The sequence below is a fragment of the Phaseolus vulgaris genome, chromosome 4 (genome assembly GCF_051622355.1).
Source record: "Phaseolus vulgaris cultivar YP4 chromosome 4, ASM5162235v1, whole genome shotgun sequence".
NCBI classification, from domain to species: domain Eukaryota; kingdom Viridiplantae; phylum Streptophyta; class Magnoliopsida; order Fabales; family Fabaceae; genus Phaseolus; species Phaseolus vulgaris.
The window spans coordinates 2,635,213-2,771,291 of record NC_143501.1 but is presented as its reverse complement, the minus strand read 5'-3'; the positions used below and the strand labels follow the sequence as shown (position 1 = coordinate 2,771,291).

Here is a 136,079-nt window from a genome sequence, read left to right as displayed (position 1 = left end):
TTTTTCAAAGATTTCCTAGAATTATTGGAAATATGGTCAATAAATCATTAAAGGTTAGTGAGGCATGATAATAGAATAACAATCACTGAGAATGACGAATTGCATGGAGGAGAGAATGATTTGAATGAAAAAAGTACCGAGTATGAAAAGTTAGTGAAATACTTGCATTTACAATAAAATCGTCATACGAGCTGTTAGAAAATAGGATTGTAAGGGAGATGGAGGATACATTTTGCTACATCTAGAAAACTAAAACTCTACTTAGTACATAACATTTTAATTTGTGTGTGCTCATCAATAGGGTAGCCACTAAAGACAACCTAGCCAAAAGGGGAGTAATCCAAGGAGACAACTTGTGTCCTATGTTCGAGGAGTACGAAAAAACAATTAATCACTTGTTTTTTTGTAGGCTTAATTACCCCTTTAATCCTTATATTAAGTCCCAAGATTTTTAAAAAGTTCAATATGGTCCCAATTTTTTTTAAAATGATTCAATCGTGTTCCTTTTGTTAGATTATCCTTATTAAAACAGATTTACCTTAGCGATTTTATCACTGCACGTTGAATTATATGTATTGTTACCACATTGAATCATTTAAAAAAAAAATTGGGACAACCACATTGAATTGTTTTAAAAAAATTATGACCACTCTCAATTTTTTGAAAAAAAGTTGGGATCAAATTGAACTTAAAAAAAAATTGGACGACATTGAACTTTTTAAAATTTGGGAGATGAAATTGATTTTTAGGCCTTAATACATATACTTAGAGGGAAATTAAGCCTTTTTTGTATGCAACATAGCTTCTCAAGTGTGGTATGTGTGTAATAGGTGAGTGGACACAATAATGTCTTACATAGTCAAGCAAAGATACATTTTAATCAATTTTGTATTCCACAATAAAGCATGAAAGGTATTTTGATATGGAAATGCATGTGGGTGGTTGTCTTATGGACATAGTAGAATCAAAGAAACCTAATCATCTTTCAAAATGGCAAGGATGACACCAAAGATGTATTTTGTGTGGCACAAATGAAGGTCTAGCTATGTGTAAAATCGTTAGTGTAGACATAAGTTTGATTAGTCGAGTAAATCATATTTAGGAAGGTTGGTTTTAGGTGGGTATATATAAATAATATAATTATGACTAAGTCATATATATGGGATCCTCACTCTAAATAAGGGTAACAAAGTTACACATTTTTAATTTAGAGACAAACAATAATTAGTCATTATATTGACTAAGTTAGATATTATTTGATAAACTAAAAACTATTAGTATCTAGAATAGTTTCTACTACTAATAAAAAGTTATAAAATAGTTTCTAAATATATATCTAATATTAACTACCATGATTTTAAATACTAACTACTTTAGATTATAAATTAGTATTTAATTAAATTAATGACTAATCTGCAATGTAAAGTCGTTAGTTGGTCAAAACATTGGTAGGTAATATTAAAATCAATTTAGAAACTATTTTATAAACTTTTATTACTAATATAAACTACTTTAGATACCAATAATTTTTTAGTTTATAAAATAATATCTAACTTAGTCAATATAATGACTAATTATTTTTTGTCTTTAAATTCGTTACTATTCAATGATTTTCTTATAATGGATATATTTTTCCTATAAAAAAATATGTCAACAAAATGAATTGATGTTTAAATAAAAAATGAAATAATTTATTGTAATATTTGATTTAGAATTAGACAATATAAGTTAAGATTAATTTTGTGATCCAATAAACTACAAAGAAAAAAAAAAGAAATGATAAGAAAGAAAAAGACTAAGAACTTTATATAAGAGTGGTGCTTCTTAAACTTACATTTAATTTTAATTACTACAAATTTAATATCTTAGATATCCTATTATAGACACATTCTATATGAGGAAATTTAATTATTCAAAATGTAAAACCTTCTTACAAACTTATCAATAATAATTATAGTTGAATATTTGAATAAAAGTTTACAAATCACTTGTGTATCCCGTAACCCATGTGAGTGTGGATTTGTGTTTTTGGATAAAATTATAAATGTGAAACTTTTATATCTCACACATACAATGTACAATTTAAACAAAGTTTACTTAAATTATTAAAGGACATACATACAAAATAAAGGTTATACACCTTTAGAAAGAAAAACAATTCAAATTAAAAAAAAATACAATTAATATTAATTTTATTTTAGATGTCTCATATCTATATGCTTTAATATAGATATTGCAATAAAAAAGTCATTAATTAGAAATCAATTTTAAAAACAAAAAATAATTAGTTGTTATATTTACAAAATTAAATACTATTTTAGAGACTAAAAAATTATTAGTATCTAAATTAGTTTTTATTATTGATAAATAGTTTTTAAATTGGTATCTAATTAGATATCAATGTTTTATATACGAACTTTAGAATATAAATAATTGGTATCTAAAACTTAGGTAGTTAATTAAATATCAATTTAGAAACTATTTATCAATAATATAAACTAATTTTGAAACCAATAATTTTTTTTAGTCTCTAAAATAATATCTAATTTAGTCAATATAGAAACTAATAATTTTTTGTTTCTAAAATTATTTTTTAATTAATGATTTTCTAGGAGTGTTGATTCTACATTGTTTAAATGCATTGAGTAAATTATTGTTACACATATGATGCCAAATAATACCAATATATAAAACTTAATATAAAACTTTTTCTTAGCTTAACTTGTGTTTGGATAGAATATCTTACAACTTTTAATAAATTTAAAATACATTTAATTTAAAATGTTTAATTTTTTAAATGTTTTGTTAGGAGGCAATCAAATTTATTGAATTTTTATGTTTTTTTTTATAAAGTATTCCAATTACTACTAGTATAAAAAATACCAAATATGAAAATTACTATTCAATCTTTAGATATCAACAAAAAATAATCATTACAAACTTTAATAAATAAAAATTGGTGAAGACAAACATAAATTGATAAATAAATTTGACTTAAATTCCCAACCTTATCAATTAGAAAATAATTATATCAACGTTGACTTAAAAAAACTCTTACATAAATCATTTGAAAAATAATTTCATTAACGTTGGTAAAAGCTATCCGTTAAATAACCTTTTTAATGTTGGGTGATAAAACTTTTATTGACATTGGTCAAGAAATAATAATGATGTAGATTTTCATCTCCATTAGTTGTCACGGAAAAAATATTATTAATATATATATATATATATATATATAAATATAGGAAACTTAACTAAAACATATATATTAAAAAAAATAAAAAATATATAGGTAGGCTATATTTATCAAAAATAAATATTTTTTATTTGAATTTTTATTACTGTTTTATTATTAAGAATTTATATACATCATTTTAATGGGTAAGAGTAATTTATTTCTAAACCTTTTACCCTTATTTTTGCGAGTTTTATACATACAAATAAAAAATAACTCTTACATAAAAAATATAGTTCATAACAATATGAATCTACTACGTCGTAAAATGTGAATAATAGATTAACACATGAATATATAATAATCCAACAATAATAATGTGAGTACTAAAGTTCTTATTCACCTAGGCATAACATAAGTTTGTATACATTTTTTTTTTAATTTTGGATTTTGAGACCATAACAAATAATATTTGCATTTAAATTATTTTTCCTTAAAATCAGTTGTTACGAAAGTGGACTTTAAGCCTAACTCAACCGCATAAAACCGGCTCATAGGGTTGAGGTATGCACCCATTTATATACAATGAAAGACTCTAATCTCTAGTCGATGTGGGATCTCCAACATCGGTACCTTTTATATTTTTATACGATAAAATAAAATGTTTTGTATTAATAAAATACTTATTTACTTTATATTTATAAATTTTTACATTAAAATGCCCATAATATAAAAAATACTTCACATAAATTTTATTAGTATGTATTTTTTTTCCATTATATTGCTCCATGAATCTATTGATTTTTTAGCAGAAGACCGAATGTACTATGTTAAATGGAGTAAAGGATTTCGATATATTTTTTGTTTTGTCATGATTTTTATGTCTGGTACACATGTCTTGATTTGGTATCGCTCTCGCGGTCCGCATCGAAAGAGTGTTTTATCTCTAGATGTTTAGTCAACCGTTACGTCTTAACGCATTTTGGAGAGAACCAACTAGCTCTGGATTAGAGTGGCATTTCACTCATATACATATAGTCTTTGAGAGTTCATTTCTTTGAATCATGATGAATCTTGTTGGAATTTTATGTAGGAATTTTGCCAGACTACTTCGTGTAGCTTCTCGTAAAGGGCTAAAGTATTCCTTAAATACTTCTATTTATTAATTTTTTACTTGATAAAAAAAATTTCTCCATAAAACTTTATTAAGAAAATACTTTTATTTTGTTTTTAAAAGTATAGAAGGAAATTAAGCAAAATATCAAATAATGCAATTTATAAAATGTGGTTAGGATTGCTTACAGGTAATCCATAGTTTTTTTTAAGTAAGTTTTGGTTTTCTTTTAGTTCTCTATATGCTATTTTGGTCTTTATAATTTCTTTGTAATTTTAGTCTCTTTATTTTTAAAAACCCAAAATTCAACTTAACTTCTTACTTTTGCACATCTTGTTTTTTTATTCAATTGAATTATAGACCTAAATTATTAATTAGGTAAAATACATTTTACATTACTTTAAAAAAAATTAAATATTAAATACATTTCCAAAAAAAACATATTCTTTTACGTCCTCTAAAATTTGAACATATTATTTTAAGTATTTAATAATAATAAATGAAAAACTTACACTGAGATAGTTTTATCATAGTGTAAGTTGTAACTTTAATTAAAATTACTTTTAAAACTTAAATAGCTTTTAAATATCTAATACATAATTAATTTTATTTTAAATGTCTAATAATTTTTTTCTCAGAATTAAATATCTAATCAATTAAAAGAATTCATTTTAAGTATAAGACGTTCCATCAGTTGTACTTCTCATGCACACTTAGTCTCTATTAATAGTTATAAAGTTCACATGTTGTTATCCACCTATTTCATTAAAAAAATTTATTAAATAATAACAACATTTAGAGATAAAAAAAAATAATTAATCACTATACTATTTTAAAGAATACAAAATTTATTGATATTTAAAATGGTTTTTGTTATTAATAAAAATTATAAAGTAATTTCTAAATTGGTATCTAAATTAACCACAAAGATTTTAGTTACTAATATTTTATATTCTAAATTCGTCTTTAAAAGACTAATAAAGACTAATTTAGAATACAAAGGAGTCTGTAACTAATGGTTAAATATCAATTTAGAAACTATTTTATAAACTTTTTATCAATAACAAAAACTACTTTAAATACCAAACAAATTTTAGTTTATAAAATGATCTCTAATTTAGTCATATTAGTAATTAATTAATTTTATCTCTATAATTAATTTCTATTTAATAACTTTTTTAGTGTTTTATCATTATTAATAAAACCATAAAACCACATATATATCTATATATATAATATTTAGAAGGATAAAAAACAATATGATTACATTTCTTCTTTTATGTAGTGGCAGATGATTGGTGGTACTTGAAGTGTCAGCCTAGCTTACACGTCAAGTTTCATAGTGATGTCTAACATGATAAGACTAAATTTTAGATTTACTATGATGCAAAACAATATATTAAGTGACAGGTGATTGTTGGTACTTAAAAGTGTTAACCTAACTGAGATGTCAAGTTTGATAATGATGATGTCTAATATAATAAATACGACTAAATTTTAGGTTTACTTTGATACGAAACACTATATTAATTTAAGCTACATTAAAAAATAATTTAACAAGGGAAAAAAAAACAAAGATATGAAAAATGAAGGATTAGATGAAAGTAAAATAGTGGAGAAAAATGAAAATGATAATATGTCCAATTTAGAGTAGAGGTAGAATAAGTATGTTAGGGTAATAGAAGGAGATTGCATCATGATGGATGGTTTAGACTAAAATAATAGAGTCTTTATTTAAAGTGACCAATTCCTAACTTGAAGGAAGTGAACATTATGTGATCAAATCAATTGGTCTTCTTCCTTAATTTTTTCTCACCAACTAGCATTTTTCAGTTCAGACACTAAGGAAAGTTGCATAAAAGCATTGCTACTTTGGCAAATCATGTTATGGCTTTTCATATATTCACCACACAAAAATTGACATCATTCAACACACTCCACATGCATCATGTTATCCATCTCTTACCATCTTCTTATATAATCAATACTTTTAATTACAAATATATATACACTTTATCTTACAAAAAAAAAATTAACATTATTTATTAAATACACAATTCTGAAAAAAAAAATACCAGTTTTAACAAGAGAAAATCGAGTTTTGCTTATTATGGAAATTACAGAATAAGACTAAAAAAATTAATAATAATAATAATAATAAACTCTCTTGAACAATTTTAATAATTGTATTGTTATTACTACTGTGAAGTGCTCACCAACTTTATTTATGACTAATCATTATAAAAAAAATTATTTGACTGTTTTTAATAGATTTTTTTTATTATCTACAAACTTCGTCTTGGGGTTTTACTTAAAACTAATCTCTATCGAAAAATCTAACTAGCTATTTTTAATTGAAAAAATATGTTTGGATAAGTTTCTCCTATTAAAAAATCATATATATAAACTAATTTATAAAGGTTCTCTTATGTAGTTTTTTTTGTTTTTTTTTTCAACTATACGTAATTTATTAAAAAAATGTTTTGTTTTATTTTGGGTAAAATTTCTTTGATGAAATTTGTTCAACTCTCTTCTATTTTTTAGCTACAAACTCGAGTTCAGATTTAAATAAATTATTATTTTTATTAAATAGATGTTTTAATCCTATTTACATAAATTAAATATTTTTACTTACAAACTCAAACTTAGAAAAATTAATTTTTTTTTTTATCAAAAAGAGTATATAAAATATTTGAGGAATTTTTGAATCTTATTTATTAAAATTATTAAGTAGTTATTGATGATGTTGTGAATGGTCCAAAGTGTGTTGATGTGTGCATTAAGATTCGAATTCCCATAAAAGAAGAAGAGTGTAGGAAGAGTGGTTCCTTTAGTTGGAAATGTTGTTGATTCCTTTCTTAAACGTTAAAGGCTTGAAAAAGAAGAGTATAACATGGAATTAGTGGCTATAAAACTATTGAACTTTGGAGTGTCTACTTTATTTAGGGTTCTTAATTACCACTCACATGTCACATAACTAAACATATCCCAAAACGACACATATTTTGTGGCTAATAACCCACTTAATTACTCATCAATACTAGCTACCTCACATGCTCTCCATTGCAAAACTCTTAGCCTTTTTATGTCTTTTTTATATTCACCTTCACCTTAAATTTACAACAACAAAAAATGTTCAAATTAAAATCATTTTATTTCAAATTTATAAAAAGTTAATGAAACTATATATTTATGATGTGAGTGGTAGTTGAATTATCACTATGAGAAAATCATTAAATAAAAACTAATTTTATAAATAAAAAAGAATTAATTACTATTGACTAAATTAAGTATTATTTTATAGATTAAAAAATTATTAATATAGTAGTTTTTATTATTAATCAAAATTTATAAATTAGTTAAAGTTTTGATAGTATGTAATATTTATTTCATTTAAAGTTATTTTCTATAATGAGGATCTTAAGTGGCAGGGAACCGTGAGAGTGAGAAAATGTAGTGTGAGTCACTTTTGCAAAACTCTAAATTAATTACTATATCATTCTCTTAAAAAATAAAATTTGATATGAATGTTTACTTCTTCCTTGTGGTACTAAATTATTGGAAATTTTTATTTTTGAGTTGTTGTCATAAAAAACTGTATTGTTTCCTTGTTGCTTGAATTTCAACTCTCTCAAAATTCTTCTCAATAAAGAAATTACATGAGTTAACTGTATATTCAAAAATATTATATGTTTTCTTCTTGTCGTGGTATATAGATAATTATTATATTTTTTTAAAATGTTATATGTATCAGTTGGAATTGGACGAGTTCTAGAAGTTTTGATATCTAATTCTGGTCGATCGACATGTTCAAAATGCATTAAGATCAATAGATGATTAACAAGGTTAAGATGTACGGAAAATTAGGTAATACAACCTTAATCATGATCTCTATAAGTTAGTTAATCTTAGCCCAACAATAGCGGGACCCATTACATACATATAAATAAGCAAAACTTCTAAGAAAAAGGTACACGCCATTATTATGCATTTATTGCACTAAATACCAAATACTCACTTGAGTATCAGAGCACATGTTCTAGGTGTTCTCTCGATCGATAGCAATAGAAGGAAAAAAAGCTTGACTGAAGTAAAAGACTGAGAACAAAGGAAGGAAAAGTAAGTCGAACAAGTATGAGAAGTGGAAGAAGGAGTGTGTACCAACCACATGTCTAATAAGATATGGGTAAGAAATATTATAATGAGATTTTATTTTTCAATTAAATTTGAATTTCAAGTGTACTAATAAATTATGTAATTATATATATATATATATATATATATATATATATATATATATATACTTTTTTAAGGTAAATGTAGACACGTGATCACTATTCTAATTTGAAAAATAATATAAAATATTATATATATATATATATAATATTATTATATTTAAATTTTATTATAAAAAAATAAGGTTTAACTAATGCATATAGAATTTGATAAATATTGAAATCTAAACAATCTATGCATTTTAGAAAGATAAAAAAAAATACTATTAAATATTAAAAAATCATTATCAAATTTTGTGAAGGTGTTATGAAATAAGGATTGAGAGTAGTCGTGTCTTTCTTCTTGCACCTCATACATCAAAAAATTACTAAAATTATCCTTTGATATTTTTCATTTTCTTATTTAATTCTAGAATGTAGAATTCAGAGACTTTTTGGGTTATAAAATTTGACTTTCGAATTGTACAATATTTCAAATTGCACAATCCAAAATACAAATTTGAATTTCAGATTATAAAATTTGGAATGGATAATGTTAGAATTTTTTAAAATATGAGACTAAAAAAGACAATATGGGGACACATAAAGAAATTTCTAAATTTTCAAAATATGCAGGTTATGTGAGTAAGTCTGACATACCCTTCACTTGACCCATGTAAATTGCAAATTATGTTGGACAAGCTTAAGCGAGTTAACGGGTTGAAATAGGTAGTATGCCACAAGTTTTTTCTCAGCGGGTTGCATATCGATCCATACAGTCCGTCACACTTTATCATTCCTAATTATTCGACTTGTTCAAAATTTACAAAGTTCACTTACATTTTCAAGATATTTTTTCTCCTATCACAATCTTGATTACACTTTTTTTTTTTTTTCTATTATGTGGTGTCATCAAATAATGTATTGTCTTTCAATAAACACAAACATTAATTTCATGAACCAAATAATTTCTAATTACCAACCAATATGACTATCTTATCATATTTTTCAAATTAGAATTTCCAACAATCATAGAAATTCAAAATAGTTATAATGATAAGAATTGTACATCTTCACTCTGTTTCAGTATTAAAATGAAAATAGACAATAAAATTAAGTCCCCGTACTTAGTACTCAGAATTATTGTGCCTACTATTTTGTATGCTTTCAAAACACATTTGTGTTTCCACAAACTTAAATCCCTACGTTAGGAACATCTCCCTTTAATATGAACCTAAAAGAAAAAAAAAATATGAGTTAAATTCATAACAAAGAACAAAACATTTACTCTAATAAAAAAAAATAATTGGTTATCTTGATTTACACGTTGTCACCTCTTTAATAATAATATTGAAAATTTATTAAATAAAAATTAATTTTAGAGAAAAAAATAATTAATTTTTTACATTGACTAAATAAGATACTATTTTAAAAATACAAAAATTAGTGATATATAAATTAGTTTTTATTATTAATAAATAGTTTTTAAATAACTACTAGACTTTATCAATTATTTAAATTCTAAAATTTGTAGCTAAAATATCAGTAGCTAGTTAAATATCAATTTAGAAACTATTTATCAAATTATAGAAACTAATTTAGATATGATAGTTTTTTCGATCTCTAAAATAATATCAAATTTAGTCAATATAACAACTATTGTTGTCTCTAAAATTTATTTCTATTTGATAGTTTTTTTTAGTGATAATTTATTTATAAAACATATAATTTGGACCTTCTCAATTATAAAAAGAGTTTAGAGATGATGAAGTTTTAAAGAAATAAAATAGTAAAATAAATGTTTATAATTTAAATAAAATTTTTGTATCTATTTTAAAATCTACCCTAAAAAACCCTAAACTTGATATAATTCTTTTTGTAGAACATACATAAAAGTTCAAACTTCACACTCCCATCATAATTCTTGGATCAAAATTTTAATAAAGTAATATGATAATTTAATTTTTATTATTATTGGACCACTTAGATTGTCATATTCTAGGTGGGTAGTCCTAATGTGCAAAGGTCTAAGCCCTCTTAATTGTTGACACCCTTGTTTGATCTACCCTAATTTATGGCTCCATACCCTTTCAATGTAATAGGTGTGAATGGGATAATCTTCCACGTCAATTAGAAAAAGACTTAAAAATACTTTTTATAAGACTAGATAATTCTCCTCTTATTTAAGTCATAAATGATTCTTGTATGTTGATTCTAGATTTGGTATAAAGTATCAATGAACTCCAATAACAAATTGTTTTTTAATTCAAAAATTCAACCCAAATTGTTTTAAAACATTAAAAATTAATAAAATTGGCATATTTGAGTCTTTGTATTATTTAGATTTAAATTGGGCTTAAATGCAATATTAAATCCTTTATTTTGCTTAACCCTAATTATAGTTCCTTTATTTTAAAAAAGGCATTTGCTTTTTAAAAAAATATATATATACAATTTTAATTGAATATTCAATTTTGTTTACATTTATTTCTTATATTTTAGTTAAGTAACTATTTTTAGTGGTCCCTTAGATGAATTTTACTCTTATAAATCAAGAGTTAAATAAGGAAGTATATAAATAAGACTAAATTAAAAATATTTAATTATACAAATCTATAATACCCGATCAAATTAAAAAGTTTTTAGAATTTAGAATATTTAACCTAAAATTTAAAGTAATATCAATAAAAACTTGTTTCATTATTTGATATTCTAATTGAAGAAAAAATTCTACTTGTCTAAAAAAATGTCTTCACGTCAATTTTAAATTAATTATTTAATAACGAACAATAAAAAAATGATTTAAAATGTTATTTCAACATTAGTGTTGATTTAAGGAATTGAGTTAAATTCAAACTCAAAAATTCTAATAACAGTTTTATATTTATTTATCCATGGATTGATAACGAATCTAAAGAATATGACAGTAATTGATATTTAAAAATAAATAAATAAACACACATGAGTCTATATTTTTTTAAAATATAATATTATCCTTAAGATAATATTTGTGCGTTATACGTTAAAATGAAATATAATTACAAAGTTATAATATTAAAAAAGTATATTACTTTATTTACTTACAGGTAAATTAAGATAGAAATAGTTTTCGTCCTAAAGTTTTCTTTAAGAGTTGTATTCTTTTAGATATTGTTTTCTTTTTTTAATTTAAAGAAAAGTGTTGTATATATATTCTCTCTCTTTTTAATGAGCAATTGTGCTAATAGTAAATATTTTCACTTTATATGAATTTCATTTTTTGTTTAATTATTTTTATAAACTCTTTTTAGTGTATATTTAAGTTGAATAAGTTTATACATTTGGCATGTTTAACTTGAATGAATTTATTTTCTTTATAACTTTTTATATTATTTTTTTTATAAGAATTTATGTTAGACATTCTGGTAAAACTTATCCTAATTGTTTTGAATTTTTTTATTTTTTTGAAAACAGAATTCTCATAAATATGATCAAACCTATAAATATGACCAAACTTTATATTATATGGTATTTATATAAGATTTTTTTTTTCATTTTCAAGAAAGTTTTCGAGAAGTTTAATTGATCAATGATTTATGTTTTGTTTTTCGTTTGTTTCGATAGAGAAATTTATCAATTTTGATTTCTTTCTCGATCGAGATGTATAGATTCATGGGTCTACGTGTTTATATAATATCTCAGTTAGGTTCACACATCAAGTACCAATAATTATTTATCACCACATGAAAAAAAGATAAAAAAAAATACAAACAAATATGGAGGATTAAACCAAAACTCATATATATTACTAACTTTTTTTATTTTTCATGGAAATTTCTAGGTTGTTTCCATCATTTTTAACCCATAATAAAAACTTGTTGAAGTAGATTGAAAAGCCTTTCACTTTCCTTCTTGGTATAAGTCACTTTATCATTGCTTTAGAATAGTGTTAAAAGCAAGGTTAGGAAAATTATTAGGCTAAAATTACTCATGAAAGTAATTTAAAATAAAAAGAAGAATTGCAAAAAATGAAACATGTCATGTGCAAGAACACTCTTAAATCTAATCTGAACAAAAGAATAAAGAAGTGTGAGTAGCCTAGGGTCTATAATTTCTTGATCTTAAATTTCTTTGTCAGAATTATGCTTTTGGGGGAAAGAGACAAATCATATTCATCCACAAGAGATTGACTTATCTCTATGGTACTGTTTTCCACTTGGTTGGTCAAAATTATTATGCTCAAAAAATAGCATAACTATTTATGAAAACTTGACAAATTTGACATGACTAAATTTTGTGGTTTATTTTGCAATATAATAATTAAGTTATATTTGGCAAAAAAAAATGGGAAAATATAATTTTAGGCAAAAAGTATAAGTGTTTAAAAAATATAAGTAAAATTAATTAATGCATGGAACATAACAAAAAATACATGATTTTTTAATATGTAATTTTTATTTTATTAATAAAATTTTATAATTTTTTAAATCTATTTTGGGTGTTTTATTTAATTTACAAATCTTGTAATTTTTGTTTAAGTACAAATATTTTATTAAAATTAAAAAATGGCATGAATATTACTAATTAAATAAATAGTGAAATAATAAATGATAATTTTAATAGCAATAATTTAAATGGGATTTCATATTAAGATAATCAGTATTTTGAATGGCTTTTTATTCCATCTTATTCATTTCTATTTGACTTGTATTCCCTTTTTAATGAATTCTGGCGTTTCAAAAAGATAATTTCCATTCGAAATTGCATTATTTTAATAAATAAATTTTATATTAAATTATTTCTATAAAATTGAATGGATACTCCATGTTGAATTAATTAACATTTTAAATGAATTTTTTTATTATTTCCATAAATATATTAACATTTGTTATTTAATTTCATTTTGATTTCCATTTGAAATAGATTTTTTTGCAAGCGATAAATCCTTAAATAGCTTAATATCTCGTTTAGTATTTTATTAATCACTCATTTGGTCTAAATTATTCATTTAAATTTTAGTCTATTAAAATGCGATTAATTCATATCGAATTGTCAGCATTCAAAACTCATATTGATTATAAGTTAATACAAATTATATTATTTATGGAAGATATTATTTCCTTATATTTCACCAGAGTTAATCAAGAATCAAATTAAAATTTCCAATCTTATTAAATTTAATCCAATGATAATTTTTTTTATTTAAAACTATCAAATGTTGTTGCTTATACTCTTTGAGATTTTTTTTTATTTTTTTCATAAATTTCATCTAATGTTCAAGTCCAAATCCAAGGAGCAATTAGGTACCCATTTAGATAATAGATAACATGTAAAACCAATTTTTTACACTATAATGTGTTTTATTATCAAATTTACTACTAAAACTAATTTAGACACAGATCTCCAATTCTTAATCACATTTAACAATTTAAAACCAAATCTATCAAAATTAATTCCATTGTACTCTCAAAAAAAGAACACCAAGACGCTATCTATAACCAAAGTTGGTTCATTCTCCCTGCACCATATTGATTTACCATATCAATTCAAATATTGATATAAAATGTCCATTTTACCTTTAATGATTTAAAAAAAATTACATTTTTAGATAATCATATTCATAAGTCAAATCACAAAGTTTTTAATATTCAAGTCCAAAACTAATATATCAAGATCCATAAACAAAAATAAATAAGTTCTGAATCTCAACCTTCAACACCATTTACAACACATCATACCATATATAAAAATCTAGAACTCATAACTCACTTCCGGATACAGTCATCCAAAAGCTTAAATGAAGTACAAAAATAACCTATCGGATATCGAAATCTGGAGTATATAACAATCTCTTTTAGATTTCTGCATCCGTAAGCAAAAATAAAATCAAAATCAAGAACAATGTTGGGTTTTAAATTTTGTGTTGAGTTTAAATGATAAGGTGCAGGAAGAAATTTCCTACAATTTTCTAATCCTGATTCAATAATATCAGGAGCAGCAATACCCCAGAACAAAATGCAATGAAAATATTCAATCGATAAACAAACTAACAAAATGAACACGAACAAAAGTTCCACTTATTATAGCTAAAAGTATTAGCTAATTTAAGCAATCATACAAACCCAAGTTAACACAAAAGAGAATACTTCTAACAAGTGTTCAGCTATTACAACCTTAACTATATAAAACTTTACCATCTTTCTCCAAGAACTGCCAGACTCGCATAAAATCCCAGACAACGGAAATTTTTTCAAATGTCTCATGCCTAAGAAAACAGAAAAAGTTGGTAAGTTGCCAAATGTAAAATATAAGATAACAGACAGCACGATATTAACGATCAAGGACAGTTTTGTAGCAAAACAGATTTTGCTATTACACACTTTAATTTTACTTGGATCAATATTGTTCGATTTAGTAGTTAATTTTATGTTTCGAACAAATTTAAATCTAAAACCAGTTTTCAGATAGTTTCAAACTGTTTTCAGTACTTAAAAAAAAACATAAAAACTTATAGTTGTTTGGTTTTCTACTCGGTTTGTTTTATTCCTCGTGTTCTTCCTTACACACTCATCTTATCCACTTCTATATATCTAAAATATTATTTTTAAAATCTGTTTTATAAAACAATTCTTAAAAACTAAAAAACTCTTAAATATAGCTAGCAGTGTTTAAAATATGATTTAAAAATTAATTAATGTAACATTTCTTTTCTAGAGGTTTGTATTTCAACACAAAAAATTGAAAACTTAACAATTCGAAATATGTATTAGTTTTTTCCCTTTCAATCATTTACATACTTAAACATCAATAATGTTCTAAAAATAACCACATGAAGGAAGGCAATTACAAAAGAAAAGAAACCAAATCATGCAAATGGTGTCATACCAACAACAGTATTTTAATTAGAGCTACAGCATTGAGACTTACCTTGCTGGCAATGTTGTTAGAAAGCCACTCCAGACCCTCATAGAGACCCTCTCCAGAAGTTGCACAAGTGCTCTGGATATACCTGAAATAAATAAAGCCATTGAATGAAAAGGGGTTGCTCACACATGCAAATCTCTTTGGTCAAAGTAAATATAGCATTGAAGTTACAGACTAATCAACGAATGTTCCTCTCACATATATGCAAGAAAATTCAAATCATCAGTATTATCAATGGAAAGCTTTTAGATAAGGATTATATCTTCATACCAGTGGCGTTGACGGAGTGAATGAAGACCAAGCTTGTCGGTTATTTCTGCAGCATTCATTGCATTGGGAAGATCTTGCTTGTTGGCAAAAACAAGCAAAACAGCTTCTCTAAGTTCATCCTGAAACAAATCAACATAAGATTCAGACACCACCCTAATAAATTTCCAATATACTGCCACGTCATTTAATCCCAAAATCCCTTACTTACATTATCTTCAACTTGGGGTTGGGTCATTCAACCCCTAAAACTAGCTCATAAGGCCTTGCTCAACTTTTTATAAGCTCTACTTCATATCTATAGTTGATGTGGGATCCCAACACCCTCTTCCTCACCTCTAGGATTGGACATCAAGAATGTAGGGATTGTAGGACTGATTTTTTATTTTATGTTATTGCACTGAGAAAGCTGCAGGGCTAGCTTCTTTTATATTGCAATAGAAAAGCAACAGGCCAGGAAATTTTTTTGACAATGGAAGGTTGTTGAGTCATAACCACAAGTAATTTAAGGTCAATAAGTCAGGATGGTAACAAAGCACTCCAATTACATCCATCAAATTTACAGAGTTTCTTTTAAGGTAAAAAATGATAATTAAAAAAATACCAAATCAATGCATAATATAATAAGTAAAACACCTTTCATTCCTTTTCTTTTTTGTGTCTTTTCTCTTTTTGGCATTTAAAAAAACATAAACACTCCTGAAGAAAATTAAAAAATACTATGGTTAGCAAACAAGGAGATGTCACTACAACAAATTGTCAGACTTCACAGAAAAATTTAGAAGAATTGTTAATTTGTAGATGGTAAACACTCAAGAGTCAATACTAAAACACTTTTAATAAGAGGTAGTGTGGTTAATTAGATACAGATTGGAAAAACTTAAAATATTGGAAAACAATCAATAAAAAAAATAAAGAAAACAAAGCATATAAGGGTAGACCAAACCTCAGAAGCTCCCTCGGTACTAGGAACACATTCAAATCCTTATGAATGGGAAGCCACCATTTTGAGAGAGGGACTATATATCACATCGTCAAAGGGGAATTATTCCTATGTACAGCTCACAATGGGCAAAAATTATATCTTAGTCTAACCCCAAAAAAAAATATAGAAAAGTATGGACCAATTTCCAGATAACACACTTAGCAATAAGTCTCCCTCTTCCCCTAAAATGATTACCAAAAAGGCTTAACATCATGAAAGAAAATCTGTAAGAACACAAAATACCAAAACCATAAAAAATAGATAACAAACATGTGATGAAAAAGGGCGTAATAGGGGCATTTATGAGCAGCTATTTTATTTGCTTAATATAGGAGTTGCATGTGATGGGGAAGCTATGTACGTCATAATTCTAAATTCAGGGTAAAGAATAGTATCTGTACAAGTCATGTAACTGGGGGACAACAACAAAAATAGTTATATATCTATGTGATTTAATAAAATTTCAATAAAGTTATCACAGGTGCTCTATCAGGAATCGAGATATGTGAGTGAAACTAGCATGCCCATAAAATATACCTCATTCAGCATCCTGTGCAACTCATCCCTTGCCTCAACCACTCGATCTCTATCATTGCTATCCACCACAAAAATGAGACCCTGAGTGTTCTGGAAATAATGCCTCCATAGTGGACGAATCTGCATATAGCAACCAAAATTATAGCAAAATTGCACAAACCCTTATAATAGAAAAAATTAAACAATTGAATAAACAACATGAGGCACTAACAGAACATCCCACAGATATAAATGATGTTTGAACTTGCTTAGAGAATACTAAATATCAATCAAAAGAAGACAGGTCCATCAGTGATTCCAAAAAAGAATAACATAGCAGTAAATTCATCAAATTAATCAATTGATATAGCAATATACAGAAGAGAGAGGCATAAGCAAAGCTAATCCACTTCCCCAACCAAACCTTCGTAAAAAATATAAAATCCACCTGCAGATTCACATACAGTCCTCAACTTTATAGATCAACCAAACCAGGGGTACAGATCATGCAAATAAAAAACTTGAATAGAGTCAGGAAGCATAACATGAAAGACACTTTAAGAATGAGAGTCATAGCCAAGCATGACTTTACTAGCTCTTGTTACAATTACAATAGGAACAAACAAACAGAAAGAGACAGGAAGAGCAGTTTTACCTTGTCCTGACCACCAACATCCCACACAGTGAAGCTGATGTTCTTGTACTCCACAGTCTCAACATTAAATCCTACAAAGAAAAATGTGGCTCATTAATTTAACAATTTATACTCATACAATCATAAGAGGAAATACTGCTTTAGCAAACCAATTCATAATGTTTAAATTTCCACATTAAAAATATTATTGCACAAGTGCCAGAAATACCAAAGTAAATAAATTAATCAGAGAAAATTAACTCAATAAATTAGGATCTCCAATACCCCCTCACACTGAGAAATAGACATCTAGAGTGTGAAGTTTGCAAGACAGGACATTTGCAAGTGGTCCAATGCCGGCCCAATAAGCCCACTAACAGTTATTAATAGTCTGTTACCACCTTAAACTTTGAGTTTAAAACTACACTTTTTTTTATAAAAGTTTTTACGTTAAGTATCACTATAGAACTACACTTCTTTTTTATAAAAAAATTTATGTTAAGTATTATGCAACGTGACATAGCTATGTCAACTCTGCAATACCGACTTGCAAGGAGAGGGCTATCCCTCCCTTTTATACTTTAATTTAGCCATATCACAAGTCATCCTAGAATCTCCAACAATTCCCATAACAAAAAATAATAACACAAATATCGCCCCCAGGCGATCCATCAGCTTCTGTGAGGATTCAAATTTTCACATACTCAAAAACACGAACAGTGTTCCAATCTGTACAATGAATTTTTGGTGCGTGATGTTCACAATTCTAATTATTTTTCTTTAGTTTTCCACCGCGTTCTCCTTCAGATACAGCCATGTACCATAGACAGAGACAAATCATGTTCCAAACACTAAGTGTGGATATCCATTCAGCACGTATTCAAATCTTGATTCACCATCAATAATAATAATAATAATATCAACAACAACAACAACAACAATAATAATAATAATAATAATAATAAAATAGAAAAATTATTATTCTTATTATTACACAAAAATAGAAAAAAAAGGGGGGAAAAAGCAAAAGAAGCATGTTAGATGGAGCATTTACTAAAAATGGAAAGCTAATATTACCAAAAGTGATAGTGAGGAAAAGTGAAATTACCGATGGTGGGGATAGTGGTGACGATTTCTCCAAGCTTGAGCTTGTACAAGATGGTTGTCTTACCAGCAGCATCAAGACCTACCATCAGAATCCTCATTTCCTTCTTCGCGAACAACCTGCTGAACAGCTTAGTGAACGACAACCCCATCCTCCCTCACTCCAATTCGCTGTTCCAAACCACGCAACCATTTGCGACATCGCAGATCCATCGCCAACACACATACTCGAATCAGATACGGAAATAGCAATTATTATAATCAATTGAAAGCTAACAAATAACGAAACGATAATCTGAATGAAATTGATAGAGAGCTCGAAGGAACTGAATCGGAGAGGGATGAATTCGTTTACCTCTTCTCGATTTTTTGTTCACGATTTCGAAGAGAAGAGCGAATCGCGATTTTTTGTTCTCGGAGAACGACTGAAAGAGAGAGGGTTCAGTTTCTCTTGGCACTGTTATTTCATTACAAGTCTTCAAACAAGTCTTCAACACGGCACCGTGTCGAATCTCTGAAACGTCGTCGTTCAATTCGGGATCTTTTCACCACTTGAGACTCGATTTTTTTTTTCTTGAATGAGTATAATATGTTTAAATTTGGAATTTGTAAATATGTTTCTATCAGAAAAATATTATTTTACATGATTTATAACATATTAATTAAGAAAGTGTTATTGAATTTAGAACATAAAGGTAGTCATTAAATAAAAAGTTCAATCAAAATTTAGGATGAAAGTTTGTGACAATGGAATTTTATTTTGGAAAATATTACTTTTACAAAGAAAAGTAATTCACATATACTTGAGAACCTATTATAATAATATTTTAAATTAAAAAATAAATTAAATATAATTAAAATATTATTTTATTAAATTGTGAAGCGAATATTTTTCATTGTGTGGTGTCTACCTATCACCACCCTTTCAGTTTGATTCATGATTGATCAAACATTGTTAAAGGTTTGACTTCACTTTCTCATACTAATGTAATTCCTCATTTTTTTTTATATGCTATTATTCATGCAATTATTAGTGTTACACTTATGGTGTTTTTGTTTAGTGGATTCTTCTTCTTCACATTATTATTATTCATTAGTTATTTATTTTTTTTAAATAAAGTTACGATGAGAATGTGAAATTTAATTTGTAAAATTAATGTAATTTTGTAAACATTTATTTCTCCCTAAAATCAAATAAAAATATGTGTAAAAACTATTTTAATTAGTTACTTATTTCTTAGAAGGAAAGAAATATTGACAAAATTATCCACAAGATTAATTTTATTCTTACATATTTTCATTCCCATTGGAAAATAAAAAGTTATGTAGTTTATTTTGTAAGAAAAAGGTATTGTTAAAATGTTTATATAAGTCCGACAAAATTTAACTTTGTCTTCTTATGTATTTTCTGATGAAAAATCATACAATCTCGAAACATTTGGCTAAGAATTTGGAAGCATAAGAAGGAGCTCAAAAGACTCTCATCTCAGGAAAAAATAATTGTTATCTTCTCTTCTATTTTTTTCTCTAGTTTTATAAACATTGTATAGAGTAGTATATTGTATTTGGATCATTTGTTTGGGTCATGTTTAGGGCCAATTAGGATAGGGTGTAAATACAAAAAAATAGCTAGAGTTACAATTGGGCCTTCTTGGACCCACTGCAACTCTAGACCATCTAGGGTGCACAAATAAATTACTAGAGTGCAAATAGAAAGCATAGACTGACAAGGAATGCATGAAGGTCCACGTGTCATCCCCTTCATGGAAATGATTCTCACCAATGCCAAAAGACCATTTGTTTTCATGGGAATATGTTGAAGATCTTACATCGTCTAAAGAATGACCAAACTATAATATATAGATGTGATAAATCTCGCTTATCTATATCAGTTTTCTAAAGTTAAATTAAACTTAAAGTTTACTTTCTTAATACTACCAAAAGTAAAACATAAACATAATTGAAAATTTATGTATATAATTGATATATGTCTAAAACATTTTTTCCATCAATCTAAATATATATTGGCTTGTAAATCTTGACCCTAACTTATATATAATACAAGAATTTGAACTATTTTTAAGATATCATGATAATCAACCACTAACAACAACTTTCTATGATGTATTATATTAATCTATATGTAACCCCTACCATAGTATAGTGCTGATAAATTCAGCAAGAATCAATGTTGGAAGCAAATCCTGTTTTTGATGGGTTTCTCTGAAGGCATTCAACAGGAGGGACTGTTTTGGTCTTTAATTCTCCAAATGATTCCCAACAAAAGGGTACACGATCATGATTTTGAGATGATTGTAGTTGAATGGTGTCAAGGGTTATGCCAGTGCATGGTAAGTTATCACTGCATGCAAAGTAAATTGGCTCCTTAGTGTATGTTCCTTTGATGTTCACATAGTGTATGCCTGACACTGCCACTGCTGATGACTCATTCCTGCACTTGCCACCATCACAGTAGTATTGGTCAATGGAGATTGGAGTTTCAACTCCAGAAACTTGAACATTGGAGAACATGATGTTTTGGACTGAGCCAGAGCCACCCTAGGGAAAAAACATGAACAACTTTTAGTTAAACTATGATAAATACAAAATGTTCTTTAGTGTAAAAATGCATATTTGGTTTGACATTGAATAAAAACTATTCAAGTAACTTTGATTTTCCACATTTGAAACCTAGCACAAAACTAAGCCCACACGAAAATAATAGTTAGTGGACTTTAAGTTTATCTCAATGAGGTTTGGAAGTATAGAAACATGGTAGTCTTTAAAGGAGTGTAGTAGATGTATTGAAAGTGTTTGTTTTGGTTCAATTAAAGGCTTTGTCTTGGGTTACATTCAAGTCACATTCTGCACATTTCTCCTTTTTTGATTGGTGTTTTGACCATTTGGTTTGTATGTGGATGATTTCATGATGTACCTTTTTAGGTATATGTTTGATTGCCTTAGGTGATTTTCTTTGGGTTTAGTTAGGAGTGTTTCGTATAAGTATATATGAGACTATGTCTAGTGGTGGAGGTTAAAGATTGTGTTTATGTATAAGGGTTGGACCACCTCTAAAGTGATTCATATTTATTCATTTTTTATTATCGATAAAAAAAAGTTTATCTCAACCCAACAATCGACTGACAGAAAAAAGAAAGGTTACAAAAATACTAGTTAGTAGACTTTAAGTTTAACTCAACTCTATAATTGACAAACATAAAAAGAAGAAAGGTTGAGGATATGTGATGTGAGTGTATACCTGCCATGTTTTGATTCTAACACCAGTGAGGGTATTTTGGATAGTGACATCTCGAACAGTGATGTTTCTAACACAAGCTTTGGTGTTCTCTTTGCCAAGACTTCCAATGCTGATACCATGGCCAGGTCCACAATTCACGTTGTGAACATATACGTCGGAGCAACCAGTTTGTATCGATATGCAATCATCACCTACACAATTTAGCACCACAAATTTTACAAGTTTTAGCCATTAAAATTTTAGTTATTAATATTAAATATTATTTTAGCTACTAATATAGTTAATATAATTTTTTTTTAATATTAGATTTTATTTAATAATTTTTTTATAATGATATTTTGTTTTGACATTAATGAAAAAAATAGTTTTATTGACACTTTAATAATAAAAAACTTTAAACCCTAAATTTTAAACTCAAGATATACTGAATGAAAATGATGGTTTTTTGAGATTTTGATTATAATTTAGAAGTATGCATGATTACCACAAGCAAGAGTGGTGCTGTATATGACCACATTTTGTGAGTTCTGCAGATGAATTCCATCAGTGTTGGGGCTATCACCAGGAGATGAAACATTTATATCAAACACTTGAATGTTTGTGCTTGAGTCAAACTTCAGATGGGTCTGTTGGCTGTTCTGAATTGTTATCCCTGTCACTGTCACTCCATCACTTCCATAGAATCTCAGGGCCTAATTGTAGAGAACCAATAACACAACACATGAGAATTTTAGTTTCAAGACTAAACTATGTGATCTTCTCACATTCTACATGATAAAGTGGAAAACAATACTTCTAATTTGAGTTTTCAAGAAAACTTTATCAACTACATTATGTCCATTATTCTTCTGATACGATGAATATATAGTTTCACATAATTTAAGAGTCAAAATCAATAATAATTTAAATATATATATTTTTTTATAGGTTCAAAAATTTTAAAATAAAATAACAAGTAAAGATGATGAATATTTGAATTTGATACTAATAATTTGGTTAAAAGAAAGAAGAGAATTTGATGTTAGAAAATTATGTGACTTGATATGAAATAGATGTTGGACTTTGAGTCTAAATATAATTTAATAAAATAAAAGACTCATTGGTTAATGTGAGAAGTTATATATATATATATACTAATGAAAATTGAAATATAATAGAAACGAGTTTTGTCTTTGTAAATGAGGTTGTCTAACTGGTTGGTCATCAAGAAAGAATGTGACCAGAATAGGAATTGCAAGAAATAGATTGAGAAAAAAGATATTAAAAAAATTATTTACATTAGGACTCTCGAAGTAAGTGTCTATCTTTATTATAATTAAATTTTAAATATAAAAATATAATTGGTAAGATTTTTAAAATATTGATGTACATTATTATTTATTATTGTAAGCTTTTGAATGATGGAAGAAGGAGTAATCTTACTGTTGGTTTTGTGCTTGGAAGTTTTCCATTGGGTGAGTCATTCCACCAAACAGAACCTTGGCCATCAATCACACCTTTACCTCTTATTGTAATCTTTTTAAGCTTTGAAAATTCAAGCCATTGCAGGGTACCAGAGCCCCAAGCTTCAGAGCTTGTTGGTGCAATGATTTTTCCATCCAACTGCATATGTTTTTATCATCAATATATCATGTAAGATTCTACAGTGTGATAACATTTTAAAGAGTGAATGGGAAGAGAAAGATTAATTCCTTCACCTGAAAAACAATGTTTTGCTCACAGTTAGGACCTGAAAAAGAAACTGGTTTCACCAAAAATACAGAACCAGATGGCACAACCATTGTTGAACCCTCCACCTTACAAGCAGCTTCCCATGCTCCTGCAAAAGCCTGCATAAATTTTAGTGTGATACCAAGTTAATACTCGCAAGTGAAAAATTCAAACCATTATATCACCTATAAATATATAGTCTTACACGAGTGGAAAGATTTTAATATAAGAGAATGTATTGAAAATTTCACATCGATCAAAATTAAAAACATATAAATTGATGAAAACTTCATTTTATAAGTCGATTTTATAAGATTGAGTTAATATTCGAAAAACTCATACTATCCAATCACCATAAATATACAGTTTCACATACAAGTTGAAGGATTTTGATGTAAGAGACGGGTTGAAAATTTCAAATTAATAGAAAATCAGAACATAAAAATTGATACAAACCTCATCTTATAAGTCGATTTTATAAAAGTAAGTTAAACTTAAAAATTATTAAGTAGAAAGCAACAAATACACACAAAAACTAATTAGTTTATTTTTTTTTTCATAAATTTGCTCCTTCATTATTAAATACACATTTTTAACATATTCATGTTTTCAATATTCAATCTTGATGACAAAATCTAACATGGTATTGTGCTGCACCACCATGCCAACACATTCATTGATGCCAGATTTTGTGATCATCTGAAAACTGAAATGGTGGGAAGAAAAAGTAAAGTTGAACCCATTTGGGAAAACAATGAAAAATGACCTGTGTATCATCTGCATGACCATCACCCTTGGCACCATAGTCCAACACATTAAAAGTAGCAGAAGAAGTTGCTTTGAGTTTCCTCCAGTGGCTCACACGTGTGGCAGTGCAGCTTGAAAACCACACAGAAAATGCAATTGCAGTGACTAGTGCAATGATCTTTACATTCATGTTCATGTTCTTCATTTTGAAAGAGAAACAGAGATGCAAAGGAAGAAGGTGAAGAAGAAAATGGTTTCAGGAGAAAAAGAGATTTTGTGGTTTATCATAGCGAGAAATTGAAGCTCTATTTATAGGCAAAAAAGAATTGTGGCACTTGCATTGCACACGAGACAAACAGTATCAAATCGTGACCAGTTCACAGGTTATAGACAATACTACAATTTAATTGCAATAGTTTTTTTATTTTGTAATCTGATTTACATTATTCATTATTTCTTATTTTTTTAAGAATTATTTGAGTTTACAATGTTTTCTTTATAAGAATGTTGTTTTTTATTTGTCTTGATCTTGTCTCAAGATCAAGAGATACGTAGTTCAATCAACGCATTTGAGGTATTATCTCGTTTTAGAAGTCGATGTTTCGTCACGATTTTGTTTTTAAAAATTATCTCAGTGGATTAAAGGAAATGAGTATATAAATTGTTTTTAACCTCGACTCTTAAATATCATGAGACTATATTAAACATACATTTAACATTATTCTTAATCAAAATTTTGATTGTTGGTAGTTATAAAACTCCATGTAAACATAACTTTCATCACTAATATAAAACTAACTTGACTTAATAAAATAAAATTTACAACTTATTTATATCTTATAATTTTATTCTCAAAATTGTTCAACATTTTAATAGATTATAAAATTAAGATTAAAAAAAAAATAAGAAATTGAAATTAGATTTTTTTAAATTAAGTATGAGTATTTTAGTAGAGTCTCTCTGAATTTCATTATACCTACTTCTGATTTAACTATTTGAAATTAAAAAAAGATACTTATTCCAGTATTGCTTATATAGTCTTACATCACTTAGAAGTCGGGTCAACGATAGTTTATATATTCCTTCTACCGAGATGTTTTTTAAGGAAAAAAACTCTAATGAAACATCAACATTTAATATAACAGAAAATATCTCAAATGCGATAATTGATCTAACAATATTATTTCTTAAAATTGAAGTCGGATAATTTGATAAATATTTTGTATAGTTTATTTACACTATTCATGTAAAAGTCGTTAGTAGTTATCAGAATCAATCTTTTGACTTAGGCATATATATATTTACACCCATTAACACGATATGTGGAGGTTCACGAACTTAAGCTTGGAAAATGGAAGAATTTTAACCCTAATATTAGGGTTGAATCTTATAGAACCACGTTGTGGAGGGCCATACCAAAGACTCTAATTTTTCAAAGAAAAATCCTCATTTCTTGTTCTTGTATTTAAAAAATAACACATCAAAAACAGAAGAAGAGAAAAAAAAATGCAAGACAGAAAAAATCTGAATTCAATCCTATGACCTATGATATGACGCAACTTAAGAAATTTAATCAATGATCACTCACGGACTCATCTTACAATTTTTTATTACATATATGTTATTTTTAAGTTTAAATATAGTCATGTTTTTGTTCTCTTTAAAAAATTATTTGATGTTTGTTCCTGTGAAAAAACAACTTTAGTACTTCTTGTTTTATTTAGTTTTTTTTTTTGTAGTCTTACAATATTTTGTATATGTTGAGTCACTAAAAAATAATTAAATAAAATTTAGTTTTAAAAGTTAAAAATAATTAATTGATATATTAATTAAATTATATATTATTTTAAAATCTAAAAAATTATTGATATATAAAATGGTTATTATTATTAATAAAATTTATAAATTATTTTTTACATTAGTATTTAATTAATTATCAATTAATTTAAATTCTAAAGATGGTGACTAAAATTTTAATAGTTAATTAAATAAAAATTTAAAAATTACTTTATAAATTTTATTAAAGTAAAAACTATTTTGAATATTAATAATTCATTTAATCATAATTTAATTAATATAATAATTAATTACATTTTATCTTAAATTCTTTTTAACTAAAAGTTTATTATTGACCTACTATACACACTAAAATAAAAACAAAATATTGTAGGACCAAAAGCTAAGTAGGAAAATCAGAAACAAAATGAAACAATATTTTAGAAAGAAAAACATATTTAAATCTTCTTTTGATTTGATTTTCCTTTTCAAGTATTCACATTTTTGGGTATGAAAAGAAAGACCTAAATAATTAGTTTTACATCCAAAATCTAAATAATAATAATAATAATAATGAGAAGATGATAAAATAATTTTTGTTCCTTATTTGACCTACCAACACTAGGGTTGAAGCAAGCATGTGTTGGCTTTCTCTTATTCTAGTTAATTTAGTTGACAATAACAGAAACTTGTTCTCATCTTATAGTGATTATTATATTGCTTCTTAAATATTATTCATTTTTTTTTGTTGGTTAAATGGGAAGGAACCTTGCTTGCAATGAAAATATGGTTTAGGTCAAAGATTTGCTCTGTTGTGATTAGGCCATTAATTCAACAAATACTTCAATTATTAAACAACATTTCATGCGACAATATCGCTATAAAATGTTCTGCATGCATAAAATCACATTCTAGAATAAAATAAAATGGATATAATGTTTTTTTTTAATGTGTATCTTTAATTTTATTAAAATACATAATCACCTAAATTATTTGTTTTAGAAGTTGAAACATGTTTATAATTCATAAAATTTTAAAAAATGGAGGACCGAATCAAATTAATTAATCATGGTAATTTAGGTGAAGTGTTTATTACATTTAAAGTATTAATTATTGTACTATCTATATCCAAAGGCACAAAGTATTTACTAATTATCTAAAATGGTGTATATTACCCGTTTGTCGTTATTGTATATTAATCCAAAATGATTTTTTTCATAGTGTAAAATTTCTATATTATAAAAAAATTAACTTTTTTATATAGATCTTTCGATAAAAATATTTTCGTATTATTTTATATTAAAAATATACTAATGAAGAGAAAAAAAAAATATCACTACAAGGAAATTATGAAATAAAAACTAATTTTAGAGGCAAAATATAATTAGTGACTAAATTGGATATCATTTTAAAGATCAAAACAATTTTGGTAAATTGTTATCTAATTACAAAGGTTTTAACTACCAATTATTTATATTCTAAATTTAGTAGAAAAACTTTTGTAGTTAATTAGATACCAATTTAAAAACCATTTAACAATAATAGAAACTAATTTAAAAATATATTTTTTAATCTTTAAAGTTCTAAAATAATTTTTAATTTAGTCATTATAGTAACTAATTATTTTTTGTTACTAAAAATTATTTCTATTTAATGATTTCTTGTAGTGTATTTATATTCACATTTTACAAAAGAGATGGTACTGTTTTTTACTTAAAATTTAAAATGCATATATTACATTATTAATCTTAATATGAATGGTTAATCTAAAATAAAAATAAAAATATTAAAATTAAAACCAAAGACTTTTACTCATGTTTTTTTTTAAATATTGAGAAATAAAATAAATTGAAGAGATGAATTTGGAAGAAATTACGCATGAAATTGGTGTTTGGAAAGCCATATAAGGCGGCAACCAAAACGGCGAAGGGAAGTGTGTGAAAGTGACAGCGCATGTGAGTTAATGCTTATTATTTCAATTTTTTTAATCTCAAATATGTTACATTTCTTTTGGGTGTAGATAAAATAAATAATGAGAGAAAAATAAAGTGAGTTGTATAATAAATAAGTAGAAAATTGAATTATTTAGTTTAAAAGAAATAACTTAAGATGTGTATTTTAAAAAACTATTATCAAATTTCAAATCATTTTGAGTATACGAGAACAGTGAATATCTTCTTGAAAATGATTTTATGTTTTTAGACGATAAATATATAAATGTTTGAGATTGTGTTTTGATGGGATTGAGTTGTTTAGTTATTCTCTCATAAGATTAGAGTGAGATAAGTGTCAGGAAAATTATATCAAATTTACAATTTTTATAACTCAAATAATACTTGACTGTTCGAGCGATAGATTATTATTGAGATAGATAGAGTTTGAAAAATCCTTTAATGTAAATAAAGTACAATGTTACTCAAATTTTTCGTTTATACAATATGTGTTAACTTGCTTATAGATCAAGCTAGGATGAGAGCAAAACAATTATCTCTCGTCTAGAAGTATATCACTGAGTGTTAGTGTGATGCTCAAGCAATATGACATATCATTCAAGTGAATTTTTGGTAACTTGAGCAATGGATGTTTAGCAAATTTTCTTGTGTTTTAAATGGTGAAGGTCGCTCAAGCCATGATCATTCACTCAGGTGGCCTGAAAGTGAAACTAATGCATGTTCTTGTTCAATTAATCAATCTACATGTGTGTAATTGTTTTGGTCTGAAAGTGAAACTAATGCATGTTCTTGTTCAATTAATCAGTCTACATGTGTGTAATTTTTATTTTTTTTATATATAAAACTTTCATATTAGACATCATTATGTTACTTGACATCTCAGCTAGACAGACTGACACCTCAAGTAACAACCATCAATGTACATGTGTGTAATTGTTTGACACACCCATAAATATGAGAAAATTAATATCTCATGAAAAACTATTTAGATGAAAGTCTGGAAGTCAAAAGTTAAATATACATTGCAATAAAATTATTAAACAGAAATCAATTTAAAAATAAAAAATAATTAGTTGTTAAATTAACAAAATTATATATTATTTTAGAAACTAAAAAAATATTAGTATCTAAATTAATTTATATTATTGATAAATAATTTTTAAGCTGATATCTAACTAGATACAAAGATTTTAGATACCAATTTTAGAATCTAAATAATTGATAGCTAAAACTTAAATAGTTAATTAGATACTAATTTTAAAAATATATATCAGTAATATAAATTAATTAAAATATTAAATATTTTTTTAATTTTTAAAATAGTATTTAATTTAGTTAATATCAAAAATTAATAATTTTTTATTTTTGAATTAATTTTTATTTAATAATTTTTTTAATAGTGATAATGTTCACGAAAATATTAAAATGAATCTTCCAGATAAAGAAATTCAGTGGAGACACCATGTTTGGAAAAAAAAATAAAAATCATGTTAATTGTAACATCAAATCAATGCCACATGTTTAGGCTTTTTTTATCCATGATATTCTACTAAGTAGGGTTCGTTAATTAACTTACGTCTATTGTTATTACTTTATTATACTAAAATTTGAAATGAATTAGTTTTTGAATTTCTGAATCGTGATTTATATCAAACTACAATAAGATTAAGAGGTATGTTCATAAGATATTTAAACTAAAAATAAAAATAGATCTATAAAATTATAAAAATTATTATTATAAGAAAATTATTAAATACAAATTAATTTTAAAAATAAGAAATAAATATTTATTATATTGACTAGATATTATTTTATATACTAAAATAATTAGTAGTATTTAAACTAATTTATATTATTAATATTTTTTTAAAATTGTTATCTAATTAACTATTAAAATTGTTATTACCAGTTATTTAGATTGTTATTACCAGTTATTTAGATTCTAAAGTTGATAACTAAAATTTTAGTAACTAATTATATACCAATTTATAATATGAATATTTTTTTAATATTTAAAATATTATATAATTTAATTAATATAATTTATTTTTTTTATAATTGATTTTTATTTAATAATTGTGTAATGATGTATGTTTAGGGTATAAAAGAAGTTAAAAGAAAATCAGTGTCTTGAATAAATTATAATAGTGGGTGTTGTTACTTGATTTTGAAGTTATATTATATTTGATGTGGAAGGTTTAAGATATATGTATATAATTTTGATGCTTCAAATGATGGCAAAATGGTGTCTCATTCATCCTTTAAACTAATAGGCTTCAAATTATACATTTTTAAATTTTGAATTTTCATTTAACTTAATCTTATTATTTCATTGGATTAACATCATTAATGTAATAATGGTTGATTTTAAAATTTTGACAGGTTATCCAATTTATAAGTATGGCAAACCAATTTGAGGTAATGTTGAATTAAATTTAAGTTCATTGATTTCTAGAATTGAAAATCTTATATCCTTAAAACTAATCATTTCTCCAAAACATACTCAATCATTTTTATTTAACTATAATATTTAGATTCTAACCCTAAGTATAATTAGAATAAATATTTAGGATTTGGAATAGTAGTGGATTAACATCCACAATTAAAAATTAAAAATTTATTGAATAGAAATTAATGTTAGAAAATTATTAAATAAAAATTAATTAAATAATTATCATGAAAAGGATATACAACATCATTCATATATATATATATCAAATTAAAACTAAACAAATTTATTCATTTTGTAACCCATAAAATTTCATCCTTAAGACTAGATAATGATGATCAATATCTTGCATCATTAATGTAAGAAAAATATCTGTTTAAAAGTGTAGATATGTATTATAATGATTTTGATGTGCATGAATACTCCAGATGTGTTATATTAGTTTTGTAATTTGTTGTTTAAGAGACAAATTAACTTCTAATCAAACTCTACACACTTCTGATAAGAATAAAATCTGGAGATTTGTCTGCTAAGTCAAATTACTCGAGCAGAAGTTTCTAACAAGAAAAAAAAAAGAAGAAAACTAACAATTAAAGTCAAAATAAAAAAAAAACATTTAATCTTAATGTTTACACAACCAATTATAGGGTCGGCTGAAGGACTATTTTGAGACTTAATGTCCTTAATTTTATAACATTATTTAAATATAAGTAGTTGAAAAATATTTTTATAAAATTAGGACACTCCTCTCTTAAATGGTGTGTCGACACTCGTATGACACTTGTAAGATACGTACCTGTAAAGTGTTCAATTCAAAAGTATTTGTTATATTTTTGACAATTTTAGTATGATTCTAAAACAATTTTAGAAAAGAAACATACATTAATTTTTGAAAAATTCAAACTTTATTGTATAAATTGTTACTATGATTATAAAAATAAGAAACAAATTCTTGTAAATCAGTCATGAAAAACATTTTTCTATTCCATAAAATAATTTGAAACATACTTGTGCACATAAATCTTTATTGAATATAATATATAGATTCGTGTCCCCGTATCCTACATTTTAGAGATTTTACGTATCTCCGTGTCTGTGTCCATATCGTATCAGTCTGTGTTACATAAAAAAATACTACAAATTAGTTAATTTTATAAATTAACTATTAATTATTACCTAAAACCAAAATTCTTCCCATCTCTTATTTTGATTTCACACCACTTTATGAAATCAAAGATTTTTTTCTTTTGCAAGAAAATAACACAGTGAATATGCAGGTCCCTTATCATCACTTTTGTCATTTTCTTTTTCTTGACATATCCCACATGAACATGAATTAATAATTTTTTATTTTACTAATTTCCTTGTTAATTGTACCTGCACACACACCACATCAATCTATGCTTCTACGCCACAAGTTTCTGTTTATCAAAAATAAAAAAATGAAAATGATTGTGCAAATTCCAATGTTTACTATCTTAAAAAAATATTAAAAGTTTCCATAGTTCAAATGTTTCTCTTAACTTATATAACATGTGAAGTACATAAGTAAGACAAAGTATAAAATCCAATTACATATGTTTTCACGTGATGAAACTTTATAACAAAGTTTATATTCTTACTTTTTTAAATCAGGGTTATTATATACAATGAAAATTTATTAAAATTAAATATTTCTTTATATACTATTTCAAATATTAATTATTCTTTTATAAAAAATAAAATTCACATAAAAAATCATATTATTAAGGATGTGATGTCAAAAGAATACACATTTGTTTGTTTTTTTTATAATTTTTTTAAAAAAATTAGAATTATATAAATCTTATAATAAAATATCATAAGATTAAACAATTTAAATTCATAATAAGATGTGATAGAAAGAAAAATATTTTAAAAAACAAAAATAATTATATGTATAAATTAGGATTATTTTAATTCGATAAAATTGAAGTTTATGTATAGTTTTTATTGTAATATATAATTTGAACAATATTGCACAAAAAAAAAACGTGTAACTAATGTTATGAAAAAAAAAATACTAAAGATTTGATGAATGTCAAATGGATCAAATGATGATGAAAAATAGTTTTGAGTTGATATCACACTATTTTCCACCTCTTGAGAAAAATTTAACATTGAATTTAAATTATATTTTTATATTGGAGAGTATTTACAAAAAGTTCATTTTTTAATAAAAGAAAATTAGTCAATAGTATTTACATACTTGTTTAACTTTTTGCATTCTTAAATATAGACAAATGTACTTTCAAAACTTTTTTTTGGCAATTTTTTGAATTTTCTAAACTTCATTTGTTTTTACTTAAATTTTTTATTTTTATAATGAATAATTCAATGCAAACAAACTTTGCAAAAATAAAAGTTTGTATTTTCTAATAAAGTTTTTTACATGTCCATATGAATTCCAACAATAATATACAACAAATTTAGAAATAACATATTTATAAGATGTCATCCATGTGTTATGTTTTTGGTTTTTGTTATCTCCTTTTTCTCTTACACACTATTTTTGACATTTTTTTAAAATATGCAAATCTTTACTCCACAACAAAGCAATTTCAACATATTGATTTTAGAATAGCAAACGGTGGATATAAAATTTATTAAAATTTTAAGAGAAATGAAAAACAAAAATAATATTAAAATGATGATATTTTGGTAATCAATATAATATTTTGATAATTATGATCATTATTATAATCTTAAATTCACATAATCACGATAATTATTATAATCTTAAATGCAGAAAACAAAACATTAAATCAATCTACTTCAAATTTATATATATTTAAAAGCAATCTTTATGTTTTTAATTATTGTCATAGAAGTAACAAGTAACATTTATTATATTACTTAAATATCAAATTAAATTAAATACGGGTAAAAATAAGTTCCTTCTCAACCTAAAATTTTACTTTTATCAACATATTCAATATAATTGTAAACTATTTTTGTTCAAATTTTTAACAACTATATACACATAGGTGAAATTGATAAATTTCAACAATAAATCTACAATATTTAATGTAAATATATTTGAAAATAAAGATATAAGACAATTATAGTTGAAAAAAAAATGAATTACTTTTCACATAAGTAAAGAGATAAAAAAAAATACTCATCCATAAGATAAAAATAATATATAAAAGATTAAATATATAAATTATAATTTTCAAAATTTTAATTAATAAAATAAATATTTAATATCATAATTAATGATCATTAATACTTTGCATTAAATAAGTGAAAAAGAAGAGATTCTTCTTTCTCACCTACCCCACTTTCTCGAGTATGATTGTGGAGATCATACTCGCGCATCACACCATTCTCTTTCATCCCACTTTCTAAGTTGGAGACATGTAACCGAATAAAACCAATCTTAAGGTTTGGTGTTGCAATCAAACGGTTCAAAACATGACACGTGTAGTTTTCTTTATAGAAAATTATGTGTCCTCCACCGTTTGATTGCTTGATCATCACCTTTCGAGGGAGAGTGGAATATAGAACAAAAATGCGCGAGTGGGGAAAAGGTTTTCCATGTTGGTGCTGTTGCATTGTTCACGATGATTTTGTATTGCAAGTCTCATTCACAAATCTGACTCAGTCTGTGTTCTTCTTCAGAAAGCTCTCTCTTCCTTTCTCTGTCTCTGTTCTCTCCTTGCATGCACCAGCGGATTTTCTTCTTTCTTTCAAGAAGAATGGTTTTGAAATCCCTCTTTTTCCTTTTCCTTTCTCTGTTTGATTTTGTGTGAGTTGAATTTGTTTTGACGCTTCTTTTTTGTTTGATTGTTTGTTTTGTGCAGAGCTGAACCCGTGGAAGTGCATTCTGGGTTCTGCATTTGCCGACCGGTAGTGATTCTGTAACTGTGTCTTGTGTTCAATCGGTGATGAAATTTGTTTTCTAGGGTTTTACGTGTTTTTTGTGTGTGGGTGTGTTTGGCTTGCTTAGATAAGAGGAGTTATTGATTCATCTGAAAAGTGTGTGTTTTGCATGGGAGAAATGGGTGGAATTCGTTTCCCCTGTTTTTCCAGAGCTATGTTTTTATGTTTTTTGTTTTATGGTGTTGTTTTTGGGGATTTTATGGTACCAAGATCCACCTTCTGGTACCATTAGGAGCATTTGTTCGTAGACCACACAAATCCTCCACTGAAGTAAATTTTTATTTGAGGTGGGTAAGATCATTATCACTATGAGTGACAAAGTGATTAAACTATTAAATGTGGTATAGGAATGAAAAATGTTGTCTTTGGAATATTTAGTGGCTAACATTGCTTTGTGGTTCATGCTATGGCGGGGGCATGGTTTTCTGTGAACATAGTTTCTATCTGAATTATGTAATAAGAAATTGGCTCTTAAAGATGTTGAAATGGGTTTACCCTACTCGAACCTGCGGCTTGTGTGATTTTCAGTTATTGTGGGTCTAAGACCTGGAATTTTTTGGAGGGTGAAATGTACTGAAAGAAATTTCTCTTATCATGTGCAGTTTACTTTTGCCTTTTAAGATATTTAGTCTCACTTTCTGGATCAATTTGAAAACTTCACTTTATGGAAGTCAATTACCGAAATGAAATAACCATTTGAAATCACTATGTGGGAAATGCATTTTTTTCTCCTGAAAGTTTAATTATTTCTTCTTTTATGGTATCATTGAATGTGGCACAAGGTTCATAGTTGTTGTCTTTGACATTCTTAGAGGGTAAGTCCGAGATGGAATGAGGGTGTTCGGTGTTTATTTGCTCTTGACAGCAAGATATTGGTTTTCATTAATGTAGCATTCCTCTTCATTTTGTGGAATATGTATCTTTATGTCCGTAGACTTGATTTTTTCCCCACACCTACACTTGCAAAATACAGTGATGTTGTTCCTTTTATTGTTATGGTCAAAGTTAACACCTTACCTAGGTTAGCCAAAGAGCATTCCGAGAAGGAAATTGCCAAGCTGCAAGGCAGCCAATCAATGCTATTGGACTGTCGTGCAGCAACCCAATTTCCTGAGTAGTGTGAAGAGAGACTTTTTTCTTTTTGTGTAGGTAATGTTTTGTATGAACACGTGTTTCACACGAGGATGTCTATTAGTCAAGTGGATGTTGGTTGGGGTCGGGCGGGATTGAATGTCATAAAAAGGGTTGTCAATAGGAAGCTCATTGGCTGATGTTGTGTTTTGCCTGAGGTTGGCCTATCCAAAATGTTCATAAGTGTTTTCATGTTGCGAATGCAGCATTTTGATATGCCACAAATCCCCACAAGTCTTTGAGCCAAATTACCCCAAATTCCTTTGATGGTCACATCATTTGACTCTTTCAAAGTAAGTAAATTGGATCATTATGATGTTGTCAATTCCCTCCATTGTTGCCATCATCAACACATCTCATGGCTATTTGGTTCTCTCTCATCACTAGCAACCAATGTTGTCTAAATCCTGAGTAAACTTGTAAACTCGCTTGATCTAATGAGTACAAAGGAGGTCTTGAGCTGATGCGAGTGTCGGATTGGGTGAGGCGCGAATAGCTGTAAGATAACGATGTTGCTCGTTGAATTGAGGGATCGTGTGAGAAGCTAGGGTTTGATGAAAGAATGTTGAATCATGGGGTCATACAACATCGCTCACACCTCTTGATGTTGACGGTACTTCTGCCATATTTCTTTTGAGAACAACCATCACTGATGTCGTTGACAACCATAAGAAGACTCACAAAGCTCCCGTTGTCGCTAGCTTTACCGTTGTCAACATTGCAATACTCACGACGATCCATCGTTAGTGTTGCCTTCACAGTTGTTGGCGCTCACTCTTTGTTCTTGTTGCTCTACTATTCTTCTCTTTGGGTATTTTCCTTGCTTGTAGATCCACTGAGCTCACTGGTATTCTCAAATTAATAAAATTATAGCCTATGATATTCCATTGTCTATCAAATTGCTATATATAGTGATCAATGTAAACAATTTAAACTAGAAATAGATGAAAACAACATTAAGCAGAAGTCGTAGAAAACAAAACTAAGTCTTTATTTTAGAAAAATGGAAACAAAACAATAGTTAAATAGAGGCCTAAAGGGGTTAGAAAACAAAAAAAACAAAAAATCATTCTGTGAACCATCGAGGGGTTAGAAAACGATGGATTTTGAACTAGATTAAACTGAAAACCTTGTTCCACTAGGCAAGGTTAGCTACATGGGTTATATGGTGTTGTAATTTGTGTATTGTGTTCTTGGTTATAATTAATGGTCCTTGTATTTTTGCAATGGCTAGTAGTAGTACCTTTTAGAAGTAGCTGTTTGGAGTTTTTGGTGAATCGTTGTTTTCCTGCCACTGTTTTAAGCTATTTAGATAAACTAGTGACGGGCTTGTGGTGGCATGCTGAAGATTTCTACTTCTTGAACACTAGTCCAGTCCAATTTTTTTTCAGTGAATTGAGTTCATGAATCCTGGTAAATAGTTTGCTTTGACCGCTGTTCCTAGATGTAACTAGGTTTGTGTGATACTAATTATTAAGAGATAAAGAGAAACTATAAGGAAAGGAAAATTTTGTATTTTTTTTATGAAAGCTTTCATGTTAGGCATGAAAAATTCTGTATTGATTATACTGAGTTTTGTACAATTTATGACTTCTGTTTACAGCAACTATGTATATAGCAGCACTTCTAACTGACCAAGTCTGACAGACAGATGTAAATAACAAACTAACAGAATACAATTGATAAAGAGTTATTCACTGGCACTAATTCTCTTACTTCTGTGCTTGGGCAGCTAAAATACCTGTACTCTGCAAAGTTGAGAGATTGAAGATGGTATATTTTACTTGTCATTCATTACTACACATTTAGTTTTCTTTGGGAGCATATATGGTTCTAAAAAACTTTTTTTTCTCACTTTTTCTTGCGTCTGAGCTTTTGCTTTTCTTTCTGAACAATTATTGCAGGGAGGAGATGATTCTCCTGTGAAGAGTGATAATTGTGATTGGAACACTGAAGATGAGCTTGAAATTGAGAACTATCAGTCTTCTTCTTCATGTTTAACTGTTCCTAATGGAGATGCTGTTACTGGATCTGGAGAGGTAAGCTTTTTTAGACTTTTCTCATTGCAGATGTTGCTGATTTGATAAACCAAAATGATAAGCTGATCTCGCAGGTCAATGGGGAAAAAATTTCTTTAGTCTGAAACCGTATAAATTATTTTTTCATATATAATATCTATTTTACTGCTTAGATTTTATGGAATTGATACATGTATTAATTTTTCAGTTTTTCCCTATATAACATTTTGTCTTTTGATCTATTGAAGCAACCTCACTTAGTTGGAAACGGCTGTCATTATTGTTTATGTTGCTAATTTCATCGTAACTATTTCTTCATTAATCAGTTTTCTTTTTTTTTCTATTGCTATTACTTGGATTTATTTACTGATTTTTTTTTAATCCCTTCCTTGATTAGGGTAACCTTAGTATATCTGGTTCTACGTTCTAAGGCAACCATGGCATGTGGGATATGGTAATTAGAAGGTTTATAACTTTATTTTCAAATACTCACAAGTTGTTACCTTTCTTTTGGTATCACTTCCTGCACTTTATTGCACACACAAAATTTGTTAGATTCTTTGTATTTTCTATTTTTTATGAGATCTTTGTCTGGTATCATTAAAGGGATTCTGATTGGGACTTGTGGGTATTATGGGGTGCTTAGTCCATTCTTGAGTGGTATGAAATGTTTAATGAAGTATTTAACTGTTCAGTTCTCCTCCTTTAACAGCTAGCTTTAAGGGAGGGTTTCCCATGTGTTTGGGTGCTTATTAGATTCTATTCATTTTCTTTGCTAACTTTATAGTTTTTCCAATTACCGGTTCAATTAAGCATTTTAAACCAATGGAAAAAATACATTCATGAGAACATGCATGAAGAAATAACATTGCGGAAAGGAAATAGAGTTTTTAGCTGCTAATGTGTGTATTCTCTCCCCCTTAAGGCAAGCTCGTCTGCAGTTTCGGCTAACTCCAAGGTATTTAACCACTTCATTGGCATGGGATTTTCTGGAGAAATGGTTTCTAAAGTAATTCAGGAATATGGTAAAAACATTGCTTCACTTTATTGAAATATGGATTTGATTCATAAAGTTCACGAATAATATTGCCTGATGATCTTCCAGGTGAGGAAAACGAAGATAAACTACTTGAAGAACTTCTGTCATACAAGGTGAGTTGATATTTTAACAAGTCCTGAGCATCGTGACCTTGTGTCTTTGAGCTTTTATTGAATTTTAAGCAATTTTTCTACTGTAGTTGTCCCTCCTTATATTTCCTAAATTAATAAACAGTTCCGTTTCCATATTGTGAAGTTGTTAGCATCTTACAGTGTTCATAAATGAATAGTGAATCATTGCTGGCTTTCATTGGTAGTTAATAATGGTAAGCCTTGTAAGTTTGTAACATTGGTAAGCTGGCTGTTTAGTGACTTGGAGGTAACATTCTAATTTTGAAAACAGTTTCTTTGTGAGTAAGGTTGCATCCATCTACCCATAGCAGTCAATAGTGTGTAAAGTGAAGTAGTGGAATGGAAAAACTATGGACTGCTGTGGGATTCAAATGGCGAGTGGTTTTACATAGTGGCCAAAATGGTAGTTTTTCTCGTACTGTTGCATTATACTGGTGCTACTGTTGTATATCCTTCAAAAACCCATTTTTATCCTGAAACACGGTTGTTTGGGGTACTTTGGGGTAAATATCTCATCTGTTTTGAAGTCTGACCCTTCACATTTTATAAGAACTTTCTTCAGGTGTTCTGCTCTTTTAAATTTCCCTGATCCCATTCCATTTTGCTAATTTTACGTAATTGGCTATATGCCTTTTCTTCTAATTTGACCATCATCTTTCTTCGTTTTTCCTTTACATCATTACATTGTTCTTAATGCTTCTAGATTGTTGATGATGACTGTATGTGTAAACTACGATTTATGTTCATCCTGGAATTTCTTTAACAGTATTTTGTTTTTTTGTTTTTAGAGTATTTTAATGTGTAGTATATGCTATTTAGTTTGTATTATAACATTTAAATTATCTATTGTCCCACTTTCCGATATCCATCCATAGTATTTTCTGAATTGGCTGCCACACATTGCTATTTGATATTGATAACTGTGGAAACCTAACTAGAATTCCATGTTTGTAGCAGACATGTCATTGCAATCATATTTTGGTTCATGAAATGAAATAAAATTACTGAGTATCTTATTGTAAAAAAGATTAGCAACTTCAGTTATACGGTATGAAATATAAGCAATATAAAATATAAGCAATATACCGACGGTTATATATTTATTCTTCAAACTTGGTGGAAAATGCTTGCTAAAAAAACTATGCATAAATTTTTGAAACTGATTCCATTTGCTTGTTATTAAGAACATAGACGTGGAGAAAAAGTGACATTAAAACTTCTAGTTAATAAAGATTGGAATAAATTTTTATTAAAAGTTATTCATCTTTCTATGTTAGGCTTCCAATGATCATTCCATTGTTAAAAATTAATTGAAGATTAAAGAGTTTAATCGGATTAATAACCTCTCTCCTCCCATTTATTTTCCTTTATTTCTTATAATAGGATATTTTTTCAAAGAACTTATTTCTTCCTTTTAATACAAGTTTCTTCTGAAACTGGTTATGGGACTTTATGGCCAAGAAACTCTGCAAATGATTGCAATTTTTCTTCTCCTAATTTTGTCTTGGTTTTAGTTGTGTAAGATAGGATGGGGTTTAACGAGTAGCTGAACCACCTTATAAATGACAATGATATTTTACGTCTTCAATGTTTGGTCTATGTTTTTTTGTGCATATAATTGCTCCTTTTTTCACCCTTCACTTCACCTCTTTTATTTTGATTTTTTTTGCTTTGCTGATTTCTTTTAGATTTCTTCCGTACTTTAATATACCGTTTGCATACTATTATATCTTGGCTGTTCATGTTACCGTTGTCTTGATGCTTTTTGCTTTCTTATTTCCAGGCTCTAGAAAGTTCTCCCCGGTCACAGCAGCATATTGAGCGAGATCCTTGTTCTTCAGAAAATGCAGGGAGCTCTTGGGATGATTTGTCAGATACTGATAATTTTTCTGATAATGAAGTAATCTCTGCTCTATGTTTTGACATTTGTTTTTTAGAGTTTGTATGATTTGATTCATTTTATATCTTGCTAATTTTTGCCTTTAGTGTCATCTACTTAGATGGTTTCTTCTAGTTCTATAGGGCATGCAATTAGACATGTAATCATTTTCAAACATGTGGCACCTCAGGGATTTGTATAATTTTATATTTCCACTGAAAATGAATTGTCATCATGCTTCCACTTGATTTTATAAACATTTATGGGGTTGTTCTTCAAGTGCTTATGCTAGGAAAAAATATAGGAACAAGTTTTGTATTATAAGATACAAGTTGCTCATTTTATATTTTTGCAGGAAATTGCAAAAGGTACTTCTGAGAACGATGATACATTACGTACTTTGGTGAAAATGGGGTACAAGTTGGAGGAGGCTTTAATTGCCATTGAAAGATTAGGTCTGTTTTGCTTCCATTTGAATGTTAGTGTGGGTGGGTTATTGGCTTGTTATTCTGCAAAAAATGAGAATTTTGTATTTTTTATATTTGTTGCGTGTATGATTCACTCGTTATCTTCTCTTGATTTTGAGCACATGGGTTTATGTCCCTTGAATTCCGTGGTTTAAGGATTGATATTGGTTGTCAGTTGTTGGATATTTTATATGCACTCTTATCATAAGTTATAGTCATTGGTGGTAAAATGAACCTGTTAAAGGTTTTCTGGTTAACACTTCCTATTGTAATTCCCAAAGTTATATTTGTGTTCATTGCACATGATTGAATGATATTTTTGTTAGAATTATGAGTTTATTATGTTCGAGATACAATTTGATTGCATCAAATAGGGAGATATGATATGATTTGATAGGGAAATATCTTACCAAATATTTTCCATTATTAGATATTAATTTTATTCATTATTATTGTATCCCTTATTATCCAAATAAGAATACTCCCAGCACACGAAATTCATATATTCCTTCTTAGTTTCTCTCTTCTCAACATAGTAGCTACTCAGTACCATCCCTTGTGACTTGATCCTTTCATCATGGTATCAAAGCCTAATGAGAAGGGAAATCAATCCTGATGTTTTCTAACAAATATTGTTTACACTGCCATCCAAAATAAAGGAAAAGAGAAAATAGGGTAAATCACAGTGTCTAAAGAGCACATAGGGGTATGTATATATTGAGAAAAAACACGCCAAAATGTATGGGCTAAGCCCATTAGATAGATAGAAATATCTAACATATTTACAAAATATCTATCAATATCCTTAAAAAAACTAATTTTTTTTTTTTTTTTTTTTGTAATTAGAAAAAGGGCTTGTGGGTAAGCCTGCCCCGTCTTTGACCTACTGGGTTGGCAGGTCAGGTGGCGCATGCCAGCCAGCCAAATTAGTAGTGGGTTGTTGGGCTTGAACACTTTTCGGTAATATACTGCAGTTACTTTTAGCCAAACCAAGAAAAAGTTATGATAGTTTAATTGGTAAATACTATAATGATGATTTACATGGAGAAGTAACATCTATAGGTCTTGTATTATATATAATTGTGTCTAAAGAAGGGCACTAAAACCAAAAGTTGTTTGCACAAGCAGTTTGGCACTTAAGGTGCCTTAACCAACGTCAAGGGTTTCACTCTTGGTCCCCTAACCAAGGTCTAGGGTTGGCTTCCCAGCTTGGGCAGGGAGTCTCAATTGGAGATATCCCTTTACCACAAAAATGGGCTGATCTGTGGGGGGACTATACAAAAAAGGAATGCCACTGTAATATTGGTCAAGTTTGTATAATAAAACAATAGATGATAAATTTTGCTATTCTGCCAAAATTCATAGTAGTAAGTTAGAACTGGACATGGCCTCTTGTTTTTTTTTTTGTTTTCCCAAGTTTACAAAATGTCTGGTTGAATGAACTTTTTCATTGTCTGTTTTTAGTTGTCTCATTTTTTTCTAATGAAATGCTACAGGCCGAAATTCTCCACTTGAAGAATTGGTAGATTTTATAGATGTTGCTCAGCTAGCAAAGGCTGAAGATGCTCTTCTACCTCCTGAAGAAAAGGTAGCAACGTAGCATATTGCCATATTGGTATTTTGGGATGAATAAAATAGAAATGCAATGCATATATATTCTTCTGTAATTTTTCCTTAAAATTATGTACCATCATCCATATATTGCTGTCCCCTCATTTATCTGTCACATGTACAAGTTATTTTATCGTTATTTTTACAGCTACAATACAATGACTATACTAAGTCCAAGAAACGAAGTTTTTATAATTGTGAAGTGTTGGGAAGGAAAAAGCCTAGGGGGTGTGAGAAGAAAATCCTCAATGAAGATGAGGAGGAAGCTCTTCATCTTCCAAATCCAATGATTGGGTTTGGTGTACCTACAGAGTCAATGTTCATAACACACAGAAGGATTCCGGAAGATGCCATTGGGCCTCCTTACTTCTATTATGAAAATGTAGCCTTAGCACCAAAAGGTGTTTGGCAAACAATTTCTAGATTTTTGTATGATGTGGAGCCAGAATTTGTGGACTCGAAGTTCTTCTGTGCGGCAGCCAGGAAAAGGGGCTACATTCACAATCTCCCCATCCAAAATAGGTTCCCACTTCTGCCACTTCCACCGCGTACAGTACACGAGGCTTTTCCCCTAACAAGGAAGTGGTGGCCCTCATGGGACCCAAGGACCAAACTTAATTGTTTGCAAACATGTATTGGCAGTGCAAAACTAACAGAAAGAATTAGAAAAGCTGTAGAAAACTATACTGGAGATCCACCTGAGCATGTACAAAAGTTCGTTCTTGATCAATGTCGGAAATGGAATCTGGTTTGGGTTGGAAGGAATAAAGTTGCTCCTCTTGAGCCAGATGAAGTAGAAACACTGTTAGGCTTCCCAAGGAACCACACCAGGGGAGGTGGAATAAGTAGGACTGACAGATACAAGTCACTTGGCAATTCGTTCCAGGTATGATCATTCTCACTCTTTTATAATAATGAAGCCTCCACAAAGATCTTTCTGGATGTGTTTACTGTCATAAAGAAATATGATTCTCCTTGGAATTATCTTGCAATGTTTCAACTTTTAGAGTCATCAGGTAGAGGAAGACCAAGAAAATAGAATGAACCTGTTAAAAAGTATTTATATATAAATAACATCTTTCCTCCATTAAAAAAAAGTGGTTTTTGACAGAACATCACCTATGTCAGAGACCGTGGCTAACTTCGGTTTGTTGTATTGAGAATAATGTTATCAAAGTGCCAGAAATCAAATGCAGTTTCAGCAAGTTTTCTTTTCTATGGAACTTCCTGTGTGAAACTAGTGATTAATGCATCTATGTTCTCTTTGTAAATTTTTCTTTCCTCATCGGTTCGGTTCATTTCAGGTTGACACTGTGGCATACCACTTGTCAGTTCTGAAGGAGATGTATCCTGATGGTATCAATCTTCTTTCTCTCTTTTCTGGAATTGGTGGGGCTGAGGTAGCTCTTCATCGGCTTGGCATCCCTCTCAAGAACGTAGTGTCTGTTGAAAAATCAGAAGTGAATAGGAATATTGTTAGAAGTTGGTGGGAGCAAACAAATCAGAAAGGTCATTTGTTTGATATGGATGATGTGAGGGAGCTAGATGGTGATCGTTTGGAGCAGCTGATGAGCACTTTTGGAGGTTTTGATCTCGTTGTTGGTGGCAGTCCATGTAATAACCTGGCTGGTAGCAACAGGGTCAGTAGGGATGGACTGGAGGGAAAAGAATCCTCTCTGTTCTTTGATTACTTTAGAATTCTGGACTTGGTGAAAAATTTGACTGCCAAACATCGTTGATTTTTCTCTATCTCCCTTTTTGTATTTAATCCAAACTTTTAGGATCTTGGTATACAACCTGAAACATTAGAGACAGTTACTTTTCTGACCCCATTTTTGTTGCCAAAGAAATGCAACGCTTTCAAATAAAACATTTATCTTAAAATTTCTGATTTCAGGTTACAATTTTTTTGATCCCTATCTGGGTACAGTACTGAATGATTCTTTAGACGTTTCATTTTTCCATTTTGATAATTTTGCAGAATGATCCAGTAAATCTTATCTTTTAAGGTTCCTAGACTGTTGTAATATTTGTGTTGTAGTGAATTTATCTGTGGATGTATGTTGAAGCTCGGTAATACTACAATTGAAGTTTCTGTGTTTGATTCTCTTTTCTTCTTTGTTTACTGTTTATATTTTCCTGATTAGATTAAGATTTTGTTTCTTTGTTATCGATTGTATTTTTATGATAGAAGTTTGGCAATTTCTCTCACCAAATCATTTAAGATAGACATGCAGTCAACATAAAATTTAAAACCTAACATTGTTCTTGATTTGACTTGCTTATGGACATAGAAATTATATATTTGCATTTAGATATTCGGAAGGTCTTTTTTGTGTTTTATTTAAGTTTTCGAAATGACCAGAGTTATGAGTTCTGAATTTTTATATTTAGAATTTTTATATTTAGAATGATGTGTTGTAAATGTTGTTGATGATTGAGATTTAAACTTATGTTTGTTTACGGATCTTGATATTTGGAAGGCCATTTATGTTATGTTGTTTAGGTAAATTTCTTGATGACAAAATCCGAATATGATATATATTTGTTTACGGATCTTGATATTTGGAAGGTCATTTATGTTATGTTGTTTAGGTAAATTTCTTGATGACAAAATCCGAATATGATATATATTAGTTTTGGAGTTGCATATTCATGTTTCATGTCTGTGTTGGTTGTGGATTTGAATTCATCTGGTTTAAGAAAATCAACCTACAAGTTTTGAGCTAATTTTCTAACAATAATCATGATGACTTTTGTTAGCATCAAGTGGGTTTCACAAGTTAATTTTAGATTGGTTTTTGTTGGAAATTGACCTCAAAAGGATCTGTTTTTGTCTGTGCTCCCTGAGATGAAATCATGTCTGTGTTGTCTCTTGTATTGTTGAGTGGTTTGCTTTGGAGTTTACATGGATTTGTGAATAAATTGTAATTTAATTTGAATTCTTTATTCCTTAAGGATACATGATATTATGTGTTCCAATGTTCTGAACAAATTTAACAATCATACAAAATATTCACTCTTTTAAATGTTAATTTACTAAAAATATTAAAATAATAGATAAAACTAAAAACCGATGGATAACTATATATTTTAAAATTATAATATAATGTTTTTATTATGAATACTGCTACATATATAATTTATCACTAATTTCTCATATTCTAAATATTAGTTATGTCAATAGAACGTGAATACAATATTATGTGTATAATTATTTTGTTATTATTAGTAAACTCAAACAACTCAATTCATTTTTTTTTCTATTTTATTACTAATATGTTTTAGATTATATACAAGATATTTTCATCTTGTTAAAAATATTAATTAATCATTGAAATAATTGATATCTCAAACTTTGAGTTTTTTTTTCAATAATAACTAATATAATAACATTTTTCTAAGTTTGTTTTTTTTAAATTCATCATTTTTTTATAGCTCAAAGCTTATCAAAAATCAAAATAATATTATTTTATTTTTTAAAATGGAAGTTAATGAAAAATTGTGTTTAAAAAATTAAGTTACTGATACATTTTAAAGAATTATTATGGTGTTTTATTTGAAGACATAAATGAAAAAAAAGAAGAAGAAAGAAAACTATTAATGTGGGAGTAAATGAGTTGGTGAATAGTTTAAGAAAAAAAAAGAGAAAATATATACAGTAGAAAATTCAAAATGAGGTAGACATCACCAAATTAAAATCAACATTACAATGAATCAATTAAATATATTTTTTTTAAAATTTATTCATTGAAAAAAGGTATTTAAGAGCTTAATACTATACAATTGGTGCATAAATTACTAAAACCATGCTAAGATACTCGAAATAATAGTTAAAATTTATTATGGAATGCTCTAGTGAAAAGATTATTGAATTAATTATAGAATTAATCTTTGAAACACTTTGAATTATATTTATCTTTATGGAATGAGAATTTTGTAGTATATTATAATTAATTGTGGAATGCTTTATTTGTAAGATTGTTCAAATTATTCTATAATTGATTTTCTAGAATATCCCCTAATATTTTGCTTAAGAGTAATAAATGAGTTTTTTTAAGAACTTAGTTTCTAAAAGTTCAATGAGTTATGATTCTAATTTTTTAAAATTGATTACTTTTTACTACTACTCATGCATCAATGGTACATTTTAATTACCATCTGTTAATGTTTGTGATGTAAAAATTCAGTATTGAACATTATTAAAAAAATTAATATCTATAAAGCAAATTATATTTATGCATTTTAAAATAATATTAGAGCAAAAAATAGTGATTTTAAGGATGTTAGTATTTTTTTTGATTAATTTTGAATTTTTTGAGTGATATTTGTTTTTAATATTTTATATTCTTGTCAATTTATATTTAATAACTTCAATACGAGATTTTAAAAGAATTCTTTAAATACATGTATTTTTGAAAGAATGCTTTATTCTTTTTGCTTAAATAACTTGGTGGTTGAGGTCACTTAACCATGGTTAAGAGTTCCAGTTCAAATTCCTAACCATGGTCACCCGCCAAACCTAACATTAACCCAACCCTTTCACTTTCTCTGTTTTGTATAAATACCCATTTCATTTCCTCAGCTTCTCCTTCTCACCCTCGTCGCATTTTCGAAGCGACGTGAGCTTCTGCGACCCGAAACCCGAACCCGATTTCGCGTTCGAATCTCAGAGAGAGAAACCGCCGTAGCTCGCGGAATCGACGGTCACTTCTCGCTCTTCAATCGGTATGACAAGATTCGATTCGTTTCGTATTTTTTTTTCACTTCAAATTTTCTAGGTCAATTTCGTGCGTTACATGCAGCATTCCGTAATCGACCAGATCTGAGTTTGAAAACGCAGGTTGTGCTTGTTCAGGAACTCTGCAGTTGCTTTCGATAGATTTTTTTTGGATTCGATTTTATTTTTACAGCTTCGGAGTTTTACCTTTAGGGTTTGTTTTGGTTTGTGGTGAGAATTATTAGCTGTAAATGATATTCGGTGAAGACTAGGGTTTGTTAACTTGTTGTGTTGAACATTCGAAATTCGCTGGGATTGCGAGATTTAGGTTTTCGGATAACTGTTTGATTTGGTTAATAAATGAAATGTGGTATTCAAATGTTGTAGATTTTGCTAAATGCGTGGTCACGGTTAAAGCAAAGGCTATCGCTCTTGTAGTTTTTATTGTTATTATATTTTAATATTTTAATTGGGAGTTATCCGTAGCTGGTTTTATTATTTATATTTTCTGGATAGCTTATTACTGATTTGTTGTATTGTTTTGTGATGTTAGAATTGTATTGCGGGTTTTCCTTGCTATGGCTGCCACAGCAACTGCCTCTTCAATGGGTCCGCGGTATGCACCACCAGATCCGACCCTCCCTAAACCATGGAAGGGACTTGTGGATGGCAAGACTGGGTATCTTTACTATTGGAATCCCGAGACCAATGTCACCCAGTATGAGAGGCCATCGACCTCAGCTGCCCTGCCAAAGTCTTCTTCAGTGCCTAGCTCTTCTGTCCAGGTTCAACATGTGTCTCAAGGGTCGCAACGTGGTCATAGTCCTGATTTCAGTGATAGGTATGATAGAAATGGCAGTGGTGGGTCTAATGAAGCTGGATCACGGAATAATCAGGTATTGACACCTAACTTTATTGTTGCTTTTTAACAATTTATAATTTAGTTAGTGGCTAGTTGCATATGGTTTTTTAGTTGCTGGTGCATATAGTTTCAACGTGGCCTACGACATAGAATTTTTTTTTTATTTGTAGCTAATTGCATAAAGTTTTCTACAAACTGGTTGTGGTCTTGTAACGGTGACATTTAAGCAACTTTTGGATTCATTTGAAATCACTGATTATGGTATCCATATGAAGATGAGTTCAACTGGGGAATGGGGCGAATCCATTATGTGTTCTATTGTACTTAGACAATAAGTGCATGAATTGAACATTTTATTCCGCGTTTTTCCTAATGAATACATTTTGTTGGTAGAGAAGGAAAAAGATTGTGATGCTTGAAAATAAACTCTTTATTTTTCTCGATCATAGTTTGTTTGTGGGGCTCATCCTTTATGTCTTTCATCATGTGTTAGAGTTCCAAAGGTGGAAGTTACAGTTCTCATAGTTTGCCAACTGGAACAAATGCTGCTGCCAATGTTAACTATCCTGTCAAAGGTCATGGGGCATCGGAAGCTGCAGCTGTACTATCTCCCGAGTCTTATCGAAGTCGACATGAAATAACTGTGACTGTAAGTATATATTTTATAGTTTCATAGCAAATAATTTTGTCACATTTACTGTTTCATGATTTGTACATTTGCATATTTTATTATTGTTACTATAATTGACTTTACTTCGGCGACGCAAGACACAAGTTTTTAATTAAATGTTTAAATTATGTTTGGAAAATTATATATAATTGAACGCTATTTACTACTTTTGGATTTTGTTTCAATTACAGTAAAATTGAAGGTCTTTTGTATTTTTTCTAGGGAGACAACGTTCCTCCACCTCTTGCATCATTTGGGTCTACAGGCTTTCCACCGGAGCTTCTGAGAGAGGTATCAAATTCTGTTTAGTTTTGTTATTTTCTCATCTATCTTCAGTAGTGGCAGTTAGGCGGGTACCCAGCTTCCATAGGTATCTGACCCAATTTTTCCTTGTGCAAGTATCTGATTCCTGAAGCTCCAATTTCTAAGTTTCAGGCTCATAATTTTTTTGCCATCTTTACTTTTTTGTCGTAGGTGCGATATTTGCTCCTGGGGAGGAGCTAATGTCGTACGGTGTGGTGCCCTCTTTTGTGGGGCTAGCATTTAGTTTGGACTTTGGAGCGCCCTTTATGGTGGACCAAGTTTTTGGAAGGGCTTTCCGAATCATCCAAGTTCGTGGCTGGGACTACTGTTGGTCATGATTCAGTCTGCCACTTGGTCTGTACGGAAGAAGAGGCCTCCTCATGCGCTACCTTGCATCAGCAAGCATTGGTGGCTTGCATATGAGGGATGATGCTTCTTCCGGCATTAACTCCTCAATTAGTTACAAAGAAAACCAATCTCCTGGATTTTCCTTTTTTTAGGTACAAAATGCTGGTTTCGCAGCCCCAACTCCAATTCAGGCACAGTCATGGCCCATTGCTCTTCAAAGTAGAGATATAGTTGCCATTGCAAAAACAGGTTCAGGAAAAACCTTGGGATATTTAATTCCTGCATTTATTCACCTCAAGCGCTGTGGTAATAACTCCAAAATGGGCCCCACTGCATTGGTTCTTTCACCAACAAGAGAGTTGGCAACACAAATACAAGATGAGGCTGTGAAGTTTGGGAAATCGTCGAGAATTTCTTGCGCAGTAAGTATTTATTCTCATTTTTATCACATTATTTTTCTTTTACTTGCAAGCATCAGCATGAAAAACCATTTAAAATTATTGTTTCACTCAAATTTGAGAATGTGAAACAAATATTGCCTGTAGTAGTATCCTTTATTGGATTTCCTGCTATAATGGTTTTCATGTTTCCTCATTATGTTCTGCTAACTGGCTGTGTCATTTCATCTTATATATTTCATGTAAGCAAACATACACAGTAGTTGTGGGATTCATAATCTTTGAACACAAATAGTTTTCCCTTATAAAAATAAGGAAACGATGTGTCTTGAGTAATATTAGTGTGTAGTTTTTTCCGCATGGGTGGTGTCTGTTCAATTGTCCAAGTTGACAAAAATGTTTTTTTTTTATTACTTGCGAAATTAGTAGTGTAGGAAACGTGTTGGTTGTCTGAAACATGTATGCCACTGACTTATAGCAGGAATATCTAGAAAATAAACTGTTTGCATTTGCTGCTATATATTTACACCCTTTTTTGCTAGTGTTTGTATGGAGGAGCACCGAAGGGTCCTCAACTCAGAGACATTGACCGTGGAGCAGATATTGTAGTAGCCACACCTGGTCGCTTGAATGATATTCTTGAGATGAGAAGAATTAGTCTTCAGCAGGTCTCTTATCTGGTACTAGATGAGGCAGACCGGATGCTGGATATGGGTTTCGAACCTCAAATTAGGAAAATTGTTAATGAGGTGCCTAATCGCAGGCAAACACTCATGTATACTGCGACATGGCCAAAGGAGGTTAGGAAAATTGCAGCTGATCTACTGGTCAAACCTGTCCAGGTGAACATTGGCAATGTAGACGAGCTTGTTGCCAACAAGTCCATTACTCAGGTTTGCTTTCTGCTACTAATACATTTGGGTGCAATGTTTTTTTTCTTGCTTGTATATTTGATAACCTTTTCATTTTTATGCTGTTTTTCTGTTAGGTAGTGTATTGTGTTAATGATCACTTTAAACTTTCTAATTGATGTTGTCTGGTATTATGTCAGCATATTGAAGTATTGCCCCTGATGGAGAAACAGAGACGTCTGGAACATATTTTACGTTCACAGGATCAAGGATCAAAGATAATTATTTTTTGTTCTACCAAGAAAATGTGTGATCAACTTGCTCGTAATTTGACACGTCAGTTTGGAGCTGCTGCTATACATGGGGATAAATCCCAGGCTGAGAGGGATCATGTGTTGAGTCAGTTCCGAACTGGGAGGTCACCTGTTCTTGTAGCTACAGATGTTGCTGCACGGGGACTTGATATCAAGGACATTAGGTTGTTAATTCTTACTTTTATTATAATTTTTTCTTATTCTGGGGCCCATAAAATATGAAAATGTGTTCTTTATCCACTGTGGTGATCATAGTATTTGACAATGTCCATAAATATTTTGCAGGGTGGTTGTCAATTATGACTTCCCCACAGGGGTTGAAGACTATGTTCATAGGATTGGAAGGACTGGGAGAGCTGGAGCCACTGGGCTAGCTTACACTTTCTTTGGTGACCAGGATGCAAAATATGCTTCAGATCTCATCAAAGTTTTGGAAGGTGCAGACCAGAAAGTTCCTCCAGAACTTCGTGATATGTCGTTACGTGGTGGCGGTGGGATGGGAAGATCCAGACGATGGGGTTCTGGTGGAAGAGGTGGACGTGGTGATTCTGGATATGGTGGAAGGAATAATGACTCAGGATACGGTGGAAGGGGTGACTATGGAGGATATGGTGGAAGAGGTAGTGATTCAAATTATGGAGGTAGGGGGAATGCTTCTGGCAGAGGAGGCCGTGGTTTTGACTATGACTCTCAAAGGTTTGTTTCGGTCATTATTAATGATATTTGATTATGTGAAAATATTTTCTAAATTCACTTTTCCAGAGAATTATGGTTTTTTTAGAAGGATTCTTAATGCTGATGTTTGTTTTGTGTTGATAGGAATGATCGGGGTGGGAGTCCAGAGAAGGGATCTAGATGGAGTGATCGGTACAAAGGCGTGAACCGTGAACGTAGTCGTAGCCCTGACAGGGCCGCATTACCTCAACATTCCCAAAGCAGCTTTCACAAGTCAATGATGGAACGTGGTGGATGGGGTGGTGATAGTGATCGCAATAAGAACAGCTCTAATAATAGAGATCGAAGCCGCAGTCCTAGCCCCTATAGACAGGAGAGGAGCCAACGATCCCCAGTTCAGAGTTTTCATCGATCCATGATGGGATCCCCACGGCAACGTCCACGCAGTCCTAGGTCTAACAATACTCCTTCAAAAGACTGGTACAATGGAGAGGTGGAGGAAGGCATGATTCCAGAGGAAGAAGGAATCATAGGTCCCCAGGCTCAGGGTGGTGGCGGCGATTAGGAACCATTTCCACAACATATATATCTTTAGCTTGTTTTGTTTTGGTCTACTACGAGCATTCTTGGTTCAACATGGACTATTTAGGATCTCATCATACTAATATTCATGGCTAAATGTATATTTTGAGGGGCTTTGTAGAAGCCTACCTGCAAATCTGGCATAGATGAACCTTCTGCCTTTTTTTCTTATTTTCTCAAACTCCTCTTCTTTCTCCTACACTCAGATCAGATCAGAACAGATATTTTAGATACTAAAATTTAAATGTTGTATTTTTCCGCCTAATCGAGTGGCACCATGCTCTTGTTCAGCAAAACCTTGATTTATGTTTTTTTCTCTCTTTATAAGTTCTAAATAGTCCCTCTACCTTGTTTTTATAGTCCCACTCTGATCTCTACATTTTCGTTTTCCTAAGGTGTCACTATAGTATGAGAAGATAAAAGAAAGGGAGTAGTAGTGATAGGTAAAACAATAAGAGAGCTAAAAGTAATCCTCAGCAGTGAAAGGAAATCACAAACTAAGTTTTACAATTGAACCCTTCCGTGTCTTACACCAATCATCAATTTTTTCATAGAAAAGTTCAACACAGTGTTTATATTCTTGTTTTATTTATTATTAGAAAGGTGATTATATTTTTAAAATATTATTTATTTTCCAAGATTTTTTTTATTAGAAGATTATGAATTAAATATTGTTTATTAATCTTTCTCTGTAATTTAATTGTAAACATAACAAATCGGATTGATTGTTTGAGATTTAAAAACTTAACAAATTTTCTCTATTTCTATCCCTTTTTATTTTGTACCTTATTCTTTTGATTTTAGGACATTGATTGTAATATTTAAACATATTTTTAAACTCGAATATATAGATCTTAACATATCACTATATAATTTTTTCATTTAAAATTTCTTTTAGTACATCTCTATAATGAATCTAAAAGTTACTGCCTTAGGTAGTTCTTAGCTATTATCATACAAAAAATAACTCATTCCATTATAATTTTATAATATTTTTATAACATAATTAATATGATATCTCACATTCAATTTTTTTTTTTTATATATTATATAGAATTTAATTTATATATACATGTACAAAATATGTTGAATGAAATTGTCACCCATTATACTTTATTTCTGGTTCTGTCAATGATATTGTAAGACCTCTTTACATAAAATCCTTTTTATTTTTTAGCTAAGAGTGCTAAACAAATTGGTAGATTAAAAACTCTTCTTTTAGATTAATTGGTTTATTTATTTAATTAAATATAAATAATAATTTGTCATGAATATTATTATATTATTACATTTGTAATAATGTAATGCAATTATATTATTTTTGTTTTTCTTAATTATAAAGTGTGTTAACTTATACTAAGATACAAATGGGTTAAATTATTGAAATATTAATGTATGTATTTACACTATGAGAGGTGTTACATATGGTCGATCATATTCTTAAAGTCTTTAATTTTTTTTTTACATATTTTTCATCTATTAACTTTAATATTCTGTAACTTTATTCAGTTGAGTTGAATATGATAGAGTGAGACTGCAAGAAGAAAACTCATAATATTTCTAATATTGATGTTTATTTTTAAAACTTGTCGTTTCAAAATAAATAAACAAATAAATAATAACTGATACGCTAATTTGGAAAATGAAAAAGAATACCAAGGGTTTTTATTTTCTCTTCCTTTATGATATCTGACTTAAGAATTTTCAATTTGCTGCAATTCCTCGTTGAAGCATTTTTGGTATTGAAGCGTTTTGGTAATAGTTTGCGATTCTCCTTCAATTGGTTTATGCGTTCATTCTTCGATTCTCCATGTGATGTGTTGTTGTTCTTAGGTAAACCCTAATCGACGAAGGAGCTTCCGATTCGCGAGGATTTTCCTTCAATCGGGCTGGTAATTGCTTAAGATTATGCACAAATTGCGAATTTGTTTTTGTTTTACTTTTGATTTTGAAGAATGTGCTCCTGTGATTTGCATATGGTGGTGTGATGTTTTAGTCAATGCATAAAATAATCAAGAATGATTGAGCTTAATCATTCAATGAAAGAATCTCAGTTTTAGGTTCTGTTCTTCTCCTGCTTTGTAATGCTGGTTGCATTGAAATTGCCACGAAAAAAAATCGAGTTAGTGATGAAAGACATAATCAAATGTAACTTGTTCAACTACAAACCTATATCAGAAGAGTGAAGTTTTTTTCTTCTTCTGTACAGTGGTCTCATTGATGTTAGAATCTATGACATGCATGCTATATGTCAGAAGAGTGAGGTTAGATGTGTAAGGTTTAGTCTATAAATAAGAGTATTATAACTTAGCATTATGTTAATAGAGTTACTAGAATTGTATTTAGAGAGTTGTTAGCTTATAAGAAAGAAGTATAGCAAACCTTGTTTATGGTGAAAGTTGTAATTCGAAAATCATCTTGCTTATGGTTCCAGCCAAGAGGGTTGATGTTTCAATTTGATTGCCTTTTATTCCTCTCCGGAAAATTGTATTAATTAATTTATGATTTATTTTTGTGTGGTTATTGAATTGTATTTATGGAATTTCACATCCACAGGGGCAGGGGCAGTGGCAGAGAGTGGGAAGAAATTTTGAGTGGAAGAAGAAAGAGGTAATAAATACCTAGAATTAGATGCTGTGATCATATAATATATTAACTAAATATATTAACTAAATATGATTTTTCATTATTGCAAAATTCAGTTGCAGCTACTAAAACGTAATATAATCTTCACTCATTCTAAGATGGACATTGATGATGATTTCACATTTTGTCAGGTAACAGGCATGAATGCTATTTTGTTTTTTACGCACTTATACCCTTAAATCGTTCTCTTTATGATGGTTCACGTATCAAACGTAATTGATACCGTGTGTTTACAGGTTGGTGCACCTGTTGATCTTGAAACGAACAAGCTTGCTTCAGATGTTGCTGATATTTCCATTAAAGAATCTTCAAATGCAACTAGTACTGGTCAGGATGGTTTATCCAATGGTTCCAACTCTAAGGAGGCGATTGTTGGTTCTTTGTCTTTCACCGTTACTAACACAACTTCAAGTCAGCCAAATGAATCCAGTCAATCCGCCCCAAAATTCGTACCAAGTAAGGCTAAGGAACTGTCGTCGAAGTTGCCAGAAGAGAAGAATTCTACTAAGAAGCCGACGGTTCGGGCCAAAGTTCCCTTTGAAAAAGGCTATAGTCAAATGGACTGGCTCAAGCTCACCCGGACTCATCCAGATCTTGCGGGTTCTCATACTGAATTTTTTGTTATTAGTTTCAAGAATAAGATGATGCAATTTCTCAACTTGATCTATGTTGTGCCAGGTTTGAAAGGGCAATCAAACAAGAGACTTATTTCTATTGACGAAGTTAGAAAACACAAAACAGAGGGTGACATGTGGACTGTATTAAAAGGCCGTGTTTACAATATATCTCCATATATGAAGTTTCACCCTGGAGGTACAGCTATCAACTCAATCAGCAAGTTCACTTTTATCCTTTATAGTTCCTATTACCGGTTTCATTAAAACTAAATTTTCTTAAAAAGATGTTAATATTAGCTGAGAGTCATATTGTTACAAAATGGGAAAATCTTGCAGGTGTTGATATGTTGATGAAGGCAGTAGGAAAAGATTGCACATCTTTATTCAGTATCCTTTCTGTGATTCAATAAGTTTGTGAGCGTCCTTCATTTCTGTCTCTTACTCTTTTAATTTAATATTACCATTGGATAAAATTTCACTTTCTTTTCATTCAGATGTTGATTTTTCTCTGTGAACTGTTCTGTGTGTATGCATTGCACTGGACATGTTAGTCATCCACGATAAATGCTTCTAACATGAGAAATATTATGGTTGATGATGAATTTGTAGGAGGTGATCTTAATTTCCTAAATGCTAAGAATCCCATTTAAAAGATATTTGGGCGTTGAGATAGTAATACAAAATATTCCAAGATTTTTGTACCTGTCAATATCATTACAACATTTGGTTCTTAAATGTTTTTGTATATCATTCTCAAGTAAGTCTTATATAGGTTTTTACGTACTTGCAAGGGCGATTATGTCATTCCTATTATATGTGGTTATTCCTGTTTGTTTGTTTGTTTATGCCTATGCTATGTTTTAAGTAGCTGCTCTGCTCCCTGCCCTGGACATGTTCATCTGTTCCCAATAATGCACAAAGTTTCTGTTTTCTTTGGATTACTTTCGCCCTTTTCCTTAATTTTTGAATCAGATAAATACCATGCTTGGGTTAATGCTGAATTCTTATTGGAGAAATGCGTTGTGGGTACCTTAGATGAGAGTCAGTGAAAATGATTTCATTATAAGAATGAATAAATATACAAAGATAGCCCTGGCTCTAGTCCATTATACCTCTTCATGGCCCTCCCTATGTACCAATCAGGGGCACATAAAAAATAAATTCTGTAGGTATTATTATTGGAAAGCTGCCTCAATTGCGGTCTAGGGGAACCACATTAAGGAGACTTTCCAACAGGTATATGTGTTTCCGTTTAAAGATCTCACAGGGACATTGTTCTACAATTTGAATGATTACAATTTATGTAAACTAGAAATTTTTATTAACAATGTAACATTTCATTCCTGATTGATTACTCTATTCATTTACATGAAAGTCAAAGCTCAAGGGTAAGGTGGTAGGTATTCTCTATTTGATGCATTTCCAATTTTTTGGATGATTGCATTTCTAGTACCTTTAGATTAAGGAGACTGTAGCATATATCTCCATTCATGCCAGTGAGTGTCTTTTGGCTTGAAGGTGAGTCACACACTGATAACTTATCCGAGAGAGGATATAAAGCTTTAGATGGGTCATGATGTGGCTTCTCAAACTTTAGCTGCTGGAAGGCAAATTCTTCCTACACCCAATCTTTTTGAACCTACACCCTACATAGTTTTAAATTTCTGAAAATGCCCTTCATTCTGGAAATGAAAATCTGGAATTGGAAATAATACATTCCAGAAAAGTAGATCCGGAAGAGATTATTGTGTTCTGGAAATATAAATTCAGAAACAAAAATCAAGATCCCATTCTAGATAAAAAAATCCACAATACAAAAGATTTGTTCCCAAAAAAAATATCCAGAAACATATTCTGGAAAAAGGGGTCTGGAATGTTTTGATATGTACCCCCATTTTATTTAAGGGCATCTTTTCATACTATAATTGGGTGCAGTAATATGGTGCAGGAAGTAATTGCCCTGCTGGAATACCCCTTGAACTTCTGGATTTTCCAGTTATTTTTGACATGATTACTTAACGGGTTTGATTTCTGTTTTAAAAAAAAATTAGTTTGTAAAATGTATCTAAGCATTACTTAAACAATTAGTAGAGTATGAAACTCAGGGATATTGAATAAGATTATATAACAAAAGATGAGAAAATGCTTTGGCTGTATCTATCTTTTTTTTTTGTAAGTCACATTTTAAAATGTTTCTTCTAGTTTAAGAGATTTTGGATGAACAATTCATCAGTGAGTAGTGTAACTGTTTCAAAAAACAAAAAAGTAAGGAGAGAATAAAATAAACCTTGAGAATTCTGATTAGTTAGTGCCAGCTATATAGAGTCAATTTTAGAAATGATGTTATTTTAATATAAGTTATTATTTAAACATAATTTATATTATATCCTATAACTATTTAATTTATTATCTTTTATGCACCAATCGCAGGATAAGATTATAGCTTATCCTATCATGTTTCACATTATATCCCATTATATCATATACCCATAGCTTTTAAGATTTTTTTTTACGGAAATAAAAATTGTCATAGATTGTCTTTTTCTTGGTAAAACAGCTATACTTTTATTTAACTTTTTTATGCATATATAAAAACTAATTAAATATTAGGTAAAAAGTTATACTCTCTCCAATTCATTTCATATGCTGTTTAAGGTTTTTTCACACATCAAGAAAAGTATTTAATTAAAATATATTTACACTCTTCTCTATTAGTATTTGTTACGCATTTTAACATTTGTTACGTTTTTTTTTTCAGTAAGTGCACTTGGTATACATGCATCAATAATATCTTCTCTCACTTTGACAATAAATGAATTTATATTAGTGTAAATATTTGTGATTATTGCATTGAAAGAATCCATTTAAAAAATTATCAAAAAAGTTTAAGCACAACTAAATAGATTACTTTTCAAAGTTGCAGAAAAAATTCAAATTTTTTGTCAGTTAAAGTATACACATGTATTTTCTTCTAATAATAAATGCCTCTTCAGTTTTAAAACTTCAATATTTATTTCATCACTTCATTTTAATATACAAAGGCTTCACATTTAATTTGTTATTAAATTTTAACATACAATGACTTCATAATAAATATTGTATTATGTGTATTTACTATTTCTTTGGATATTTTGTAATAGGAAAATCAGGTTTAGGGTTTCTCACATTTTTCGTGAAAGGAATGCATGTATTGATAAACTTGCTAATTTAAGTTTTATTCATAGAGAGTATTTTCATTGTTATGAGTTTTGGTCTAGTTTCCTCATATTTTCTTGTATAGTGACTTGAGCATCCCAACCACATGTCACATGCTAGCACATATTCAAGACACATGCACAACACCTTTGCCATGCTTAAGTGTTCCACACAAAGCTTGAGTCACAAGTCATATTGTTTGAGATTTGTCACTATTAGAAAATTGTTGAATAATGACCGAAATCAGTGATCGAAAAATGTGGTTACCATCAGTGACCAAATCAATGTGACCATAAATTATTTTTATGATTTAATGACTAAAATAATGACTAGATTTTTAGTAATAGAAAATTTGTCACCAAATCGATCACAGAAAATCAGTCACAAAATCGATCACAGAAAATCAATCACAAAATTGGCACCAAATCATTTACAATTGGTCATAGAAATCAATTACAAAATCGGTTATAAAATCAGTCACAAAATCGGTCACAAAAAATCAGTAACAAAATTAGTGACTATACTAAATTTTTATTCTCCAACAATTTATGTATATTCTTCTCTTCCAATTTTTACACTCATATTAACATTGTTAATAATGTTATTATTAATACAATTAACATATTATTACAATAATAATGATATTATTATTAATAATAATATTAATATCAACATTAATAATGTTAATAAATATAATAGTAATGTTAGCATTAATAGTATTAATAAATATAATAGTAATAATGTTAGCATTAATAATATTAATAAATATAATAATAACAAGTAGTAATAATAATTAATATTAATTTTAATAATAACATTATTATTAATGATACGATTATTAATATTATTATTATATTTAATAGTAGTGTCTGAAGTGTTCGCTTCGGTGCAAATAAATGTATGGTCTTGGATTTATACAAAGTCTCGTTCTGCTTATTTCCCTTATTCTAGTTGGGTTTTAAATCATTTGGCTTGTATGAGGCTGATTCATTAACATTGGTTAGTGTTGGTATGGTTATCCCTTTGCTAATTTGGTAGGCGTTCTAATAGGAGACTGGTGTCAAGTATTTCTGTATAAGGGTTGGACCACCCCTGAAGTGGTTCCTATTTATTTATTTATTTTATTGTTGATAAAAAAAATGATTATTAATATTATTATTATTAATATTAAAAAGAATTATAATCAAGATCACTAAATGTCTTTTAATATAATTGTTACATACTCTTGACTCAAGTGGACCTAAGTTGAACTCCTTCCTATAGGAAAATGTTAATACACTACTATTAAATCTTTAAATAGAAACTTATTTTAGTTATCTATAATAGAAACTAATGTAGCTTTTTCTAACCTATTACCATGCATTTTACCAACTTCTTTAAGTTAAAATAATTAAAAAGTGAACATTTAACTTTAATTTTAGATATTTGAAAATTTTTTAGTTTATAAAATAGTATCTAATTTAGTTAATATAATAACTAATTATTTTTTTTTCTAAAATTAACTTTTATTTAATAATTTTATTATAGTAAACTATCTAAACATAATACTATAGAACACAATATAATATTCAAATTGTAAATAGTTTATAGTTTGTAAGTTGTCTCATAACAAATATCAAGAAATAAATTTTAATTATCAAATTAAAATAAATAAAATTAATATATTCATTTGATAGTAAATACAATTACACCAAACTTTTGTAATAGCAATAAAAAATTATAAAAAAAGAAATTATACTAAAATATTTGATCTAGATGTTTAGAGGTTACTCAAAGCAACTTTTTTATTGGAGTGGTCTCACATAATATTCTAAAATTACTTCAAAAAAATTCAATTACTTTTTATAAAATTGTGAATTATTTAAAATTACTTAGCATTTCTTTTATTAATTAAAACAAAATTGAGTACAAGTTATTTAGATGTGGTATACTAAAAACCACATTACATTTTCCAATACCAGAAGTTGCTTCTATTAATTATGTTTTATTAATCAAGTTTCTTTCAATACTTTTATTTAATGATCATATATACCTTCTAAAAGAGGTTTGATACTTCATTTGTCCAATATTTTGTCATGCATTACCATAATCAAAATCTAAATTTTTCTTAAAAAGTTTAAACATCATTCAAGACTAATTTAATCCTAACAAATTTGATGAAAAAAAGGTAAAATTATAATCCTTGAGAGTGCACAATTTCTTAGATATTAAAGATCATACCTATAATTATAAATTTATTTTTTATTTTAATAATTTCTTACCAGCTTAAATTAACTTCTCAATAAAATGTTAAACTTGATAACTTGCATAATTAAATAAAATGGGGAGGTTAAGCATTTTTATGCATATATATTAATTGCTAAATTAATTTTAAACTTGACAATGAATATTTTTATTAATTATGAGGAAAGCTATTTAATATTTTAATAAAGATGATTTTTGTTTGAAGAAATACTACTATGGCTTCAACCCAGCCCATAGTTCCAACTTGCAAACAAAGTGCTAGAAGAGACAAAAGATGCAATTAAAGAGTTTATTTTAATTTGATTTACATTATAAAAAAATTATTAAATAAAAACCAATTTTTAAACATAAAAAATAATTAATTATTATATTAAATAAATTAAATATTAATTTAAAGACTAAAAAATCATTAATATCTATAATATTTTTTATTATTAATAAAATATATAAACTAGTTTTTAAATTAGTATCTACTTCACTACCAATATTTTAGTTATTAATTAATTCATATTCTAAAGTTAGTAGCTATAAACCATCATAGCTAATTGAATATCAATTTAGAAACTAGTTTATAAATTTTATTAATAATATAAACTATTGTAAATACCAATAATTTTTTTAGTCTTCAAAATATTAATTAAATTAGATATTATTTTATAAACTTAAAAAATTATTAATATTTAAAATAATTTCTATTTATTAATAAATACTTTCTAAATTGATATCTAATTAACTACCATCACTACATTTCTCCTTATCACAAATGCTTTATCCATTCCACCTCTCTTAAATCTCCCTTGAATATATACTTCAAAATAATTTTTTATATCTAGTTTCATTTTCTCCCAAAAGAAAACTTTATTATGTAAAATAAGAGGAAAAATTATTTGTCTATGTCTCAAGTCTGTTTGACTTCTACTTTAAGAAAATATATATAAAAAAAAGAAAAAAAATATGTATATATGTTATACAAATCTCTTATCAACTAGTAATATAATAAAATGGTTTAAATATAATCATACCATAAGGTTAAGTTAAACATAAAATGTGTTTTACTAATATATAGTAAATACTATATAATATATTTTTATTTATATATAATCTTTTAAATAATACACAACTAATTTTTCAATTTACTAGAAAAATAACACAAAGTTATACGTAAAAAAATATATCTCAAAATAAATAAAGGAGTTGAATTGTCATGATACTTATATTTGTTTTTCTATGGTTGTTAAACTTTTTTTTCTCATTTTACCTACCTTTATCTTTACCTCATTACATCATTTGTGAAGTTTTCTTGATCTTAGGTTGCATGTTTTTCAATTGTTGTGAACACTAGAGTCTTGCTAATCGCATGATAGTGTTTATCTGTATGAGTGCTTAGTGTAAATACAAACCTAAAACACTTGACAGTTAAAGAGTGTCTAGTGAAACACTACAAGAAAATTATTAAATAGAAACTAATTTTAGAGACCAAAATAATTAGTTACTATTTGTCTAAATTAGATATCATTTTATAAACTAAAAAAATTATTGGTATCTAAAGTAGTTTATATTATTAATAAAAATTTATAAAATAGTTTCTAAATTGGTATCTAACCATTAACTATCAAGGTTTTAGCTACTTACTACTTTATATTATAAATTAATCTCTATTAGTTTTTTAAAGACTAATTTATAATATAAAATATTAGTAGCTAAAACTTTGGTAGCTAATTTAGATATAAATTTAAAAAACTAATGGTTGGTGTCTTTAAAAAACTAATAGAGATTAATTTATAATATAAAGTAGTAAGTAGCTAATGGTTAGATACCAATTTAGAAACCATTTTATAATTTTTTTATTAACAATAGAAACTACTTTAGATACAAATATTTTTTAGTCTCTAAAATAATATCTAATTTAATTAATATAATGACTAGTTATTTTTTGTCTCTAAATTTGATTGCTATTTAATGATTTTTTTTATAGTGAAAGTTGTGTTATTCTTGATTCATCCTTAGATTTTAATTACCATTTTGTGTGTTAAAATATAGAAATTTTCATTCACATTTGTCTAAATTATTTGATTTCTTGAAATTATATCATGCTAGTCATTATGCATTTTTAGGATATGCGATAAATTTTGTCATTCACTTACACTTTGATTTACTATAAAGTGTTTTGCCGCAAAAATATAAGTGTAAGAAGGACTATAATAATAAATAAATCCACTATTTTAATTAAAATTCATCTAATTGAATTTCCTTTCGAGAAGAAGAAAAAGAATAAATATTGTCGTTTTCCGAGAAAAAAAAAGGAAGAAATAATGTCGTCTTCTGAGTTTTCTGAGTAACGGTAGCGCAAATCAGAACTTCAATAATTACATTAATCACAATAATCTCTCTCCTCCTCTCTCCCTCTCTCTATCTATATATTTCCCTTGTTTATGCATAGTTTCAAGTAAAGTAGCTAGTTTCTCTAGAAAACCTTGTTTGATTCACAAAAATTTCTGAGTCCACCATGTTCCACCAAACCAAAACCTTCCACCTTTTTCATTTCCACCCCATGAACATGGCTACTTGCATCCCTATCTCTACCATGGAGGGTCTTTCCAACCCTACCACCCCTCTTGGGATATCCACCCCTTGTGGTGGAGGATCTTCCCTCATAGGCTTTGCTATTGATTGCCATGCCCATCCTTTGACTTTGGAACTAAACAAAACAATGATGGATGCTTTGCATGGCTACCAAAATAACACACTCATATGTGAATTAATTCATCCACCTCTAGCTTCATTTTCCATATCATCACCATTTCCATTTTCACTCTTTAATAACTGTGAATTAATGGTGACAAGTGATGGTCAATGGAACTCTAATCAAAAGGAAAAAAATGATACCATAATCAAAGGGCAATATTGGACTCCTGAAGAAGATAGGTGTGTGATTTCCTATTCTCTCTCTTTCTTTGGTTTTTTATTTTTGTTTAATTAATTGTGTTTTTCTCAAATAAAAAATATTTAGTGACTGATTTTGTATCTGATTTGCATTGATTTTAGTTTATGGAAAAAAAATTCATGGAAAGACATTTAATTAATCTGAATTTGTGGGTTTTTAGGGTTCTTGTGGAAATGGTGAATCAATTTGGGCCTACCAAATGGTCACAAATTGCAAAGGCACTACAGGGCAGAATTGGGAAGCAATGTCGAGAAAGATGGAACAATCAACTTCGACCAAACATTAGGGTTCTCTCTTTCAATTCTTATTTCTTATATATATATATATATATATATATATATATATATATACTTATTTTTGTGTGTCCTCGATTGAATCTTTTGAAGATGGATGATATTATTTATATATATTTAATTGAAAGTTGTCTGCTTTGTGTTTTATATACGGATTGAAAGTTGGGTTGAAATATCTCTTAAATATTTTAATTTAATTTATTTATTTTTTATCGATAAAAAAATGTAATGTTCTGGATGGAATTTTTTTAGATGATATTATATATATATATTTATTTGGTCGAAAGTTGTCTGTTCTGTTTTATGTACGGTTTGAAACGTCTCTTAAATATTTTAATTTATTTTATATCTTTTGTCAATAAAAAAGATGTAATGTCCTCGGTTGAATCTTTCTAGATGATATTATTTATATTTATTTAGTCGAAAGTTATTTGCTCTGTGTTTTACGAGTTGAAACGTTTCTTGAATGTTTTAATTTGTTTTATTTATTTTTTATTGATAAAAAATGTGATAAATAAAACACAAATTTTGTTGTCAAAATTGTAAATAGAGAAGTTGAAGCAATTAAAATTGTTTTTATACAAATTTAAGATGAAAATTAACTATGTAAGAAAATTAATTCATACAATACAAACAATTTTTGCATTGTATTTACGTATAATTGTATAACTCTTTCATTATCTTGTCTTTTAATTGTATTTAAACAAGATTATTTTTAAATTCTCCTCTAGTGATTTCTTTTATTCTGACCAGTGTCTTGATCCTCTGGTTTGTCTTTTCTCGTTTTAACTTGATTGCGGTTGTAGTTTTTTGACAAAGGTGTGTAGTAGTCTGGAATGTGTTGTGTTGTATGATTGTTTAGTCTATTGTATATATATGTATATGGGTTGATCACACTTAAAATGGTTCATTTGTATATAATGTTTAGGTAAATTTTTTTTTTATATATTGATATGAATTGTACAGGCATATAATCAATCAAAAGATGTGATTTGAATTAATGTGCAAACTAATTATGCAGAGGGGAACATGGAGCTTGGAGGAAGACATGATTCTGATCAAAGGGCACCAAGAATTTGGAAACAAATGGTCAAAGATTGCAAAGAAACTAGGTGGTAGGACTGAGAATGCTGTGAAGAACCATTGGAATGCAACCATGAGACGCCAAAACTGCAAGAAGAACAACCATGGTCACTACAAAGGCTCAATGCTCCATGCCTATGTCAAATGGGTCATTGCATCATCTCCAGAATCTGCAAAAAAAGTTCCCAAAAAATCCTCAGACAACATGAACAAGAAGAAGAAGGAGGTGGAGAGATGCAATTGTGATGAGCTAGTTCTTTTCTTGAGCTAGATTCATTGCTCACATCATGGTGTTCATGCTTTATCAGTGTTTCATTACAAGACTTCATCTCAACTTTGACTTCATAAACTATATTATAATTTTAAGTTAATAATAAATGTTGATGATGGAAACATTTACTTTGGTGAAATGCCAAACTATGATACTTATTATGAAGTTTGTGTGGTTAATTATATATGTTAAGGTTTGATGTTTGTTTGTTTTTCTGCACTTTATAGTTGTATGTTATTATATATTTTGGTAAGAATGTCTTTTTGAAATATCATATCTATATGTTTTTATGATTTGTCTTGTGTGTCTATTGTTTAGTTTCAATTTCAATCATTTTTTCAAGAAATGGAGTATGGGTAAACATGTTTTGGTTCAAGATTTCTTGAATTGGAGTTGAATTAGTATTAATAAAATTGTTATAACAATTAAATCATATAAAGAATATTAAAAATATATCATATTTGTATAATCCTAAGCATTAAAATGCAACGTAAATTGACCGACCGGTCATTGCCACAACTCGGTCTATCTTGATCGAGTTGATCGAGACTTGTACGGTCGTGCAGGTCGACCGACACACATTATTCATTAATGCGCAAACCAAGGTTGTAAAGCTAAACTACCATTAAAAACTAGGTAATAAGCTCCTAAATGTGATCCATTCCACTAATCATCCCAATAAGGTAAGTCCATTAAAATAATATAAATAACGCACATTTCAAGAATAAAGGTAAGTCGTTATCACTGTACACCCCCGAGTGTCGAATATCCTATTTGCTGACTTGAGCGTTGAAATGTCTTCTGCAGGTACCCCTCATTCGGCATCCACCTGAGACGAGGCTCGAAGAAGTAGTATCGAGACGAGAGGGATCACAACGAAGTCTTAGCAACATGCCCAAGAGAAAGAAAAAGATTAAGCCCTTCAATAGTTCTCTAGGTCTCATCTATCTTATTTCAATGCTCAAATAAAATTGAATTAGTATTAATAAAATTATTATTACAATTAAATCATATAAAGAGTATTAAAAGTATATCATAATTATATAATCCTAAGCAATAAAATGCAACGTAAATTTATAGTTTTTTAACATTTAAAATGCATGTAAAGAGTTAAATAAAATACGTTATTATATTTAAATGGATAAATTATCAGTTTAGTAGAATAAGTATTTCCATATTTCAATTTTAATACAACAATAAAAAATTATTTTATTATAAAATAACTTTAATTTTATTAATTTTGTTTGAAATATGATTACGGGTTTAGGGAATTGAAAACATATTTGGTAATAAGTGTCACATGTGTTATTAAAGGAAATATTAAGATTTACGTTAATGTATAATTAATGTTGAAAATCAACTAATTATTTAATCTTATGCAGATAAAAAGATAAATAATATAATTTAAATTTACAAAATAAAGGATAAAATATACTCTTTAGAGTTAATTACATATTTATAGTATTTAAATTGACATTTCAATAATATTTATCAATAATAAAGAGTTTACATATAGAATAAAAAAATTAGCTTATTTTCTTATTTTCAAGAATTTTTGTAGCGTATTATTAAATATTTTAAATTAAATCAGATTTTGGCTAATTTTGAGGTTATTTGCCCAACCCTTTTTCAATATTTTGTAATTTTTTCAATTATTTTTATTTGACTGGTTTTTGGATATACCAATACGTATTTAATATTTAATTTGATAACATGTTTATGAATTATTTATTGTACTATTCTAATTAAATATTATAACATGTTTGAATTGTAAGAGTCCAATATTGATAAATACAATTAATTAATAAAATTAATATTAAAATATATCTTGTAAGAGCTTTAAAGATTGTTATAATTATATTAATAATCTTTAAAATTTGGACTGATCCATCCTGCTGCAGCAACTTGTTTTTTAATCTTTTATGTTGTGTAATACTATTTATATTAAACATATTTAAATATATATATTTTTTAAATTTTTATAAAGATTTTAATTTTTAATTTTATAAAAATTATATATTTATAAATACAAATTTAGATTTTATTTTATTGTCTACTTTAAAATATTATTTTTATTTTTTATTTACTTATAGTAAATAGTAATATAATCTTTAAAAAAATTTAATTGTTATATTTGTAGCAATAATTATTTTTATAATTTGGGATAAAAGGTTACAAAAAAAAATCTATATCTTTTTAATTTTTTTAATTTATGTAAGATTGATTTATTAATCCACAAATCTTATATGAACTAATTCACCTCGACTAATTTTTAGCATTACCAACCCTATTTATTTTCTTATATACATATTGTACTTATTTGATTGATTGATTTTCATTAACTATAAAACTTAAACCCATTAAGTTTTTATTTTAGTAATTTATACCCTTGTATTAATTAAGTGCTTTCTTTTTATTTTTTGTCATTATGTTATAAATCAGAAACTAATAGTATCAACTTTATAGCATGGTTCTTTATCTCTTATTCTTAAAATTAAACCATTGTGTTTAACTTATTTTTTGCATTTTTTAATTGCAGTGAGCTTCCATTGGCATTGTTTGTTTGTTAAATAATTGGAGAATCCAATCTAAATAGAGTTGATCTATTTTTTCTTTTTTTATTTAATAAAAAGCATGATTTTGTATTTATTTTTTATGAATTATTCTTGTTATGATGCTCTTTGAATATTTTTTTTTATGAATTTGTCTTGTTATAATATATATTAGATTAACCTTCAATTAGTGACTTTTCTGTTAATTAATTGAAACTAATTTAGAATCATCTAAAATATAAATAACTAAAACCATGATAACTAATTTAGATACCAATTTAGAAACCATTTTATAAATCTTTATTAATAATAGAAACCACTTTAGATTCAAATAATTTTTCAGTCTCTAAAATACTATATAATTTAATTAATATAATAACTAATTATTTTTCGTCTCTAATTTTGATTATTATTTAATAAAATTTTTGTAGTGTTAACTTTTTAGAAATTATCTAAGTTTATTCATCTTAAAATGTTTATAATAACTATATTAAAAAGTTATATGATAGAACATTTATAGGGGCACCAATTAAACTCTTGAACTATTATTCCCTAAAATTGAGTTTTCAATTATAAGTAGTAGTGGTACCAAGAAAAGAAACAAAAAAATCAATTATTGTTGTGATGTGTCTCCAATATTTACTTTCCCCTCTCTTCATGTGTCCTTTGTTTGGAAGGGTCATTGTGCCTCAATTTGTCTTCTGCACTTTCTTCATTCTCTTTGCCCTTGAGTACAAGAAAACTCCAACAAGAGCTATAGCAGTTCCTATTGTCACACACCACAGCAAAAGGGACATCAGAAATCTTCTGAGTTCTAGAAATCATTAGCAATCATTTTTCTGCACATTCATGTGTTTTTAGAGTACAAAGTTAAGAACATCAACCATAAAATTTGATGAGACTTACCAAGTGCATTAACAGGAGAGACAGGAGTTTGGAAGAAGATGACTGAAGAAACAATGATAACCACACGCTTCACACTGTTTGCAACTGAGTGTGTCACAGGTGACACCATATCTAATATCATATATGAAACCTGCCATCAATTGTACTTATTTAGCTCCAACACATTTCATGCAAATACAATACTCAATTACTTACATTGATAATTTCAAGTGTCACTTTCACTAGATATAGAAACATTTCATAATATATAACAGGTGCAACTTCACCTTATAAGCCAGTTTTATAAAGTTGAGTTAGGGTTAAAGTTCACTTCTTAATATGGTATCATATCCATTTAAGTCTATGCTAACGAGTGTTTGTTGAGTCTTATCAGGTCACCCGCTATTGAGTTGTTATCGAACCACTCATAATATATAACCTCACACATGTTTTTGGAGCAAACTTCACTTTAGGTCTCAAGAGAATAGAGCTAAAGTTGATTAAATCAGAATTTCTAATAATATGCAAAAGCTAGAGATTAAGGCCTTGTTTTGTTTTAATACTGTTTTCTGAAATTTGTTTGTCCCTTGAACACATTTGAAAGTGTTTATCTCCTAGACGCTTGAACACAACATTTGAAGGAAACAGAAGAGGATGTGAAAACATCTCACTGTTATTTCTATTTTTTGGTTTTTAAGATACTTGTTTAGATAAGCAGGGAATCAAATTGGCTCTATGTTTGGAAAATCAAAGGATCAAAATCATCATAGAAAAAGCAATTATTTCCCTGCAGATCATAACTAAAATGGAAATCTTCTTAGAAAACAATCTTATTCACAACAGCAGAACAAAATCTTTGAAAGCCACACCTGCTGGTATGCATGGAAGCAGAATGCAGCAAAAATTGATCTGACACATAGTTCTCTAACATTCAGCCCTTGGCTTGCCTGTAGAAAGAACAGCATAATACATGTTAGGAAGTTTTTCTCTTTCTCAATTTCTTCTTATCTAGGAAAAATAAAGGGAAGAAGCATATGATTTTAAGAAAAACACATACAGCATATTGCAGGTATGAAGGAGAAAACTTGACACCCTCCACAAGTAAGGCATATGGAACCAACAAGATGAAGGCCATCATTGTTAAAACTCCATAGAGATTGATAATGTCCAAAGTTTCCTGTCAAGAACATGCTTCAAATGATGAGCCACATTTTCAACAGAATAATGTAAAAGAGTTCCAAAAAGTAAAGCAGTAATTAGTTTCACAAACAAAATACTCAAATGATGTTAAAAAATTCAAATGAGGTTAACTCTCATTGTTAATTAGCATAAATTGATTTGTTTGGTAACCAGTTTTATAAGGTTGAATTATGTTTAAAGTCCACTTCTTAATAAAAAAATCCAAAATTTAAAGGGAATAGATATTTTTGTAGAGAATGGTCATACTTGCAAAAACAAAAAATTGGTTAGTTTGTTTTCTTATACTTGACTCTGAAGTTGCATGATGAACACATATATGCAACAACTTCATTTTGTAACTATGTGATAACAACAACAAAGTTTCTGCACTATGCAGATCTAGGGAAATTCCTTACCTCTTCACTAGTCATCATTTTTTTGCTCAAAACGTTCCTTGATTGATTTGTAATGTTAGCTGCCATAGCAGTGGCGAAGCCAATCCTGTTTTGAGATAGAACATGTCAAACACTTTTAATCAATACTACACCAAAAATATTGGTAAATAAATATTCTATGCTCTGAGCAGTATCAGAGTTATTCAACATAGACCCTGAAGGAACTTTGAATCTGAAACAGTTCTAGTGTGGTGATTAATTACCAATTGAAAGAGACTTCAGTCATTGATGCCAATGCCACTCCCCCAACTATTGGTAAAAGGGAAGAAAACACCCAGAAAGTAGGCATCTGATGATTTAAGGATCAAAAATGAAGGTCAAAATATCAAAACAATGACATTATTCTGCATTTTGACATGAATGAGTAGAATATGGAGTAGACTAGAAGCATTAGCACTTAGTGACCATCACAATATGCAAAAGTGCTCACATATTACATGGTAATTTATATGGATAAATAATGTGTACTGATATTATTGTCATCTAATCTCAAACAGTCATATGATAACTTTATTCACTTCTTTTACTGTCACCAAATCTCAAACAGATATATAAAAACTAGAAAAAAAAAAGACTTTTTGGTAATGATGATTGGATGAATAAGACAAAAATGAGAAACTGGAAGAATAGACAAAGTAGCTTGTGTTTAAATTTCACTAAAGAAAATATGATGTGGCTTGTATTAAAAGTGGCACCAATCTCAATCACTTTCCTGAAAGCAACAAGTCTCTCCTCATTCACAAAAAAATGGATGGTTAACAAGGAATCTAAACAGATAAGATGCTAGAAACCCTAATCATAACAAAAAAACTGTCAAATTGGAGGTGGTTAACTAGTACCAGAGTTGTACTCAAACCTAACACCTGAATCATTGGACCACCCAAATAAGTTGTAATTTGCCTATTGTAAAATTGGGACTAGTCATTGACTTTGTCATGATAATGGGTTAATAGGTAGATCTATAGATCATATATATTAAGAAGTGGACTTTAAGCCTAACTCAATTCCACAAACCGGCTCATGAAGTGAAGTTTGCATCCATTTATATACAATGAATTGTCATCATCTCTAGTCAATGTGTGATCTCAAACACATAAAGCTAATATATTGACCTTTTTGTTTGAGTTTATTTTCTTAAAATAAATGTTTATTTAATAAAGAAAATGTTACTTTGATATCTGTAAATTGAAATGCACAAGTTTACATGATTTGGTCAATACAGTTTCAAAATTGTTCAATTTCAGTAAAAAATTAATTTTCTTTTCAGTTGTGATGATGCATGATTGTTAAAATATCAACACTTTTAATAAAATAAATAATTCTTTTTCTTTTTTATATGTTTGTTTAATCTGAATATTTTAAAAATATAGGTTTGCATAGCATCAAGGAAGAAAAATTCAAATTTTACAAGAAAGACAAAGTGAAGACTTGAACATTACCTGACCCAAGAAAAGTGCAGAAAGAAGAACAGTAAAGAAAGGCTCCATAGCTTTGATTGTGTGAGTGAAAGATACAGTAACCTTGCAAAGACTAATGTTGGTCAACACATTCCCTAATGTGTGAGCCATTGCAAGAGGAAGGAGTGCTGCAAGCTGCAACCACATACATAATTACAAAATTAATGGCTTGAAATCAGAGTGAAAACCCCACAAATTGATGGACCAACCCTTTTTGACCTCCCAATTCAAAGTACCTGTGAACCACTGATGCTTGGTCTGGGATGGAGATTGAAAGTCCAGATTAAATTAATCACCAATGATACAAAGCCAAATTGAAATGCTGTAACTGTTGCTGGAAATGGATAGACTTTTAGAACCTAATACACAATAATCAGTGCATTGCAATTGAGAAAAACAGAGAGTTTAAAGAAAAGTCAAGAAAGAAAAAAAAAGTAACTAAAAACATCCTATATTTCTTAATACAAGCCTTGAAACTCCAAATCTCCATGCAATTCTATGACCCTTTTGATTTATTCTACCAAATAAAACTTTCTAAAACATGGGGAAATTATTAGGTGGTTTTAAATCATTAGTGTTCATACTTTGTTACATGACATGCAGTCCAAATTTTACGTGTCATATAGAGATCTGTAGTGTTGAACCACTAATAATTTCTCACACCCCAGATCCCAATAAGTGCTCTTTGGACTCCAAATGGATGAAAAAATGAAAAAAAATGAAGAACCTGCTTGTTGTAGATGTTGAAGTAGATGTTCAAGATGTACCAAAAAGCAAGCATGGCTCCAAGCTGCAGGGTCTTAACCAAGCCACTAGCTTTGGCAGGTTCCTCACTTCTAGCATCAGTGATGGAGGCAGCAAGGAGCCTAAAGGATGCAACTTTGGGAGATGAAGTGAGAAAAGGAGAAGACTTGGTGGCAGTGAGGAGCAAAGGAGAAGATGGGGGCAAGGAGAAGGCATTGAAGGGGTGGAGTTGAGGAGGAGGAGGGAACTTTGGCCTTGGTGTGAAGTTTGGAACATGTGGAGTTGAAGGAGAGTGTGACAGAGAAAGAAGACTCTGCATTTTGGGGTTCACAGAGAAACTGTTCCACCACTTATGATGCAGAAATGTTGCTTCTCCAAACTCAAAGCAGTGTAACAGATCAAACCTTAGTATATATAGCCATCTGGGTACTCTCTCTGGTCGGAAAATCTCTACCTAATTCCATCAAAACGTGTTCTTTAATAGCCAGATATATTTTCCAGTTTACAACTTTGAAACCACATGGGTTATGAGACAAAGATTATATAAACCAGATTCACTTTTAGCTTATGAATAATAATTTAAGTGTAACTCATCTTAGGTAACTAACTCGTGTAATGAACTCGTGCGTGTAACTATATATTCGTTTGTGATAACTCGTGCGTGTAACTATATATTCGTTTCTGATAACTCGTACGTGTAATTATATATTAATGTGTAAAAGTATATATAGTTATTGATGGTCAATAAATAATCATTAGAATAAGTTTAAAATGAATCCGATATTATATTAGAAAATAAAAATATAATTTAATCTAGTAAAATCGGTTTATAAAATAGAGTTAGTATTTAGTGAGATTTCCAACCAATAAATATAAGATTTTATGATTCAGAATCTTGAAACCACATGGTTATGGAAAAAGATTATATAAACCAGATCCAGTTTTAGGTAATGAGTGAATAAAATATTAGAATCTTGAAACCACATGGGTTATGAGAAAAAGATTATATAAACCAGATTCAGTTTTAACTTATGAGTAAATATAAGATTTTCCTATTTAAAATCTTGAAACCACATGGGTTATGAGAGAAAGATTATATTAAACTAGATTCAGATTTAGCTTATGAATAAATATAAGATCTTCAAGTTCATAGTGGAGATGAAATAAGTTAAAAACTCTATTAATATAGTATAGCACGTTGATGTTGATCGTTTGTTTGGTGTGTGATTTGAGAAATTGTTTATTTCATTCGTTTGGTTATACTTGTTGTAAAGTGTTTAGAGAACTTGTTTTTTTTTTATTATGAAAGAATTTAAACACTCTTTGTGTTTCTTTTTGTTTTATTTGATTTATTAGTTGTTGATTAAAAAAAGGTTAAAATTTTTATTTTTAGATAAGTTAATGTTATATAATGATCGATTTAAATGAAGAAAAATGTAAAAAGTAATATTATATTAAATTTAAACACTGAAAGTGTAAAATAACATTCACTCAATTTTGCCTTATAGTTAACTTTTGCCTTTAAAGTTTACACTAAATTTATATTATGTGTTGGACTGTATATAAATTAAAGTTATAATTAAATTAATATATATATATATATATATAAATAAATAAATAGATAGAGATTTTATTTTATATTAATGAATTGATTTGATAAAGTTAATTCCCTCAATTGTGTGACTTCTGTGTGGAACATACTCTACAAACATTATAAAGATGAAATAATGTTCAATGAGTTGCATTTATGATAATTTTTCTTGTTCAAAGATTGAAAGAAATACTTTTAAACACAACCCACAAGCATGACCAAAATAAAATTTAGATGCATTTCATGAGGCAATATTTGTTGATTCCCAACCAAATTTCTCGTACTTTCTAGAAAAAGAAATGAACATTTTTTTCAGAAGAATGCAAGCATGTGTAGCAGATTTTGAACACAAATGAAGTAATGTTTTCATTGTGATGGGAGGGTGACGAAAGGAATAAATAAAAGTGTGTTTCAAAAATCAGATTCAATTCAAATCAAAATTCAATTTTGACTTAAAAATTGTAAAAAAAATCTTAATTGTAAGTTAAACTCGTCTTAATTTTCTAACTGAAATAATAAAAAAAAAAACTACATTAAATATAATGTTAAAGAAACTTTATTAGTAAATTTTAGTTTCGGTAGGATACTGAAGGGTTAAGTATTTGATTTGTGCTAGATGTTCAAAATCATTAAGTTTAGTAAAGGATTAGGAGATTCAAACTGTGATTAAGTATTAGGTAATGTATTTTTAATTATGGTCCAAACTTTAATCTAATCCAACAACAATGGATCTATGATAATTATATAAATAGTCACGAGCTTCGAAAAAGGTACGTCATCATCGCGTATTAATTGCATCAAACACCGAATACTGAGATCTTATTTGAACGTCGAAATACCTTTTACAGGTATCATCCCGACCGAGAGTTTAGTTGGGTGAATGAAGGAGTGGAGGCTTTCTGTAGGAGAACAATTTCTTTGTTTTTTTTTTTTTTCATGTGTTAGTTAATTGCTTTTCTAGTTTGAAGAGTTTATCTTCTATTAATTTTAAAGCTTTTATTTCATATAAATTTAATATTTTACACACAAGTTATTGAGGTTATGATTCAATTTAAATTTAAAGCAGTGGTTTAGATTTATTCAGTTAATTATCAACAAAGGGAGAGATCTATTAAAATATTAAGTATTAATTAAGCTAAATTAATAGTAAATTGCGCTTATATATGAAAAGGTAAAAGTTTAAATATTGGTAAAATATTCCTTATTAGTTAAGTATTCTGTTTTTTGTTTTTCTTCAATTTCAGAGAATATTACTACTTAATTTCTTAGAAAAGTCTCTTTCACAAAATAAACTGAGTCAAAACATATATTGTGATGTATATATTATTTCTGTCTATGATTAATTTTGGTTAAAAAATCTAATTAGTATTTTTAAAAAAAATTATTTTTATGTTGTTTCTAATCCATTAATTAATATAGTTGACGAATTCTCCCTCCATCTCAATACATTTTTCCTACACCTTCATATTAATTATGAAAAGTCAATTTTAATATTTTTTTAAAATTTAAATATGAAACATCACTCCACCTTTTTAAATAAGTTTAGTTGCACCCGCTACCATCATGCCTTCCTTACATCATATATTTTCCTTCTAGTTGCAACACACTTACATTCTTCTTTAGTCATAACGTTCGCGAGAATAACTTCATCATTTGAGTGTACGTACGAGAGAGTTGACGAGAAGATTAGATGTATTCGACCATTGCGATTTTTTTTTTATAGTTTTGTACTTCATTTTTGTACCTTGTTAGTTTTGTTTTGTGGGTTTAAAAAACATGAAAAAAAAAACACAACAACATCTGTATAAACACCACAAAACTTATTCCAACCATTAACGTTCACCACCAACTACACTAACAATCAAAACAACTTGAAAATGAAGAAATACTCTCAATCTGAAAATAGTATTTTTGAAATTAGAAAAGATATGGAGATATAAAGGAAAGATATAGAAGTATTGAAAGAATTTGCCATATAGTTTTGCTGAGATTATTTTCCACAACCTCATAAATTAATATAATACAGAAAATAAATAAAAAATGCTACAAAGAGGACCACTTTTGAGTCACTAGTAAAAGTTAAAAAATAATGTGTCTCAAAGAAACCCAAACAGGATCACCATTCTCGAAATTGACCTTCTTTCATTTCCAAAAGACAAAATCTATTTCCATTTTAGTACTATTGTGTATCTAGGTAGGGAAAACTCAATTATTATATTATTCTATTTTAGTGCTACTGTGTATCTAGCTATTGGAAACACTCAATTATTAATGAATAATAGTATATATATATACATACTCATCATATATATAATTTTATTTTTTTAATTTTAAAATTATCAATTATTACAAAGTGGACTTTAAGCCTAACTCAACCCCATAAAACCGGCTCATAGGGTTGAGGTTTGCACCCACTTATATACAATTAAATGCTCTAATCTCTAGTCGATGTGGGATCTCCAACATCAATCCTTGAGATAATATCCCTATGGTTAATTTCCGTATTTGAGATATTGTCCACTTGGATTATATGAAACTATGGAATGTACTGGAACAAACCCCTCAATCAAGATTTAAGGGGGATTCTCCGAAGGTTAAGAGAAAGAGAGTGTTTTTGAAACTTCATTTCGTCTTCATAAACAACGTCAATATTCCAGTCTCAAATACAGTCAAATAGCATCGTTAAGATCAATCACCGATCTTCCATCTAAGTAAGCGAAAGCAAGCAGTAGATCGAAAAAATATAGAATACGGATATTTTGTTCGCTTTGAAACTCAAAATTCCGTCACAATTTTGTTCTTTAAAAAATAATTAAAAAAATTATATATATATAACATATCGAAACATCATTATATTTTGTATACAATAACAAACAAAACAATAGTAGAGATAATCCATTAAAAATTACTACACACAAATATTTCAAATACAGTTAGTTTTCCTTTTCTCGTTCACGCAAATATTTAATTCATATTTCTTTCTTAATATTATTTTGGTTCAAATTATAAGCTACACATAAATAAATAAATAAAAATATAAAATATCAATTTTATATTTTTATTTATTTATGTGTAGAAAATATGTACAGGTAGGTCTTATTGCAACGTTGTTCTCAATAATAAGAATAATTATTTATATGATACAATATCTTCATATATTTGTATCTTTTATTTTAACTTAAATATTCATATCTTTGTATTTTTTTAAAATAAATTAAAATTATTACTTATAAAAAAAAGCATATCGATAGAGTTCAATTAATAGTATTATATACTTGTGTCAAAAGACAATTTAAATATATATTATTTTAGTAAAATATTTTAATTATGGTAAAATTTTAAATTTTAAAACGAATAATGTTTTATATGTTATTATTAATTTTAATGATTTCAATAAATTTAAAATTAAAACATTGACTTTTTTTATAGAAAATATATTCTAAAAAAATATTTTATCTCTAAACTAAAAAATAGATAATATTTTAGATATAATGATTAACCATATAAATAATATAAAAATATTTCTTCACGTTCTTCTTACATAAAAATTACTTAAAATGTAACTATATTTTATTGTTGGAAACCACAAGTTGTGCCATTAAAAATAGGCACGAGGAACACATGGTTGGCCATTCCTGTGATTTCATAATAATTGGTGGAAACAAAGGAATGATTTGGAAATTCAAGAATCAAATTAAAAATTTCAAGTTTCTTGCGATATATAAGTAAAATATAAAATAAATAATATTTATTCGAAAATTTATATTTTTTTTAATTCAGATATAATTGTGTAAGATAAATTAATAATAATAATAATTTCTTAGGGGGTGCTCCTAAAAAAATAAAATAATAATAATTTATTCAACTACTAAAAATTGTTTGGCTCACATGGGAGTTACTAAAAAAGTAATTTAAAAGGGGTCCCTACCTTAGCGAAAGACCCACACCAATGCATTCCACAAAAAAGGAAAAAAAATCAACATAGTTTTATAATTGTCTCTATTTTAAATTAATAAAACAATATAATAAACTTTTTTTCATTTAGTAACAAAATCATTATTGTTACTTTAATATCTAACTGAAATGTAGTTTAGTATAGTATATAAATGATAGTTTAATAAAAAATAAATAAATTAATAAAATAATTTTATTTTATTTTAAAATTTATACAAATTATAATTCTTTCATTGTTGTTATCATAACACTCAAATTTAGTGTTTTATTTATAGTGAGATATATAATTTATAAGTTCTATTTAATTATATTTTATTTTCTAAAATTAGAGTTTGTATATTCGTGTTAACTGATGTCAAATATCACTAGTATTTTTTTTTATAAAATTTTTGGAAATTGACTTTATAAAAAATTTATGGTAATTAAATATTATAATAACTATAAGTTTTTACTTCAAAATATAAACAAGTATAAGTATATTTAGTAGATATAAACTCTCTTTGGTATTTAGAAAATGATTAATAATTGAAATTGTTTTTGGTGAATGGTAGGCATGGGTTGATACATCATCATAAATACTAAATATGGGTTATTCATATGCAGCAATAATGGTTGCAGCTACACACAATAAAATATAGGGTTTATTATCCTAATAATAAAGTGATATCATTTTTAATAACCATTTTCGTGTACACTAATTTCGTATCATTTTAACTTTATTGTGATAATTGATATTTGTTTGTGATAACATTTTTTAAAGTAACTCAATGGGTATTTTTTTTAATTGTATATAAAACATTAACACATGTGTGATAATATTATAATATTGTAAATATTTAACCTAAAATTAAAATACACAGTTCTTCTTCTTTCGTTTAGATAGACATTTCACACACGTTCCTTTTTATGTTAAACTCTGAGTTAAAATTTATTGAAAATTAGAACATTACAGATTCGACGCTTAAAATACAATTAGCCTTTGCAGTATTTAAATTTTTTGTATCTAGTCTTTAAAAATATTACCTTTAATTCTTAAAATAGTTTTAGATTTTAAATTTAACTTCTGAATTATATATATATATATATATACATATATATATATATATATATATATTTCATCCTTACTATTTTATTGACTCATTTCATTTAAATGGATATATAAAAAAAAATTCTTTTGAACTCTGAATTTTTTATCACAACCACAACATTTTTTATTATGTAATAATAACATCACATCAAACAATGTAACTATAAAGATTAATACAAAATAAATAAAAAGTAGGAATCAAAAGTGAGAGAATATTAAAGACAACAAACGAAGTTTACAAAGTTTCAAAGAACCAAAGACATTTAAGCATAATGACTCATAATTTTGCAAGTTTCAATAAATTCCATCCAGTAAGAAGAGTGTGTTAGAAGGCATAAAAGTGACATTCCTCTTTAAAATATACTGACAAAAAGGTAAATGGAAAGAAAACAAACATGAAATTGAGAAGACCTGCATTTTTTCTCATCAGAAAATTGAACTTTCCCAATTTGGCTGGACCATGCTCTGGAATTTTACTGTTTTATTGCTTTGATGGTGGTGTGAAATGCAAGAATGGGACAGTCAGTAATCGATAATGATGTTGTGAGGAGATCCCCTCCAAATAATTGAAATTTCTGACATTTTAGGGACAATGAATTCGACCAATATTATCATTATCATTATCATTGGCCTTAAAAAATAAAGCACCACTCAAAATTTTCAACACGTGTTTTTCCTTCCATCATACCACCACAACAGGATCTTGGAGCTTTGTCTCAAGATTATGTGCCACAGCATCAATAAATTCCTCTGTATTCAAGTAAAATTCCCTTGATACCCTGCACATAATGCATGCTCAACTCTCAAACAATAATATCAGGACGCAAACAAAACCACTTTTAACTTAACTGTTAGTATATAAGCTAAAATACAAACGCTTAAAAGCACATGTATCAACTTTTTTTATGAAAATAAAAATATAATAAAAAATTAAATATCATAATAATTATTAGAGTAAGAAATATTGGTAATTTTTTTATTAAAACAATAAAATTCTATACAAAAAAATAATATAAGCGGTTTTAAAATGTATATACAAAAACTGTTTAAAAGAAATCCTTACTATTACTGGTGAGGTAAGAGAGAGTTTTGTTAACTTACACCCAGGAGTGAGTTAGCAAGATATAAGTACAAATTTCTAAAAATACCTAAAGGTGTAATTTGCTAAAGTCAGCAAGTTTTTCTTTCTTTTTTTATAAAGGCTATTATTTTTTTTATAAAGGCTATCACGTTAGGCATCACTGTTAGGCATCACTATGTTAGCATCACTATGCAACAATTTTTTTGCATTTTTTTAATTTTTTAACACTGCAGAAATCAATTATGTAACCACTAGATCACCCGAGTCTCAGGGCAGGCATTACAACTAAAGTGAGCAAGTTGTAACTAAGATATTTTTAAAATAAACCCAATAACTTGCTAACTTCTCTTTCTAACACACACGTGGGTAATGAGAAAAACAGCCCCCCACCCCACACTTTTTTTTATCAGCAACCCACACGTATATATCAATGATGTTGATGCATTTTACATCCAAGTAGCATATTTATGAATTTACCATTCAGAACAGGCATATTTACATTTTCTTAAAACATTAAAATATTAGATCTTTATGTACTTAGTCAAATTGACAAAAAATAAAAAAAATAATATATATATATATATATATATATATATATATATATATAAAAACTAAATTTATCCAATCTGGTTCCATAACAACTTTTTTAGTTTATTGAAGTGTAAAATCATAAATTTTTCTTTACTTTTCAAAATTTAATTGATAATTTATATTACTATGTTCAAAAATATAAATACAAAATGTTGCAGAGTAATCAAGAGAAAATAATGAAATCATGACTTAATTCTTCAGGAGAATGCAAAGATAGGAGAAAAGGAGAGAAAAAATGAGATAAGGAATTTGAAGTAAAATATTAAATTTTTAAATAAATTTTAACAGTGAAACCATTTATTCTTACTAATAAATTTAATTGTTGTAACTATATTAGCTAATTAAGATTAAAGATTTGTAATTACCAAAAGAAAAAAAGTGAACTATTATTAAAAGCATGAAAAAACAAAAATATCATAAAACTTGTAAGATGTCTTGTGCAGTTACCTTGGTTAATTGTTTGTAAAATATATAATAAACAAATAAAAGTGTCAGGTAACATATATTATAATTAAAATATTTTTTGTTAATTTAACGAGTTTTATACTTTTTTAAGAAAGAAAATATCAAATTCATATTTTGAATTTTAAGATTATTTCCACTTCAAATAAATCTTTTCATAAATTATCCTGTAGAAAAGGAATCATAATTGCAATTTAATTCTGAAAAGGAGATGCTTCAAAGTAGAAGGACAAGAATAAGGAAGTTTTGCATAAGTTGCAATACTAAAATTTTCAGGATATCTGTAATACTAAATTATTCAAAATGAAAGCAGAGGTATGAAATAACGATATTCACTTACTTAGGTCCATGAACCAGAATTGCAAGATCTTTTGTCATCTTTCCCGACTCCACTGTCTCAACACATGCAGCCTCCAACTTTTTAGTAAAATCCAGTAATTTTTCGTTATTATCCAACTTGGCTCTAGTAAATAATAACAATCATGTCAATAACAGATTCAGAGGAAAAAAAACAAGAATGGGCTAGGGGGAACATAAGTGGAAAAGACGTAAATCAGTATGTCAAGAACACACCGCATGCCCTCTTGCAGATAATTCAAAATGACTCCATTGGCCAAAATTACACAGGTTAGTACATCTTATATGGGGAGTATCAAGCCAAACATATTTTGTTTCCTGATGGAGGTCAGACCATGGACCTATCAACCACGGTATGGAATACATTGGATCTTTGCCTTAACACCAGTAAATAATAAGATATACCTTCCCATCTAAGGTAGGAAAGTCAAGAGCAAAAGGACGCACACAGGTTAGTTCACGAAAAATAGGTGAGTGAAATCTCAACCCATCTAGTAGAATGGTGCCTCCCTAATGCTGCTCTCTTTGGTTTTGAGGAAAGAAAGAGAAAGGATGGAAATAGAAAAGAAATAAGTTGTGAAAAGAGAAATAAAATTGAATGTTTGGTTGTTTGCTAAAATAGAAATATAGAAAATGTTTTGAAAGTTGTGTAAATTGGTTGATTTGATAGGAAATAAGAAGAGAGATAGAGAGGTGAATAGAAATAGATGAGAAATAATAAAGTGGGTCTCACTATTTTAATTATTTTTCATATTCTCCCTCAAACAAAATATACAAAATTAACTCTTTCCCTCCCCCTCTTCTATACAAACAAACCATAATGGATGGCTTCCTTCCCATCTCCTAGACAAATTGCTCTGTTTTGACTAGATAATAGGTTCAATCCTCATCCCAGACATTTAGAACCAGCATAAAAGTATCAGTTCTTCCAGTCTTTCACTCTCTCAGTTATAAGAACACCCAATACTCCTAGTCTATAAAAATTCCCAAGTTTTAGTCACTATTGAAATGGCATCCAAGTTAGCATAGAAACAATGCCACAGCTGAGATAATGACTTATATATAGAAATGAGATTAACCAGAAAAACTTCCAAAGCAGTGTTATCAGAGAGAGGTAGAATTTTGCATAAGGCCAAAATTCCACCATATATCACAATGCACTAGAATTTGAAGCTTGAATCATGCAACAAAGTACCTATGTTCCAGTCCTCGTGTCCATGCATATATGGAAGCAATACTGTTTGTACTAGTTTCTTGTCCCTTTTGATGAAGACGGAAATGTCGAGTTACAGTTCCATGAGCTGCCTCAGCTTCTAATGTCTTGCCATCAGAAGATAACTGCAAATTTTTTGTTGTAAAACTAAGTATGATGTCAAATCACCAAAATAGAGATATCAACCTTAATGAAAAAGATGCTGATATAGTAATATTCTAATACAGACCAGCACAGAAGTCATGAGACCCAATGAGCCAAATCCTGCACACAAGAATTTAAGAAACTTGATTTAAAAGATACCTCCTATACGTCAAAATATTCACGTGAATTACATTTCTAAATCTTCAAATACTCCCTTTGGCATTCCATAAATACATGAATAAAAATGAAATTAACAACCAAATCAGAACATATACATATTCAAGGGTCAGGTAAATACTTACTTTTGGGTAGATTTCTTCCTCAAGGCCATTTTCTCGTGCACAATTTATTAAGGTATAGCGAAACAGTAATAATCAAAATTTTAATAATTATGCCTTTAGCAAAGTTAGTATTTGATAATATTAGCTAGCATTGGCAATAATTAGAAGATCCACTCAAAAGAAAATGCAAATTATGATGTTATCAACTCTCATTTACATGTCTCCTTGATAAAAAAAACAGAGCTCCCATAGCTTGTATGACCTCAATTTCAAATACCCTGATCCAGGACTACTGGACTATAGGATATAATGCTTTTTAGTATTGAAACTTAAACTGTTTGGGACAATCAGAAATGTCAGGAAGGGCTAGCTAATAACCCAATGACTGCTTATACACACTAAACAAGTTGCCACTTCAGAGAAAAAAGTAAGTTCTCCACAATCTATATTACCTTGAGCAAGTAAATCACTTTGGACATCACCATCATAATTCTTGCAAGCCCAAACATATCCACCTTCACTCTTGACTGCATAGGCCACCATGTCATCAATTAGCCTATGCTCATACCTGAAGTCACTTAAAAGTGTCAAACCCTCTATATGTAAACGTAATGCATCAAAGCAAATAGGTTCCTAAATATCAAAACAAACCATATTGAGTTCTCTTCAAACTTTATCTTCCACCTTTCTTCATATACTTCCTGGAATATGTCCTTAAACCTGTAATAATTTCAAACTGTAAAGGGTTGACTGAATTACAAACAAGTTTATCATACCAAAGGTGAAACTTCAAGAAAAGAAAAAAATAAAGATAAAAAGTTAGTAAAAGATGAGGTTTATTAGATATCACTCTTAAACCTAAATCTGAACCATTGGTAATAGCAAGAATCCAGAGGGTAGTGATAGTACAGAACTGAATATCTCAAAAGTCCTAAGAAATTTGAGAGTCCTGGTTCTCCCCTCCCAATCCTGACTCAAACTCTTTAACCTCCCCGTTATTGTCTCCCTTCCATTCTTAATATTGTCCACTGTCTACTAACCAACTGTTGATACAGTTGTCAACAGAACTGTAAAAGTCTATTCAAATTTCTAAATGACTACTGGTACTTGGGGTAAGAACCTAATATATATATATATATATATATATATATATACAAACCCATTGATATAATATTATAATAATCACCTGCCATCATATTTCTTTAGAATTGTGTTTTTGGTGCTCAAGTAAAGAGGCCATTTCTTTGCAAAAGCCAGTGCCATTGATGATTCAGCAAATGCTCGAATGGACTGCCACATTACCAAAGCCAATGTTGAAATACAACCAAATAACAAGAAACTTCCTTAAAACATATACATATTACTGAATACACAGTAGAAATATAAAATGAAGCAAACCTCATCAACATTATACATAGCAAGTGCTACACCAGGGCCTTTGAAATTGTAAACGTCAAGCTCCGTGGCAGTATCACCATTTTCTGGGACTAAATTATATTACACAAGCTTGTAAACTACACGTGACATATTCTAAACAATACCATCAAAAAATTTCCAACTCCATTAAATTCAAGGTTTGAAAATTATCGTACCAAATACCAATTTGAGCTTCCCTGGTCCTCCAATTATTGCATCAGTGGCACGATACTGGTCACCAAAAGCATGCCTACCAATACATATGGGTTTTTTCCATCCTGTAAACTGAAGAATAAGTTCTAAATGGCGCCTTGCAGTATTTTAACTCTATTAAGGATCACACCAGAGTTAAGACATTACCAGGAATGATTCTCGGTATGTTGCGGCATATTATGGGTTCACGGAAAACAGTGCCTAGAAAGAAAGGAAAAACATCACAAAGAAAAAGTTTTAGAATAGAAGTAGGTAATATTGTAAAAAAAACCAAGCTTAATTAACTTGGGTTCAGAACATTTGATGTGAATTTATTTCAAATACAATAAACTTTGATTGCTAGGATTCATGTAATGTCATACACGATGCAGTTAAAATGAATTGTTTAGACTTGTAAATCTTAACACAACTCTAGAACCTGACCCTGACACTGACTTGTACATGTTACCAAACACAAGCAATCAAATATCAAAATTCTGTAATTACAATCCTTTTCACACAAAAACCAATATTTTTCTGGGCAAACTAAGATCTTATATACATGGTCATCTAAGTTCCATTCACAAAAGTAAACATGCAGGGAAAAGGCCATCCTTGCAGTGGAGTCAATGGATAACAACATTGCATTTGATGTCTTATTTAACATGATGAACAAATGACAAACCATTTAAAATATTCCTGATTGTGCCATTGGGGCTTCTCCACATAGACTTCAGTCCAAATTCTTTGACTCGGGTCTCATCTGAAAATTTGGAAGAGTTAAGATAATATCATTATTGCAAAAAAATGATAAATGAATAAAGATTATGCACTAGTATCCACTTGCACTCACTAAGTAAAATGAATAAACCAGTACATTAAATTTAGCAAAAATTACGAGTGTGGAAAAAAGTAGTCTCAATCCATGAATCATACATAGAATAATTATCAATTTAGAGACAAATACAACTAACCAGGAGTTATTGTTGCACATTTCACAGCAACGTTGTACCTGTAGCAAAAAGCAGCTTTAATTAAGTAAAGGGAAAGGGGTTCAAATACTAGTTTTTATAAGTGGTAAAAAAAAACTTTAAACTTAACCAACAAAAAACTGTTGGAGGAAGACAAGCACTAAGCTTCTCAGGAACCTAAACAAATTATCTGAACAAATACTCGGACTTTGAGCATCCTGATGGAAAATTAAATAAGATAAACACAAAGAGCTTCCCGCTGTCAACTCTCCCAGGCTCTCCCAGCGAGTGGCTATTCATGTTTGAAGCATTTTTTTTTCTGAAACTAAGGACCCTTTCAGAGTGGTTGCAAGTTTTAAAACAGGTTACCCTAAACTAAAAACTGGTTGTAGTCTTTTAAACCATGAAGCTTAACAACTATATACCATCCCAAATCAGGTCCTAAACAAGTAATGTTGGCTTTCAAATTCTCACCACATCCAGAAACTTTATATACTAGTCTAAACTCTACCTCTTTTTACACCTCCATTAGGACACCTAAATCTGCCATACATCTACACTCAGCAACAATAATCAAATATAAATAGTGTGTAATGCATGCTTTGTATCTATGTTGATAAAAAAATACTCACTTGAGAGTGGCTTCAGCACTTTCCACGGTTACTTTGTCATCAGTAGCATCACGATTCTGAAGCCCCAGATCAAAATACTTTATGTTCAAATCCAGGTAAGGAAATATAAGCTGCAGTACACAAAACCACCATGTTAAAAGCAAATCCAAAACCACCAAATAGTAAGGGCAATACCCTAAATTTATTCACCGGTCATTTTAGTCCTTACTTTTGTAATGTGGGGATTAAATAGATCAGTAGCTATAATTATGACTATTAATTCAAAGAATTTTGGTTTGGGTCTAACTTAAATCTCCAAACAGATTTGTGAGGTGAGGATTCTCTCTCACTTATTTACTTCATTTGGCACTATCTCTAGTCAGTGTGAGACTTGGATGTTTCTCAATACACCATCATGCACCCAAAACTATTGAGGTTGGTACTCAAATAATATGGCAGGCAGCCAATTAACGGCTCTGGAACAGGCTTTAGACCATTTTAAAAAGTGGGTTCAAATTTAATTCAACCCTGCAAAATTGGCTGGTGATGTGAGGATTGTCTCTCACTTACATAACTTTAGCTTCACTTACATAACTTTATCTTCAGTCAATGTGAGACATAAATTTTTGGCTTTAGAAGCTACTATGCAATTCCTAAAGTGCTTTAGATGTTATTTTTGGCCAGAATTAGTGTCATGTGGATGATCTACGCTAGCTTTTTATTCAAACATCTATTGTGCCGAATGTTAATGTGAAACTCCAAATTTATTCGAAGAAATTGCATCTGCATGCAATTTGTTTGTCCTTTAAAATAAATAAATAAACAAACAAACGCTGAAAAGTGGAGCCATGCGTACTTTATCCTTGATCATGCTCCATATAATCCTGGTCATTTCATCACCTGAGCAGCAAAGAAAACCAATGAAACCGCGACGAAACAGAAGAATTCAGAATTCAAAGCTACAGCTGCTTGAGTGGGAGTGAGAAGAAGTTACCGTCCATTTCGACGATGGGATTGAGAACGGGAAGTCGGTTGAAGGCGGCGCGTGCAGCGTAGCATCGTAGCGAGATGCGATTGGAGAAGGAGAGCGTGTGGGAGGGAAGAAGGCGAGAGTTGAAGAGGGTTGCGGTAGTTGAAGGAATGAGGAAGTTAGGGTTTCTGAGAGAGGTTGAAGAGAGCATGGTGCTGATAGCGCTTAACCGAAGCGCTGCTGCTCTTAGCATCCGGTTCTGAAGTTCTGACTCACTCAGAGCTTTTACGGTGATTACAGTTCGGTGCACAAGCTCCAACGTCTTCCCCGAGGTGCCGCTTCGTGTGACTTTTTCTGTAATCAGATGAATTTGGTTTCAGAGAAATAATTTATTAACACTTTTTCATATATTTTTATTTATTAAAACTAGATATTCATTTAATTTACTGTAAATAATCACCTAAAATTATATAGGATTAAACATGATTTTTTTTCTAATTTTTATTTTTAGTTTAAACTTTAAACCATTCCGTATAATACAAAATTAATTAGAATTAAACTTTCTGAAATGATTGGTTGTTATTTTAATTATAACTATTTCTAATGTATCGATAAAATAAAATTTTAAATTAAATCAATTTCATATAAAAATTTATTATAATTATTTTCATACTACCAACACTTTAATAATTTAAAATAGAAATAAAAACTATTTTTTATATATTAAAAAAAAAAAGTAATTTTAACCCATAACAAAGAAAATGTTTGAAAGATTGATATAAGATAAAAGGTTGCTTATGATTCTTCTAATATTTTACCTCACAACAATTTTAATTAATTTTACTTTTTTTTAAATATATAAATTATTCCGTGTATCTAAATTCTCAATTAATATTTATTGGTAAAAAATTATTAAATGGATCCTTCTATATATAAATAAAATGTTATAGTACTCGTAAAGATATAGAAAACTTTAAAAGAATTTAGTTTAAAAAATATTAAATTTTACTGCTAGTTTTTTTCATTACTTCAAATTATTTTAGAAGAATATTACAGAATGACGAACAGATTTAATATTATTAACTAAACTTATTAATACATAAAAAAATAATTATCAATATTTCACATAGTGAAGAAAGGAGCATATGATAAAAAAATTAAAACATATATATATATATATTTAAATTTTAATTGTTAAACCCTAAACCCTACATAGTGTAAATAGCGTTGTACCCTGCGATTCTTCTTTTCCCTTCACCATTTCCAAATGAAGAGAGCGAAACCACTCCTCCGTACACTATCGCACTTCCTCACATGGCGCGCCTTCCGCTTCCGCAATATTTGCTCCGGCCGCCTCGGCTTCGACGGCGCCGGCGCCACCACCACCACCACCACCAAACACCTCGACACCTTCACGGAGCAATTCGAAATCGGCTCGCGCGTGATCACGCTTGAGACCGGTAAGATCGCGCGCTTCGCAAACGGCGCCGTCGTTTTGGCCATGGAAAACACCAACGTCCTCTCCACCGTGACCTCCGCCAAAGGCGACGCTGTTCGTGATTTCTTACCTCTCACTGTGAGTGCCTCTGCTACTCTCTCTCGCTCTCTTGCTTATGTACTATTCTGTTAAATGGCGCGATGAAAATGAAAATGTCGTTCGTGATAACAGGTGGATTATCAAGAGAAGCAGTTCGCGCAAGGCGTGATTCCGACGTCGTTCATGCGGAGGGAAGGTGCTCCGAAAGAGCGCGAGCTCTTGTGTGGTCGAATCATTGACCGGCCAATTCGACCGTTGTTTCCGCCTGGATTTTACCACGAGGTTCAGGTGCGTAATGTTGCTATCATTTTACCTTACAATGCTCTTTCGTGTGTTTAGTTTTTATGCATGTACAATGTGAAGAGTTTTTTACCGTATCAGTCAATTAGAAATCACGATTAAGTATAACTTTTAAGGCTGGTTTTACAACATCATCTAATTAGAAATCATCGTAAAACACCATTCTGGTTAGTGTTCAATGTTGTCACTTCAGTCATTGAAACTAAAATAAACCCACAGGATGTCAAACAAGTTCCTAAACCAAAAAGGTACTGTTCCTAATGGGACTAGATTCAGATTCCATAAGTAAGATTTTAGGTTCAAGTCTTCTAAAGGGAATATATGAGATTGGGAGGAGACCCCAGCAAAATGCGACCAGTCATATTTCTTAACAAGGATCAGACACTCGGTAAAGAGGGGATACTTAGTATCAATAAAGTGGTAACTCAAAGATAAGTCCCTAAACTAAACCACTTTTTGTTACTTTGATCTTTAAACATTTGTTAATATCGGATCTATTTGGAAAAATTTATCCGTGTAAACACTTATAGAAGAAAATAAAAGGGAAAGATGAAATAAACTTCCCGATACATTTTTTTTTTAAATTTCTTACTACAGTGAGTGAATGTGATATTTGTTATACACTTGGAGTGAGCCAAATGATTTTGTAAACTATAAATTATGACAGGTGTTACTTTTAAAATTGTTATTGTAAAGGTCAATTGACTTATTGTTCATGTCAATATGATTGAATGACCTTATAAAAGCTTACTAGATTATTTATCCTTCGTTTAAATTTATTCATTTAATTTTTAGTTAATCTTTATGCACGCTCATTGTAAAAGTTATCTCATGGTGAACTAATCAGAATCATTAGCAGTTGATAAGAAAAACAGCTGACTTACCATACATGGCACTCTGTAATTGTTGTGATGGTTTTCTTTTCCCTAATAAAAAGGGAATGTTTCACTTTTTAGGTAATGGCAAGTGTTCTTTCTTCCGATGGAACACAAGATCCAGATGTGTTGGCAGCTAATGCAACTTCTGCTGCTCTAATGTTATCTGATATTCCTTGGGGTGGTCCCATTGGAATGGTTCGAATTGGTAGGATATGTGGGCAGTTTATAGTAAATCCTACCATGGATGAGGTAATTTTGAACAAACTATGTTGTTTAATTTAAAGTGATTATGTGTTACTTTTTTATTGATGGAACTTGGTTTTTTAACTTAGTTATATTGTGACTTTGTTAATGACCATACTTGGTTTGTTGAATGGTTCGACTTGGTTAACCCATTCCTTTCTGTTCTCCTATTGCTTCTAATTTTGGTGTTTCAGCTTAAATTGAGTGATCTTAACTTGGTATATGCCTGTACAATGGATAAAACTTTGATGATTGATGTGCAAGCTCGTGAGATATCTGAGAAAGACCTAGAAGCTGGGTTAAGAATGGCTCATCCAGAGGTGACTTTGAAATTTGTTACTTGGATTATTCTTTTGGTAACTGAATGTTATTGAGATGGGTTGCTATAATTGATCAGGCAGTTAAGTATATTGAACCTCAAATCAGACTTGCTGCTAAAGCTGGTAAATCTAAGAAGGAATACAAATTGTCTATGCTGTCTGACAAAACAATGGAGAAAGTTAGTAATATAGCAGAGGCACCTATCAAAGCTGTTTTTACTGATCCTACCTATGGAAAGGTGTTCTATTCTTCCTCTCTTGTTTACTTGTGAAAGTTAGACGTTTTTCCTCCATCATTTTACATTTGGATTATCTGTTATATATTTTCCTCCAGTTTGAACGTGGGGAAGCATTGGAAAATATTGCACAAGATGTAAAGAAAGTGCTTGAAGAAGAAGGTGATGAAGAAAGCTTAAAAGTCTTATCAAAGGCTGTAGATACAGTGAGGAAGAAGGTATGGAGCATTGTGATAAGTTTACAAATTTAGATACTAATATGCCTATTATTTTTTTCATAGTGAAGAATGTGTTATCCTTAATTAAGCACTCTGAGTTTTTCCATTTTATATGAAAGGCCAACTGGTTATAAATTCTTCATCTGGCCATAGGCATGGGATTAAGTATTTCACTGTAAGATTACAAGTAGGGGACAAATATCAATGGAAATTCACTTGGGCTATTGTTTGAGTAAATAGAAAGTAATAAAAAATTATCTAGTTCTGTACCTTTTTGCAGTTGGATATTGGTCTGATTCATCATCTTCTAAAGTTTCCAACAAAATACAGAGCTGCTTTGGCCATAAAATATTTAGTGCTAAACTTGAAAATGAATGTAGAACGAGGATTTTATTTGCACACAATAAAGTATCTTCCCCTCTCTCTTATCTAGGATAGCTTGTATTGTACCTGTATTATTGTGGTTTTACTATTATGAAGATACCTTACAAATTTTCATTTTTGTATAACTATTCACTTGGCGCATAAAGAAAATTGATGACTGTTTGTAATCTCTAAACATTTATTCTTATAATTAATTTTATGTGTGGATGTGTCCTTGTCATGTGAATTTTAAATGTAGTTGTTGAGGAGTAGTGTTTATATATTCATCATTATAGGTGGTTCGTAAAAGAATTATTGCAGAAGGAAACAGACTTGATGGAAGACAGCTAGATGAAGTAAGGCCTTTGTATTGTGAAGCTGGATATATATCCATGTTGCATGGATCTGCATTATTTTCCCGTGGAGAAACACAGGTAAAATATATTTTATGTTTTTTGCCATTGGTTGTTGGAAGTTAGGCAATTGTGAAGATTTGATGTGAAATAATGATTTTGTTTAGTGATTTCAGTTCTATCTGTAGTGATATATGTTGATGTCATGGACAGGTTTTATGTACAGTAACACTTGGAGCACCTACAGATGCTCAACGCTTGGAGTCTGTTGTCGGTCCTCCAACAAAGAGATTTATGCTTCACTATAGTTTTCCACCATTCTGCATAAATGATGTTGGTAAACGGGGTGGTCTGAACAGGCGTGAAGTTGGTCATGGTAAATGACTAAGATACAAATACTATCCAAAAAAAATTGTGATCTCTCATATTTGAAAAATGGCTAAACCTCCACAATACAATCTCTTTATAACATTTCCCTTCAAAATGTCAATACATAACCGATTAGGACTTGTTTTTATTTTTTTGAAAGAAAAATGTTGAAAACTACTTTGAAATTCAAACAATTAGATAGGTTTATTGAAAAATAAGAAAAGAAATTAAGTGTCTTTCTTAGAAGTTCTATAATGTCTACCACTATGGAAGACAGTACAAATTTAGGAACGGTTTCCGCTAATATATCCCTCTAATTTAGTTTAGTGTGCAAAGTATTTAAGAATTAGATAAAGGTATAGTTGGAAAGATAATGATTAATGTTGTCTTTAACTTAAATATATGCTGTTTTATCTTTATTTTAAGACATTATTCTTGGATTGGTTCCTGGCCATAGAACAGAACTGGAAGATTTTATCTATTTGAGCATTTAATTAGTCATCCAATCTGGGGATCCTTGTGTTGAGGCTTTGGCTATTGCTATTTGAGGGTGAACAAGAGAAATCTACTAAGGCTGTATCTTCTATGCCTATCTGTTATTTGGGCCTCTGGTGATGGATGATTCTAATGTATTTTGATGGAATGAGTGACAAATTAAACTGATGAATTGGTGGTGGAGAGAGTTAATTAATGTAAACAAGATTATGTACTATAGAAAATCAAAATTAATTGTGTGGGAGTATAATTTTTTACACCTCTAGTTAGTGTTCAGTATATTTCTGTTAGGTAGTTACTGACAACTGTATCCTGTAACTAGTTTTCTGTTATTTCAGGTAGTTGGGATGGGAGTTTGTTGAAGTAGTTACATTTCTGCTGTAATACCTGACCAGCTATACACGTCTAGTTCTCATCCTATTGTATATTGACTTCATTTTTTACACTGAATAAAATTCTTGTTTGTATGTTTCTTTCAAACTTTAATAAATAGTCTTCTATATAATAAAAGGAAAGATTGTCATAAATATGTGTAGTGAAATTTGGTGTCTCATTATATGAAAGTATTGGGTATAAATTCAAGAGGAATGTAAAAGGCATGAAATAACAAACACCTTGATCTACCATTCAATGTTGAAAGGAGGGGCTCTGAGATTATCAATTGAAATAAAATAATTTATATTGAAGAACAAAGTTACTTTGCAACAATTGACTTTTCTAGATTTGAGCTCATTTTATTATAACCCCAGCTATATAAAAGATAATTAACAGCTGACCAAACAAGGATACTTATTTTGGAAACCAGAAAGAAACAGTGTTCTTAATAATAGCAATTGATTGTATTTCAGCTTTGCCAATCAAAAGTTCATTAATTAACGAGCTTTTTTTTTTGTTGTCTTACTTTTGCAGGAACTCTTGCCGAGAAAGCTCTTCTTGCTGTTTTGCCCCCTGAAGATGATTTTCCATATACTGTTCGTGTCAACTCTGAAGTGATGGCTTCAGATGGTTCAACGTCAATGGCAACTGTATGTGGAGGTACACTTTTTCAACGCACAATAGTAGCTTTTATAATGCCATTTTACAACCAAATTCATGTTTAAGCTTCGGAAAATTTAATATTTTTTAATATGTTTCCTGCTGATAAAGTTTTAATTGATTAAGATGGTAACATAACTATCCTTTTTAAATAAAAAATTATTATTATTAGAAAAAGAAAGTCAAAATGAATGTATGATGTAAGTTGTAACTAGTTACCAGGTGTGTAAGCCTACAGAAGAATAAAGAAGCATGAAATTTAATATAATTTGATCAGCCGCAAGTAACAGGCCAATGTCCATGGGCACGTAGAGAGAAAAAATTCACAGTGAATCTTTCTATTTTGTAGGCAGTATGGCTTTGATGGATGCTGGCATTCCCGTACGTGAACATGTTGCTGGAGTTTCTGTGGGTCTTATTAGTGAGCTTGATCCATCTACTGGCGAAATAACAGATTATCGCATATTGACTGATATTTTGGTACATTCCAGAACTTGTTGAGTTATATCATTTCACATACTGTCTGTTTTGGTTTAAATGTATATTTTTCTATTAATTTAACAACTACTTACCTTCAAGTTGTTACTCAGGGCCTTTTGTGATCATTTTGAATAATAACTTGAGTCAATATTTTTGAACAAAATCTATAATTTTAATTTTATGTTGATATATTTTTTAACTTAATAAAGATGTTCAAAAAATAATAAATTTTGTTTGCATATTTGTTAAGAATATATAATTTAATACTGTTACATTGTGATTCTCCAGTTTTCTACTTTGACTATCAAATATGTATTTTAATAATATTAAATATTTCAACGTTTACCTCTGCTTTTCATGGTATCTTGTGTTTCAGTTATTATATATTACTTGCAAAGAGGAAGATGTTGAACAAAAAAAGATTATTGATTTCATGCAAAAGTATTAATTTTATTTTTTCTAAGGGCTTGGAAGACCATTTGGGTGATATAGACTTCAAAATTGCTGGAACTCGAAAAGGAGTTACTGCTATTCAGTTGGATATAAAACCAGCAGGAATTCCTCTGGATATCGTTTGTGAATGTTTAGAACCTGCACACAAAGCTCGTCTTCAAATTCTTGATCACATGGAACAAGAAATCAGTATACCTCGTAACAAGAATGACAGTACTTCTCCACGACTAGGTTAACATTTTTAACTTTTCAAATTAGGTCTCCTTGATAAAGTATGATACACTAAAGTTTGAAATTTATTTGTGATGATGCAGTCACCTTAAAGTACAACAATGATGCTCTTCGTCGCCTAATTGGGCCAATGGGCGCTCTAAAGAGAAAAATGGAAGTTGAAACAGGTCAATTTAACTTTTAAGTATCTTAGGTCTCCCCTGCCATTTAGACTGTATTGTGAAGAAGTTCTCTTATACTTCCAGTTCCTGATATGCTTTTTGAGGTAGAAATGTTGAAGGATTCATTTGTTCATAGTGTTTGGGTCTGCGAGTTCTGATCCTTCTTGATCTTTTGTCACTGATTGCAATGTTATCTAAAAATTCTTTTTAAACTATACATTGATATATTGTCCCTTGTTTTGTCTTGTATGATTTTTACTGAATTTTGCTTGCTGTATTACATATATACCTAGAATGACAGAACAAATTTACTGAACATGTTATCATGCACTCCAATCAGGTGCACGGATGTCTGTAGGCGATGGAAAACTTACAATAGTTGCTAAGAATCAATCCGTAATGGACAAAGTACTAGAAAAGGTACTTCCAGTCTGTTGAACCATTAAGTTTTATCCAATCGTGCTTTTTGTTTAAAATTTTATTCTTGTAGTCATAAGATAATTGTCTATCCTGTATCAGGAATTGTCGATGCATTGATAAATTGTTAATACCATGAATTAAAGTTTTCCTTAAGAATTAAGATTTTTCTTGTAAATCATTATTATTTACATTTGTTCATATATGCTACTTGGTGGGAACCATGTGTGGGCCGTTTTGAAATTGTTCATATATACTCTTCTGTTGAATTCATTTCGTTGAATACATGCTAATTCATGCATATATTAATGACAAATGGTGAAATATCAACCCTAATTTTTCTCTTAATGGCTGTCATTCTGAAGTTCAACCCTCTTGTGTGTCAGATTGATTTTATTGTGGGCCGTGAAATTGAAGTTGGAGGTATCTACACAGGTATTGTCACCTCTATAAAAGAATACGGCGCTTTTGTGGAGTTTAATGGTGGCCAGCATGGCCTACTCCACATTTCGGAATTATCATATGAACCTGTATGTATGATTTTAGCTATTTTATTTGCTTATCATTAAGAGTTGCTTGTTGGGTCTGCTAATAGCAGGCAAAAACAATTTGTATATAATAATTTCTCTTTAATGACTGCATACTTAGGTTTCCCGAGTTTCAGAGGTTGTCTCTGTTGGCCAAAAGCTTTCTTTGATGTGCATAGGCCAAGATGTTCATGGTAACATTAAATTATCCCTTAAAGCAACTTTGCGTCGTCCTGGAAGATTGGAGACTAATGATGTAATTGAAGGATCTGTTACATCTGTAAAAGAAACAGCCAACATCTGGACACCAGTTGGGAATGCGTCTACTGCACAAGAACAAAATTCTGCTTCTGAGTTGTCTTTAGGTGATCTTGAGTCAGGTGAAGCAAAATCCCCAACCTCCCAAGTACCAGTAATTTTAATACGTAGTGCTGCAGAGTGTGATGAAGAGGAGAAATCTTCCAGCTCGAATCTTTCTTCCAAAGGTAATGGGGTCCAATTGGATAGCAAGGCCAAATCTCGTCAATCTCAAAATGCAATTGATTCTCCGCCCAAATCAAAATCTCGTAGATCTCAAGATGTTATCGATTCTCCAGCTTCTCATTCAGGACCCTTGCCATATACTAATGCTAAGAAGACAAAACTTTCAATGCTAAAACAAAAACAGTCAAAATCTGATCTTCTAAAGCAAGAGGGGGATGAACAAGAACCTAAAGATAAGGAGTCTGGAACTGCAAAAGATCTTGAACTTGGAACCAAAGTAACTGCTAAAGTATATCAAATTCGTGCACACGGGTTAGTGTTGGATTTGGGTAGTGGACTGCGAGGAATGTACCGGTTTGAGGTAGGAGTCCATCTTTGTATTGTCTTTTCTTTTCTCATGATTTTGTGTTGAGGAGATATTCTCTAGTCATTTTCCCCTTTTGTTGTTAATCAAAGCGTCTTTTTACTTGCCATAAGGATGCATTTATTCGTACACACTTTGCAAATTGATGTCTTTGTTTGATTTCCAATTCCTCAACTATTGATCTATTTCATTGTAGCATTAGCATATAATTCCTTTATCTTCTAAAATCCACACCATGAACCATCCAATTCACTTGCTAACCTATTATTGTTCTGTCATGCAGGAAAATAACAGTAGGAACTTTAAAATAGGTGATGAGATGCGAGTTGTGTGCTCAAGCTTTTCTAGCAAGGGAATTCCTATATTGTCTTTTGTTGATGATAAATAACTTCCCTGATGGTTGCGTTTATAAGAGAGAGCCCATAAATTTACCCTGCCATGGCTTGGAAAAAGTCTTCTAGCCGTGTAAGCAGCCATTGGTTTTATTGAAAATCTGGTTTCCGAAAGAGCCTAATAACATCAATTTGATCCCATATAACTTGCCTCAGCGTGATGATGCCCAATATTTGATGAGCTACTGGGAATGCAATGATGGATTTTGGGAATATTTACTCTGCTTTCGTTAGATTTACGACACAGTTTGAGAAAGCTACTGGAAAATGGATCTTTGAGATGCTCGATGCTGCCATTTCACAATAAGACTTTGAGTGGTGAACATCCAAGTAATCGGCTGATATTTAGTTGTTAGTTATTCATAGTATCTGATATAAATGTATAAGCGTTATTCTTGATTGATTTACGTTGGGTTTTGACACCCAAGTTGATTATACATGTTTGATTAAATTGGTGTTGGCGACTTGTGTGATCAAGAATTACCTTATTCACGCCCTAGCTCAAGAGGGGTGACAATGGATATCGAACGGCCAGCACCTTCCAAACTCTTATTTGTATGATTTTTTGGTACTGTCATCTAATCTCATGTTTTGTGAACCTCAGTTTTGTTCCATCTATTCTTGTTAGTGTTTCTACAGTAAGAGCAATGTGTCAGTGAAACGGTTAAAAGTGAACTACAAACATAAGGTGGTTCGTAGTTTTGAATAGCATAGAAAAAATAACTATTGATTTATGGGCAAGAGTGATGGTAATGCTCATTTTGCAGGGATGATGATAGAAGGAGTTCAAAATTCTTTAGTTGATAGAAGGAGTTCACATACCAAAGAGGAACTATGTGATTGATGGAAGGCACCGACGTGGTTCCGGGCTACTGCATGATTGAAGAAAAACAAGTTCATCTCCTTCACTTATAAAATGACAATATAAGGAAAAAAAGTTGAAAACACGAATAGAGTTATAATTTTATTGGTGATAAAAAAATTCATTATGCTTTTAGCCTTTACCGTGTGTATATACTTAACTGATCATTAGCATAATTTGCAGTTTTTTGTGCTATAAAAAAGTAACTAATTGAAGTTGTTTGATCATATAAAAGTATGGTTTGGTAGGAGTTGGAATAAGTCCAAAACTTGTTTTTAAAGAATATGACTTCAGAAAATAAATATTAAAAATAACTTAATTAAATTCATACTTCAAGAAAATGACATGGCATGATAAATATAATTAAAAGATCCATATATAATCACAACTTTCTTAAAGTTATACAAGTTGTATAGTTTACAGAGATAATAAAAACATGTCAAGATAATTGTTATTTTAATTTATTTTCTTGTCCAGTGCCACGTTTGTATTTTTTTTTTTTTTTAAAGTTGCATTCAATTGTTTTCTATTTAATACCATGGGTGTACACTGTCACAACAAAAAATTGAACATTCACAATTGACAACATCAAATAATTTAGTTAATTATTACAACTTGAAAACTCTTGAATTAATCACTTAAAATTTTGACCATAATTAAACAGCAGTATCCAAATCCTGACTCCATCAAAATGAGTATGAAATTACTCTTTTATTGTCAAAGCATATAATTTTTATTGTTTTATAATCTAGTCTTCTATTTACTCTGAAGTCACAACCACAAATGTCAGAAACAACAGCTTATTTAAATCTTACTTTCAAAGTCAGAAAGCTTTTGTGCATTCATAGCTTATAATTTATTGTCTATGTGACTTTTTATTCTAGCAAAGTGCAATTAAAAATATAAACCTGTTCAAAAGTAATTCTACCACTAGTTCAGTTTGGTATTTGAGATCATTATTATGCTGTGGAATCTAAATTTTATCTTATAATATGCTATGTAAGGTGTACACATAAAGTCATGAATGTTTTTAGCTCAAAGTGACTATTACTATTCTATAATCGAGACACAAAATTTGACACTACCCTAGTGTGAAAAGACATTGATACCTCAAGAAAAAAGAAATCAGTGAACACAAAAGTTTGAGCAGGTAATAATGTGTTTCATTGCAAACTTCACCAACCAAACATAATTTGTGTTTAAAATGGGATTATCATGCACACGAACTTAAGCTTTTCTTTAAGATACAACTATGCAAAACTAAACTAACCAATTTTTTTTATCATTAGGAATATAACAAATGTGAAGGAATTTATAATAATTCACTCGTACTCTTCTTAGTTAATTGAATTACATTTTTTAACAAATTAAGTAAATCTGAAAAAACAAAATTATTTTAAATAATTTTAAAATTGAACCAATGTATCAACTATTTAATAGATAAAATATATTTTAATTCTAACATTTTTTTTAATTTCAGTTTTAATTTTTCTAAGAAAGTTATCAATTTTTAGTCTCTTCAATTGAAAAATATGCTTCATAAAAAATCATGGGCTCAAATCTAAATTAGAATAAATTAATATGTTTTTAATTAAATTGTTTTGGTTGAGTAGTTACAAATTCTTTTTAGACTGAAATTTGATTTGGATCGAAGCAACAAATTGTTAATATTAACTTTAATAATACTTGAGATTCAGAAATGATGTATTTCAATGGAAACAAAAATAGATAAACTAAACTTCATATATTTTACTGAAACCAAAAACATAATTTTATTTTTATTCAAGCTTGGATATGGTGTATCATTTCTTCTCACTAATTTGGTAGGAACCAAAAAAAAAAATGTTAATAATTTTATTATTAATTTTAATGTCATTCAAGCAGTCATGTATGACTTTGTTATGCTTCAATTGTTTTTAAGAAATCTATATACATTCTACCAAAGTCCACTCACATTCTTCATTCAAACATTTTCTTCTGTATATGGTCAACTTTTAGGCAATAAAAGTGACTTGTGTGATATATTCATTGAGTAGTTCAAATCCAAAGTTAGCAACAAAATAGAAATGTCTATTCAACAACAACTAGTCCAACATATCATTAAATAAAAATTAATTTTAAAAATAAAAATTAATTAGTTGTTATATTAACTAAACTAAATTCTATTTTAGAAACTAAAAAATTTATTAATATTTAAATTAGTTTATATTATTGATAAATTATTTTTAGATTGGTATCCAATTAATTATTAAGATTTTAACTACCTATTATTTAAATTTAAATTTTAAAGTTAATAACTAACATTTTGGCAGCTAATTATCTATTTAAAAATTATTTATCATTCGTATAAACTAATTTAGATACTAATGATTTTTTTAATCTCTAAAATAATATCTAGTTTAGTCAACATAGCAATTAATTATTTTTTATCTCTAAAATTAATTTTTATTTATATTTTTTTTAGTCATTCAATCACATTTTAAGGAGTAGAATGAAATATTATTTTCAAACATTCTAGAAAGCATGTTAAGTTGCTCCATAAGAATATAATTCTCTAAAGTTGAACTCTAATGTTTCAATATTTTTCCAAATAAACATTGCATATTGTCACATAAAGGGAAAAAAAGACAAAAAAAAGAAGAATTTATCTTAATTGCAATGAAGACTGTCATAATAAAGTTGATTAAGTCAATAGCATTGACCTTGTCTGAAATTGTACTATTTTCCAAAAAATATATTTAAAAAATTTATGCAAGAAAAGAGAATACTAATAATAATAGAATTTTAATTTTTGAAACTATATTCTTTAATTCTCTAATCTTGATAAGAGATACAAAAATAAAATTGATAACATCTATAATTTATAATAAAAATAATTAAAGATATTTCGGAAAAATAATTTTACATTAGGAATAATAATAAAAAATTAAAATAAAACCAAAAAAAATTATATTTAGAAGGAGAAAACACGTTTGTATTATCAATCATTTATAAAACGAAACTTCATGTTTACTTTCAAAGTGTAAAATAAATATAATTCTCCCTTCAACAACCCCACAACAAGTACTCACACGTTTTTTTTTTTTCTTTTTCTTGAAGAAAAAGTAAATTAAATTAGTCAATGCACTTGACTTTAATTTAAATAAATAAAAATAATAATTTATTATTCATATATATAATTACATAAAGAAAATATATTTTTTATAACTGTTTTTAAAGTTATTTCTTAATAAGATAACGATTTCATCAAATTAAACCAACTTATTGATAAAAAAACATAATTTTATCATTTCTAACTAAAAATATCTCAATTTAAAAACAATTACATAGCTCTTCAATTTTTTATTCTTATAAAATTATTTTCTTAAAATTACATTATTTTAGTATAATGTAAGTGTAGATACATATGCTCCCACACATGTGTTTATGTTAGTGTTATATCAAATTTTTACCCTATATGATGAATTTTTGGCATAAATTTAGTTGATAGAGAGAAAAGTTTACAATCACATTACTTTCTAAATAATTAAATATAAAAATGCATATAACTTATTTTTTTAAAATATATCCTTAATTGTTGATTATAATTAATTAAAAAGTGTTAAATTTTATGGATTCTATAATTCTTAGTAAATTTAGCAAAGAAAATGTCAGAAAACATACCGTATTCATTATAAGAAAATTATTAAATAAAAATTAGTTTTAGAAACCAAAATAATTAGTTTTATTTGATTAAATGAAATATCATTTTATAAATTAAATAAAATGTTGGTTTCTAAAATAGTTTCTATTATTAAATTAATTTTTAAATTGGTATAATTATCAAAATTTTAATTATTCACTATTTTATATTTTAAATTAGTCTCTACTAATTCTTTAAACATCAATTTAGAATCTAAAATATTAATAACTAAAATTTAGATATCAATTTAAAAATTATTTTATAAATTTTTATTAATATAAAAACTATTTTAAATATGAATAATTTTTTAATTCATAAATTAGTATTTAATTTAGTTGATATAGTGTAATTATTATTTTTTTCTAAATTTAATTACATTTTAATGATTGTCTTCTAATGTTTATTGAGAAATTATTCTTAATAATGAGTGATTCATGTGCTTGGTTTGAACATTCCTTTAACAGTGATGAGGAAAGTCCATTAGAAAAGTCCAAGGTGCCAACCACACGCAAACTCTCTCTGTCTCTTTCTCCATTCATTCTTCTTCCACTCAAAATCAAAAACACACACAAAAAAATACTCATAACTCTTTCTTGCAGAGCATCAAAAGCCAACATAACAAGGAAGCTTTATAAAAAGAATCCAGAGCTGCAATTTCAAGATTTTTCAAGTCTCAGTCATCAATCACAACCATAATTTGTGACTGTATCAATCAAAGATGAGTACTAAACTAGGCAACTATAACTTTATGCAATAATAAGGAAACTAGACAATTTCACTGTATAACTAAAAGATGAAATATAATTAATTATTATATTGATTAAATTAAAACTATTTTAAAAATTAAAAAAATTATTAATTTTTATTATTGATAAATCGTTTCTAAATTAGTATTTAATTAGTAACGAAGTTTTTTTCTACCAATTTGATATCTGTTATTCGTTACCGAATTCATATTCATTTAGATAGTTAAAATTTTGGTAACTAATTAGATAGTAACTTAAAATTCTACCAATTTGATATATGTTATTCGTTACCGAATTCACAATCATTTAGATAGTTAAAATTTTGGTAGCTAATTAGATAGTAAGTTAAAAGCTATTTATTAATAATAAAAAATAATTTAAAAATTAATAGTTTTTTTAGTTTTTAACATTAAACTAATTATTTTTGTGTTAAAAATTGGTCAATTCTTATTTAATGATTTTTTTTAATGCTGCTTTCTTTTCTACAATTTTCACAATATAAACAGTATGAAATGAAGAACATGACCAGTTTAAAGGATTGGCAACAAGAATGGCTTTCAAATGTCAGAGCAACCACTACAAGTACAAGTGCAAGAAATCATCTTTTGAGGTTGTGATCATCACAGTGGCCACCCTCTTGTGTTTCTCCCACTCAGCACTATCTGATCCAAGAATCTCTGAAGTGGGGTCCTTCTGTGGCACTCACAAGGCATCACCAAGTGGTGACTACTTCCCCATTTTCACCAAAGAAATGGAAAAGCTTCATGAGCTTGTGCAGAAAAACAACTGGGGCACTCACTCTGAGGGACTTTCTTCTGCCACTCCCCTCTATGCTTTGGCACAGTGCTTCCAAGACCTCTCCAACCTTGATTGTCTTCAGTGCTTTACAACCAGCCGCACCAAGCTACCTCGCTGCCTCCCTTCAGTTTCTGCTCGCATTTACCTTGATGGCTGCTTCCTTCGCTATGACAACTACAGTTTCTACTCTGAGGACACTGACCCTTTGAGGGACACAGTGAACTGCACCACACAGTATGGTGGTGTGGCTGGGGAGGCTGAGAGGTTGGTGTTTGGCAATAGTGTTGGCAAAGTGGTTGAGAATGTGGTGAGGGTGGCAGGGAATGAGGGAAGAGGGTTTGCAGTGGGAGAAGGTGAGGGAGTTTATGCCTTGGCACAGTGCTGGAAAACTGTTGGGGGAAAAGGGTGTAGAGATTGCTTGAAGAAAGCTGAAAATGAGGTCAGAGGGTGTTTGCCAAAGAAGGAAGGGAGGGCCTTGAATTCTGGCTGTTATTTGAGATATTCTACTGATAAGTTCTACAATCAAGGAGGTGAAGATGGGGAAGGAGATGGTAAGAGTGTTGTATTAGTTTGAAGTTTTCATATTCTTCTTCAGCTTCAGTGCTAAAAAATCATTAAGGAGATACATAGAATTAAAATAATTAGTTGTTATATAGATTAAATTATATAAAAGACTAAAAAGATTATTGGTTTCTAAATTATAAATTGTATCTAATTAACTACTAAGATTTTTACTACCAAATTGATTTTTAAAATTAATTTCTATTTAATGATTTTCTTGTGTTTGTACTGATTCTATGATCTGATAAACTTCTCAACAAGTACTTAAAAGGGAAGAAAAAAAGGTAAAATGAATTCAACTTACCCCATGAGTTAAGATCAACTTATGCAGTCTAAATTTTGTAGAAGTTCTCTTAACTAACTTCTCTGAAAGCTAAGGTAAGTGAGTTGATTTTAAATTGTGGAAGAAATTTGAGTGATTTTGCTTTTATTTCTTCTTCTGCGAGTGCTTATTGAGAAGCTAACTGAAGCTCAATGGGGAATTTCAACTTTTCATATCATGCACTTTCAATACTTCCACTGCTTATAATATATATATGATAAGGGAAAGAAGATAGAGATGAATTTGCTATTCTATCACTGTGACTGAAATGCTGCATTTCAACTTTAACTTTCTTACACACTGCTATATAGATTTTAGTTCATAGATGACAGATTCATGTTAGTCATTTATTCTATACACATGTTGATGCTATTATCCATGTTTTTATTTTTCAGATTCTTCTAGAAAACGAATCATCATTACAGCAGTGTCAGTCTTGGCTGCAGCTGTTGTAGTTCTCTCTCTCTTGGTCACTTATGTGGCCTTCACCAGAAAGAGAAAAAGTAAAGTTCTGTAGAACACTATTGTCTTAAAACTTGTATATGTATTTGGAATGATTGTTTGTTAATCTTTCTGATGCTGAATTTCATTTTCTGCTGAACCACTCAGACAACAATTTCATTGAGATTCCCTCTTATTTGAAGAACTCTAGCTTGAATTACAAGTATGAAATTCTTGAGAAGGCCACAGATTATTTCAGCTCTCCAAGAAAATTAGGCCAAGGAGGAGCTGGTTCTGTATTCAAAGGGACTCTCCCCAATGGGAAAGATGTTGCTGTGAAGAGATTGGTCTTCAATAATAGGCAATGGGTGGATGATTTCTTCAATGAAGTGAATTTAATCAGTGGAATAAATCACAAAAACCTTGTCAAGCTATTGGGTTGCAGTATTGAAGGCCCTGAGAGCCTCATTGTGTATGAGTATCTACCTAACAAGAGCTTAGACCATTTCCTTTTTGGTACCCTTTTCTCTCATAATAACTATAAATGAAAACATTGTACTATGTTTTCAATTAATTTGTGTTTTTTTTTTTTTAAGAACTTTCAGATTAGTCATTATGCAACTTGACATTTCAACTAGGCTGATATATCAAGTAAACAACACGAGTTAAATATGTGGTTAATCATGGACAAAGTTCATCTTTTGCCCCTCAAAATTGAAGTCTCTTTTTTTGTCCCTTAGTTTATGAAAATGTGTGATACATGGTTCTTCTTTTGCATAACAATTTGTCTACTTTTGGTATGCAAATAAGGGCCACATAGAAGACTTCAAGTATATGAGTGACTAAAAACATATTAATCCTTTTTTTGATTTCACAAGACCAACCACTTTGGTGCAAAGAGTGAAGGAAGGGCAAGAGATATCAAAATCAAATGCTTATATGCAGTTTCAGTAAGGTGATGATGCAGTGATTTGCTTTGCAGAAAAGGAGAAAACAAGGATTCTAAAATGGAAGCAAAGGTTTGAAATAGTTGTTGGAATTGCAGAAGGGCTTGCATATCTTCATGGAGGCTCTGAAATAAGAATCATCCATAGAGACATCAAAAGTAGCAATGTTCTTCTTGATGAGAATCTCAACCCCAAGATTGCAGATTTTGGTCTTGCCAGGTGTTTTGGTGCTGATAAAACACATCTAAGCACAGGAATTGCTGGAACACTGTGAGTCTTTTGATTTCAACACATCATAGTTACATTTTCAAATGTGCATATCTATTGGTCTTTTAACAAGCTTAAAAGTTAGACTGTTAGTTCAAAAATAAAAAAGAACAAAGTAAGCTTTTGTTTCATTTGTCCATCGAGGACATGCTCTAGGTTGGTCTTAAAACAAAATTTGAATTTTCTTAAAAAATTTAAATAAAGGTTATATATTGGCATTACTTTTGCTAATATATGTGGTATTTTTTACTTTCAAGAGTTAAAAACAAATATCTTTTTATTGGTAGACCTAAAATTTGAGTTTTAGTTGTTTGATTCTAATGCCATTAAGCTCATTGCATTAAGTTTAATGCTTTGAAGTGAAGGGTGAAGGATACATTTTTCAATTCTGTTGCATAATTAGGAGATAGTTATTCCATAATTAGTACAGATTTCATTCTCTGTCTATTAAAACAGGTTTCATATCTTTAATTACCTATTATTCTTTTTCTTAATTAGGTTGTAAATAGTCTATAAATTTAGACTGTAATTACATTTGTAAACACATTCAGAACTGCATTCAATCTTTTTTTTCAACTAATTCAAATTTCTAACACACCCCAATTGTGGGAAGACACTACTATGATACAAGGAAATCATTCAAGAAAAAAGCATGAGCTGATAATTAAAACTGTGTAGTTTTTATATATATTTTGTTAACAAGTTTCATAGTTTTAAGTGACAGCATCTTTTTCCATTTCTTGGAGCAGAGGTTACATGGCTCCAGAGTATCTCATTCAAGGACAACTTACAGATAAAGCAGATGTGTATAGTTTTGGAGTACTTGTTCTGGAGACTGCAAGTGGCAGGAAGAATAATGTCTTCCGTGAGGATTCTGATTCCCTTTTGCAAACAGTAAGAAGATTAGTGCCTAATTTGCATCATACTTGGAAAAGCTTTAAACCCTTATGAACTAGTGTTTATAATATTAATGCTTATGTTTAAAGCTGTTTTCATAATTAAAAACCAAATATGATTAACTTATGAAGAACTTCTTGAAATAAATGAAAATAACTTAGAGATATATCAGAAGTTATGTTTATAAACTCTTTCGAACACTTAGAATTTGCTTACATAATGTTAGAGATTTCTCATCAACTAGAGATTAGAACATTTTATAGTATATATGTGGATGCAAACCTCACCTTATAAGTCGGTTTTATGAGGTTGAGTTAGGCTTAAAGTCCACTTCTTAATATGGTATAAGAGTCATTTCGACTCTATCCTAACAATTGGTTGGGCTTATGAGATCATCCACTATCGAGTCGTTATCGGACCACGCATAATATGTAGTCTCACGCACGAGTTGACAGACTCGGTGTGAGGGGGTGTGTTGGAGATCCTACATCGACTAGAGATTAGGACATTTCATAGTATATATGTGGGTGCAAATCTCACCTTATAAGTCGGTTTTATGAGATTGAGTTAACTTTTCTAGAAATACTTCTAAGAAAATAAAACACACAAAAATTAACTTAGAAAAGGTTTATCATCTTTATTTTAAATATTCTTCTGAAGAAATCAATCTAAACATAGCCAAGTACTTATGTTGTATGATAAGTCCAAATAGACTACAAAAATGTTCTTCCAATTGCATCTAAATACTTCATTGTTTGTGAATACCAATGTTTGTTTGTGAATACCAATGTAGAATATTGTTCTTTTGCACCAGGTTTGGAAACTTTACCAATCAAACAGATTGGGTGAAGCTGTTGATCCATGCTTGGGAAATGAGTTTCCTGCAAGAGAAGCATCAAGGGTGTTTCAAATTGGACTACTGTGCACACAAGCTTCTGCTTCCCTTAGGCCATCCATGGCTCAAGTTGCTTGCATGTTAAGCAATTCAGATTTGGATGTCCCTATACCAAAACAACCCCCATTTTTGAACTCTAGATTGCTGAATCAAACACCTCCATTAGGTTTTAGCACAGATAACTCCTCATCAAACACATTTAAAAAGATTGGTGTTTCCTACAGCCCCACTCAGTCCTCTAGTTCATGCAGCTTAATTAGGTCATCCAAAAGTGAGGAAACAATCTTGGAAGCTTGATTCCCAAAATTCCATTTTTTTAGTCCCCAACCAACCTGCCCAAAAAAGGATATTTATATCAAATTTTATCTTCAAAATGGATATAAATTGCCTCATAAGAAGAGGAACAAGAGATTTTCCAACACAAACAAACCACATGTGATCAAAATGGGTAAAAAAATTTAAAATTTATCAAAATTGAGTAAGTTGTGCCGTCCTCACACAACTTTAGTTAAAATTTGATTATACTGAAGTCGTGTCATATTATCACAACTTCAATTCAAATGCACTAAAATTGTGTCAGTGTCACCTTGACACGACTTCTTCACAATAAAATTGTGTCACCTTGACACGATTTACCCATTTCGATAATTTTTTAAAATTTTATTCATTTTAGTAATTAAGTGGTAAAATTTTATCAGATTAGTAACAATTTGACTTTTCATATTAAAGAAGTAAATTCTAATGACCGGATTCGACATTGAGTAAATAGTTTAAATTTTTTTTCATATGTATATTTTGGCATGTAAGCACTTGTATAAAAATTCAGTTTTGGCTTGTAAATCCTGATTCAAACCTTAAAGTTAATGCTTAACTACTATTAATCACATTGTTTGTGGCATGAGTAGTAATTATAACTGTTAAAGATGTTAAAGATTAATATCATGCATTCAAAATTCAACATGTTCATTCTTCCAAACCCTACTTGTCTTCTTTAATTACAAGTGGGTCATCTACCCTTAATTTTTGTGAGATTGATGTGAAACATGATTTGGCTGAGTTTGTTGACCAATAAAATTGACAGTGATGTAGCAACTTTCAAGATTTGAATAAGTGATAATTCCATTTCTGATAGAACAGTTTGAGTTTCTTGATAAAAGTGCTTTTTTTGTGTTAATCAATGAGAGTTGGAATTTTATGTTGAATATTCTCATAATAAAGTTCATAACAGATTAGTAAATTAAGACATTGATCAGTTCTAAAAGGAGAACACTCTAAAAGCACTAAAATTGTAAACAAGAGTCCATAATTATATTGAAGGCTCTAAATAAACTATCATATTTAAAGAGATTTTCAAATTTTTCTACTTTAGAACAAAATATAATAAAAACCAAAATAACATTACATGAAATATCAAATCACACCCTCTTTTTCTTATTCCAGAAAAAGTTGACCCTTTTAAGAATAAATAAACAAAGGAAGAGACCCCAAAAGCAATGTTGTTTGGTCTTTAGAACAAGTAGTCAATTTTTGGTGCAATTTCATTTTCAAGTGCAACTTTTGCCCACTCTTTGACCAGTTCTTTCTCATTTTTAAGACTTGCTTACACAAATTGCTTAAAATTTAACAATGTTGGTTAACAATTTTTTATGATGGAACAAATTTTTGGGAGTTGCTTTGATAAATGTTACTTAAATTACTTATACTATTAAGAAGTTTTTTCACCAACAAAATTTAATGATTTTAATTAAGCTCTCACTTTAACAATTTTAATATATTTTTTTATGAAATTATTAAATTTATGTCACAAAGAACAACAAATTTGAGAGATAATCAACTTATTATAAGAAGGATGTTTCTACAGTTAATCTTTTGGATAAATTTTAATCATTGTCTTGTTTTCCCAATACCAATTTTCATATGTTTGTTATTTGGAGGAGTAAGTAATATTTAAAGAAGATTAATTATAATTTTTTTCTCGTTTATACTTTTTATTCTTTTCATTTTTTCTCTTTTCACTTCTACTTTTTCCTCTTCATGAGTCTAATTAAAAAAATTAACATTTTTAAATTATATAAGTATATGACTATTTTTTAATAAAAGTTATTTTATCAAAGTTAATTAATGTAGTACTAAATTACATTAAACGATATAATGGTGCTAAATTTATAACATTTTAAATGGATATTCCCAAAGAAATTCTACTTAAATACATGCAATGTAGCCAAGTAAAAATATAATAGTGTTATTAGTCTTACTTGCTTCGCCTTTAAAATTAAAAGTTCCTATAAAAGATATTAAATTTAAATTTAAAAATATTATAATATAATTTATAACAATATAAGGACAAAAAAAAACCTAATATTAATTAGATAATTTGACTTGATTAAAAAACAAAAACGCATTACACACTAATTTTTTATCTCCAAATCATTGCACACCATTTTATAAATTGGACAACTCCTCCCTCTCCTATCTTTTTTGAAACAAAATGGTTTAAAAATTGGAAATTAATGATTATTAAATCTCACTTAAATTCTCTCATAATAAATACATGAAATCTATCATTGAAACACCGCTTAAACAATTACACATTTGAGATGTTCTAACAATTTCTTAAGAATATTTGTTAAAAAAGTTAGAAGCAAAAACATTTATTTCACCATAAACTTTAATTTTTATCTTTAAATAACACTTCCTATAAAGTAATTCAGTGGAAGATTTGTATAAGGTTCAAAAAAAATCGTAAAATATTTTTAAGAGAAGAAATATATGCTCATCAATATATCATTCCTTTATTGTGTTCATACTTCTCTTATTCTACCCAATATACATTTAAAAAGATTGGTGTTTCTTACAGCCCCACCACTTAGTCGGCACGTCTATAAACAAATCACAGAAATAAGATACAGGGAAGAAAAGCCAGGACGTTTTGTTTTCGAAAAATCAGTATTGTTCACTCTCGGTCCGGGACTTACCACGCCTTACTCCGTGGGTATTTTGGTCTCAAATTTTTACCAGACGTTCGCCACTGTATCTGTCGAGTTTTGGCTGAGATTTGAGCCCCAGATTCGTCCCACAGGATTGGCAATAAATTTTTTATTCATCACTGCCAGGGCCGAAAGGAAGGTTCGTTTATGTGCGAAACTGTTTGATTTTTTTCGTGGGCGAATACTCATCCGTTTGATCTGAAATTTGTCGCGTTTTGTCACCAATTCAGTGCCGATTCTTACGTGGATTTTCAGGAAAAAACTATTTCGGGATAATTTTTCAGAAAGTTTATGCAAACCAAGGCTATCCTCTACCAAAACTTGTGAAATTTCGCCCTACTTTCTGCAGTTTTATTCTGGGTCCGTACTGCGCTGAAAAAATTCACACAAGTACTTTCATATGTTGTTTGCACACAGGTAACGAGGCACGTCCATAATCAAATCACAGAAAGAAGATGCGGGGAAGAAAAGCCAGGACGCTTTGTTTTCGGAAAACCAGTTTTGTTTACTCTCGGTCCGGGACTTACCACGCCTTACTCCTTGGATATTTTGGTATGAAATTTTTACCAGACGTTCGTCACTGTGTCTGTCGACTTTTGGCTGAGATTTGAGCCTCAGATTCGTCCCACAGGATTGGCAATAAATTTTTTATTCATCACTGCCAGGGCCGAAAGGAAGGTTCGTTTGTGTGCGAAACTGTTTGATTTTTTTCGTGGGCGAATACTCATCCGTTTGACCTGAAATTTGTTGCGTTTTGTACCAAATTCAGTTGAGATTCTTATGCTGATTTTCAGGAAAAAACTATTTCGGGAGAATTTTTAAGAAATTTTGTGCAAACCAAGGCTATCCTCTAACAAAACTTCTGAAATTTCGCCCTACTTTTTGCAATTTTATTCTGGGTCCGTACTGCGCTGAAAAAATTCACACGAGCACTTTCATATGTTGTTTGAACCCAGGTAAGGAGGCACGTCCATAAACAAATCACAGAAAGAAGATGCGGGGAAGAAAAGCCAGGACGCTCTATTTTCGGAAAACCAGTTTTGTTCACTCTCGGTCTGGGACTTACCACGCCCTACTCCCCGGGTATTCTGGTCTGAAATTTTTACCAGACGTTCGTCACTGTGTCTGTCGAGTATTGGCAGAGATTTGAGCCCCAGATTCGTCCCACAGGATTGGCAATAAATTTTTTATTCATCACTGCCAGGGCTGAAAGGAAGGTTCATTTGTGTGTGAAACTGTTTGATTTTTTTCGTGGGTGAATACTCATCCGTTTGACCTGAAATTTGTCGCGTTTTGTCCCAAATTCAGTGGAGATTCTTACGTGGAATTTCAGGAAAAAAGTATTCCGGGAGAATTTTTCAGAAATTTTGGGCAAACCAAAGGCTATCCTCTACCAAAACTCGTGAAATTTCGCCCTACTTTCTGAAATTTTAGTATGGGTCCGTATTGCATTGAAAAAATTCACACAGATACTTTCATATGTTGTTTGCACCCAGGTAAGGAGGCACGTCCATAAACAAATCACAAAAAGAAGATACGGTGGAGAAAAGCCAGGACGCTCTGTTTTCGGAAAACCAGTTTTGTTCACTCTCGGTCTGAGACTTACCACGCCCTACTCCCCGGGTATACTGGTCTGAAATTTTTACCAGACGTTCGTCACAGTGTCTACTGAGTTTTGGCTGAGATTTGAGCCCCAGATTCGTCCCACAGGATTGACAATAAATTTTTTATTCATCACTGCCATGGCTGAAATGAAGGTTCGTTTGTGTGTGAAACTGTTTGATTTTTTTCGTGGGTGAATACTCATCCGTTTGACCTGAAATTTGTCGCGTTTTGTCCTAAATTCAGTGGAGATTCTTACCTGGAATTTCAGGGAAAAACTATTTCGGGAGAATTTTTCAGAAATTTTGGGCAAACCAAAGGCTATCCTCTACCAAAACTCGTGAAATTTCGCCCTACTTTCCGAAATTTTAGTCTGGGTCCGTATTGCGCTGAAAAAAATTCACACAGGTACTTTCATATGTTGTTTGCACCCAGGTAAGGAGGCACGTCCATAAACAAATCACAAAAAGAAGATACGGGGGAGAAAAGCCAGGACGCTCTGTTTTCGGAAAACCAATTTTGTTCACTCTCGGTCTGGGTCTTACTACGCCCTACTCCCCGGGTATTCTGGTCTGAAATTTTTACCAGACGTTCGTCACTGTGTCTATTGAGTTTTGGCTGGGATTTGAGCACCAGATTCGTCCCACAAGATTGGCAATAAGTTTTTCATTCATCACTTTCAAGGCTGAAAGGAAGGTTCGTTTGTGTGTGAAACTGTTTGATTTTTTTCGTGGGTGAATACTCATCCGTTTGACCTGAAATTTGTCGCGTTTTGTCCTAAATTCAGTGGAGATTTTTACGTGGAATTTCAGGAAAAAACTCTTCCGGAAGAATTTTTCAGAAATTTTGGGCAAACCAAAGGCTATCCTCTACCAAAACTCGTGAAATTTCGCCCTACTTTCCGAAAATTTAGTCTGGGTCCGTATTGCGCTGAAAAAATTCACACAGGTACTTTCATATGTTGTTGGCACCCAGGTAAGGAGGCACGTCCATAAACAAATCACAAAAAGAAGATACGGGGGAGAAAAGCCAGGACGCTCTGTTTTCGGAAAACCAGTTTTGTTCACTCTCGGTCTGGGACTTACCACGCCCTACTCCCCGGGTATTCTGGTCTGAAATTTTTACCAGACGTTCGTCACTGTGTCTACTGAATTTTGGCTGAGATTTGAGCCCCAGATTCGTCCCACAGGATTCGCAATAAATTTTTTATTCATCACTGCCAGGGCTGAAAGGAAGGTTCGTTTGTGTGTGAAACTGTTTGATTTTTTTCGTGGGTGAATACTCATCCGTTTGACCTGAAATTTGTCTCGTTTTGTCTCAAATTCAGTGGAGATTCTTACGTGGAATTTCAGGAAAAAGCTATTCCGGGAGAATTTTTCAGAAATTTTGGGCAAACCAAAGGCTATATCCTCTACAAAAACTCGTGAAATTTCGCCCTACTTTCGGAAATTTTAGTCTGGGTCCGTATTGCGCTGAAAAAATTCACACAGGTACTTTCATATGTTGTTTGCACCCAGGTAAGGAGGCACGTCCATAAACAAATCACAAAAAGAAGATACGGTGGAGAAAAGCCAGGACGCTCTGTTTTCGGAAAACCAGTTTTGTTTACTCTCGGTCCGGGACTTACCACGCCGTACTCCTTGGGTATTTTGGTCTGACATTCTTACCAGACGTTCGTCCCTGTGTCTGTCGACTTTTGGCTGAGATTTGAGCCTCAGATTTGTCCCACTAGATTGACAATAAATTTTTTATTCATCACTGCCAGGGCCGAAAGGAAGGTTCGTTTGTTTGCGAAACTGTTTGATTTTGTTCGTGGGCGAATACTCATCCGTTTGACCTGAAATTTGTTGCGTTTTGTACTAAATTCAGTTGAGATTCTTATGCGGATTTTCAGGAAAAAACTATTTCGGGAGAATTTTTAAGAAATTTTGTGCAAACCAAGGCTATATCCTCTACCAAAACTTGTGAAATTTCGCCCTACTTTCTGCAATTTTATTCTGGGTCCGTATTGCGCTGAAAAAATTCACACAAGCACTTTCATATGTTGTTTGAACCAAGGTAAGGAGGCACGTCCATAGAAAAATCACAAAAAGAAGATACGGGGGAGAAAAGCCAGGACGCTCAGTTTTCGGAAAACCAGTTTTGTTCACTCTCGGTCTGGGACCTACTACGCCCTACTCCCCGGGTATTCTGGTCTGAAACTTTTACCAGACGTTTGTCACTGTGTCTACTGAGTTTTGGCTGAGATTTGAGCCCCAGATTCGTCCCACAAGATTAGCAATAAGTTTTTCATTCATCACTGCCAGGGCTGAAAGGAAGGTTCGTTTGTGTGTGAAACTGTTTGATTTTTTTCGTGGGTGAATACTTATCCGTTTGACCTGAAATTTGTCGCGTTTTGTCCCAAATTCAGTGGAGATTCTTACGTGGAATTTCAGGAAAAAAGTATTCCGGGAGAATTTTTCAGAAATTTTGGGCAAACCAAAGGCTATCCTCTACCAAAACTCGTGAAATTTCGCCCTACTTTCTGAAATTTTAGTCTGGGTCCGTATTGCATTGAAAAAATTCACACAGATACTTTCATATGTTGTTTGCACCCAGGTAAGGAGGCACGTCCATAAACAAATCACAAAAAGAAGATACGGTGGAGAAAAGCCAGGACGCTCTGTTTTCGGAAAACCAGTTTTGTTCACTCTCGGTCTGGGACTTACCACACCCTACTCCGCGGGTATTCTGGTCTGAAAATTTTACCAGACGTTCGTCACTGTGTCTATTGAGTTTTGGCTGACATTTGAGCCCAAGATTAGTCCCACAAGATTGGCAATAAATTTTTTAATCATCACTGCCAGGGATGAAAGGAAAGGTGGTTTGTGTGTGAAACTGTTTGATTTTTTTCGTGGGTGAATACTCATCCGTTTAACATGAAATTTGTCGCGTTTTGTCCCAAATTCAATGGAGATTCTTACGTGGAATTTCAGGGAAAAACTATTCCGGGAGAATTTTTCTGAAATTTTGGGCAAACCAAAGGCTATCCTCTACCAAAACTCGTGAAATGTAGCCTTACTTTCCGAAATTTTAGTCTGGGTCCGTATTGCGCTGAAAAAATTCACACAGGTACTTTCATATGTTGTTTGCACCCAGGTAAGGAGGCACGTCCATAGAAAAATCACAAAAAGAAGATACGGGGGAGAAAAGCCAGGACGCTCTGTTTTCGGAAAACCAGTTTTGTTCACTCTCGGTCTGGGACCTACTACGCCCTACTTCGCGGGTATTCTGGTCTGAAATTTTTACCAGACGTTCGTCACTGTGTCTACTGAGTTTTGGCTGAGATTTGAGCCCCAGATTCGTCCCACAAGATTGGCAATAAGTTTTTCATTCATCACTGCCAGGGTTGAAAGGAAGGTTCGTTTGTGTGTGAAACTGTTTGATTTTTTTCGTGGGTGAATACTCATCCGTTTGACCTGAAATTTGTCGCGTTTTGTCCCAAATTCAGTGGAGATTCTTACGTGGAATTTCAGGAAAAAACTATTTCGGGGGAATTTTTCAGAAATTTTAGGCAAACCAAAGGCTATCCAAAACTCGTGAAATTTCGCCCTACTTTCCGAAATTTTAGTCTTGGTCCGTATTGCGCTGAAAAAATTCACACAGGTACTTTCATATGTTGTTTGCACCCAGGTAAGGAGGCACGCCCATAAACAAATCACAAAAAGAAGATACGGGGGAGAAAAGCCAAGACGCTCTGTTTTCGGAAAACCAGTTTTGTTCACTCTCGGTCTGGGACTTACGACGCTCGATTCCCCGGGTATTCTGGTCTGAAATTTTTACCAGACGTTCGTCACTGTGTCTACTGAGTTTTGGCTGCGATTTGAGCCCTGGATTCGTCCCACAAGATTGGCAATAAATTTTTTATTCATCACTGCCAGGGCTGAAAGGAAAGTTCGTTAGTCTGTGAAACTATTTGATTTTTTTCGTGGGTGAATACTCATCCGTTTGACCTGAAATTTGTCGCGTTTTGTCCCAAATTCAGTGGATATTCTTACGTGGAATTTCAGGAAAAAACTATTCCGGGAGAATTTTTCAGAAATTTTGGGCAAACCAAAGGCTATCCTCTACCAAAACTCGTGAAATGTCGCCCTACTTTCCGAAATTTTAGTCTGGGTCCGTATTGCGCTGAAAAAATTCACACAGGTACTTTCATATGTTGTTTGCACCCAGGTAAGGAGGCACGTCCATAGACAAATCACAAAAGCGAGATACGGGGGAGAAAAGCCAGGACGCTCTGTTTTCAGAAAACCAGTTTTGTTCACTCTCGGTCTGGGACCTACTACGCCCTACTCCGCGGGTATTCTGGTCTGAAATTTTTACCAGACGTTCGTCACTGTGTCTACTGAGTTTTGGTTGAGATTTGAGCCTCAGATTTGTCCCACAAGATTGGCAATAAATTTTTTATTCATCACTACCAGGGTTGAAAGGAAGGTTCGTTTGTGTGTGAAACTGTTTGATTTTTTTCGTGGGTGAACACTCATCCGTTTGACCTGAAATTTTTCGCGTTTTGTCCCATATTCAGTGGAGATTCTTACGTGGAATTTCAGGAACAAACTATTCCAGGAGAATTTTTCAGAAATTTTGGGCAAACCAAAGGCTATCCTCTACCAAAACTCGTGAAATTTCGCCCTACTTTCCGAAATTTTAGTCTGGGTCCGTATTGCGCTGAAAAATTTCACACAGGTACTTTTTTATGTTGTTTGCATCCAGGTAAGGAGGCACGTCCATAAAGAAATCAAAAAAAAAAAGAAGATACGGGGGAGAAAAGCCAGGACGCTCTGTTCTCGGAAAACCAGTTTTGTTCACTCTCGGTCTGGGAATTACTACGCCCTACTCCCCAGGTATTCTGGTCTGAAATTTTCACCAGACGTTCGTCACTGTGTCTACTGAGTTTTGGCTGAGATTTGAGCCCCAGATTCGTCCCACAAGATTCGCAATAAAATTTTTATTCATCACTACCAGGGCTGAAAGGAAGGTTCGTTTGTGTGTGAAACTGTTTGATTTTTTTCGTGGGTAAATACTCATCCGTTTGGCCTGAAATTTGTCGCGTTTTGTCCCAAATTCAGTGCAGATTCTTACGTGGAATTTCAGGAAAAAACTATTCCGGGAGAATTTTTCAGAAATTTTGGGCAACCAAAGACTTCTCCTCTACCAAAACTCGTGAAATTTCACACTACTTTGCGAAATTTTAGTCCGGGTCCGTATTGCGCTGTGAAAATTCACACAGGTACTTTCATATGTTGTTTGCACCCAGGTAAGGTGGCACGTCCATAAACAAATCACAAAAAAAAAGATACGGGGGAGAAAAGCCAGGACGCTCTGTTTTCGGAAAACCAGTTTTGTTCAATCTCGGTCTGGGACTTACTACGCCCTACTCCCCGGGTATTCTGGTCTGAAATTTTTACCAAACGTTCGTCACTGTGTCTACTGAGTTTTGGCTGAGATTTGAGCCCCAGATTCGTCCCACAAGATTGGCAATAAATTTTTTATTCACCATTGCCAGGGCTGAAAGGAAGGTTCGTTTGTGTGTGAAACTGTTTGATTTTTTTCGTGCGTGAATACTCCTCCGTATGACCTGAAATTTGTCGCGTTTTGTCCAAAATTCAGTGGAGATTCTTACGTGGAATTTCAGGAAAAAACTATTCCGGGAGAATTTTTCAGAAATTTTTGGCAAACCAAAGGCTATCCTCCACCAAAACTCGTAAAATTTCGCCCTACTTTCCGAAATTTTAGTCTTGGTCTGTATTGCGCTGAAAAAATTCACACAGGTAATTTCATATGTTGTTTGCACCTAGGTAAGGAGACACGTCCATACACAAATCACAAAAAGAAGATACGGGGGAGAAAAGCCAGGACGCTCTGTTTTCGGAAAACCAGTTTTATTCAATCTCGTTCTGAGACTTACTACGCCCTACTCCCCGTGTATTCTGGTCTGAAATTTTTACCAGACGTTCGTAACTGTGTCTACTGAGTTTTGGCTGAGATTTGAGCCCCAGATTCGTCCCACAAGATTGGCAATAAATTTTTTATTCATCACTGCCATGGCTGAAAGGAAGGTTCGTTTGTGTGTGAAACTGTTTGATTTTTTTCGTGGGTGAATGCTCATCCGTTTGACCTGAAATTTGTCGCGTTTTGTCCCAAATTCAATGGAGATTCTTACGTGGAATTTTAGGAAAAAACTATTCCGGAAGAATTTTTCAGAAATTATGGGCAACCAAAGGCTTATCCTCTACCAAATCTCGTGAAATTTCGAACTACTTTGCGAAATTTTAGTCCGGGTCCGTATTGCGCTCAGAAAATTCACACAGGTACTTTCATATGTTGTTTGCACCCAGGTAAGAAGGCACGTCCATAAACAAATCACAAAAAGAAGATACGGGGGAGAAAAGCCAACACGCTCTGTTTTCGGAAAACCAGTTTTGTTCACTCTCGGTCTGGGACTTCCTACGCCCTACTCCCCGGGTATTCTGGTCTGAAATTTTTCCCAGACGTTCGTCACTATGTCTACTGAGTTTTTGCTGAGATTTGAGCCCCAGATTCGTCCCACAAGATTGGAAATAAATTTTTTATTCATCACTGCCAGGGCTGAAAGGAAGGTTCGTTTCTGTGTGAAACTGTTTGATTTTTTTCGTGGGTGAATACTCCTCCGTATGACCTGAAATTTGTCGCGTTTTGTCCCAAATTCAATGGAGATTCTTACGTGGAATTTTAGGAAAAAACTATTCCGGAAGAATTTTTCAGAAATTTTGGGCAACCAAAGGCTTATCCTCCACCAAAATTCGTAAAATTTCGCCTTACTTTCCGAAATTTTAGTCTGGGTCCGTATATCGCTGAAAAAATTCACACATGTACTTCAATATGTTGTTTGCACCTAGGTAAGGAGGCACGTCCATAAACAAATCACAAAAAGAAGATACGGGGGAGAAAAGCCAGGACGCTCTGTTTTTGGAAAACCAGTTTTGTTCACTCTCGGTCTGGGACTTACTACGCCCTACTCCCCGGGTATTCTGGTTTGAAATTTTTCCCAGACGTTCGTCACTGTGTCTAGTGAGTTTTTGCTGAGATTTGAGCCCCAGATTCGTCCCACAAGATTGGCAATAAATTTTTTATTCATCACTGCCAGGACTGAAAGGAAGGTTCGTTTGTGTGTGAAACTGTTTGATTTTTTTGTGGGTGAATGCTCATGCGTTTGACCTGAAATTTGTCGCGTTTTGTCCCAAATTCAGTGGAGATTCTTACGTGGAATTTCAGGAAAAAACTATTCCGGGAGAATTTTTCAGAAATTTTGGGCAAACCAAAGGCTATCCTCTACCAAAACTCGTAAAATTTCGCCTTACTTTCCGAAATTTTAGTCTGGGTCCGTATTGCGCTGAGAAAATTCACACAGGTACTTTCATATGTTGTTTGCACCCAGGTAAGGAGGCACGTCCATAAACAAATCACAAAAAGAAGATACGGGGGAGAAAAGCCAGGACGCTCTGTTTTCGGAAAACCAGTTTTGTTCACTCTCGGTCTGGGACTTACTACGCCCTACTCCCCGGGTATTCTGGTCTGAAATTTTTCCCAGACGTTCGTCACTGTGTCTACTGAGTTTTGGCTGAGATTTGAGCCCCAGATTCGTCCCACAAGATTGGCAATAAATTTTTTATTCATCACTGCCAGGGCTGAAAGGAAGGTTCGTTTGTGTGTGAAACTGTTTGATTTTTTTCGTGGGTGAATACTCATTCGTTTGACCTGAAATTAGACGCGTTTTGTCCCAAATTCAGTGGAGATTCTTATGTGGAATTTTAGGAAAAAACTATTCCGGGAGAATTTTTCAGAAATTTTGGGCAACCAAAGGCTTATCCACTATCAAAACTCGTGAAATTTCGCAATACTTTCCGAAATTTTAGTCTGGGTCCGTATTGCGCTGAGAAAATTCACACAGGTACTTTCATATGTTGTTTGCACCCAGGTAAGGATGCACGTCCGTAAACAAATCACAAAAAGAAGATACGGGGGAGAAAAGCCAGGACGCTCTGTTTTCGGAAAACCAGTTTTGTTCACTCTCGGTCTGGGACTTACTACGCCTTACTCCCCGGGTATTCTGGTCTGAAATTTTTCCCAGACGTTCATCACTGTGTCTACTGAGTTTTGGCTGAGATTTGAGCACCAGATTCGTCCCACAAGATTGGCAATAAATTTTTTATTCATCACTGCCAGGGCTGAAAGGAAGGTTCGTTTGTGTGTGAAACTGTTTAATTTTTTTCGTGGGTGAATACTCATCCGTTTGACCTGAAATTGGTCGCGTTTTGTCCCAGATTCAGTGCAGATTCTGACGTGGAATTTTAGGAAAAAACTATTCCGGGAGAATATTTCAGAAATTTTGGGCAACCAAAGGCTTATCCTCTACCAAAACTCTTGAAATTTCGCACTATTTTCCGAAATTTTAGTCCGGGTCCGTATTGCGCTGAGAAAATTCACACAGGTACTTTCATATGTTGTTTGCACCCAGGAAAGGAGGCACGTCCATAAACAAATCACAAAAAGAAGATACGGGGGAGCAAAGCCTGGACGCTCTGTTTTCGGAAAACCAATTTTGTTCAATCTCGGTTTGGGACTTACTACGCCCTACTCCCCGGGTATTCTGGTCTGAAATTTTTACCAGACGTTCGTCACTGTCTCTACTGTGTTTTGGCTGAGATTGAATCCCCAGATTCGTCCCACAAGATTGGCAATAAATTTTTTTTCATCACTGCTAGGGCTGAAAGGAAGGTTCATTTGTGTGTGAAACTCTTTGATTTTTTCGTGGGTGAATACTCATCCGTTTGACCTGAAATTTGTTGCGTCTTGTCCCAAATTCAGTGGAGATTCTTACGTGGAATTTCAGGAAAAAAATATCTGGGAGAATGTTTTAGAAATTTCGGACAAACCAAAGGCTATCCTCTACCAAAACTCGTGAAATTTCGCCCTACTTTCCGAAATTTTAGTCTGGGACCGTATTGCGCTGAAAAAATTCACACAGGTACTTTCATATGTTGTTTGCACCCAGGTATGGAGGTACGTCCGTAAACAAATCACAAAAAGAAGATACGGGGGAGAAAAGCCAGGAAGCTCTGTTTTCGGAAAACAAGTTTTGTTCACTCTCGGTCTGAGACTTACTACGCCCTACTCCCCGGGTATTCTGGTCTGAAATTTTTACCAGACGTTCGTCACTGTGTCTACTGAGTTTTGGCTGAGATTTCATCCCCATATTCGTCCCACAAGATTGGCAATAAAATTTTTATTCATCACTGCCAGGGCTGAAAGGAAGGTTCGTTTCTGTGTGAAACTGTTTAATTTTTTTCGTGGGTGAATACTCATCCGTTTTACCTGAAATTTGTCGCGTTTTGTGTCAAATTCAGTGGAGATTCTTACCTGGAATTTCAGGAAAAAACTATTCTGGGAGAATTTTTCAGAAATTTTAAGCAAACCAAAGGCTATCATCTACCAAAGCTCGTTATATTTCGCACTACTTTCCAAAATTTTAGTCTGGGTCCGTATTGCGCTGAGAAAATTCACACAGGTACTTTCATATGTTGTTTGCACCCAGGTAAGGAGGCACGTCCATAAACAAATCACAAAAAAAAGATACGGTGGAGAAAAGCCAGGACGCTCTGTTTTCGGAAAACCAGTTTTGTTCACTCTCGGTCTGGGACTTACCACACCCTACTCCGCGGGTATTCTGGTCTGAAAATTTTACCAGACGTTCGTCACTGTGTCTACTGAGTTTTAGCTGACATTTGAGCCCAAGATTAGTCCCACAAGATTGGCAATAAATTTTTTAATCATCACTGCCAGGGATGAAAGGAAAGGTGGTTTGTGTGTGAAACTGTTTGATTTTTTTCGTGGGTGAATACTCATCCGTTTAACATGAAATTTGTCGCGTTTTGTCCCAAATTCAATGGAGATTCTTACGTGGAATTTCAGGGAAAAACTATTCCGGGAGAATTTTTCTGAAATTTTGGGCAAACCAAAGGCTATCCTCTACCAAAACTCGTGAAATGTAGCCTTACTTTCCGAAATTTTAGTCTGGGTCCGTATTGCGCTGAAAAAATTCACACAGGTACTTTCATATGTTGTTTGCACCCAGGTAAGGAGGCACGTCCATAGAAAAATCACAAAAAGAAGATACGGGGGAGAAAAGCCAGGACGCTCTGTTTTCGGAAAACCAGTTTTGTTCACTCTCGGTCTGGGACCTACTACGCCCTACTCCGCGGGTATTCTGGTCTGAAATTTTTACCAGACGTTCGTCACTGTGTCTACTGAGTTTTGGCTGAGATTTGAGCCCCAGATTCGTCCCACAAGATTGGCAATAAATTTTTTATTCATCACTGCCAGGGCTGAAAGGAAGGTTCGTTTGTGTGTGAAACTGTTTGATTTTTTTCGTGGGTGAATACTCATGCGTTTGACCTGAAATTTGTCGCGTTTTGTCCCAAATTCAGTGGAGATTCTTACGTGGAATTTCAGGAAAAAACTATTTCGGGGGAATTTTTCAGAAATTTTAGGCAAACCAAAGGCTATCCAAAACTCGTGAAATTTCGCCCTACTTTCCGAAATTTTAGTCTAGGTGCGTATTGCGCTGAAAAAATTCACACAGGTACTTTCATATGTTGCTTGCACCCAGGTAAGGAGGCACGCCCATAAACAAATCACAAAAAGAAGATACGGGGGAGAAAAGCCAAGACGCTCTGTTTTCGGAAAACCAAAATTGTTCACTCTCGGTCTGGGACTTACGACGCTCGATTCCCCGGGTATTCTGGTCTGAAATTTTTACCAGACGTTCGTCACTGTGTCTATTGAGTTTTGGCTGCGATTTGAGCCCCGGATTCGTCCCACAAGATTGGCAATAAATTTTTTATTCATCACTGCCAGGGCTGAAAGGAAAGTTCGTTAGTCTGTGAAACTGTTTGATTTTTTTCGTGGGTGAATACTCATCCGTTTGACCTGAAATTTGTCGCGTTTTGTCCCAAATTCAGTGGATATTCTTACGTGGAATTTCAGGAAAAAACTATTCCGGGAGAATTTTTCAGAAATTTTGGGCAAACCAAAGGCTATCCTCTACCAAAACTCGTGAAATTTCGCCCTACTTTCTGAAATTTTAGTCTTGGTCCGTATTGCGCTGAAAAATTTCACACAGGTACTTTTTTATGTTGTTTGCATCCAGGTAAGGAGGCACGTCCATAGAAAAATCACAAAAAGAAGATACGGGGGAGAAAAGCCAGGACGCTCTGTTTTCGGAAAACCAGTTTTGTTCACTCTCGGTCTGGGACCTACTACGCCCTACTCCGCGGGTATTCTGGTCTAAAATTTTTACCAGACGTTCGTCACTGTGTCTATTGAGTTTTGGTTGAGATTTGAGCCCAAGATTCGTCCCACAAGATTGGCAATAAATTTTTTATTCATCACTGCCAGGGCTGAAAGGAAGGTTCGTTTGTGTGTGAAACTGTTTGATTTTTTTCGTGGGTGAATACTCATCCGTTTGACCTGAAATTTGTCGCGTTTTGTCCCAAATTCAGTGGAGATTCTTACGTGGAATTTCAGGAAAAAACTATTCCGGGAGAATTTTTCAGAAATTTTGGGCAACCAAAGGCTTCTCCTCTACCAAAACTCGTGAAATTTCGCACTACTTTGCGAAATTTTAGTCCGGGTCCGTATTGCGCTGTGAAAATTCACACAGGTACTTTCATATGTTGTTTGCACCCAGGTAAGGTGGCACGTCCATTAACAAATCACAAAAAAAAAGATACGGGGGAGAAAAGCCAGGACGCTCTGTTTTCGGAAAACCAGTTTTGTTCAATCTCGGTCTGGGACTTACTACGCCCTACTCCCCGGGTATTCTGGTCTGAAATTTTTACCAGACGTTCGTCACTGTGTCTACTGAGTTTTGGCTGAGATTTGAGCCCCAGATTCGTCCCACAAGATTGGCAATAAATTTTTTATTCACCATTGCCAGGGCTGAAAGGAAGGTTCGTTTGTGTGTGAAACTGTTTGATTTTTTTCGTGGGTGAATACTCCTCCGTATGACCTGAAATTTGTCGCGTTTTGTCCAAAATTCAGAGGAGATTCTTACGTGGAATTTCAGGAAAAAACTATTCCGGGAGAATTTTTCAGAAATTTTTGGCAAACCAAAGGCTATCCTCCACCAAAACTCGTAAAATTTCGCCCTACTTTCCGAAATTTTAGTCTTGGTCTGTATTGCGCTGAAAAAATTCACACAGGTACTTTCATATGTTGTTTGCACCCAGGTAAGGAGGCACGTCCATAAACAAATCACAAAAAGAAGATACGGGGGAGAAAAGCCAGGACGCTCTGTTTTCGGAAAACCAGTTTTGTTCACTCTCGGTCTGGGACTTACTACGCCCTACTCCCCGGGTATTCTGGTCTGAAATTTTTCCCAGATGTTCGTCACTGTGTCTATTGAGTTTTGGCTGAGATTTGAGCCCCAGATTCGTCCCACAAGATTGGCAATAAATTTTTTATTCATCACTGTCAGGGCTGAAAGGAAGGTTCGTTTGTGTGTGAAACTGTTTGATTTTTTTCTTGGGTGAATGCTCATGCGTTTGACCTGAAATTTGTCGCGTTTTGTCCCAAATTCAGTGGAGATTCTTACGTGGAATTTTAGGGAAAAACTATTCCGGGAGAATTTTTCAGAAATTTTGGGCAACCAAAGGCTTATCCTCTATCAAAACTCGTGAAATTTTGCAATACTTTCCGAAATTTTAGTCTGGATCCATATTGCGCTGAGAAAATTCACACAGGTACTTTCATATGTTGTTTGCACCCAGGTAAGGAGGCACGTCCATAAACAAATCACAAAAAGAAGATACGGGGGAGAAAAGCCAGGACGCTCTGTTTTCGGAAAACCAGTTTTGTTCACTCTCGGTCTGGGACTTACTACGCCCTACTCCCCGGGTATTCTGGTCTGAAATTTTTCCCAGACGTTCGTCACTGTGTCTACTGAGTTTTGGCTGAGATTTGAGCCCCAGATTCGTCCCACAAGATTGGCAATAAATTTTTTATTCATCACTGCCAGGGCTGAAAGGAAGGTTCGTTTGTGTGTGAAACTGTTTGATTTTTTTCATGGGTGAATACTCATTCGTTTGACCTGAAATTTGACGCGTTTTGTCCCAAATTCAGTGGAGATTCTTACGTGGAATTTTAGGAAAAAACTATTCCGGGAGAATTTTTCAGAAATTTTGGGCAACCAAAGGCTTATCCACTATCAAAACTCGTGAAATTTCGCAATACTTTCCGAAATTTTAGTCTGGGTCCGTATTGCGCTGAGAAAATTCACACAGGTACTTTCATATGTTGTTTGCACCCAGGTAAGGATGCACGTCCGTAAACAAATCACAAAAAGAAGATACGGGGGAGAAAAGCCAGGACGCTCTGTTTTCGGAAAACCAGTTTTGTTCACTCTCGGTCTGGGACTTACTACGCCCTACTCCCCGGGTATTCTGGTCTGAAATTTTTCGCAGACGTTCGTCACTGTGTCTACTGAGTTTTGGCTGAGATTTGAGCCCCAGATTCGTCCCACAAGATTGGCAATAAATTTTTTATTCATCACTGCCAGGGCTGAAAGGAAGGTTCGTTTGTGTGTGAAACTGTTTGATTTTTTTCGTGGGTGAATACTCATCCGTTTGACCTGAAATTGGTCGCGTTTTGTCCCAAATTCAGTGCAGATTCTTACTTGGAATTTTAGGAAAGAACTATTCCGGGAGAATATTTCAGAAATTTTGGGCAACCAAAGGCTTATCCTCTACCAAAACTCGTGAAATTTCGCACTACTTTCCGAAATTTTAGTCCGGGTCCGTATTGCGCTGAGAAAATTCACACAGGTACTTTCATATGTTGTTTGCACCCAGGAAAGGAGGCACGTCCATAAACAAATCACAAAAAGAAGATACGGGGGAGCAAAGCCTGGACGCTCTGTTTTCGGAAAACCAATTTTGTTCAATCTCGGTTTGGGACTTACTATGCCCTACTCCCCGGGTATTCTGGTCTGAAATTTTTACCAGACGTTCGTCACTGTCTCTACTGTGTTTTGGCTGAGATTGAATCCCCAGATTCGTCCCACAAGATTGGCAATAAAATTTTTATTCATCACTGCCAGGGCTGAAAGGAAGGTTCGTTTCTGTGTGAAACTGTTTGATTTTTTTCGTGGGTGAATACTCATCCGTTTGACCTGAAATTGGTCGCGTTTTGTCACAAATTCAGTGGAGATTCTTACGTGGAATTTTAGGAAAAAACTATTCCCGGAGAATTTTTCAGAAATTTTGGGCAACCAAAGGCTTATCCACTATCAAAACTCGTGAAATTTTGCAATACTTTCCGAAATTTTAGTCTGGGTCCGTATTGCGCTGAAAAAATTCACACAGGTACTTTCATATGTTGTTTGCACCCAGGTAAGGAGGTACGTCCGTAAACAAATCACAAAAAGAAGATACGGGGGAGAAAAGCCAGGACGCTCTGTTTTCGGAAAACAAGTTTTGTTCACTCTCGGTCTGAGACTTACTACGCCCTACTCCCCGGGTATTCTGGTCTGAAATTTTTACCAGACGTTCGTCACTGTGTCTACTGAGTTTTGGCTGAGATTTCATCCCCAGATTCGTCCCACAAGATTGGCAATAAAATTTTTATTCATCACTGCCAGGGCTGAAAGGAAGGTTCGTTTCTGTGTGAAACTGTTTGATTTTTTTCGTGGGTGAATACTCATCCGTTTGACCTGAAATTTGTCGCGTTTCGTCCCAAATTCAGTGGAGATTCTTACGTGGAATTTCCGGAAAAAAATATTCTGGGAGAATGTTTTAGAAATTTCGGGCAAACCAAAGGCTATCCTCTACCAAAACTCGTGAAATTTCGCCTTACTTTCCGAAATTTTAGTCTGGGTCCGTATTGCGCTTAGAATATTCACACAGGTACTTTCATATGTTGTTTGCACCCAGGTAAGCAGCCACGTCCATAAACAAATCACAAAAAGAAGATACGGGGGAGAAAAGCCAGGGCGCTCTGTTTTTGGAAAACCAGTTTTGTTCACTCTCGGTCTGGGACTTACTACGCCCTACTCCCTGGGTATTCTGGTCTGAAATTTTAACCAGACGTTCGTCACTGTGTCTATTGAGTTTTGGCTGAGATTTGAGCCCCAGATTCGTCCCACAAGATTGGCAATAAATTTTTTATTCATCACTGCTAGGGCTGAAAGGAAGGTTCGTTTCTGTGGGAAACTGTTTGATTTTTTTCGTCGGTGAATACTCATCCGTTTGACCTGAAATTTGTCGCGTTTTGTCTCAAATTCATTGGAGATTCTTACGTGGCATTTCAGGAAAAAACTATTCCGGGAGAATTTTTCAGAAATTTTTGGCAAACCATAGGCTATCCTCTACCAAAACTCGTGAAATTTTGCTCTACTTTCCAAAATTTTAGTCCGGGACCGAATTGCGCTGAGAAAATTCACACAGGTACTTTAATATGTTGTTTGCACCCAGGTAAGGTGGCACGTCCATAAACAAATCACATTAAGAAGATACGGGGGAGTAAAGCCACGACGCTCTGTTTTCGGAAAACCAGTTTTGTTCACTCTCGTTCTGGAACTTACTACGCCCTACTCCCCGGGTATTCTGGTCTGAAATTTTTACCAGACGTTCGTCACTGTGTCTACTGAGTTTTGGCTGAGATTTGAGCCCGAAATTCGTCCCACAAGATTGGCAATAAATTTTTTATTCATTACTGCCAGGGCTGAAAGGAAGGTCCGTCAGTGTGTGAAACTGTTTGATTTTCTTCGTCGGTGAATACTCATCTGTTTGACCTGAAATTTGTCGCGTTTTGTCCCAAATTCAGTGGAGATTCTTACGTGGAATTTCAGGAAAAAACTATTCCGGGAGAATTTTTCGGAAATTTTGGGCAAACCAAAGGCTATCCTCTACCAAAACTCGTGAAATTTCGCCTTACTTTCCGAAATTTTAGTCCGGGTCCGTATTGCGCTTAGAAAATTCACACAGGTACTTCCATATGTTGTTTGCACCCAGGTAAGGAGGCACGTCCATAAACAAATCACAAAAAGAAGATACGGGGGAGAAAAGCCAGGACGCTCTGTTTTCGGAAAACCAGTTTTGTTCACTCTCGGTCTGGGACTTACTACGCCCTACTCCCTGGGTATAATGGTCTGAAATTTTTACCAGACGTTCGTCACTGTGTCTACTGAGTTTTTACTTAGATTTGAGCCCCTGATTCGTCCTACAAGATTGGCAATAAATTTTTTATTCATCATGCCAGGTTTGAAAGGAAGGTTCGTTTGTGTGTGAACTGTTTGATTTTTTTGTCGTGGGTGAATACTCATCCGTTTGACCTGAAATTTGTCGCGTTTTGTCCCAAATTCAGTGGAGATTCTTACCTGGAATTTCAGGAAAAAACTATTCCGGGGAGTTTTTCAGAAATTTTGGACAAACCAAAGGCTATCCTCTACCAAAACTCGTGAAATTTCGCCCTACTTTCCGAAATTTTAGTCTGCGTCCGTATTGCGCTGAGAAAATTCACACAGGTACTTTCATATGTTGTTTGCACCCAGGTAAGGAGACACGTCCATAAACAAATCACAAAAAGAAGATACAGGGGAGAAAAGCCAGGACGCTCTGTTTTCAGAAAACCAGTTTTGTTCACTCTCGGTATGAGACTTACTACGCCCTACTCCCCGGGTATTCTGGTCTGAAATGTTTACCAGACGTTCGTCACTGTGTCTACTGAGTTTTGGCTGAGATTTGAGCCCCAGATTCGTCCTACAAGATTGGCAATAAATTTTTTTTTCATCACTGCCAGGGCTGAAAGGATGGTTCGTTTGTGTGTGAAACTGTTTGATTTTTTTCGTGGGTGAATACTCATCCGTTTGACCTGAAAGTTGTCGCGTTTTGCCCAAATTCAGTGGAGATTCTTACGTGCAATTTCAGGAAAAAACTATTCCGGGAGAATTTTTCAGAAATTTTGGGCAAACCAAAGGCTATCATCTACCAAAACTCGTGCAATTTCGCCTTACTTTCCGAAATTTTATTCCGAGTCCGTATTGCGCTGAAAAAATTCACACAGGTACTTTCATATGTTGTTTGCACCCAGGTAAGGAGGCACGTCCATAAACAAATCACAAAAAGAAGATACGGGGGAGAAAAGCCAGGACGCTCTGTTTTCGGAAAACCAGTTTTGTTCACTCTCGGTCTGGGACTTACTACGCCCTACTCCCCGGGTATTCTGGTCTGAAATTTTTCCCAGACGTTCGTCATTGTGTCTACTGAGTTTTGGCTGAGATTTGAGCCCCAGATTCGTCCCACAAGATTGGCAATAAATTTTTTATTCATCACTGCCAGGTTTGAAAGGAAGGTTCGTTTGTGTGTGAAACTGTTTGATTTTTTTCGTGGGTGAATACTCATTCGTTTGACCTGAAATTTGACGCGTTTTGTCCCAAATTCAGTGGAGATTCTTACGTGGAATTTTAGGAAAAAACTATTCCGGGAGAATTTTTCAGAAATTTTGGGCAACCAAAGGCTTATCCACTATCAAAACTCGTGAAATTTCGCAATACTTTCCGAAATTTTAGTCTGGGTCCGTATTGCGCTGAGAAAATTCACACAGGTACTTTCATATGTTGTTTGCACCCAGGTAAGGATGCACGTCCGTAAACAAATCACAAAAAGAAGATACGGGGGAGAAAAGCCAGGACGCTCTGTTTTCGGAAAACCAGTTTTGTTCACTCTCGGTCTGGGACTTACTACGCCCTACTCCCCGGGTATTCTGGTCTGAAATTTTTCCCAGACGTTCGTCACTGTGTCTACTGAGTTTTGGCTGAGATTTGAGCCCCAGATTCGTCCCACAAGATTGGCAATAAATTTTTTATTCAGCACTGCCACGGCTGAAAGGAAGGTTTGTTTGTGGGTGAAACTGTTTGAATTTTTTCGTGGGTGAATACTCATCCGTTTGACCTGAAATTTGTCGCATTTTGTCCCAAATTCAGTGGAGATTCTTACGTGGAATTTCAGGAAAAAACTATTCCGGGAGAATTTTTCAGAAATTTTGGGCAAACCAAAGGCTATCATCTACCAAAACTCGTGAAATTTCGCCTTACTTTCCGAAATTTTAGTCCGAGTCCGTATTGCGCTGAGAAAATTCACACAGGTACTTTCATATGTTGTTTGCACCCAGGTAAGGAGGCACGTCCATAAACAAATCACAAAAAGAAGATACGGAAGAGAAAAGCCAGGACGCTCTGTTTTCGGAAAACCAGTTTTGTTCACTCTCGGTCTGGGACTTACTACGCCCTACTCCCCGGGTATTCTGGTCTGATATTTTTACCAGACGTTCGTCACTGTGTCTACTGAGTTTTGGCTAAGATTTGAGCCCCAGATTCGTCCCACAAGATTGGCAATAAATTTTTTATTCAACATTGCCAGGGCTGAAAGGAAGGTTCGTTTGTGTGTGAAATTGTTTGATTTTTTTGTGGGTGAATACTCATCCGTTTGACTTGAAATTTGTCGCGTTTTGTCCCAAATTTAGTGGAGATTCTTACGTGGAATTTCAGGAAAAAACTATTCCGGGAGAATTTTTCAGATATTTTGGGCAAACCAAAGGCTATCCTCTACCAAAACTCGTGAAATTTCGCCCTACTTTCCGAAATTTTAGTCCGGGTCTGTACTGCGCTGAAAAAATTCACACAGGTACTTTCATATGTTGTTTGCACCCAGGTAAGGAGGCACGTCCATAAAAAAATCACAAAAAGAAGATACGGAGGAAAAAGCCAGGACGCTCTGTTTTCGGAAAACCAGTTTTGTTCACTCTCGTTCTGGGACATACTACACCCTACTCCCCGGGTATTCTGGTCTGAAATTTTTACCAGACGTTCGTCACTGTGTCTACTGAGTTTTGGCTGAGATTTGAGCCCCAGATTCGTTCCACAAGATTGGCAATAAATGTTTTATTCATCATTGCCAGGGCTGAAAGGAAGGTTCGTTTGTGTGTGAAACTGTTTGATTTTTTTCGTGGGTGAATACTCATCCGTTTGACCTGAAATTTGTCGCGTTTTTTCCCAAATTCAGTGGAGATTCTTACGTGGAGTTTCAGGAAAAAACTATTCCGGGAGAATTTTTCAGAAATTTTGGGCAAACCAAAGACTATCCTTTACCAAAACTCGTGAAATTTCGCCCTACTTTCCGAAATTTTAGTCCGGGTCCATATTGCGCTGAGAAAATTCACATAGGTACTTTCATATGTTGTTTGCACCCAGGTAAGGAGGCACGTCCATAAACAAATCACAAAAAGAAGATACGGTGGAGAAAAGCCAGGACGCTCTGTTTTCGGAAAACCAGTTTTGTTCACTCTTGGTATGAGACTTACTACGCCCTACTCCCCGGGTATTCTGGTCTGATATTTTTACCAGACGTTCGTCGCTGTGTCTACAGAGTTTTGGATGAGATTTGAGCCCCAGATTCGTCCCACAAGATTGGCAATAAATTTTTTATTCATCACTGCCAGGGCTGAAAGGAAGGATCGTTTGTGTGTGAAACTGTTTGAATTTTTTCGTGGGTGAATACTCATCCGTTTGACCTGAAAGTTGTCGCGTTTTGTCCCAAATTCAGTGGAGATTCTTACATGGTATTTCAGGAAAAAACTATTCCGGGAGAGTTTTTCAGAGATTTTGGGAAACCAAAGGCTATCATCTACCAAAACTCGTGAAATTTCGCCCTACTTTCCGAAATTTTAGTCCGGGTCCGTATTGCGCTGAGAAAATTCACACAGGTACTTTCATATGTTGTTTGCACCCAGGTAAGGAGGCACGTCCATAAACAAATCACAAAAAGAAGATACGGGGGAGAAATGCCAGGACGCTCTGTTTTCGGAAAACCAGTTTTGTTCACTCTCGGTCTGGGACTTACTAGGCCCTACTCCCCGGGTATTCTGGTCTGAAATTTTAACCAGACGTTCGTCACTGTGTCTACTGAGTTTTGGCTGAGATTTGAGCCCCAGATTCGTCCCACAAGATTGGCAATAAATTTTTTCGGGAGAATTTTTCATAATTATTTTGCAAACCATAGCTATCCTCTACCAAAACTTGTGAAATTTCGTCCTACTTTCTGCAATTTAATTCTGCGTCCGTATGGCGCTGAAAATTTCACTCAAGTACTTTCATATGTTGTTTGCACCCAGGTAAGGAGGCACGTCCATAAACAAATCACAGAAATAAGATACGGGGAAGAAAAGCCAGGACGCTTTGTTTTCGGAAAACAAGTTTTGTTCACTCTCGGTCCGGGACTTTCCACGCCTTACTCCTTGAGTATTTTTGTCTGAATCATTTACCAGACGTTCGCCACTGTGTCTGTCGAGTTTTGACTTAGATTTGAGCCCCAGATTCGATCCACAAGATTGGCAATAAATTTTTTATTCATCACTGTCGGGGCTGAAAGGAAGGTTCGTTTGTGTGCGAAACTGTTTGATTTTTTTGTGGGCGAATACTCAACTTTTTGACCCGAAATTTGTCGCGTTTTGTACCAAATTAAGTGAAGATTCTTACTTGAAATTTCATGAAAAAACTATTTCGGGAGTATTTTTCAGAAATTTTGTGCAAACCAAAGGCTATCCTCTACCAAAACTTGTGAAATTTTGCCTTACTTTCTGCAATTTTATTCTGGGTCCGTATTGCGCTGAAAAAATTCACACAAGTACTTTCATATGTTGTTTGCACCCAGGAAAGGAGGCACGTCCATAAACAAATCACAGAAAGAAGATACGGGGAAGAAAAGCCAGGACGCTTTGTTTTTGGAAAACCAGTTTTGTTCACTCTCGGTTTGGGACTTACCACGCCTTACTCCTTGGATATTTTGGTCTGAAATTTTACCAGACGTTGGTCATTTTGTCTGTCGAGTTTTGGCTGAGTTTTGAGCCCCAGATTCGTCCCACAGGATTGGCAATAAATTTTTTATTCATCACTACCAGGGCCGAAAGGAAGGTTCGTTTGTGTGCGAAACTGTTTGATTTTTTTCGTGGGCGAATACGCATCCGTTTGACCCGAAATTTGTCGCGTTTTGTACCAAATTAAGTGAAGATTCTTACTTGAAATTTCATGAAAAAACTATTTCGAGAGAATTTTTCAGAAATTTTGTGCAAACCAAAGGCTATCCTCTACCAAAACTTGTGAAATTTTGCCTTACTTTCTGCAATTTTATTCTGGGTCCGTATTGCGCTGAAAAAATTCACACAAGTACTTTCATATGTTGTTTGCACCCAGGTAAGGAGGCACGTCCATAAACAAATCACAGAAAGAAGATACGGGGAAGAAAAGCCAGGACGCTTTGTTTTTGGAAAACCAGTTTTGTTCACTCTCGGTCCGGGACTTACCAGGCCTTACTTCTTGGGTATTTTGGTAAGAAATTTTTACCGGACGTTCGTCACTGTGTCTGTTGAGTTTTGGCTTAGATTTGAGCCCCAGATTCGTTCTACAGGATTGGCAATAATTTTTTTATTCATCAATCCCAGGGCCGAAAGGAATGTTTGTTTGTGTGCGAAACTGTTTGAGTTTTTTCGTGGGCGAATACTCATCTGTTTGACCTGAATTTTGTCGCGTTTTGTCCCAAATTCAGTGGAGTTTCTTACATGGATTTTCAGAAGAAGAAAAAAACTATTTCGGGATAATTTTTCAGAAATTTTGTGCAAACCAAGGCCATCCTCTACCAAAACTTGTGAAATTTCGCCCTACTTTCTGCAATTTTATTCTAGGTCCGTATTGCGCTGAAAAAATCCACACAAGTACTTTCATATGTTGTTTGCACCCAGGTAAGGAGGCACGTCCATAAACAAATCACAGAAAGAATATACGGGGAAGGAAAGGCAGGACGCTTTTTTTTCGGAAAGCCAGTTTTGTTCACTCTCGGTCTGGGACTTACCACGCCTTACTCCTTCAGTATTTTGGTTTAAAATTTTTACCAGACGTTTGTGACTGTGTCTATCGAGTTTTGGCCTAAATTTGAGCATCAGATTCGTTCCATAGGATTGGCAATAAATTTTTTATTCATCACTGCCAGGGCCGAAAGGAAGGTTCGTTTGTGTGCGAAACTGTTTGATTTTTTTCGTGGGCGAATACTCATCTGTTTGACCTGAAATTTGTCGCGTTTTATCCAAAATTCAGTGGAGATTCTTACGTGGATTTTCAGGAAAAAAAAATTTCGGGAGAATTTTTCATAATTTTTTTGCAAACCATAGCTATCCTCTACCAAAACTTGTGAAATTTCGCCCTACTTTCTTCAATTTAATTCTGGGTCCGTATTGCGCTGAAAAAATTCACACAAGTACTTTCATATGTTGTTTGCACCCAGGTAAGGAGGCACGTCCATAAACAAATCACAGAAAGAAGATACGGGGAAGAAAAGCCAGGACGCTTTGTTTTCGGAAAACAAGTTTTGTTCACTCTCGGTCCGGGACTTACCACGCCTTACTCCTTGAGTATTTTTGTCTAAATCATTTACCAGACGTTCGTCACTGTGTCTGTCGAGTTTTGGCTTAGATTTGAGCCCCAGATTCGTTCCACAGGATTGGCAATAAATTTTTTATTCATCGCTGCCAGGGCCGAAAGGAAGGTTCGTTTGTGTGCGAAACTGTTTGAATTTTTTCGTGGGCGAATACTCATCTACCTGAAATTTGTCGCGTTTTGTCCCAAATTCAGTGGAGATTCTTATTTGGATTTTCAGAAGTTTTGTGCAAACCAAGGCTATCTAGTTCATGCATCTTAATTAGGTCATCCAAAAGTGAGGAAACAATTTTGGAAGTTTGATTCCCAAAATTCCTTTTTTTGAGTCCCCAACCAACCTGCAAAAATAGGGATAGTTATATCAAAATTTATCTTCAAAATGGATTCAAATTGCCTCATAGTAACCAAGAAGAGGAACAAGAGATTTTCCAACACAGACAAACCACATGAGATAAAAATGGTT

The 136,079-nt window shown here is 31.3% G+C and overlaps 10 protein-coding genes across 19 annotated transcripts; 6 read left to right on the top strand and 4 right to left on the bottom strand.

Annotated features, from left to right (window-relative positions):
- Positions 1–14,540: 14,540 nt before the first annotated feature.
- Positions 14,541–19,351, bottom strand: LOC137836783 (ADP-ribosylation factor). 2 transcript variants are annotated; one of them, XM_068645511.2, is made up of 7 exons: positions 19,271–19,351; positions 18,920–19,086; positions 17,833–17,903; positions 17,199–17,318; positions 15,680–15,798; positions 15,413–15,494; positions 14,541–14,750 (listed from the first exon to the last, which is right to left on the bottom strand). In XM_068645511.2, the coding sequence occupies exons 2-7, from the start codon at positions 19,065–19,067 to the stop codon at positions 14,745–14,747; spliced, it is 546 nt and encodes a 181-aa protein (XP_068501612.1). In that variant the 5' UTR covers positions 19,068–19,086; positions 19,271–19,351; the 3' UTR covers positions 14,541–14,744. The 2 variants fall into 2 exon arrangements, with proteins under 2 accessions (XP_068501612.1, XP_068501613.1); XM_068645512.2 differs by lacking the exons at positions 14,541–14,750; positions 15,413–15,494; positions 15,680–15,798 and adding an exon at positions 16,301–16,375.
- A 1,521-nt stretch (positions 19,352–20,872) lies between these two features.
- Positions 20,873–24,914, bottom strand: LOC137836777 (Pectin lyase-like superfamily protein). Its single transcript, XM_068645504.2, has 6 exons — positions 24,651–24,914; positions 23,872–24,003; positions 23,597–23,776; positions 22,659–22,866; positions 22,175–22,365; positions 20,873–21,474 (listed from the first exon to the last, which is right to left on the bottom strand). The coding sequence occupies exons 1-6, from the start codon at positions 24,834–24,836 to the stop codon at positions 21,091–21,093; spliced, it is 1,281 nt and encodes a 426-aa protein (XP_068501605.2). The 5' UTR covers positions 24,837–24,914; the 3' UTR covers positions 20,873–21,090.
- Positions 24,915–34,219: 9,305 nt separating this feature from the next.
- On the top strand, positions 34,220–44,871 carry DRM2 (domains rearranged methyltransferase 2). 3 transcript variants are annotated; one of them, XM_068645507.2, is made up of 11 exons: positions 34,220–34,530; positions 34,633–34,678; positions 37,575–37,615; positions 37,747–37,881; positions 38,786–38,885; positions 38,966–39,012; positions 40,814–40,930; positions 41,265–41,364; positions 42,873–42,964; positions 43,136–43,873; positions 44,292–44,871. In XM_068645507.2, the coding sequence occupies exons 3-11, from the start codon at positions 37,613–37,615 to the stop codon at positions 44,724–44,726; spliced, it is 1,767 nt and encodes a 588-aa protein (XP_068501608.2). In that variant the 5' UTR covers positions 34,220–34,530; positions 34,633–34,678; positions 37,575–37,612; the 3' UTR covers positions 44,727–44,871. The 3 variants fall into 3 exon arrangements, with proteins under 3 accessions (XP_068501608.2, XP_068501610.1, XP_068501611.1); XM_068645509.2 differs by lacking the exons at positions 34,220–34,530; positions 34,633–34,678; positions 37,575–37,615 and adding an exon at positions 38,258–38,314 and having other exon boundaries at positions 37,790–37,881; XM_068645510.2 differs by lacking the exons at positions 34,220–34,530; positions 34,633–34,678; positions 37,575–37,615; positions 37,747–37,881 and adding an exon at positions 38,263–38,325.
- A 2,586-nt stretch (positions 44,872–47,457) lies between these two features.
- LOC137836776 (DEAD box RNA helicase family protein) lies at positions 47,458–53,006 on the top strand. The gene is made up of 9 exons (XM_068645503.2): positions 47,458–47,715; positions 48,261–48,603; positions 49,063–49,218; positions 49,462–49,530; positions 50,043–50,312; positions 50,831–51,181; positions 51,340–51,617; positions 51,739–52,149; positions 52,273–53,006. The coding sequence occupies exons 2-9, from the start codon at positions 48,286–48,288 to the stop codon at positions 52,691–52,693; spliced, it is 2,274 nt and encodes a 757-aa protein (XP_068501604.2). The 5' UTR covers positions 47,458–47,715; positions 48,261–48,285; the 3' UTR covers positions 52,694–53,006.
- A 1,313-nt stretch (positions 53,007–54,319) lies between these two features.
- Positions 54,320–57,322, top strand: RLF (reduced lateral root formation). The gene is made up of 8 exons (XM_068645502.2): positions 54,320–54,465; positions 54,544–54,602; positions 55,267–55,320; positions 55,413–55,487; positions 55,593–55,956; positions 56,035–56,169; positions 56,310–56,360; positions 56,946–57,322. The coding sequence occupies exons 4-8, from the start codon at positions 55,455–55,457 to the stop codon at positions 57,020–57,022; spliced, it is 660 nt and encodes a 219-aa protein (XP_068501603.2). The 5' UTR covers positions 54,320–54,465; positions 54,544–54,602; positions 55,267–55,320; positions 55,413–55,454; the 3' UTR covers positions 57,023–57,322.
- A 6,540-nt stretch (positions 57,323–63,862) lies between these two features.
- LOC137836365 (transcription factor MYB98) lies at positions 63,863–66,222 on the top strand. Its single transcript, XM_068645094.2, has 3 exons — positions 63,863–64,337; positions 64,517–64,643; positions 65,671–66,222. The coding sequence occupies exons 1-3, from the start codon at positions 63,919–63,921 to the stop codon at positions 66,001–66,003; spliced, it is 879 nt and encodes a 292-aa protein (XP_068501195.1). The 5' UTR covers positions 63,863–63,918; the 3' UTR covers positions 66,004–66,222.
- Positions 66,223–68,993: 2,771 nt separating this feature from the next.
- On the bottom strand, positions 68,994–73,851 carry LOC137836774 (phosphoenolpyruvate/phosphate translocator 2, chloroplastic). Of its 2 annotated transcripts, none has more exons than XM_068645499.2 (9): positions 73,259–73,851; positions 72,768–72,890; positions 72,514–72,666; positions 71,278–71,363; positions 71,036–71,120; positions 70,498–70,617; positions 70,310–70,387; positions 69,462–69,591; positions 68,994–69,321 (listed from the first exon to the last, which is right to left on the bottom strand). In XM_068645499.2, exons 1-9 carry the CDS (start codon positions 73,592–73,594, stop codon positions 69,245–69,247), a joined length of 1,188 nt encoding a protein of 395 aa, XP_068501600.1. In that variant the 5' UTR covers positions 73,595–73,851; the 3' UTR covers positions 68,994–69,244. The 2 variants fall into 2 exon arrangements, with proteins under 2 accessions (XP_068501600.1, XP_090157596.1); XM_090301470.1 differs by having other exon boundaries at positions 72,768–72,865; positions 73,259–73,737.
- Positions 73,852–80,141: 6,290 nt separating this feature from the next.
- On the bottom strand, positions 80,142–88,590 carry LOC137836773 (Isocitrate/isopropylmalate dehydrogenase family protein). Its single transcript, XM_068645498.2, has 15 exons — positions 88,221–88,590; positions 88,083–88,126; positions 87,248–87,357; positions 86,619–86,656; positions 86,330–86,407; positions 85,813–85,866; positions 85,629–85,730; positions 85,435–85,523; positions 85,223–85,326; positions 84,688–84,756; positions 84,489–84,604; positions 83,841–83,875; positions 83,594–83,736; positions 82,382–82,504; positions 80,142–80,686 (listed from the first exon to the last, which is right to left on the bottom strand). Exons 1-15 carry the CDS (start codon positions 88,447–88,449, stop codon positions 80,590–80,592), a joined length of 1,431 nt encoding a protein of 476 aa, XP_068501599.2. The 5' UTR covers positions 88,450–88,590; the 3' UTR covers positions 80,142–80,589.
- An 809-nt stretch (positions 88,591–89,399) lies between these two features.
- LOC137836771 (polyribonucleotide nucleotidyltransferase) lies at positions 89,400–98,654 on the top strand. Of its 3 annotated transcripts, none has more exons than XR_016520476.1 (16): positions 89,400–89,772; positions 89,866–90,021; positions 90,990–91,160; positions 91,349–91,474; positions 91,552–91,713; positions 91,809–91,928; positions 92,588–92,725; positions 92,858–93,020; positions 94,418–94,543; positions 94,893–95,023; positions 95,498–95,707; positions 95,791–95,874; positions 96,209–96,288; positions 96,672–96,815; positions 96,934–97,656; positions 97,943–98,654. XR_016520476.1 is itself a non-coding variant. In XM_068645497.2 (16 exons), the coding sequence occupies exons 1-16, from the start codon at positions 89,464–89,466 to the stop codon at positions 98,045–98,047; spliced, it is 2,958 nt and encodes a 985-aa protein (XP_068501598.2). In that variant the 5' UTR covers positions 89,400–89,463; the 3' UTR covers positions 98,048–98,654. The 3 variants fall into 3 exon arrangements, 2 of the variants coding, with proteins under 2 accessions (XP_068501598.2, XP_090157595.1); XM_068645497.2 differs by having other exon boundaries at positions 95,488–95,707; XM_090301469.1 differs by lacking the exons at positions 89,400–89,772; positions 89,866–90,021; positions 90,990–91,160; ... (3 more) ...; positions 92,588–92,725; positions 92,858–93,020 and adding an exon at positions 93,858–93,930 and having other exon boundaries at positions 95,488–95,707.
- A 5,171-nt stretch (positions 98,655–103,825) lies between these two features.
- On the top strand, positions 103,826–109,430 carry LOC137836770 (cysteine-rich receptor-like protein kinase 42). Of its 4 annotated transcripts, none has more exons than XM_068645496.2 (6): positions 103,826–104,690; positions 105,418–105,525; positions 105,632–105,979; positions 106,446–106,680; positions 107,427–107,571; positions 108,389–109,430. In XM_068645496.2, the coding sequence occupies exons 1-6, from the start codon at positions 103,892–103,894 to the stop codon at positions 108,764–108,766; spliced, it is 2,013 nt and encodes a 670-aa protein (XP_068501597.2). In that variant the 5' UTR covers positions 103,826–103,891; the 3' UTR covers positions 108,767–109,430. The 4 variants fall into 4 exon arrangements, 2 of the variants coding, with proteins under 2 accessions (XP_068501597.2, XP_090157860.1); XR_016520594.1 differs by having other exon boundaries at positions 103,855–104,690; positions 105,632–105,935; XR_016520593.1 differs by having other exon boundaries at positions 103,855–104,690; positions 107,389–107,571.
- Positions 109,431–136,079: the final 26,649 nt, after the last annotated feature.

What these genes read in the sequence shown, in the direction of transcription:
- LOC137836783 (XM_068645511.2), bottom strand. Translation starts at nt 19,067, where the DNA reads ATGGGGTTGTCGTTCACTAAGCTGTTCAGCAGGTTGTTCGCGAAGAAG. An exon ending in CACCACTATCCCCACCATCG is followed by an intron (nt 17,904 to 18,919) that starts GTAATTTCACTT and finishes TTTTCTTTGTAG; the next exon opens with GATTTAATGTTGAGACTGTG. An exon ending in TGCACAGGATGCTGAATGAG is followed by an intron (nt 15,799 to 17,198) that starts GTATATTTTATG and finishes GATTTGTTTCAG; the next exon opens with GATGAACTTAGAGAAGCTGT.
- LOC137836777 (XM_068645504.2), bottom strand. Translation starts at nt 24,836, where the DNA reads ATGAAGAACATGAACATGAATGTAAAGATCATTGCACTAGTCACTGCA. An exon ending in GTCATGCAGATGATACACAG is followed by an intron (nt 24,004 to 24,650) that starts GTCATTTTTCAT and finishes AAATTTATGCAG; the next exon opens with GCTTTTGCAGGAGCATGGGA. An exon ending in AGCAAAACATTGTTTTTCAG is followed by an intron (nt 23,777 to 23,871) that starts GTGAAGGAATTA and finishes AAACATATGCAG; the next exon opens with TTGGATGGAAAAATCATTGC.
- DRM2 (XM_068645507.2), top strand. An exon ending in AAGAACTTCTGTCATACAAG is followed by an intron (nt 39,013 to 40,813) that starts GTGAGTTGATAT and finishes TCTTATTTCCAG; the next exon opens with GCTCTAGAAAGTTCTCCCCG. An exon ending in ATAATTTTTCTGATAATGAA is followed by an intron (nt 40,931 to 41,264) that starts GTAATCTCTGCT and finishes ATATTTTTGCAG; the next exon opens with GAAATTGCAAAAGGTACTTC.
- LOC137836776 (XM_068645503.2), top strand. Translation starts at nt 48,286, where the DNA reads ATGGCTGCCACAGCAACTGCCTCTTCAATGGGTCCGCGGTATGCACCA. An exon ending in GACATGAAATAACTGTGACT is followed by an intron (nt 49,219 to 49,461) that starts GTAAGTATATAT and finishes TATTTTTTCTAG; the next exon opens with GGAGACAACGTTCCTCCACC. An exon ending in CTTGATATCAAGGACATTAG is followed by an intron (nt 51,618 to 51,738) that starts GTTGTTAATTCT and finishes AATATTTTGCAG; the next exon opens with GGTGGTTGTCAATTATGACT.
- RLF (XM_068645502.2), top strand. Translation starts at nt 55,455, where the DNA reads ATGGACATTGATGATGATTTCACATTTTGTCAG. An exon ending in ATGATTTCACATTTTGTCAG is followed by an intron (nt 55,488 to 55,592) that starts GTAACAGGCATG and finishes GTGTGTTTACAG; the next exon opens with GTTGGTGCACCTGTTGATCT. An exon ending in AGATTGCACATCTTTATTCA is followed by an intron (nt 56,361 to 56,945) that starts GTATCCTTTCTG and finishes TTTTTGAATCAG; the next exon opens with ATAAATACCATGCTTGGGTT.
- LOC137836365 (XM_068645094.2), top strand. Translation starts at nt 63,919, where the DNA reads ATGTTCCACCAAACCAAAACCTTCCACCTTTTTCATTTCCACCCCATG. An exon ending in TGGACTCCTGAAGAAGATAG is followed by an intron (nt 64,338 to 64,516) that starts GTGTGTGATTTC and finishes GTGGGTTTTTAG; the next exon opens with GGTTCTTGTGGAAATGGTGA. An exon ending in AACTTCGACCAAACATTAGG is followed by an intron (nt 64,644 to 65,670) that starts GTTCTCTCTTTC and finishes CTAATTATGCAG; the next exon opens with AGGGGAACATGGAGCTTGGA.
- LOC137836774 (XM_068645499.2), bottom strand. Translation starts at nt 73,594, where the DNA reads ATGCAGAGTCTTCTTTCTCTGTCACACTCTCCTTCAACTCCACATGTT. An exon ending in CTGCACTTTTCTTGGGTCAG is followed by an intron (nt 71,364 to 72,513) that starts GTAATGTTCAAG and finishes TTAAATCATCAG; the next exon opens with ATGCCTACTTTCTGGGTGTT. An exon ending in ACTGAAGTCTCTTTCAATTG is followed by an intron (nt 71,121 to 71,277) that starts GTAATTAATCAC and finishes ATCTCAAAACAG; the next exon opens with GATTGGCTTCGCCACTGCTA.
- LOC137836773 (XM_068645498.2), bottom strand. Translation starts at nt 88,449, where the DNA reads ATGCTAAGAGCAGCAGCGCTTCGGTTAAGCGCTATCAGCACCATGCTC. An exon ending in TTTGAAGAGAACTCAATATG is followed by an intron (nt 84,605 to 84,687) that starts GTTTGTTTTGAT and finishes AAGTGACTTCAG; the next exon opens with GTATGAGCATAGGCTAATTG. An exon ending in ACACGAGGACTGGAACATAG is followed by an intron (nt 82,505 to 83,593) that starts GTACTTTGTTGC and finishes ATTATTTACTAG; the next exon opens with AGCCAAGTTGGATAATAACG.
- LOC137836771 (XM_068645497.2), top strand. Translation starts at nt 89,464, where the DNA reads ATGAAGAGAGCGAAACCACTCCTCCGTACACTATCGCACTTCCTCACA. An exon ending in CAGTACTTCTCCACGACTAG is followed by an intron (nt 95,708 to 95,790) that starts GTTAACATTTTT and finishes GTGATGATGCAG; the next exon opens with TCACCTTAAAGTACAACAAT. An exon ending in TGGACAAAGTACTAGAAAAG is followed by an intron (nt 96,289 to 96,671) that starts GTACTTCCAGTC and finishes CTTGTGTGTCAG; the next exon opens with ATTGATTTTATTGTGGGCCG.
- LOC137836770 (XM_068645496.2), top strand. Translation starts at nt 103,892, where the DNA reads ATGGCTTTCAAATGTCAGAGCAACCACTACAAGTACAAGTGCAAGAAA. An exon ending in TGAAGATGGGGAAGGAGATG is followed by an intron (nt 104,691 to 105,417) that starts GTAAGAGTGTTG and finishes TTTATTTTTCAG; the next exon opens with ATTCTTCTAGAAAACGAATC. An exon ending in CTTAGACCATTTCCTTTTTG is followed by an intron (nt 105,980 to 106,445) that starts GTACCCTTTTCT and finishes TTTGCTTTGCAG; the next exon opens with AAAAGGAGAAAACAAGGATT.